Source organism: Aulonocara sp. 'chitande type north' Nkhata Bay, linkage group LG15 (genome assembly GCF_057382095.1).
Source record: "Aulonocara sp. 'chitande type north' Nkhata Bay isolate Kocher_YH1m ecotype deep benthic linkage group LG15, A_spYH_male_GT1.1, whole genome shotgun sequence".
Lineage (NCBI taxonomy): Eukaryota > Metazoa > Chordata > Actinopteri > Cichliformes > Cichlidae > Aulonocara > Aulonocara sp. 'chitande type north' Nkhata Bay.
Window position 1 is genome coordinate 40,611,431 of NC_141358.1, and position 140,804 is coordinate 40,752,234.

At 42.5% G+C, this 140,804-nt stretch overlaps 7 protein-coding genes across 15 annotated transcripts in view; 5 read left to right on the top strand and 2 right to left on the bottom strand.

The window, feature by feature from the left end:
* Positions 1-11,455: 11,455 nt before the first annotated feature.
* On the bottom strand, positions 11,456-93,742 carry ttll7 (tubulin tyrosine ligase-like family, member 7). 3 transcript variants are annotated; one of them, XM_086263422.1, is made up of 23 exons: positions 93,274-93,742; positions 80,112-80,532; positions 79,713-79,844; positions 77,868-77,989; positions 75,265-75,332; positions 74,853-75,011; positions 71,028-71,244; positions 69,190-69,354; positions 62,466-62,624; positions 52,288-52,382; positions 49,962-50,109; positions 48,743-48,816; positions 45,360-45,495; positions 36,693-36,779; positions 34,140-34,371; positions 30,771-31,066; positions 29,611-29,745; positions 27,019-27,099; positions 24,962-25,122; positions 19,008-19,181; positions 17,681-17,781; positions 14,105-14,209; positions 11,456-13,285 (listed from the first exon to the last, which is right to left on the bottom strand). In XM_086263422.1, exons 2-22 carry the CDS (start codon positions 80,134-80,136, stop codon positions 14,127-14,129), a joined length of 2,850 nt encoding a protein of 949 aa, XP_086119548.1. In that variant the 5' UTR covers positions 80,137-80,532; positions 93,274-93,742; the 3' UTR covers positions 11,456-13,285; positions 14,105-14,126. The 3 variants fall into 3 exon arrangements, with proteins under 3 accessions (XP_086119548.1, XP_086119550.1, XP_086119549.1); XM_086263424.1 differs by lacking the exon at positions 17,681-17,781 and having other exon boundaries at positions 11,457-13,285; positions 93,274-93,741; XM_086263423.1 differs by lacking the exons at positions 14,105-14,209; positions 17,681-17,781 and having other exon boundaries at positions 11,458-13,285; positions 93,274-93,740.
* Positions 93,743-95,033: 1,291 nt separating this feature from the next.
* prkacba (protein kinase, cAMP-dependent, catalytic, beta a) lies at positions 95,034-115,186 on the top strand. 2 transcript variants are annotated; one of them, XM_086263426.1, is made up of 10 exons: positions 95,034-95,362; positions 105,892-105,953; positions 106,262-106,390; positions 107,661-107,759; positions 108,028-108,110; positions 108,348-108,474; positions 109,131-109,226; positions 110,644-110,766; positions 111,484-111,648; positions 111,759-115,184. In XM_086263426.1, the coding sequence occupies exons 1-10, from the start codon at positions 95,317-95,319 to the stop codon at positions 111,882-111,884; spliced, it is 1,056 nt and encodes a 351-aa protein (XP_086119552.1). In that variant the 5' UTR covers positions 95,034-95,316; the 3' UTR covers positions 111,885-115,184. The 2 variants fall into 2 exon arrangements, with proteins under 2 accessions (XP_086119552.1, XP_086119551.1); XM_086263425.1 differs by lacking the exon at positions 95,034-95,362 and adding an exon at positions 104,062-104,356 and having other exon boundaries at positions 111,759-115,186.
* Positions 115,187-115,309: 123 nt separating this feature from the next.
* Positions 115,310-117,859, top strand: samd13 (sterile alpha motif domain containing 13). 5 transcript variants are annotated; one of them, XR_015124980.1, is made up of 6 exons: positions 115,314-115,503; positions 115,874-115,990; positions 116,514-116,562; positions 116,671-116,782; positions 116,869-117,070; positions 117,588-117,859. XR_015124980.1 is itself a non-coding variant. In XM_086263431.1 (5 exons), the coding sequence occupies exons 2-5, from the start codon at positions 115,963-115,965 to the stop codon at positions 117,010-117,012; spliced, it is 327 nt and encodes a 108-aa protein (XP_086119557.1). In that variant the 5' UTR covers positions 115,310-115,503; positions 115,874-115,962; the 3' UTR covers positions 117,013-117,859. The 5 variants fall into 5 exon arrangements, 4 of the variants coding, with proteins under 4 accessions (XP_086119557.1, XP_086119555.1, XP_086119556.1 ...); XM_086263431.1 differs by having other exon boundaries at positions 115,310-115,503; positions 116,520-116,562; positions 116,869-117,859; XM_086263429.1 differs by having other exon boundaries at positions 115,315-115,503; positions 116,869-117,859.
* Positions 117,860-117,894: 35 nt separating this feature from the next.
* Positions 117,895-121,504, bottom strand: uox (urate oxidase). The gene is made up of 8 exons (XM_086263428.1): positions 121,351-121,504; positions 120,684-120,896; positions 120,451-120,567; positions 120,223-120,301; positions 118,765-118,951; positions 118,528-118,651; positions 118,232-118,315; positions 117,895-118,150 (listed from the first exon to the last, which is right to left on the bottom strand). Exons 1-8 carry the CDS (start codon positions 121,369-121,371, stop codon positions 118,076-118,078), a joined length of 900 nt encoding a protein of 299 aa, XP_086119554.1. The 5' UTR covers positions 121,372-121,504; the 3' UTR covers positions 117,895-118,075.
* A 2,055-nt stretch (positions 121,505-123,559) lies between these two features.
* dnase2b (deoxyribonuclease II beta) lies at positions 123,560-128,662 on the top strand. The gene is made up of 6 exons (XM_086263427.1): positions 123,560-123,729; positions 123,842-124,016; positions 124,556-124,634; positions 125,293-125,454; positions 126,597-126,794; positions 127,366-128,662. The coding sequence occupies exons 1-6, from the start codon at positions 123,623-123,625 to the stop codon at positions 127,698-127,700; spliced, it is 1,056 nt and encodes a 351-aa protein (XP_086119553.1). The 5' UTR covers positions 123,560-123,622; the 3' UTR covers positions 127,701-128,662.
* A 2,011-nt stretch (positions 128,663-130,673) lies between these two features.
* Positions 130,674-134,030, top strand: LOC147313689 (deoxyribonuclease-2-alpha-like). 2 transcript variants are annotated; one of them, XM_086264683.1, is made up of 7 exons: positions 130,678-130,772; positions 131,866-131,963; positions 132,041-132,203; positions 132,298-132,379; positions 132,469-132,627; positions 132,710-132,901; positions 133,074-134,030. In XM_086264683.1, the coding sequence occupies exons 1-7, from the start codon at positions 130,755-130,757 to the stop codon at positions 133,445-133,447; spliced, it is 1,086 nt and encodes a 361-aa protein (XP_086120809.1). In that variant the 5' UTR covers positions 130,678-130,754; the 3' UTR covers positions 133,448-134,030. The 2 variants fall into 2 exon arrangements, with proteins under 2 accessions (XP_086120810.1, XP_086120809.1); XM_086264684.1 differs by lacking the exon at positions 131,866-131,963 and having other exon boundaries at positions 130,674-130,772.
* A 2,438-nt stretch (positions 134,031-136,468) lies between these two features.
* rpf1 (ribosome production factor 1 homolog) overlaps positions 136,469-140,804 on the top strand; it is a 4,810-nt gene continuing 474 nt past the window's right edge. The window contains exons 1-9 of the mRNA XM_086263439.1: positions 136,469-136,797; positions 137,615-137,671; positions 138,057-138,137; positions 138,223-138,318; positions 138,707-138,860; positions 139,021-139,103; positions 140,096-140,277; positions 140,372-140,498; positions 140,697-140,804. The exon at positions 140,697-140,804 is cut by the window's right edge and continues 474 nt beyond it. Coding sequence (XP_086119565.1) covers positions 136,570-136,797; positions 137,615-137,671; positions 138,057-138,137; positions 138,223-138,318; positions 138,707-138,860; positions 139,021-139,103; positions 140,096-140,277; positions 140,372-140,498; positions 140,697-140,738 — 1,050 coding nt within the window. The 5' untranslated portion in view covers positions 136,469-136,569 and the 3' untranslated portion in view covers positions 140,739-140,804. The remainder of the gene's footprint in view (positions 136,798-137,614; positions 137,672-138,056; positions 138,138-138,222; positions 138,319-138,706; positions 138,861-139,020; positions 139,104-140,095; positions 140,278-140,371; positions 140,499-140,696) is intronic.

A 140,804-nucleotide genomic window follows, 5' to 3' on the forward strand; every position in this document is an offset into this window, starting at 1 on the left:
GAAAACTGAGCTTGTTCAGTTGCTGAAAAGCTGCAGATACTCTAGAACAATTTGCTCCCATTGAGTACCTAGGCTAATTAACGTCAGTCTTACATTTGAAAGAACATTTTTTTAGTTATCCATTTACGTAACACACTTTGATGCACCACCTTAACTTCAAAAGTATTTTAAGCAGCTGCGACGCCGGTGAAAGGAAACAGAAGTTTGAGGGACCTTGAGTGGTGCATGTCTTCCTTTGGGTACATATATTTAAAATGTCATCTTCAAAAGACGGGGCTTTCTGAGACATAATGGGAGCAAAATAACAGCTATGATTACTAAAGTGATTTCATGCCGAATTACTATTCTGCCAGTGAAACACAAACACCCAGTTGCCTAAATACACAATAGAGACACACACAGAGAAACATGCCTACACATAAATGCATGCACACAAATTTCAGATTAAGTTTAGGAAGTCTAATATTACACATCCAAAAAGGGAGAACAAATAAGGTCCGTGATGTGACTCCACACCTACAATTTATGAAGCTAATTGTGGCAGTCTTGATCTATGGGAGAAAAGCTTTTTGTGAGTCACTCTGGGATATTTACCAGACTAGACTAGACGTTTGCTTTCACAGAACGGTCCTAGATACCCCCGGAAAAAGTCACAGGAGAGGTCGTTAACACCGGTGACCTGTGTCCGGCTTATTGGTGCGGGATAATGGCTGGAACAAAATGAAACACGGGGACCTGTAACAAAGACAGTCAGACAAGCGATGTGGAGTCAGAAAAGATAAAGGGATTGCAGACAGTGGAGGGGAAAAAAGAAGCTTCCAGCTATAAGAGGTTAGCACGGTCACCAAATAAATTCTTTTTTTTCTTTTTTGACACAGAATGAGGTCACGCTGATGGCTTTTTAAGTCATTTGAGAGGGATTCAGAACGGTTGCTGGCTCCAGAGACTAAGTTGTGGTTTCTGCAGTTTCCACTGCGCAGGAGCTGCAAGCAGACAGGCCAGAGAGGGCTCCCCGTGACTCATCAGGGGGGTAAAGTGAAGATTTAGAATGATTTGCTGCTACCTGTTAGTCAAAAGCCAAGAGGTGAATTTTAGAGTTGAATATTGGAAAGTGCCGTAGCAAGTCATGCATCCATTAACCTCAAATCATTGAGGGGTCTCAGCGATGTATCTGTGGTTATGCATTTAGATCAAGGTTATGCTTTTTCTTTCAATTTAAAATTAAAGTAGACGATTATTGAACAGACAAAGCGTAGTATTCACAGTAAGAGTGTAGAATGGGAGGAAAATTACAGGAAACCATAGAAATATCATTTCTTTGGCATTCATTCAGCACCCGGATGGTCTCAACCATTTGCAATTTTCACAAGTAAAATACAAGGTCAGCCTCCTCATTACACAAATGGAATATAAAGCAACTCTGAAACAAAGTGGAGATGGAGATTTAAAATACAGGGGCAGTGACACTGACACGAGACCGCACACAAAAAAGAAAAAGCATTTCCTTTGGAACAAGGCTCTTAAAAGGGGAGGACTAGTGTAATTACAGGAGTGGGCAGCACACTGTAAGTGTCGGTGTACCTCAGCACCATCAAAGACACGGGACCGAACAAGAAAAGAGTGGAATAAGATTATGAAGCAATCTTTGAGAGAAGGAGCTGAAAATAAGTCAATTTACAACGAAGGCTGAAGAAAAAAGTTCGCAAACAGAGTGAAAAGACGAGACTGAGGCAGCCTTTGAAATAAACTTTGAGCAGGTAAAGATGAGGCAAAGATGGAGGACTAGTTGGCAGAAGCTCCAGTCAAACCAGCTGTTCCCCCTTACACTGATGCTCAGCAGTAGACTAATAGGCAGTGGGAGTCAGTGGCTCCGTCTCCTGTCTCCCAGGCTGCCTGAAGGGGCTGTATTGATAATATCCTAGCCTGCAAGGCTCAATCCATCCCCTGGGGCGCTCAGCAGCAAGTGGATGAAGAGTCCCCGGACGGTCTTTTGGCTCCACCGCTAGACATTGCAACAGAGGAAGAGATCTGAACTCGCTCGAGTGCAGGTACACGCATGCACAGACACACACGTGCGCGCACAAACAGGCACGCTGCCCGCGCACCTTACCCACACATCATTTATTCTCATTTTGAGTCTCCCTTCTCACACTCGCAGCAGAGCGAGGGGCAGAGAGCAGTGATCACAGAGGAGGCGAGGAGATGTATGAGGGAAGGGATGGAGAGACGGGGAAAAGAAAGGAGAGGAAATGACAGCCTGCGCCAAGGAACGTCCTGCTCTCTTCTCTCCCATCAGAAGTGCTAATCCAACCAGCGGAGGTGCAGACCACCGCTCACATCTGCCTTCTCCTCTCCATCTTGTTAGGGACCAGATGGGAGAGAAAGTGACTTCCTGCTGTACTTCCACTACATGGCTTGTTCCCTCACATTAATACCTTCGCTGCTCAGCTCCATTTGTTACACACACTCCAGACACACACTCAGGGGGAGCCTCGGGCTGTGAATGATGGCCATATGCAGAACTGCGCTCATCTATAACCCCCCGTGGCTGCAACAAAGTACAGTAGGCACCTTGAGTGTTTCAACAAAGGTTAACATTTAGAAGTTCTGCGGGCCTGTCTGATTCGGCATCTCTGTGTAGTGTTCTCAGCTGAGCCGTAAAAAGTTATCAAACTGGGTTTGTAGGTAGAAGGTCACTGGTTTAAGTTCACGTGTGTGTGTGTGTGAGTAAAAATCCATCAGGAAAAGTGAACAAGTAACTCAGCATCCGCTTCAAGCAACCGCTGTGAGAAGTCACGTGACTGCTCTGCATCCAACAGCAGCCAGCAGTCGCCGCACAGCTTCCAGGTGTGAGAGCGTGTTAATATGTAATTTGGAAACAAAGCAGAGGGGGAAAGCGTGCATGCTCAGCACAACATTTCCCCTGATGGTTATAAAAAGAAAAATACAACACAGCTGATGAGACGAGCGAGCGAGCGCCCGTTAACGACCAGCTCACCATTAAAACGAATGAAACCAACAACGACCCGCAAACCAGGGGTGTGTAGATTAATACACAACGAGTGGCGTCGCGAACAACTGTGTGTGCAATCGGCTAGCTATTTGTTTATTTGCAGAATGCAACTTTCTTTATGAGGTTGGCTGTTTACTTTATGTTCACTTAAAAACGACAGTCATCACCGTGTGCACTTCTAAACGCAGCGCTTTTGTTTTCGCTCCCATTTTCATCAGCTGAACTCAAACATCTGAAATTTTTTCTACATACACAAAAGACTCATGACTCTCAAATGTTGTTCTTAAATCTTTATAAATCTGTGTTAGTGAGCACTTTTCCTTTACCAAGATAATCCTTCCCCCCTCCCAGGTGTGGCATATCAAGGGGCTGATTAGACAGCATGAATATTGCACAGGTGTGCGTTAGACTGCCCACAATAAAAGGCCACCCTGAAATGTGCACAGTTGTGCCACCATTTGCCTCACGCAGGGCAACACATCTCCGTCGCATAGAGTTGATCAGGTTGTTGATCGTGGCCTGTGGCCTGTCCACTCCTCTTCGATAGCTGTGCGAAGCTGCTAAATATTGGCAGGAACTGGAACACGCTGTCGTACACGCCAAACATGCTCAATGGGTGACATATCTGGTGAGTATGCTGGCCATGCAAGAACCTTGCAATATGGGGCCGTGCATCATCATCATGGGGCCGTGCATCATCATGCTGCAACATGAGGTGATGGTCATGGATGAATGGCACAACAATGGGCCTCAGGATCTCGTCACGGTACCTCTGTGCATTCAAAATGCCATCAATAAAATGCACCTGTTGTTCATAACATACGCCTGCCCATACCAGAACCCCACCGCCACCATGGGCCACTCGATCCACAACGTTGACATCAGCAAACCGCTCACCCACACGACGCCACACACGCTGTCTGCCATCTGCCCTAAACAGTGAACACCGGGACTCATCTGTGAACAGAACGCCTCACCAACGCGCCAAACGCCATCGAATGTGAGTGTTTGCCCACCCAAGTCGGTTACGACGACGAACTGCGGTCAGGTCCAGACCCCGATGAGGGCGACGAGCATGCAGTTGAGCTTCCCTGAGACGGTTTCTGACAGTTTGTGCAGAAATTCTTTGGTTATGCAAACCGATTGTTGCTGCAGCTGTGTGGGTGGCTGGTCTCAGGCGATGTGGAGGTCCTAGGCTGGTGTGGTTACACGTGGTCTGCGGTTGTGAGGCTGGTTGGATGCACTGCCAAATTCTCTAAAACACCTTTGGAGACGGCTTATGGTAGAGAAATGAACATTAATTTCACGGGCTCAACAGCTCTGAGCTTCCTCAACAGCTCTGGTAGACATTCCTGCAGTCAGCATGCAACTGCACGCTCCCTCAAAGGTTGTGACATCTGTGGCACTGTGCTGTTTGATCAAACTGCACATTTCAGGGTGGCCTTTTATTGTCTAAGGCACACCTGTGCAATATTCATGCTGTCAAATCTGCCCCTTGATATGCCACACCTGTGAGGTGGGATGGATTATCTCGGCAAAGGAGAAGTTCTCACTAACACACATGTAGACAGATTTGTGAACAATATTTGAGAGTCATGGGTCCTTTGTGTATGTAGAAAATGTTTCAGATGTTTGAGTTCAGCTCAGCGAAAACAAAAGTGTTGCGTTTATAATTTTGTTCAGTGTATATATGTGATCCTGTGTGGATTAGAAAAAGTCTAAAATAAATTCAAACTTGTGTGACCAATTCTTGTTTTTTAAAGACATTAAAGACATATGCTGTACAATCATTCCACTTCTGGAAAACAGCTGCACAACTTGTAGGAAGTTTAGCTCTAACCAGTAGTTGAAAATTGTACAGATATTAATAATAGGTTGTCTTGTACATGTTCAAACGTACACACACGTGGTTTTGGTTCATTCCTGCATACACAGTCGTATGCACACATATTAGAACAAGCAGCTACAAAAAACTGGGGAAAAGGTTAAAGAAGTGCAAACAGAAATGAGTTTTCAGCACAGAAACCACAGATTCAGGCGATCGAATAGGCCTGTTCCAAAGTTTAGTAGCTACTGCTGTATACACAGTGCCCTGGCCTTTTGGGGCTTTATGTGATATTGATAACATTTTTATGTTACTTTTGAATTTCACTGGAAGAAACTGAAGGGGAGCAAGAATAGGGCTGATGTCGAAGTGTTGTTAGCCGAGCTGCTGCCTTTGGACCAGCTGAGAAATCACCTCTCAGTCGTTTCTCGTGACTGTAGAAACAGTGAAATGGGAGTTTCCAAAATGGAAACAGGAAAAAATTAAAAGTGTGTAGTGTGACATTTATAAAGAATTGTTGAAGCAACTATGAAAAGGCTCTAACCATTCAATTAATGACCTAATCTATTAGGCCGTTATTTAAATTGTTGGTAATCACACACTTTGTGTTTGAGCACTGCTCCTACAGACACTCATCTGAGGAACAATAGGATTATCCTGTCACGTGTCCCATTTTTATAGCATTACTACAGCCTGCCACAGGTTATTATAGAAATAAAGAAGAAGTAAAGAGATCCCTCCACTAACTTCAGAGGAGCTGTTATATTAAAATCTGGAGAAAATTAGCAGATGCGCTAATGCTCACAGCAGAGCCTTTCTATTTAAAGAGTGAGCAAACTGTTCAGACCATAATCTAGTTAACTACATTAATGATGGGATGAGATGCATCAGGATCTGTCTGATTCAGCTCAGCAGGTCACACTCTTTGATTGATCGCATTACTTTGCGGTAATAAATCAGAGCAGCGGCTGAATGCGGGGAAAAGTCGAGGCAAAACGGCTAATCAGTTTCCCAGGGAAGTGAACGGAGACCTCTTATTTAAATAATTTTACACCCAGTTTAAAATTTTTGCTCATCTGTAAAATATATGAAAATAAAAACTTTACTCTGAAAATACCAATTTGTTGCGGAGAGGCAGAAGCGCACACGCAGTGAATAACTGGAGCCGGCAGGATGAGACCGTCCAGGCTCCGTGGCGTGCATGTGTTTGTTTATGTGTCAGTTACATGCAGGATCCCTGCTGAGAGCAAAGATGTTGCTATCAAGGCACCACACATAATGCACTGCAGCGTGTGTGTCCCAGTGAGAATACACATAAAAACACACACACACTCGGATGATGTCAGGACAGTGAGGCAGGTGTGAGGCCTGAAAAACTAATAAAATACAACTCATGTGAACATGCTACACACACATACAACAATGAGCCAAAATATAACTGATTTTCTTTTCACAGCAACACATGTGGGGACACAGAGTATTACAGAGCTGGTGTAGAATCAGTTATTGTAGTGAATTGGATGTGGTGGAAATGGACAGTAAAGGACTAAGCAACTTTAACAAGGGCAAAGTCATTATAGCCATATGTCAGGGTCAGAGACGAGCGACAGCCTTAGAAATGAAGCTGCTGTAGAAAAACAATGCAGTTCCTCTAATGTCCACTTGAGGCTTGCAATAAAAACGAGCTTTTTGTCTTTATAGCTCATTTCGACCTGCACGCTTTTTCCTCTAGCTCAGCCTAACCTTAGTAGCTGCTGTGAAACTAAGGCTGCTCACAGAGGTCTAGAAAGCAGTCAGTAAACCCCTCCCACCCTGCGGTAACCGTCAGTCAGTACGGGAAAACTGGTGGTTGCTGGAGGTTAGCGGCAGTCACCAGGAACCCAAAACATGCTAGCTGTGTTTTATCATGATTCATATAATACTGATGACGGAGTTTTAGGCTAATAGTCAGGCTAACACACGTACCAATCATCTTTTCTTTCCTCACAAAACCACTTCTTTTAAGTGTCTTAGCATATTTTGGTTCCTGCAACTGGTCCGTCGGGTTATTGTTTCCCCAGAAACACTTCCCTTGTGCTTTTGGAAATCTGTTTTTTCCTATTTCTGTTTTCTTTTTTCCTATTTCTGTTGTGTTTTGTGTGCTTTTGCAGCTGGTGTTTTCTTAAGTTGTGTGTTTGGCCTCTCAGGGCCACCGTAGACTTGGATCATTTCCTCATTTACTCTATTCTAGCTCTAAAATCTAAGCTGGACATTTCTGCGTTTGAGATGCTTAAATATGTTGGAGAGAACTCACACAGAGGCGATTCGGATGTTTGGGGGTGTCTCTGCCCACGATATCGCCATGGCAATGACAACAAATCAACACAAGGAAAGTTAGCTACACTTTGATTAGCAGATAGCATCATCCAAGCTAGCTTCCTGTTAGTAACTCTGTTTGTCCAGACCAGGTTGATTGTTCACTGCAGTGATCAACTTCTCCCACATTCTGACACCAAAGTGCACAGGTAACCATGATGCTATCTCATGATATTTGTATAGTATGGCTGATCCTTCAGAAGTTGAATTACTCTCAAGTCCCCCTAGTCAGCAACAGTGATTTCCTACCAACATGTCTCCAAGGAGGGACAAACCATTAACTTGCAATAGAGGATGTGTCAGAACAAGTCTTATCTGCGGCAGCTCCACCTCACACCTTTCAGGACTTAAAGGATTTGCTGCTAATTTCCTGTTGCCAGATACCACGGGGCACTTGCAGAAGACTTGCCTGTATGGGTCAGAGCTATTTTGGCAGCAAGCAGAGGACCAACAGCAAATAAGGCAAGGGTGGTCATAATGCTTTGGCTTAAGTGTACAGCGCATGCTGCCATTACACACCCCATTGGTAGGAGAGAGTCATAATCCACACACACAAACCCCATGTCATACACAGGCAGTAAACAGGCAATATTTGTCTGATAAGAAAGGTCACTTTTGTTATTCGAATGCACACAGACCACTACAAGCTCCACTTTTAAAGCTTCGATTGAAAGAAAAAGGAGGGCAGCTGGGTTTCTGGACACCTCGCTCAGGCAGTCATAATTACAGAATAAACCACGCTGCTCTTTTCCCTCCATGTCATTTGGAATAGTGGATTAAGAGCAGATTTGAAGCCTTGCCATCTGTGTTTTGCACCAGAGTGTGCTTCCTTATCTCATCTGAACCATCCACCTCTCAAACAGCTCCCAGTCACTTTTGTACTCTCCAAGCCGAAGAGGTCGGCTTAGGGCCCCGAAACTGGGTCATCTGGGTTTAGCTCAAAAAAGAAAGAAAGAAAAAAAACCAGGCTGGACTCTGGCTGCAAAGCTGCCTGGACCACACACAGGTAGGGGGAGAGAGGGATGGAGCAATCAGTGGGGATGGGGATGAGGGGAGTGACGGGTAGAAAGGTCAGGACTGAACAGTGCAGTCCCATTGCAAGGGGGGGTGGGGGTATTTTTGGATGGCGCGGCAGGGTCACAGAGCCAGACAGTCACTGCCCCTGCTCTCGTCTGGTTGTGGGGGCCGTGGCCAAGGCGAAGGCCTCAAGGTCACGCCCTGCAACTCTTCTGTTGACAGGAACGGGGAGGGCGAGGTAGAAAGGGCACAAGAATCTGTAAGGTTAGCTGCTGTTACAGGTCTAAATAAAACTGGCTCTGTCCTCTGTCTCCACACGCACAGACGTCAGTGCAGGGTATCTACAGGTCAAGACAGAACGAGAAATAGCTGATGCACACACGCTCTCATTTCTGAGGCAAGTGGCGGGTCAGGAGTGTCACCTGTCCAGCACGGCCTCTGCTGTGAAATGTAATATCAGTTGGAGGTTAACCCACATGGATATCGAATGGACAGGGAGTTTGAAAACCATTAGAGTACAGCAGCACTTAAATTAAGTGTTTGCACTTAGTTACACTTGAATTTGCCTGTTTGTTTTTTTTCTTTTCACTTTCCATTTCAACACCTACAGATTTTGACTTAATGGTTCTCGCTCAATTATAACATAACTGTCTCAGGTCAGCATAAGAGACAAAGTTATCCACACCTCGAGTTCCCAGACTCGTGGCAGGCCATTAAGTTACTTCACAGCATTTTTTTTTGTTTACACTCATCTGCAGTAATTAGCCTGAACTTGATGTCGTGGTTAGGTTGTGTTCAGGCTCTGAAAGCTAAAAGCATATTTAGTCACCCCACTCCCACTTAGTCATCACAAAAAAGTCTGACTTTGTGTTTATTGTTGAGTGTTTTGTACAATTTAAGGCAAGAAAAAAAAGGTCCTCCCGGAGTGTCTTTCCCTCCTGTCAGCTGACTGGAGGGGGTGCGTCAGGGTCTGCGTTTGATTGGCCTCCCACCAGCTGCTGCCAAAGTGTCAGCACTACAGCAGGGAGCGAGAGCCAAAGTAAAGAAAGCTGTTCTCCTGTGTCACGGGCAGACAGTGTGTTTGTGAAGAGTGACGACCACACCGGCATCTAACCAGACCCGAGTGACATTTGCATTTACATTTAGATGCTGTTAAAAGCGCTGCAGCTGAGCAGCTAATTATGTGTTTAGCCTGGAAACCAACCCCAGCAGTGAATGGCTGTTTGACACCCTAAACTACATGCTACAGTTCAAAAGTTAAATAAGGCAGATACTTCAGGAGAGAAAAAAAGTTTGCGTGAGTCGTTCAGAGTCGCCTTCGAAAACGTAAAAAGTAGTCCATCAACTCAAATACCACAACAGTATTTGACTCAGTTACTGCGAGAAATAGAGGGTCCTGTCCACCTGTACAGTACAGTTTGCATCCAAGGAGCCAGACTTGTCAGTTTTTATATGCTCCTTTATTCCCAAGAGGTTGACACAGCGGGTAGCTCTGCATACTTTGATTGGTGGGACTTTTTACACTTGGCTTTTTTCCTGATGCATCCCCCAAATGGATTGATGTCTTATCCCAGGATCAAACTGGGAATCATTTGTTTGTTTTCATTTGCAAATGTATAACTGCTACACTACGGGGCCACCTGTAATTTTTAAGTGGTCTGGAGTAATACTTCCATTTTTTCTTTTCTTGCTTTTTCCACTCATTTTCAGTCCAGTCCTTGTACCTGATCATTTTCACAGGAATGTTTTTATGTTAAGTCACCTAACACAAATTTTTTTGAACCATTCAGGCACAAAAAAAGGCACCAAACACAAAGAAATGAGCAGTGGTGCACATTGTCGTGTGTTTACATATAACAGAAAAAACTCAGTAAAGGACTAAACTGCATCTTAGCAGCCTCTCACAAAAAAACTAAACATCTTTTGTTTCAATTTCTTTAGCTGAATCTATGAAAAATGCCAAAGATAACTCAGTTTGACAGGCATAAAATAGTATTTTTTAACAGCAAGGTAATTCTCAAAGAGCTATTAGCCAAAAAAACTTGGCATAGCTCAGCATAGTGTGCAGTGTGTTCTTAAATCTTTTGAGAGAACTGGACAAGTGGAAGACAAAAGAAGAAGTGTCGAGCTTGAATTTAGAATTGATCTGCAGCAGGTGAACGGGTCTGAAAGTCATGCCTTTAAGAAGAAAATACAGCAAAGACTTGACACAAGACTCAAGAGATGCATCTGTCTCTACAGTTGATCCAACTACTGTTCACTGAAGCCTCATCAGAAATGCTCTCAGTGGAAGGATGGTTTTCACGAAGCCATTCTTAAGGAAAGGAACCAGGAGGAAAGGCTGAGGTACGCCAGGTTACACGAGAACTGGGCTGAAAATCAGTGGCAGCAGGTCTGATGAATACAAATTAGAAGTTTTGGGGTCAAATCGTTGTCAATATGTAGAAGACCTACAACAGTGAGTGTCTACAGTCATCTGTGAAACATGGCAGAGGCTCTGTCATGGCTTGGAACTGCATTTCAGCCTGTGGTGTTGGGGATCTGCTGAGTTTAAGAAAAAAGTGCCATCAGATTAAAGTTTTCATTTTTCAGCCACTGCAGTAAGTGCATAAATGGGTAGAAATGGAGCACTATCAGTCATGGATTAGCCCAGACCTCAACATTATCGAAGCAGCGATGAAAGGTCATCTCGACAGAGACTGGAACAAAAGGCAGCAACATCCAAAAAAGAGCTTTGAATGTCCTTCGAGAAGCCTGGAGGACTCTTTGTGGCCGATGGGCCTGGTTCTGCCGGAGGTTTCTTCCTGTCAAACGGGAGTTTTTCCTTCACACTGTTGCCGAGTGCTGGCTCGTAGCGAGTCATCTGATTTTGGGGTTTTCTCTTTATTATTGTAGAATTGTCACATTACAAAGCTGTTCTGATTTGGTGCTATAAAACAAACTGAATTGAATTGGTGGTCATAACAAATATTGACTTTGCACCTATTTCCCATTTTCATGTGGCTTTCAAGGGTTTGCGGACGGGGTCGTAAAAGCGAAACTCCTCTTCACATTTTCTTTTTTAAAATGTAAGTCATACTCGGCTTACTTTTCGTCTCCTTTTCACAATCTTCCATTTAATCTGCGTTCTCTGTAATTTTCCAATTCAGCACCAAGGCTACATTTGATTGAAAAGGAAAGCAGAGCACAATCTGTAACTACACTGCCACTTTTTAAAATAGTGTAAAAAAGTAATAATAATATTAATGAATGAGAAAAAAGGTGAAATCAGTTTGTTTAAATATTTTATTGCTATGTAAAATTAAAAATCTCATACCTCCAATGAAAAAGTCCGGCTCTTAAATAAGACAAATCAATCAGGCAAAATAAAAATGTTTGGCATTGTGAACGGATGCTGGGGACGAGGGGAGAGTTCAGTTTGAGCAGATTTAGCGCAGCATTGCTGCTACACTTGTTAGTCAAAACTGTTACAAAACGCACCGTAGCGTACAGACTACCATCTTTGAAATTCTAGTTATCAACTCATGGGCTAGTACACATAGTAAACTACGAAACATGGACACAATGTTTCTCCCTATTAACATTTAATCATTTAACCGAAGGCTTACAGTAGTTCATGACACATTAACCTTAAATAAAAGTCAACCAACACATGATGCAGACGTGCGTATTATTGGCACATCTGTGAAATCCCGAGCACTTAACTACAGTGCGGTGGTGGGTGTTGGGGGGGGCTGTAGCTGCTCATCCCAGCCAAATCTCTGCTGTTACAGTACAATACATTTGAACAGATCAGCCAAGTAATTCAGCGTGTCGAACAATCTCTAAATCGTGCAACAGATCCTCGTCATCCCTAACGCATCCAAACTTGAGACGACAAACATAAAAGTGAAGTGTCTTCTTTTCAGTGCAGCCAAACACAAAGAAGATGAGAATAATTAATGTCAACGCAGAACTTCAAGTATATTCCAAACGCAGCTCCTTTGTCTAACCACTACATCAGAGTCTAAAGGGACTAAAATCTAGTCATGCAAGCCACTTTTCTCTCTCTGTTACAAACTGCAAAGTGCATATTAGGAACTGGTGTGCGCTCTCTGAGAGGTTTGGCTCTTGATGCTGTGGCATTAAAGTCGTCTCATTCTCTAAAGAGGCAAATAGGCTCGGCTTTACTACACTGACATTCTAACCGTTGTGTTGCTCAATAGTGCTGCACTTAATAATATCACACAGGGAAAACATGAAGCGTTAGCGTTCAAAAGGCGACCCGTTTTCGGGTCCTCCGGGCACCACATCTGGACTGCAAAAAACCTCCAAAAGCGAGAACATAAAGTGACCGTTGTTAACATAAAGCCTCTCTTATAAGTTACGAAATAAATAACATTTCAACATTTCAGAAAATGGAAACAAAATAACTGATTATAGTCGGCAAAAATAAGTTTTGTACATCCACTTTTTTTTAATTTAAATGATGGATAGCTTTGTTAGTCCATGTGCATTATGCATCAGCATTCACTGCAGTCATGGAAAAACCTTAGAAAATAAATAAGTACATAAATAAATAATCCTTGCATTGTTTTAGTGTTTGTTATTCTTTTCTTTTACAGTACCATGACTTGTAACTGTACAGTGAGTATAATACAGCAGTTACAATGAGAAACGCGGGGCAAGCCCATCGCCTGGCATTCGAGGGGCTAGAGGGAGGGGACCGAGGGTAATGGTGGTCTGCTGAGCAGAGTGAGCAGCTCCCTTTAGCGATCCCAAATCATCCAGCCTTGCTTTGTTGATCTTCCACAAGGAGACTGGGCCAAAACCAGGCCCCAACCTGGGGTCCAGAGCAGCACCAAATTCAGATCTATACCAGGACACCTAAGATCTGGGTTTGGCTAAAAAAGTCAAGGGAGGCGAGGTTGGGGAGGAGAGGGGAGGTCAAAAGGCCAGGGTTGCCACGGTGACCTCAGAAGTGGCCCATCCTGGCGGCAAAAAGGTTACGGGAGCGTGGCACGGCTGAGGAGATGCTGCCAAAGCTGGACGAAGGCCACTTCATGATGAACTGGGAGGTCACTGGCAGCAGATACCTGGACAGACGGACAAGAGCGAGGGACGGAGGGATTAGGAGAGAGGATGAACATAATGAGAGGATTAGTCATGCAAAGGTCGCAATTTAGAGGTCGGGGCGCCTGAGTAGGCACTGAGACAGCATATAGCCAACTTTTCATTAATGGTTCTACCACTTATGACCATCTCTATTTGCACAATTCAACTTTAATATTTGCTTGGAAGTTTGAAGATTAAAAAAGGAAAGAAAAGGAAAGAAAAGTGAAAAGAGTAGAAAAAAAGAAAAACTGGAGACTTGTGAGATCCGTATGAACTGCAGCACTTGTTAAAACAGCTACGTTATTTTTTTAGAAAATTCCAGAAGAAAGTAAAAAGCGCCAGTTGTACATATCACCACGGACCAAGATGACATCTTCAGATGTTTGGTTTTGTTTGTTCAATGGTCCAAAAAGCCCCAAATAGTCTTTTTTAAATCACATTTAACCAAAACAAACAAATAAAAAAATCTTCACATTGAAAAAGATGAAAATAATAAACATTTGGCTTTCTTCTCTTTGCTTGGCGATTCTTGCGTTTATCAAAATAATGATTTATGTTCTAATCTTTTCATCTTTTCAGCTCCAGTTTTGTGTAATGTACCAAATCTAAAGTATCATACACACAGAGCTCTTAGCTGCGGTCCTGTTTAATTAGGTTATGTGCAGTAATTATGCATCTGCTCGTACAGTAATAAATCATGGACCTCATACCGACTGTCTTTTCTCTCAGTACAACTGTTTTTTGGGGGTTTTCAGCTTTGATCCTTACATTATTTGGTATCATGAACATAAAATCCTCACCTATCATTCCGAGGCACAGGCGTCAGTACCTTTCTAAGACTTTTCTATGACACCTTCCACCGAGACAGAGCAGTGAGGCAGCTCCTGCTAACAGCGTTCCAGTACCTGAGAATGAGACCAGTGTCAGGTTGAGTCAAGGCGAGGGCTGAACCCCGCTTCCATCTTCCTTAGTTAAGGGAAATGAGTCAGGTATGGTTGTCAGAGAAATGTCAGATGAGATGATCGGGATCCTGGACAAGGTTAACTGAAGGTTATGCAAATGTTAGGGTAGCGTTCAGAAGACATGAGACGGGATGCTTGGATTCTTCTAGACTGATCGCTTAGAACAAGATTTACATTTATGGGCTTTCCCAGCACACATTCATATTGTGATATGAGACATTATGCGACCTTATTGCTATATCCGTGGCAAAAATCCTAAGCTAATAATAAAAATACATCTAATATTCGTTTAGTTAAATGAGTACAATGGTCAAAGGGAACGGTCCCCATGGAAGCTCTTAAGATGTGACAATCTAATCAAAAGGGAGCCACTGGCGCTGAGGATTACAGAGTGAAGAAATAATATCTCCTTTTAAGCCAGAGCAGCGATAGCACACTTTTTCTCTGACAGCCCTCGTTTCTTGTGAAATAGCTCTTGGACAAATTAGCTGAGCAGCTTCTTCTGAAGTCGACCGGAAAAGGGGAGGAAAAAAAAAAGCATGTCGCTAAGGGCATCTGTTTCAACACAGCCCCAGACCCAGGAGAGTTAGGAGGGATTCAAATTAACTTGATTTACTCCAATGAGAGTGTCCTTGAAACGGCTTCAAGTGGGCCGCAGGTATCCCTCCAGCACATCATCTTCATCTGTGACTGGACTCGGCTGAACAATGGCTCAGTCCGACACTTCATCTCAAAGTTCTCCACTTAAACCCCAGAGAGGTTTGCAGGATACGCTCTGCTCTCGGCCTTTCACATACGTTCCCAGCAGGTAGCTCAAAGTGCGCTCTTAAAAGAGCCTTCTAACGATTTTATAGCACGGTGTTGGGTGCCACCCTTTGGATTAACTCCTGCTTTACTTATGTTTCTCCTCTCTGTGCTCGACACCTTAAAACATGTAAAGATTCACCCTACATCCACCGGGAATTCTGTAGCTTTGCAGTGTCACGCTTCAGTTCGTTTCCAAAGTTTTTGCTGTAAACTCCAAGAAAAGACACGAGGGAGGAAAAAAAGATAAGAAAATTGAATACTGAACATTCATTAGGGGCCAAGTGTGTGTTCTCTGAGATCCTCGGCTAGTCACTTTGAGAATATTCAGCTCATAAAAAGAATCACTGTGGTGATACTGGCAAGGGGTGAGATGGGGTGAGATGAGGGGGGGATCTTCTCATGTCCAAATGGCTGTCATCTCTGCAGGCTGCATTTAATTGGACCCTCGTTCAGCTTCTTCCAGGTTTGTCCTCTGTTTGATTGTTAAGAAGGTCTTGGCAACAATGTGCATGCTTGAAAGCCAGTGGGTTGCGGCTCATTCATGCACTTGTGCTTTACTTCAATTCATCAGTTGACAGGCACACACTCTATGCACCAATCCATACATGCAATGCTACAATCTAGTGCAGTTCCTCCTGACAGGCCGATCTTAAGTCCTCCATCAAAATTCGACTGCCGCAGTGAAATGACAGAGGCCCCGACAAAACAAAACACCATGACTGAGGAAGGAGAAGGAGACTGCTGCGATAGCTGATGCAATCAGAAATAAGAGGTACAAAAGAGGCTTGAAGGTTATCTGCAGCCCTCATTCAGCTCCACACCCCAATTAACCCTAATTACTGCCACAGTTTTCAGACAAATGAAAGTTAATAGGATCTGAAACTTTTGTCATCATGGGAAAATTGTCTTTGGGTATTGACAGCAATTCCAAGCTTAACAAGAAAGTCATTAGTGGGGCTATTTGGCTACTTCTTCTCATCTGCCCACACAGGACGAAGGACTTGCCTATAACCCCGCCAGGCTGTTGACACACCTGATCGGGGCACTTCTCACGGGGAGGATGCTTGAACTCGAGCAGGCAGGTGTGGTCAACAATGGAGACCCCGTGGACCCGATCAACGCTGATGTGTGACAAAGGCTGGTGTATGTGTGTGCACGCACATGAGACAGTGGGTTGAATTTACAGTACAAAACTCATTTAAATGTTGCATAGCAAACTGTTTGAGGCCATCATAGCTATCTATAAGATTTAAAAAGGAAAGCCCAATACAAATGGATCATTCTATGAAAAACATGTCCTTAAAAGCCTTTGAGGAATAAGAAATATGAGTGTCAATAATGAATATGGTCTTATTATACTGCAGTGTTGCAGTCTTTGACAACAGCAGGTGGATGAGTGTATTTCATTTTTCTAATTCAGGCCTGAAAAGTTCTGAAAGCTTCAGTTTATTATTGTAAAGTCATTAGTAACAATGTATTTATTTAAAAGTCTCAATTAAAGCAACCATTAACCACATTCTAATGTTTAGGTATAATGGTCATTACTTGTGTGATGCAAATATTCATTCTGTCTGTCATGCAAAGATGCAGTGTGTTTAGTCCAGCTGATGTCGCATCACCAAGAAAACAAAAGCAAGCACCTTCCAAAGTTTAGCGTGAATTCCACTTTTTGTGGAAGATGTTGCTTTAAAAACAGATAAACTCAATCAAACAGTGACATATCCTCCAAATTTCCTGTGCAGCTGGATGGGAACAGAGCAAAGGAAAAGTAGTTGGAGGTTAGTGGAGTGCGAGTTACTGAAGAGGGACTGATGATCGTTGTGTAACAGTCACATGACATGTGCATGCACACCCACGCGCTCTCATACACACACAATTTACCCTCTCATAAAAAGCTTATGCATCAATGACAAAATAATCCTAATTGCTTCTCAGCTATCTGAAGTGGTGGTGGGTTGCAACTGTCCCCTGCATGCCTGATGGAGAGATGCGAGCCACTTGTGCCGTGAAACTGCAAGCCACGCCATGTGAAGCCGAGCCAATTTCTGCCTTCTTGTGACAAGAAGAGAGGGGTGCTTAGGGTTGATCATGGCACTGATGCGGTGCAGGTGAGACGCTCGGCTCCCGCCGAGGCCACTCGTACTGAAAATGCACTCGGGGTGAGATGCTCTTGATAAAAAGCACTGAGTGAAAGGCGCAGTTGTAAAGCATGTGGTTAAAAAAGGATGATGCGCTGCAAGCTGGCCGAATGGTTGCGGGGTTGACCAGCAGAGCTCCAAACAGTCTGAATACGCCTCTTTCCCTCTGAACACACTTTGTCACCGTTTTGCTCTATTTGAGCATTTAAAACACATCCTGTTCTTTTGCCGTATCAATTAATCTCAGCGTGGCTTATTTATTAAATGCTAGTGAGGGACAGAAGAGGAGACCATGCTAGACTGTTGGTTGTGCAGCCAAAACAACCATCTCTGGGCAAGTGGGATCAAGCCTGTGTTACAGCTGTGAGGGTGGTGGAGGCAGCAGAAAGCAGTGAGTAGGGACAGTGCTGGAAGATGGTGGGGAAAGGGAGGGGGGCGGGGGTTTAGCAGAACTAAACCAAGCAGAGACCTGCATCGAGGGGCGAAGAGACGGAGGAGGAGGAGGAAGCGGCAGCGACAGCAGCAGGAGTGGAGCCATGGGTAGAGGTTGGTCCAGCAGCAAATGGGAAGCTTTTTTTACACAGACATATATAGACACAAGAAATAGGGAGAGACACACCAACGCGTGCTTAAAGGATACCTACAGCGAGTATATGGACACACTGGGCTTGATGGAGCTATGAATTCTAGTTGTTAGTTATTTCATCGCGTTATCACATCTGAACAAACTGAGTTAAGAAAAAACATGAGCAGGATAGTCAAAACCTAAACCGGCTCTTCAACCATACACAAACCCTTAATACTTTTTTAACAGCTGAGGTTTTTATACAGTAGGTGCAAAGTGATAGCCTGTTAAAATATGCGCAAGAGTTATGAATCATGTAAAGTGAGGCCCCAGGAAATAAGGAGCTCTCTCTCGTAAGGTCATTTGCTGCACAGGCTCATCTGGGGTCTAATTGAATTAAGCAGGCCTCGAGGGGCCCCGGGCTAACCTGAGCGCTAATCTGTGGGCCATTATTTCCTGTTAACAGCACACTCCCTCTCTCCCACTGCCGACCCAGCTCCCTCCCTGTCTGCCAGCCCAAAGCATATGTGATTTAAAAGTTCACTCATTACAAACCCAAGCTGCTGTCTCCTGCGGGGATCAACCTTAAAAAACAGAATGAGGCTGATTTTTTTTTGCTTGTTTGTTTTTATCAGGGTCTCCTAATGAAGATGATGTCTTTAAGGCTCTGCGGAGGCGAGAGAGCAAATGTTTTCTGACAGAGGTATAATGATGATAGGGCTGGAAATTTTAAATCAGAGTCTTTTTCTGTCTGTATCAGTGACTTTAATCAGTTTTGTTTCAGTGGGTTTTTGTCAGAGTTGTAAGTTTATTAATAGGTGCTTTAACAAGTTTCCAGCTACACCTAAATATTGGAGGAAGACACTGAAATAAGTGTCTTTGTTCAGAAGCCCAGTGGAGAGATGTGCAGAGCAAATAATGTCTAATTCCTTTAATTTGTTGCGATACCATTATGGCTAAACTGTTGCTGGTAATTAACTGTAATAATAATGAATTTGAGACCCATTTCTAAAGATGCCTCCTGGACCAAGCCATTACCATTTTTTTAAACAGTTCAATTCAATTTTCTTTGCAGGAGTTAATCTCAACATTGTGCACGAGGATACCGATGACATTTGAACACCCTCAGATCTTATACAGTATGGAGGATGGATAATTAGCTCTCTGTGGCAGCGGGAAGCTAGAAGAATCTTTCAAAAATACAGCTGAAATGCTCGGATGTGCATCTCACCTGGTGTCATCCCACTCCGGGCTGAGTCCGGTCAAAGAACCGCGAGACTCTGAGACAAACTTGTAGACGACCAACAGGCAGTCTCGGCACAGCTGGACCAGCCTGCGACAGCACTGCAGCTCCTGGGGTGACACCACCTCACTGCTCTTGCTGAAGATGGTCTCCCAAGATGAACTGCAGAGCAGAGAGAAGTAGTTTAACACACACACACACACACACACACACACACACATATATATATTTAAATTCTTCTTTTTCGCTTTAACTCATCATTATGAAGTCAATGTTGCTTGCACAATGTAATGACAGCGTTGTTGTTAAATTAGTTCCCTATAAGTCTTTGTCGAGCCGATTCGGTCTCCCTCCAGGCACAAAATTACCAGCTGGATGTCAATGGCATCTAAAAAGTATCATTTTAATGTACAGTGTCTAGTGTACGCATGATAACCACATACAAACACGCAGCCTTTCCCTCTCCATGCGTGCGTACACAGCGCAGACATACAGGAAGACAGACACACTGAGGGGGATAAAACAAATCCTGGTACAGTTAACCCCCTTTACAACCCCGGACATACCCCTGACTGTGAGAGAGCCTCAACAACTGAGGAACACAACCCCGGGGGGTACTTTTGATGTCTACCCCGTTTCACTTCTTGGGAGGTGGGGGTGGCTCCTCTGAAAGGGTTCAAAACAGTGTGCGTTTCCATTCTCTTCCTCAAAGTCGTTTTCAAAGCCTGTTGAATTCATCAGCAACAATAGCTGCGAGGCTGTTTGATTGTTGTTAAGTCCCTCAGATAAAATATCAAACAACAGACCGAGAGGAGGTTGCGGGGGGAGCGCTTCCCCTTGGATTTGGCGTGTGCTATCCGAGGTGCGCCGCTTCACTGTCTCCATGTGATATCAGGGCCCCCTGTTGGGTTCATCCGTGTTGGGGCCGTGGCCCGCTGTAGGGAGGGGCCAGACGATAGGCTAGCAAGCTAGCTGGATGATCCTGGGCAGGCTGTGATCAGACAAAAGCTGGACGGGGTGCAGCATGATGGGGGTGGCTGAGGCTAGGGTTGGCTAATCCTCATGAGCCACATGAGCCAATAGCCCTTCTGCCCAATCTCTCTGCTCTCTTTTTACCGTCTCTTTCTCACTCGGTCGCTCCTCCACTTTTTCTCCAGCCACACTTCCATAAAACGGGAGCTTTCACCAGGGAGCAGCACTTTTTGAAGGAATTCAACATGTTTCAACCACAGGGAACCAGGTCTAAATTAAGTTCTCGGGTAATTAGTTTAGCCCCCTAAAAGCCCTGGGAAGGTAGTATTTTCTGAAAGTTCAGGTCCTCTGGGGTTGGAGCTTGAAGCGATAAAAAATGTTTGATTGGTCGAGCACTCGGAGCGTTTTAGCCGGCCTGAGACTGACTGTGCGATCACACAGTAAAAATAAAAAAAATAAAATGTTTGCTTACTTTCAGAAATACAGCAGGAATTATCGGTTACTGTCTGTAAACGCCACGTTCAGACTGGGACAGACGGATGAGAAAAAGCGAGAGCAGAAGTGGTCAGTCGAGTGAATGAATAGAGGCTGTGTGTCCAGAATCATTACTACATATTATTTAGTACACCAGGAAGAGTTTCAGTGGATCCCCGTATACAGTAGTTTGTAAGGAAAGCTGCAATCAGTAGTGGAAGTCAAAATTCGATTTTAAACTGAAGGAGGGAGCAGAGTTATTGACTGTGGCAACATTTTAACGCACAAACAAACACACTCAGCCCTCCACACCTCTGCACCACGCTGCGGGGAAGATTTTGTGTGAATGGTCGGTGGACTGATTTGCATCATCTTCAGGGCTCTTCAAGACCCGAAACGTAGACAGCCATCGGTCAAATTCCTGCAAACAAAAGTTTGGAGTTGTCCAGCTGCTGTCTTTCTTCTCTCACTGCGTATCAACCCCTTAATCTCCATCACCTTCTCACTCTCCTCCCCAGTCTCCCTTAATTGAGAAGGGACAAATGGAGAACTTAGAGCAGCGACTTAGGTTACATCCTCTGAGCCCACTGCATCAAGAGAAAAGTCGCTGCTGAACAAGTGAACTGTAAGGAATATGGAAGGAAGGAGATGTGAGGAAGTCACACCTTTATCCCAGAAGAGACAAAGATACTGGCAGCCACCAGCGTTACCCCTCAGCCTCCTAGTAGATGCACCTATGGAATAAAAGTAGTAGGTGACTTCCTTCCTAAATAATAATAATAATAATAATGGATACTTTATTGATCCCCATGGGGAAATTACTTGTTTTTCTCTGCATTTGACCCATTCACTTAGTGAAGCAGTGGGCAGCCCACTAAGCAGGCGCCCGGGGAGCAGTGTGTAGGGACGGTACCTTGCTCAGGGGTACCTCAGGGTAGCCGTTAAGTGGATTCGAACCACCGACCTTCCGATCATGGGGTGACCACTTTACCTACTGAGCTATCCCTGCCCCCTAAATGATTGCACTTGGAAAATGTTCAGCAGGTCGAGATCACTGAGATTCAAACAGATGAAAATTCAGTAACACTTGATAATATAACCCACGGCTAAGGGCATAATTCCTCTGTTATTAATGGAATTTCAATGTATTTTATTTGAAATTACAGCATAATTATAGTTACGAATACTTAAATGTAGGCACACTAGAATAAGGGGGTAACAAGTCAGGCTTTTACAGGAAACAAAATAATTGCACTGCAAGTAAAGTGTCTGACATGTCTCGTGGAATAAAAATGTATTTTCCCACTGTAGGTATGCGTGTCTACTTTTTGCGTGTTTAAGCAAGTGGAAACTGGACGGTGCGTCTTCCTGACATGATCAAGTGAGCTGTGACCGCAGTGATTCATCTTGTGAGGATTCATCTTCTGTCGCTTCAAGAAGCGTATAAATAAATAAAGGCACAATAAAACTTCAGAGTATCAGATAACAACCTAAAGTGTAGGAACTCAGAGGCCTTCATTCACCTTCCCCTGCTTCTGTCCCTCCCCTCGCTTTCTTCTTGCTCTCACCAGTGAAAAAGCCTTGATTAACAGCCCAGATTTGTGACCTGAATCTGCACCCTGTCTACAAAGACTAACATGTTTCTTTCATGCCCAAAAGCTTTCAGGAAAGTGCAGTTAGGTCTGGTTGGTCTGTCACTCATTCTCTGTCATTCAGCTGCCATTTCTTCCGCAGTCATACTGAAAGAAAATGGCAAATTGTCCCTGCTGTCAGTGAAACTGATATATTGATGAAAAATGGGCTTAAGGACATGAAGGAAATTGTGTAGTGCAAGAACCTCTAGTTATGGAGATGGAAGAGTGACATTATGCAATGAATAAAGTAAGTGTAATTGGCCTGCAGCGTAATCACTTGTTTGTGTTGTTTCTGAAGAATTAGACTCCCCGAACATTTCCATTCATTCAGGCGACTTCTTTTTGATAACACGGGCAATTTTTCAAAGTCTCTTTTTTAAGTCCTGATTTAAGTAATTGCTTACCGTCTAAGTTGATGTTACATTATAGGTACGAGGCTGGTTTCATTCAGAGGTGCGTAGATTCGTTTTTACTGATCATTTTTTTCGCATGACCCCGGAGCACGCTCAGCTGAAAGAGCCATTTTAGCATCAGTGGAAATAATATCAGCAACAATTGTCTGTTTATCTCCGTTGCAGCACCGCTCTGTGTGCGTCTGCAATAAAACCTGCTTGTTGGATCCATGCACACAACCGACGTTTGACTTTGATATTTGGTGTGTATGCAGCCTTCAAGAGGTTGATCTTTTTAGTGCCCATTTAGAGAGAAATTACGCAGTGGATGGATGTCAGTAAATATAGATTTTCAACCTGAATTTTATTTCAATAAAAGATCCGATGTGTGATTTTAGTGATTCTGTGCAGAGATTTCTTCATCAATTAATTACTTCTTTTCTTTTTTGCTTCTGCAACTTATCTTCAAGTTGTTTCTGTCCATCCAGTCTCTTTCTAGGAGGTTTTCTACCTTGAAATATAAAATGGCACCAGGGTGGATGAGCTAGCTCGCTTCCAATAAGTTTGGGTGAAATGTAAAAATTTTCCAATTGACAATCGTCAGTCCAATAACCGACGACAGGCGATACATTTGCACATGCACAGACTTTTTGATGGACGGAGCAATGCAATCATGCACGGACTGATTTGCACGTTTAGAACACAGAAGAAGTCCAAACATGGACGAACGAATTGCCCAATTACAGACTGGAGGCGAAGGCGCAGATAGAAACGGACTGTTAGCTCAGCGAGGAGGTCGTAGGCGGAGAAGACGATCCACTGGTCTGGACAATGCATCTCCCAGTGAAGTCACGGAAATATCCTTGTATACCAGCCACAAGCACACCTCCAGGACGCATGTTCAACACCGCCGGTAATATTGTTAACCACCTCCGCAAACATTGCAGTAAACAGGAAACATGCTTGTTTTCCTGTCAAAGAATTTAAGTTTTGTTTGGAGGGAATGAAGCTACTCTTTGGATTATTCCTTTATTTATTTATTTGAGACTTAACGTTACATCGCAGCTGGAAGAGACGATTTTTAACTTGTTGTTTGGTCGAGTGTGTCAGACAGATAAACACTGGATCGGCCTGTAAACAGGGTACAGCAGAAAAAAGAAGCCAGTTTGTCTTTGTTTCCCTCCCCACCATTGTGTGTTTTGTTATTTAAATAAAACGCTTTTTTCTGAACATTGGCTACTGCTGTTCTTTCTTTCTGTCATGAGTTTGAGTAAATGAATCGCTGCTACGTTTGGGCGCACTCTGAGGAGGGTGCCGTTAAAACAGCGGTATTATTTATTTCTGTTGACTGCTTCAACCAACATTATCAACAAACTTACTTAAATAAATAAATGTTCCTTGTAAAACCCGTCGACGACAGTCGATATATTCGCCCAAACACCCAAACTTACCTACCAATAACTCCTTTGTCATTCTAAGGCCTCAGTCACAGCAGAGTAAAAATAGGACAGCAGCCTCCGACAAACACTACAGACTGATCGCATTGAATTTCTTTGCTGGCTGGGATCCACTGTAAGCAGTTGCGTTGACAAACTGGTTGCCCAGAGGTTCAGTGTGCAGAAACCTCAAACTCAGTCTTTAGACGCACAGGTCACCTGGTGTGAGGCAGCCACAAGCTTTGCAATTCATTTCCATTTAATTTATAAACACAGAAGATTATTGTGACCAGCTGGAGTCAAAGAGCGAAACTCCACTCCATGAAATAATGAAACATTTATGGCAGAACTTTTACTGTAATTTGCACAAAGTTTAACACCGTAAAGCATTTCTTATTTTGCACTCAAGATGCGAGTGATAGTTGCCGCGTTGAGTGTTTATTCCTTTGGAAGGAGAGGGAAGGAGTCCGTAATTCACACAGCTGGATGTCTCAAAGCTGTGAGCAAAAAATCCCCAAACTTTGGCTCTGTCGTTTCGCTTTTTTACTCAGGCTTTCGAGCCAGGAGCATTTCCAGAATATTTTAAATGGAGCGGCGAGAATGCAGCAGGGGAGCCACAGGAAATCAGAATATTCAGTCAGAAATATTTAATAAGTGTGAAAAACTGGTGTAGCTCTAAATCCTGTTGCAGATTTACTATGTGAAAAGTGAAGCTGCATAAGAATGTTAACATGTTGTTGTTTGCAAAGTGAAAAAAACAGTGATTTAGGTAAGAAGCCGTGTCTGTCTGTTTTGCAATAAGTGTATCACAGTTAATTGTGGCATTATCGCAAACACATTACACAGAAATGCCAACTTGACTCTGTTTAATCAAACAGCTCAAAGCATCAAAGTCGGTTTGATGACAGCGACTGACTGCGACTGGTCCCAGAACTGCTCCCATCTTTGAAGCAATTTCAGAGACCAGTTGACTGCACACAGTTGCAACAACTGTGGCCGAACCCAGTCCATCACCTGGCTCCGACTGGACCTACCCGGTGTTGGAGAAGCAGTTCCACATGCCCTGGCCGTGGCTCCACAGCAGCCTGTTGAAGACGCGATTAAAAAGCCGGTAGAGGTGAAGGCTCTCCACGTCCGGCTCCTTCCAGATCCGCTGCAGCACTGAGCGCACATTGGTACGTACAATGTCCAGCACCTGAGTGATGGAGAGAGTGAGCGGGAGTTGGGGATGAAAAGGACAGAGAGGCTCAGGCTTGAATGGGAACATGAGGGAAAAGTAATGCTACACCTGTCATTTCTTTTCTCCTTCGTTTTTTAATCTCACCTTAAAATCAGCAATGACGGAGGCCAACACAGAGAGCAAACTTGCAATCGCATATATACACATAATGTGCATAAAGAAAGATAAAAATGATTTGAGCGGGTTTATCTCCGGATTCAGGCCTGTGGACTCGTGCAAGACTGCATGCAGAGACATGCAGCCTATTTCTCATTTGTGTGCTTTTAAGGCTCTTCTACAGGCAGGACACAAAGTGCCGGGGCAGACAGTGGAGAGCACGGCAGAGGACTAATTGCTGCACCAACGTCAGTCTTGGAGATAAGGTGTCAGAAGTTCCCGGGCGGTCTAAGGACACCTGCGCCAGCCTTCCGTCATCCCTTCTTCGTTTTCCCATCCCTCCCCACCTCGCTGACTTCTCTTCCTTCCTTTTCTTTCTCTTTTCACCCCGCTCAGAGTGCAGCACTGTGGCTCTTTTGACTTTGATTCCTCGCTCCTCATTACTGAAGTGCCCATCGGACGGTGTGTGTGTGCATGTGTGTTTGGGATGCGAAGAGGCAGATTTCCCAACAGCAATATGAGGCGAGTGAGACATGCATACACACTCAGCCAAACTGATAGATGAGTAAACACACACAGATATGTTTTGGTATGGTAATCAGATAGCAGAGCGGTGGGCGCTATGTTCCTGACCTCTGCCTGCTGCTCATTAGGCTGCTCCACTCCAAATAAAACATCAGCTCGCACCACCGCAGCCCACAACACGGCCAAGCGCAGTTGTGCAGAAAGCACTGGCTGAGAGATCACATCATTACTGACACGCCTACTGGATACCATTACATGTCTTGTCCCCTCTTGTGTTTTGTTTGCATCCTATTTGGTGTGTCTGCCTCTCACTGTCTGACATGGTAATGATCTTCATGCTCGTCTTATTTTTTTCTCTCGCTCTCTGAAGTTTGATTTCGAGGTTATTTTTCGTGCTTTAAAAGTTGTACAAAAGCTTTCAGAGAAACAGGTAGGAGAGGTGACATCTTTGTCACATTCGCCGGTTTTAACAACGTCCATTCTGTACAAGGTGACAGCGCAGACCCGGCGCCGGCAAGGGCAGGCAATTTATGCAGGTGGCAAAAGAAAAACGGGGATCTTTTTGTTTTACAGTTCCAGGATTAACATATCCAAGAATGACGCCTCTGACAACAGTGTGTGAGGCACTGATTAGTATTTTGACGAGTATTTTTAAAAAGTTCTAATAACTAGACAAAGATCAGGTTTTGGGACGTTGCTCTCTGGAATTCAAAAGTCCACATTTCCGTCTGTCTTTGCAGATGGAAAAAAAAGCTACAACTTTATTTTTTATAACCTCTTTTTTGCAACCGTCTCTTGTTGTTTGCTGGGATTGCCTTCTTGTCTGCTCCCAAAAGCAGTGATACTCAGTTGGCCCTAAATCCACCAGAAAGTGACAATTTGAAACAAAACAACGGGAGCTGATACAGACCTGGAGCCAAACTGTTCTATGAATGACGAGTCAGGTGACCTCGCTCAGATCTCCTGAAATGTGGACGTCTGCACAGATTAAGAGGTTTGGTGTAAAAAAGCCCATTTGCGACTTTTTCGTATATGTATTTCTGGGAGTTCCTTTCTCAAGGTGCAAAATACGTAAGCGCACAAACTGATTTAGTAACCTTTACTTTTACTGGTAGTTGCACCTATTTTTATCTTTTTTTACTGACACGAACAAACTGGGCCTGGGTTTAGGAAACAGCGCAACCTTTGCTTGCTCTCACATGCCATTTCACATCTGGCTCTAACACTCACCTTCCGCTGTTTGGTTGAGTCCAGCTTCACCAGCCAGTAGGAGGCGACCTTTGGTTTATGATATTTCCAGTTATCCAGAATCTGTGGAAGAAAAGTAGGAGTTAACAACTGAAAGGTAACCTTAAAACCTGCTACAGATTACCTGCAGAGAAGTTCAATTATTAATAACAGCCTCTGCATCGTTCCAACAAAAAACAAACCAAAACAGACTACATTGCTACTGCTGTCTCCCAGTAGCAGTCCATCATTACCTCGGGGTTATTACCGTGTGTTAAAGGGCAGTTACTGTGCTGTGCAGTTCAGTCACAATAAGAAAGCATACGAGGCCAGGAATACACCTCCAGGGGGAAACAGATGCACCTTTTTGACTCCAGGGCAGGCGGGTCTTGGTCAAACTTATTCTGTAGAGATTCCCTGTCCTCATTAAGATACTATACAACAACTTATCACTGCCAAGTTAAAGAGTGCAGTGCCAGAGAACAGTTAAACCTGCACTTTTACAGTACTTTAAAACTGAGAGAGTATCTCAGAAAAGCTGTAAATAAGAAAAATGCACATAAAATATATCATTTACATGTAACACAAAAGAGTTATAATGATAATAGATTTTTTACAGGTTATGACCCTGTGAGTCAAAAACCCTGGATGTGTTGTTATGCTCAAAAGCTGTCCTGGATATTGCAATGCACAAGCTCCCACTGCCAGCATTACTGTGTGACTAAAGGCACTGTTATTGTTGTCATGTTGACACAGTCTACATCTCCCCACTGGTGCACATACCTCACACGTATCGTGCTAGATCCCCTGCAAACACTGCTCCCATCGGGAAGCTGCAGCGCAAACTTTATGTGTACACACACACTCACACACACTCACGCTCAGAGTTGGGTTTCCATCATTTCAGAGGACATTACGTTGACTTTCCTTTACATTTACCCCGTCTAACATTAAACCAAGTCTGCAGTTAAACTTGGACAATTTGCATTTTTATCCCCAAAAGAGAGACGAGTCCCCACAGTGTGACAGTATAAACATCTATTGCCCCCCACCCCCTACACAAGTAACACATGTACACACCGTACACAGACAAACCAATGCAGCAAATAATTTGTTCACATTCTAGAAAGTTGCTTGTTTACTTGTTTAGCTTTCTCTCTCAGTAAGAACCCAACAAACAAGGTGAGAAATTGGTTACCGCAGCACATCTAACGCTTCTTACGTTTTGGGTCTTTTTTTGTCTGGTAAGCTGCGTGCTCATTTGTCACAATGTGTTTTGTACAGGCACAAATTACCCTCAATTTCATCTTTTTATTGGTTCCAACGCCGGCAAAAGAGACGGTTCTGAATGAAAGATAAAGGAGCCAATTACACGGATACAAACACATCATTAGCCCAATTAGACCCAAGTTTAAATCACGGAAAGCAAAAAACGCCAAAGATTGTTTTCATGCCAAGTGAACACTCGTTTTCTCCTGAGGCAAAGAGTCAACAGTACAGGTGCAGCTGTTCGTCTGCGTTTCCACGGCGCTCTCATTAGGGTTCGTTAACAGTACAGGTGTGGCGGTAATTGTCTCCCACAACCCTGACACACCCAGATGTTACCCACACAGACACACACGCACACATTTTGCTTTAAGGTGTTTGTGTGAGGCCACTAATAAGGTGCTGGTGGCTCGCCCTAACAACAACAAAAAAATGCTGTTAATTTTTCAAGAATTGTCACTTGTTTGTCCATTTTTACATGACTTACCTCAACATAATGAGCATTTAACTTTTGACATTTAATAAAGTGCCTGTCTGACCTCTCACATGATGGCCCAATTTTTTTTTTTTTAACGTAGGCCTTGCTTGGATCCAGACCAACACTACATTTGCTTCTGTCGTTGTTACTTTATTGCATTTTAAGAATGTGGTTACTTTGCTTGATATATTTGTAAGTTTTATCCTCGAGCTTTGCATGGTTTGCATTTTATTACCTGGCTTGTGTAACTCTGTTTGAGAAACTATTATTATTGTTACTATCATTTGGAAAATGTGTGTATTAATCTCAATCTTTAGCTACCTGCACACAGATGCTGATTGTTTTAACAGATATTTAAAGAAAACAAAAGTATCCTTCATTGACCACTATTTTAAGTTCCTAACTCCTAGGTTTAGCTTTATGAGCCAATTTCTTTACATAAATTTGAGTAATAATTTGTAGCACAATCACACCTGTGAAAACACGAACACACCGGGATGTCCAGGCCTGACCAGAAGCAGAGGAGGAACTGATTGATACAAAGGGGCAGTGGGGAATAGCGCGGGGCGGTAAACTGTTCGACAGGTTGCTGCTGGGGTCGTTTGAAAGACAATGGGAACCGAGCCAGAGCAGACAGGCTATTGTGAGGGAAGTGAGGAGGTCACTTTTAGTTAGGCTGCACAGTGACCGCACCTGGTCACAGAGGGGCTCTGGGAATACCGCGAGTCTGGACTCCCGCTCGACACTACTCCGTGTTGTCTTCCACTTTATTTTTCTTACACGCAAAAATAACCTTTTGATTATTTTGTGAATTATTTTCACATTTTGCACAATGGCGATCCTTGACTCACCTCGTCCAGCACACCCTCGGCCTCCTCTTCAGTTTTGCCCGGAAACCTAATCCTCATGGCGGTGAGCACTGCCAGGGTCTGACGCACCAGCTCTGCCTCCTGCTCTTTACTCCTCAGATTTATCAACGGATCGCCCTGCACACACGTAAAGGCAAAGCATTAAAACTCGACAAAAAAAACAGCTTTTAATTAATGTGTTTATTAGGCCTAAAAAAATCGGGGGCATTACCAGATTATTTCTGTTATAATTACTCATTACTTAATGGTATTATGTTCTTGAACGTGACGAGAAAATTCTATTTTTGTTTTATTATCACATTTTGAGTTCTTCGGAGTTGCACTTGAATATATTAAGTTTTTAGCATTTATACATAATGACTAATGTATTTATACTGCTCACATTTTATATATGTGTTATAAATATATTATCAGTTATTATTTATTTCTATTTATCACAGTAAATTTAGCTTGAGATTTATGTGCTGCCAGTTTCACCAATAAATTTTGCTCCCGCCTGAGTTTCCGTAACGTTCAAAATAAGCTCAGTGAAATACAGCTCATTATGCTACAGCAGCGTATTCACTGCTAAACCTATATTTAGTTTCCTGTGCAGTTGAAGCTCGAGTGTGCAAGATGGCGAAAAACTGGGTGAAATTAGTGGATCTCATGTCATTTCGTATTCACGTGGAAGGACATTACGTGTTGTGGTGCTTGCTATGGCCTCTTTCAGGATGAAGGCTTTCCACTTTGTTCTGCTCTCAATGCCAAAACTCATTCGGCTCTATTTTATTTGATTCCACTGCATCCAAAGGTTACCAGGGCACTTTAAAAAAGGAAGGGGAATGGAGGAGACAGGTGGAAAGCAACAGATGGCAACATAATAGAAGGTTATTGTTGTGGGCTCCAGCGGGCCTATACAGTATTGACCGGACTGTTTAAACGATACTAAGCAGGTCTGGGTACAATATGTCAGAAAGGGTGAAAAGGGTAACGATATGATGGAATACGCACCTCCATCTTTAGTGATAAAGCTGTAGAGTAATTCTCGATTGTTTATTTTAATCCTAGCTGGAGCATTTTAGAACATTTCTTGTGACTGACAACTCGCGACATATTCTGAAGTCTAACCCTACTTTGCGTGCGTGCGTTGAGTATCTTACTATATTGGAGTGGATGGTCCCCAGGCTGTTGCTGTGAGGCACCCGGTGAGCGGAGCCGCTGCGGCTCAGCGAATGCGAGCGGAGCGTGGCGGAGCTCGGCCTGACGAGGGGTGTGGCCACGGGAACCGTAGGGGAAGGCCTGGTGGACAACGCCCGCACTTCATTTGGCGACGACAGGGAGGCGATGGAACGAGGGCACGAGATGGAGCGCCGGATTGGCCCAGAAAGCGACGGTGACGCGGACGGGGCAGTGCTCGTTTTGAGCGACTTGATTGGAGGTTTCCAGTGCATGCGGCCTGTAGAGAAACAGAAGAGACGGAATGAGTAGTGGGGGAGGAGCTCACTGACTCGCTGTCACACTTCGGTTTCTTCTCTTCAGCCTGTCTCAGTGCCGCCGTCACTGTCAGGCTCTCTCCTCTGGTTTCTATCTGTCTCCGGGTGGCTTTGGAGATGAAGTGTGGCATTAAAACTCCCACAGCTGCACTCTGGCACACTGGCCCAGTGATCCACTGTGTGTGTTATTAACAACCGCAGCATGTGTAGCCAAAACCAGAAACTAAACATTAGTCCTGTCTGGTTTGGGGATGGATTAAAGAGCATGCCTCTGTCTGTCTCACACACACACACACACACACACACACACACACACACACACACACACACACACACACACATTAGATGAACACATGTACACAGATGGAAAATGAAGTAGAAAACCCACAGTGACACTTTCTATCACCCTTGAAACTCTTCCAGTTTGTCCACTAGCCAGTGTATTAGTGTGTGCTTTCTGCTGGTGCACTGTGTGTGTGTCTGACACCAAGTGTGCACACAAGTATGGGTGTGTTTGCGTGTGTCCATGTCGCCGCTAACCCTTCTGAGGATCGGCCATTGCCAAATGAGAGCATTATGTGGCTTAGCCGTAGCAGTCCTTTGGTGGCTTGGTATGGAGTAGGGCTTGGCAAGGTTGCCGTCTCTCTCTGCACACACATGCACACACACACATCCGTAGACGCTTTGTCCAAAAGTTGGGCTTTTTCATGGCTTTGTCCTTTACTTTGTAACAACTAGAATGAGCTCATGCAAGGGTCCTCTTTTTTTCTGGACTGGCAACCCATAATGCAACCAGGGATTTTTTTTTCTTTCCTTCCAAGGTCGCCACATAGGCTGCAGTGAAAGCTGCTCCCTTTCTCACTTCTGAGGGCTGAAAGTGAGTTGATGTATGCGACTTATGTGAAATTGAAGGAATGCTTGAGACTTATCACTCTAACTATAAAATAGACTATTTCAGCATTAAACTCAAGGTGTTTTCAAGGTGCACAACAAAGTCCTTTTTCTCTTTCTATAAAAATTCCTCCTTCTCTTCATCTCTGCCTCTGCTTTCACCTTCTATTCACTGGAACTGCACTGGTCAGGACACTTTTCTTCCCTCAAGTGCTTTTCAGCGCTGCAGCATTTGTGTATGTGTAGGTCCACGATTGTGAGCAGTGTGAGCAGCTCGGCAACAAAGATCCACGTTCGTCAAGTCACAGGCCACGGTCACTCTGCTTAGGCTTTAATTAGGCGACGAGAAGGCTGATGAACACCTGTTCGCAGCAGTTGCCAACTCAAACCACCAAACCTGACCTGCTTTGTTATTGAAGAGCGTGCACCACAGATGCTAATCAAATCAGCAGTTCTCGGCATTTGTGTGTGTCCGTGTAACTGGAAATGGGAATTTGCAAGTCTAAACGTGCTTTTTCACATGTTGATAAATTTGAAAGATACACCAGTGGGTGCACTGCGAAGCAAGTTCAACCTAACCAGGCTTTCCTTGGGTCAGCTGGCTTCACAAAACCTAAAATCCCAGTCACCGCCTTAAAAAACGTTCTTTGTTAAATTTGTGCGCTCACATAAAAGGGCGAGATTAACGCGTCACTCGACTCTTCTCTTGCAAAGTCCTCACCCCAATCCGAGAAATTATGAGAGGAATGGATGTTAGAGCAGAACATAAAAATACAACACTGTTGCTGCAAATAAGATTAGAGAGTAACGCTGCAGAAATTCACTTCTTTTGAAATCGCGATCATCACAGGAGCACCAAGAGCAGTAAAATAAATATACCAACTTGAGTTAATATATTTATTTTAGAGCTCTCGATGCATTCCTAATGCGACAGCTGCACATTAGAGCCCTGCAACTTTAAAGTGCATCCATTTAAACATTAAAGCTTACTCGCTTTGTTTAGCTCTGACACTCTCCTGTGGCCTAATAAAGAAGACGCTAAAATCACTTTAGTGAAATCCATTTCACTGATTGTACAGATAAAAAACCTACCAATGTATCTGATCAAAGATACATTAGCAGGCTTTGTAGGTTCTTTCCTAATCAGTGCTCTATTAGTTGTTATTGGGACACTATGAAAGAGCCAAGCATAAAAACATTCATGCATTATGCAAACATTTCTGTGACTGAATGAATGTACAGGACAGTATAACCAATGTAAAGCACAGTTTTCTCACTGCACAGTTTCAACTGGTGGTGCTACGGCTCAACAGGTTGCATATATAATAAAAAACATATTCATATAGTTTAAAAGAAACAGCCAGTGAAAAGGTGATTTTGAACTGAAACTCTGAACATAATCTTCTCTGGACCAGGTGATGCTTTCAGTATCAGTTACTATGGTGATCTACGAGGTAAAAAGAGAGCCACCTCTCTGAAATCTGTCTTAAAGCTCAATATAGCTCGCTAATCAATTAATCTCTCTTTGCAGTACATCCTTCAGGCTGCGTATCGTATGTCTTGAAATTCTAAGTGCAAAGGTCAGGACATACATGTCAGCTTTGTTATACATTATACATTAGTCCCACTGTATGATTCCAGTCTGACTATGACAGAGACTGAGATGTAAAGTAAATCCTGACAGAGCTGAAATTCAAACACAAAATATTAAAAATGTGCAAATATGTAGGCGTGCGACTGTTCACATTCACAAATCTCAAAAACAAGGTTGTTTTAGCAAGTAGGGTAATGCTCGTAATCAGACGGCTTCAGCTGAAAGAGGAAGAAATAAACAAACGGCAGAAAGAAAAGAGACGACTGAGAAAAGGGGAAGCGAGCGCAGAAGAAAGTAAACAAGGACAGATAACAGCTCCCTTTCTGTGGCGTTTGCATGTTCTCTCCAGGTACTCGGCTTCCTCCAAACACATGCAGTTAGTGGGGTTTAGGTCAAGTGATGATTCTAAATTGCCCATAGAGGTGAATGTGAGTGCAAATGGTTGTCTGTCTCTGTGTGTTAGCCCTGGTGACCTATGACCACGATAAGGACGAGCGGATGGATGGCTGCTTTCTGCATTAAACACGCTCTTAGACACCCTGCTCCTCTACCTGAGCGCTCAGCCAAGTTCTTCTCCTTGCTCTCGCCAAGGTCGTAGGAAACTTTCTTTTCCCCTCGCTTCTCTCCACTTCTTCTTCCTCCCGCCTTCCTCCTCTCCTCCTCCTCTTCCTCGTCTGAAGAGGAGCAGGAGTTATCGGCGCTGCTGCCGCTGGTGAAGTCGGCCAGGTAGTCTGGTCGCTGACGTCTTGGAGTCTGACTGCATTCTGGCATGCCGGTCAGGGGCTGGCAAGAGTACACAGATACAGGACGTATTTACACTCATACTATAGAGTAGAGTAGTATACATACATTCATAATTATACAGGAAAAAGACAGTTCACACATGGATACACACTCTTGCACACATAAACATCTTTTTTGCTTTTATCCTCCTGGGACGCTGCACTGAATTTATTTGCTTTTTAAAACCAAACCATCCAAAATGACCTCATTTTGGGAAAGCGTCCTCCTTCCAAAGGTCTGCGCCTCCACCAGAAGCTCACAAGGACAAAAGTGCAACGAGATAAACACACACACACATAAATATGAAGATGTTGAGACGTTGTCAGCCTCGCCTCACCCAAAGCTCATTACCATCTGTCACTGGGAGACCTGCCGGTGACACGGCCGGCCCGCATGCCCACACCTGTGCACGTAATTGCAGCCTCATTATGCACAAATACACAATCGCACACCTTCGCTGCTTTTTAAGCTGTCCCTATAAAAAGGAACATGGCTGGCTTCACGCGCAGAACAAATGTGGCCTGATTAGACACGTAAAGGTCGAGTTTAAAGTGAAGCAGCTTTTTGTAAATGCTGTAATTTTTTTCTTTAACTAGTTTAATAAATTTGTTTGTGCAAATGAAAAAGCGAGAGCTCTGGAAACTTTTAAGAGCGCCTTTGACACCAACTTGCTGCTGTAATATCTGCTTCTGTAAGTATTTTCACCTAAACGTTCAGCTGTGATGCTTCACAGACGCAAGCTTTCTTTTGTTGCTTTGGTTTGTTTTACTTTTTGAGTTTATTAAATTTAGTGTGTGGAAAAGGACACGCTGAAAGCATTAATAAAGCATTTACACATCTGTTATTCAACAGTCAGCTCGGGCAATGCTGTCAGCCCACCCAAATTAATGGGCAGGAAGTGATCAGGGCTTACACAGCCACTGCTGGGTAGTTGTGTGGGTGAGTGATGGAGGATAGAGACAGAGAGAGATTAAATACATGAGAGGAGAATAAAAGGGAAGATGGGAACATCAGATTGATGGGCTGAGAAATAAAGAGGAGGACAAGGTGAATCTGAGTATGGCAGATACAGAGAGGAGGCACTGAATAGATGGAGAGAAACGGAAATGAACATGGAGAGAAAGGGGCTCTTACAAGAGGACAGAGAGAAAAGGATGCGAGGACAGACGGTGAATAAACAGTGGAGGGTAAAGACAAAGGGAGAGCCCTGAAAGGATGAGATGAGAGAGAAAATGTGTAAAGAGAGACGTGGGAGTGACTGGGTAAAATCAAGTGATGAGCTGAGGAGAGATGGTGACACGATAAGAGCCAACTGTGATGAGCTATATGTCAAAATTAGCAGAGTTGGGAGTAAGAAAGAGCAAAGAAAGTCAATAAGAGGAAAAAGGGGACGAAAACCCGAGGACACTTGCTCGCTTTCTTTGTGCCTTCCCGCTTCTCTTCTTCTCCACCTTTTGTTCTCTCTCCGCCTGAACATTTTTCCCCAGCAATAACAAACCTAGCTTTGTTTCCTTCCCTCAGAAATCCTGTTCCTAATCCCTCTGCCTCGCTCCTCTTTTCTGGCTTTCGCACACTCGTCGGTTCAGTTTCACCAGATGGCTCGAGAGCGCTACACCCCAAGGAGCGAATCTATCCGTCACAGCGTTTTCTTTCCCTTCCTCTCGATGTCTCTCTCCACGCGCTCGCTAACATCGAAATTGACGGGGCCCAAATTAATTTGGACAACAGCGATTGTGTCTGAACAAGTCCTCATTCCAGCTAAGGCCTCTCTAATGTGGCGCTGAACTGCCCTGTCGAGTCCCTAACACGCTCTAAGTGTTCCAGCCAATTTAGCTCTCGAATGAGGGATGGATGTAGATGTGCAGGAAGAGAAAGGGATGGAGAGGTGAAGGGAGGAGAGTGAAGCAAGGTGATGGAGGGAGTAATGTGCTGTCGTGGGAAATCGAGGGGGCGTATAGGTGCATGTGACAGAGAGAAAGAGGAAAAGGGGGAGATAGACAGAAAGAAAGATAGCAGGGAGAGAGTGAGAGAGACAGCCTGACAGCTCTCCCCTAAGGGAGTTGGGTCTTTTCTTTGGGCCTCTATCTGATTCTTTTCTTTTCTTCCTAACCCAAGACCCCCTCCTCTTTATTTTTCTGAATCACGTCCTATGTGCTTTCCGTGGGCGTTAGCTCTAGGCATTTGACTACCTGCCACCCTCTTCCCTCCCTCTTTCTGCCTCTGTCACTCTTCTTTGCACATTTTTTTAAGGGCCTCTGATGCATGTGGCCCCTATTCTCCCTATTCTCTCCTAGCTTATGTGTCTTCTCTCTCTCACCCACCTTAGGGCCTCTTTGCCTGGAGGATTTGCCCATCAGCTTCTCGTCGTCCAACTCGCACTGTTCCAGCAGATCCAGGATGTCCTCTTCCTACACAAAGAAAACACGAGATGAGAATATGGCAAAGGTGCTGATTTCGGTAAACAGAGCTTAACAGGGTAGTTAAAACCTCGAGGAGGCACTGATAAAGTTTAATAGGAATGCTTTGATATTTCACACTTTATTGCTTTGAAGTCAAAAGTGTTTTTAAGCAAACTTAAATCATCAAAAAAGAAGAAGAGATGAAAAAGTTTAACTTCAGAGCCATGCGAGCCTTATCTGGGAGCGAGGGTTAGAAGCGAGGCCCCGGCTGAGCACGCACTGCTCGCTGGCAGCGCTCGTGAAGGCAGCGTCATGGCGGTCGCCAGTACACTGAAGCCTTGGCCATTTGGCTATTGCTGAAATGCAGGCAAAGGTGATTAATGTTGCTTCATGGCTGCGACATAACAAGCTCCCACTTGCTGCTCAAATGCAGATGAAAAGTGATTGTTTTCTCTCAGATAAGCCATCAAGCTGCTTTCGGGGTTTGCGAAAAGGTCAGTGTGCCCCTGGCTCACAGTGTTGGTGAGTGTGTGAACATTTACAGTGGCTTACTTCACTGTCTGGAAGACTTTGGACTTTATGGTAAAGGTATGCATCACTGGGTTCATACAGTTTGTAAGTTTTCGCTTTTTTCTGATTGCCATGCGGCTTTTCGGTTCGGTTGTTTTGGCGAATTGTCACTGTGCAGTTATAGAAGCTGCTCAGACAGCTGAGACAGAGCCACGTGCAGATTTACAATTCTTCATCAAAGCCTCGTAATTTAAGAAGCCCGGTAAAAGAAAAAGGAGAGCTAACAGGTAACTGCTGAGTTATTTAGGGCTTGTGTCCATATATTTTCTCTGGCAGAAAACAGGCAGGACGCTGAGCAGCTCCATCAAACAAAGCACCCCGTCACTGTGTGTGGGTTTTGTTTCCATGACAACAATATCCTGACAATATATCGCCGCTCCATGCATTGTCATGTGACAGAAAAGCATCACTCCTTTGCGTTTTATTATTGAAGCATAAAATGGACACAGCAGGGACAAACTTCTCCTTCGTTGTCTTGGTTATCGGGGTGACTAGTACTGTATGACACGCTTCCTGAAAGGCAGCAGAAGTGAGAACGCCAGTGCCTTTCTGAAAAGTTCTGAAAAGGTCCCGAAGCGTCTGCAAAAAACGTCAGAGTGCTCTGAAAATGACGCCGAGTGCAGGGCTTTCTCCCCAGCCTGCTGCATTTGCTCTTTCATCATTAGAGTGACTGAAAAAAGACAGACTGAGATGAATATGCTGTATGAACACAGTCAACTCCATCATTTTAAGCTGTATTTAAGTTTTTCATGATAACAACATTCAGTGTTGCGGGACGTCTATTGCAGTGAATGTTGAAACGCTGTTTATATTGTGGCTTTACTTTGCATTGCTCTGATAAATTCATTTACAACTTGCAGCCATTTCTATGCAGTAAAGAGCATGCCAACTCAATGCTCGCCTCCTTTCACGAGGTGAGCGCTTCCCCACCCACAGTAGTTTTAAAATCACTGAAGGACCATTACCTTGTAAATTTCACCAAAGCAGATTACATGGATGCTTTCAAATGCTTTACAGTACGTGGGAAAACCAAATCTGACGCATATACAGAATTTAAGAGAAGCTGAGAGCTATTTAGCTTTTCTTAAGTACTTTTGTTAAGAGTTTATAAAACTGTGAAATTTAGGCTGCGACCTGCTACACTGTCACTACTCAGCTTTTTGTTCCTACTTTACTCCCAAAATAAACATTTTCAGCCGTGTGCCTGTGTGCATGTTACGTAAGCTGCATGTTATAGTACTGCACTACCAATGGTCTCTGTCCGTGTCGGATCCATGTAGGATAATAAACTGTATTTTACAAACACGGTACTTTTTATGTCACTGGACAACAAATTGTGTAACGCAGAGGTCTTTAGGACTAACCTTTTTCCCCTTTTTAACACTGCAATTTGCTTTTAAATATTAGATACAGCGAGACTTACATGTTCTTACCATTCTTGTATTCATTTCATATATTTGCACCCCTTACCGCTTTCATGGGCTCTGCAATTGCTCTGAAGTGCTTGGAGACATCTTGTGCAGTTTGTATACTTGTGCTGTTCTGTTTCATTGGCAGAGCTCCTCAGGCAAACTGAGCGTGCATCTGCTTTACATCCTTTTTTTCCAGTCAGTATCCAAGTGAAACAGTTGCAGGATTAGGAAGACGTCACCTGAGCGCACAGGGAAACACTGGTAGCTAAGATAGACGAGAGGACTAACAGCCCGACTCATACCTGTTCCACCTAACTGTAATCAGAAAAGGAATAAAGGTGAGCCGAACCCAGTGGAAACCAGTGCAACCTGTGGCTGGGCTGTCTGTAGCACAGTGGTCCAAGTCAGGAGGGTGCTCTACAGTCAATCAGCATGTTTACAATGCAGGTTTTACTTTCCTTTGATCGTGTGACAATCCATGACATTTTTCAATTCGTGGCCCCAAGAAGCCCTCAAAGGCAGCAAACGTGAGTCTTGCAGGTACAGCGTCTGTCAAACATGATAAATGGCATGCTGGCAAATAACCTCTGGCTTATTTTAAATAAAAAAAATGCCTGAGGTAGCAGGCAGTGCTTGCCAGATGATGAATTCATAAACATGCAAAACACGAGATATTATTTATGTTACCAATAATAATGGTTTTGTTTCAAGTAAAGCTTAAGATGAGTAGATTTAAATTAGATTTAAATTTGGTCTATAATTTGTTGGCCAACGACACAATCTTTTTGTGGTTTTACCACTCTACATCATCACAGTGGATTTTAAATAAAATAATCATCGTGTCACTGGAGTGCAGGCTTTCTGGATTCATTTCAGTGAGTTTGACACACATGTTAATACACAGTCTCGTTATTAACTAAATTTACTGGCAAAACTGACAGAAATTAATTACAAGGATTGTTTTTAATACTTGTACTAATGCTAATCCTCTGCAGTCATCATTCTGGCTCATGTTGGTTTTATCTCACAGGCCGTGTACAGCCTCTTTTCTTGTGTGTAACTAGTGGTTTGCACTTATAAACCTCTGTTGTCACTGATGAATGCGTCTCTTGGTCATAGACTCTGGCAGTGAAACGTGTAGGTCCTTAAGAACATTCTTGACTTTGTTATATGTTGTTTTTTTCCTAATCATTGAAATAATTCTGTCATCATGCACTTTAGCTGTTCTCTGTGATCTGTGGGTGTTGCTGAGCTGATCAATGCATTCATTGCATTTAAGAACGCGTCAGGGAGCAGGCCTTACCTGGATATGAACCTGATTGTCAGTCCATTTTCCAATTAAATTTGAGTCTTTGAGACTACAGTATTGCATATAAAAATGTCTGTAATAATTGTAGATTAATGGACGTTTGTAAAATCTGCTGAATTAAAGCTAAAAGTCTTCACTTCAATGAAATGTTGATTGCTTGATTTAAATTCCACTCTTGGTGGTGTACGCCACGCTGTGGAGGCAAAAATACAAAAATTGTGCCTTTGTCCAAACAATTATGGACATGGCTCTGTACTCAAAATTGTAAACTTTCAGTTAAAGAAGTTTTAGCGTGGTTAATCTGGGCCAGAGGTGCTTAACTCATAGATACACTAAGAGTGAATATGGTTAAAAAAGGCACAGAAATGTGTACTGTCAGCTATGAAAACGAGTAGAGCAGGTGTGTCAAGCTCAGTTTACATCGCGGGCCACATACAGCCCACTTTGACCCTAAGTGGGCGAGGCCAGTGAAACTCTGACTTTCTGTCAGTTACAAGTTACATGTTTAATGTTTTTCTACATGATAAAGAAAAAGCTGCTGTGACAAAGAAAGAAATCTCTCAGCTCGACTCTTTGGACTGAAATTGTAAGAAACAAATGAGTAAAATGACAGAATAGGTTCTGGTAGCTCAATGCCCAGACTGTCCAGGGTTTTAGTTTTAACTGTAGAAACTTCTACAGCAGAAACGGAAAAACAATCTTTTTCAAAAAAAACCTGAAACTTTTCTGTTTTTCACAAAGTTGCAAAGGTTTTATTAAAGGCATAGCTAAGCGTATTGCAATTTGCCCTAATTTGTAAAAGTTAAAGTTTCTTCTGTACTGAACAGCAGAAATTAGGATCTCAGAAACGCACAGAGATCGAGCTGTGCAGGAAGTGCAGCCAAAGCAAGAGGGAATCCATGACGATGTGCGAAGCGTAGTTTTGGGCTATTTAGCTGCTGGTTCAGTGAATTTTGGTCAGAAAGTGACAAAAACCTGCAGTTTCAGAATCTGTGAGATGACGCTTTCAGCATCTGGCGGCATGTCTGTGTTCATGCTGTCAGGTGAACAGACGGATCTGCGTTTTGTGTTTTTCCAGGTCAGGGACAAGTTCCTGCCCCAAGTGGAGGAGTTTAAGTATCTCGGGGTCTTGTTCACAAGTGACGGCAGAAGGAAGCGGGAGACAGACAGATTGGTGCTGCAGCTGCAGTGATGCAGACGCTGTACTGGTCCGTCGAGTTGATTTACCGGTCGATCTACGTCCCTACCCTCACCTACAGTCACGAGCTGTGGGTAGTGACCGAAAGAACAAGATCACGGATGCAAGCGGCAGAAATGAGCTTCCTCCGAAGGGTGGCTGGCCTCTCCCTTAGAGATAGGGTGAGAGGTTCAGCCATCCGGGAGGGGCTCAGAGTAGAGCCGCTGCTCCTCCACATCGAAAGGAGCCAGCTGAGGTGGTTCGGGCATCTGACAAGGATGCCTCCTGGGCGCCTCCTGGGCGAGGTGCTCCAGGCACGTCCCACCGGGAGGAGGCCCCGGGGCAGACCCAGGACGTGCTGGAGAGATTATATCTCTCGGCTGGCCTGGGAACGCCTTGGTGTTCCCCCGGACAAGCTGGAGAAGGTGGCTGGGGAGAGGGAGGTCTGGGCCTCTTTGCTTAGGCTGCTGCACCCGCGACCCGGCCCCGGATAAGCAGAAGAAGATGGATGGATGGTATTTACATGCTCTTTTTGCTGTTTTAGCTTTTTGGTGGTTGTTGAAATGGTTTTGTGGGCTTTTGGATGAGATTCTGACGTTTCTGTGAAAACCACACGCTTCTATATTTAAATAACAGATCTGGCGGTAATTCCAGATGTTCTCCCTCTCGCCTCCAGTACTGGGGGCATTGGGGTTCAACAAGTTAATTGTTTATTGCTTAATTACTTTGTGTTGTATAAATGGCCATATGGGAGGTTTTTATCAGTAGGAAAAGCTGTGAAACTTGTGAAAAAGCAGTTAAAAGTGCAAAATTTGTGCTTGTGCTTGTTGTGGTGAGCGGCAGATTCAACAAGTTAAGAATCATAAATGGCTTTAAACGCACATTCAGATTCATTTAAACAATCAGAAACCCAGAGTCACTGAAATGCAGCCAGACGCTGCTCATTTTACATCTTCACGTGTTTCTTCCATTTTTCCCGACCGGCTCCCGTCTCTTTGTACCACAACACTTCCTGTCTTGGAAACGCCCCCTTCCTTCTTTCACATGATTATCCCGTATGATCCCAATCTGCCTTTGCATTTGATTGGCTGCATGGTGTGCCCATCTAAGCAGAGCTAAGGAATGATGTCTCAAAGAAAAAAAGCAACATCACGAGTAATGAAACTCCCTGATAAATTAAGTTTTTAATGCTAATCTAACTTAAACCAGTCTGGAGGTATTTTCATTTTTACACACTTTCTATTTGGTTCTCTTTAAATTCTGTTTGATTTAATTTAGACTGTCAAACAGTCTCAGCCGCTGACAATGACAGAACAGCTCTGGCTTCTCTCAGTCTCTCTTTCTCATTTTGTTATGCTTGGTTTAACACTTGTTGGGAAGCTTTTGTTTACAGTAACATAACAAGTTGTCATCTCTTCGAATGACATTATCTTCCTTTCACTTGTCTCTCAGCTGCTCTGCTAGGTGTGTTTTGCAAAGGGCACACAATAAAACAAAGAACAGAAATGGAAGGGAGGGAAACTAGTAGAGCCATGCACGACAGCAGACGCATGCACACGGAGCTAAAAAGAAAGCTCACTAATTTAGCATTTGAATCGTAATGATACGACCAATAACTATGAAATATACACCCACCATCTACTTTGTTAAGCACACCTGTAAAAATGCTTGATAAGGTTAATATCCAGCAATTAAGTGCATTTAAGCAGAAAAAGGCAAAGTCAGAGGAGAATGGCTGGTTTGCTTCGATCTGATAGGAAGGCAACAGTAACTCAGATAACTACGGGTTACAACCAAGTTCAGAAATGCAAAAGAGCATCTCTGAACATCACATCACATCAAAACCTGAAGCAGGTGGGCTACAGCAGCAGAAGACCGCACCGGGTGCCATCCTGTCATATAAGAACAGCACGGGATCACAAACATCATCGAAGAAAATTGTACAAATAATAAACGTTCTGATGCTTGACGATTTCTGTAGCACAGTGTTGTTTAAACACTCTAGCCATTGTTTCTGACCACGTCCATCTCTTCATGACCACAGTGGATCCATCGTCTGATGGCCAACAGGATAACGTGCTGTGGCACAAAACTCTAAAACATCTTATTCTGGTTTCACTGAGTTCACTGTATCCAAATGTCCTGCACGATTACCAGATCCCAGTCCAACAGAGCACCTTTGGGATTTGGTGAAACATACGACGTAAATCACGGATGCTGATGAGAAAAAAACTGTGACGCAACCATGTCAAGGTAGACCAAAACCTTTGGGGATTTTTTTAGCACCTTGATGAACTAAAGCAGTTCTGAAGGCCAAAGGGGTCCAACCTGGTGCTAACAAGGTGTACCTATTAAAGTGGCTGGTTAGTGTGTAACAATTTATAAGGGACAAGCAGCAAACTTCGTGTTGCCGAGTCACGCCTTACAGTGAGTCTGCTCCATCTGTGAGCTGACTATTGAAAATTGGCGTGCTTTATGTTTTCTGTGGGGGAATAATGTGGGGGGGAAAGCCAGTTGGCAATTGTCAAGAAATGTGTACATGCTAATGCAGTTTTCTGAATAGGTCCAAAGTTGACACTGTGCATAGAAGAATAACATTTCAGACCGTCTGTGGGTAACTTTCATTCTCTCCATTCTGTGTTAATTCTTCTCTACTAGTGCGACGTACCTATTAAAGTGGCAGAGTAGTGACTAAACATAGAGCTTGGCTCCACGAGCCGCCTCCCCCACTGCTTTTAGAAAGGTACCTGAAAACACCCGCAGACTCTCTCAAAGCTAGAGGAAATGTTTAAACATAAGGCAAGAAAACGTTTGCATAAGATGTGTTTTTTGTGCTCTGATGAATATCATACTGCAGTTCAGGAACATCTTTTTCCCCATAAATGGTTCAGATTAGTATCTCACACTCTGTCTCTGAATAAGGACAGTCGAGTTGTCACTCATGATCGTGTTATTAGATAGGAAACACAAAAGCAACACTCGCTGCCTTTATATTTTGTTTCGGCTCTGACCAGTCTTTGATTGACATCTCTAAAAATGCTCTGCAGAGATTTCCATTCTTTAAAGGACACACAATAAGTTTTTGAAAGAAAAAAAAAAACACTGCGACAGGGTGCAAACTGCTGAGGCAGTTTCCACAAAAGCTCCGATGGCTCCATATGACAGTACTTTGATATGTACTTGTAATGTCAATACTACTGTCAAAAATATCCACATTCTGCACAGTATTCACTTCTGCTATTCAGTTGCCAAACGCAGTTAAGGCTTTTTTGTTCTATCTGCATCATTCCTCCTCATCATTGCTTCTTCGCTCCGTGTTTTTAAATATCCCACGGTTCCCTCCCCTGTGTCTTTTCATTCCATTGATTTGTTCCTCTTGAATACATAACCAGACATGAAAACCAAAAATTGCCCCTTTCTCTCCATTTTTTTGTACTCTAGTCAAGTCAAAACAATAGTAACAAAACAACTCTCTATCAGTGTCTCACCATCTTTTTTACTTTATGACTATATTATCCTCCGCTCATCGTTCCTTCATCTCCCATTCTCATCTTTCTGATGTAGATCAGCTGTTGTCCTCTCTTCATACCTTTACCTTCAAAGCTTAACTGAAGATGCATTCCTCCTGATACTGCAGAGTGCTGGTATATGTGTGTAAGTGCGATAAATATGTAATCAAACTGCATAAAAATGCATTGAAATGTGTGGCCAGCAACTTGGTTAACCTTTGCAGAAAGGAAGAAACATAGGAAAACACAGAAGAAGAAAGAGGAAGTAAATAAAGTAATAAAAGTGACATTGTTGTTTGCTTTTAAAAGCTCATGTGCACAACATAATGAATATTTGTGAAAAGGCTGAATGACAGTGGAAAGGTAGGGAGGAGACGAAGGACGTATTTTCAGGTGTTCTAACAAATACCAAGGGCTGCGGCACACTTTCGCACTATTTGTGCATCCTTTTTGTCTCTATGGGCAGAATCTTAATAGAAATGTGTGTGTGCTTCTTTTCTTTTACGTTTGCTTGTCCACAAGTGTCTGAATATGTTTGGGTGTGGGTTTCTGCAGTTTTCTTTGCTTGTGTGCGTGTGTGAGTCCGTGACAGTCTGCCACTGACGTACGTGCCTTCATTCGTTTCAGAGGATTATTCATTTCCTTTTGAAGTGAGGCAGCTCGCCCGGCGAGGAAGGTCTGAAAGGCGGCCGAGAGCAGGCTTTCATACTTTTCCAACAGCAGCTTGTCGTCTGGGGGGTAAATACGTCTGTGGACCGCAGAGAAGGAGGGAGAAAGGAGAAGAGAGTGAAGACGAGGTGAGGAACAATGGACAAAGGAAAGGGGAAAATGAAGGGAAATGATGGGTTACAAATGGGGTCATAAAAGTAGAAGGTGAGAGAGACGGAGTGGAAGAATGAGAAAAAGGGTGGTTCAGGTTAAGGAAAAGAGGGATATGGGGTGGAAAGAGAAGCCGTGAAATATTTAGGAAGTCAGTGGGGGTAAAAAAAAAAGTGGAAAAGGGGTAAAGAGATTTAGAGAGACAAAGAAAATAAAAAAAGAACAGGGATAGAAAGAAAGATAAAGATGAGGCACAATAATTGGTGGGAGAGACAGAAAGGTCAAGGTGCAGCAAGTGCAGAGAAAGACAAACAAAAGGTGAGAGTGAAGGAGGAGGAAGGAGGCAGCAAAGAGCAAATACAGACAGAAGAATATTAATGAGACCTTAAGTGAAGAAACTGCATGAACATCAGTCAATCTTTTCACTCGGTGCATTAATACAACAGCTTTCTACACGCTGTACACCGACGTGTGCACGAGCTTCACTGTGTTTGCAGTCTTTGCTAATGCGCCCATTCACACATTCACATTTGTGCCCTTAAGACTAAAATAACAGTGCTCGGTGTTTATCCAAGGCCTGAGGGGATTAGAACAATGCCTGGTTACCCTCATAATACATCTGCAAACTCCCAATGCCATCGCTTTAGCCATTAAGTCAAAACAAGGTTATTGTTTTAATCAAGATAAGAACTGGCCTTAGTTATTGCAAAAGCATGAATGTAGCCTGGCGTCTGCACAGACGATATTAAGTGCTAAACTCCCCTCAAGTTGGTTAGAAAAACACTCACAAGCACAGACCTGTGATTAAAAGAGAAAACTATAGAGATGAATGAAGTCACAGCAAGGACACAGCAGTGGAAAATGTTCTACCATGGCACAATGACAGGCCGGCTCTTTTTAAATATTGATTAATAGGCTTTGAGCTACTCACAGATACACGTGTATGTGTAGCAGATTTCTGTGTAATGCCACATAAAGCTGAACTATTTAATTGGACCAAAGCCGTTACCCAGTATTATGCAAACAGGTACATTGATTGTGAGACCTGAGATAAAGCTGCCATTTGAATCCCATCCCTTGAATTCACTATATGTGAGACTTCTCAGTTTCTAGGGTGCATGTAATGGTTCTTTTCATTCCCAAGACACATTTTTATAACGGTCACATAAACGAAAATGGATTCATAACATATGAAAAGAGCCAGAACGTTTCAATCCTAAAGAGCGTCATGAATCACTCGACTGAGAAGCTTAAGGTGAGGCACTTTAATAGTGGATGTTAACTGCTCAGTCTTTTTGGCAGCGTCTATCTCTGAGCAAATGGACGTTTTACGTGGGGGTGACCTCTCACTATTGTTTAACTAAAACGTTTGCTGGGCCTTACTTTCAGTCCTCAACTGGAGTTAAAGAAAAACTAACATCTGAAACTCTACTGAATAAAAACATTTGATTTGGTCAACAGGTCTTTAAAGTTTGCTGTCGCCAGACATTTAAAGGGGCCCGTTCACTCTGGGAGTGTGAACCACATCCCAGAGTGCGCAAAAGATACAAACAGCAGGCAGACAGGGCTTTATCCACTCGCATTAAGTCGACAGTGCAAAAAAAACCTGTCTAAAAACGAGCATTTAGAGTAGTCTGATGTCTGAGGGTCTGCTCACGGGGATTACTGTAGAGCCATGTGAAAAAAGCAAGTGAAAACCTAAATGCACGCCATGATTCGATAGCTCACAGAACCACTTTAGCAGCAATAAGTTGAAGTAATTGTTTTCTGTATGACTTTATCAGTCTCTCACATCACTGTGGAGGAATTTTGGCCCACTCTTCTTTATGATGTTGCTTCAGCTGATTGAGGGTCTGCTCAGCATTTCAATCGGGTTGTCTGCTGTGGATTTGGTGGGATCGCTGTTGCATTGCCCAGTTTAGGCCGGGGGACGGGCCAGCTATCACCACTTTGGTTTTGTCTGTGTAAAGGAAGTTGGTCTACAAGTCTTTTATCTCCGAAACTTTCTTTTTCACATTAATTTACATATGCTGACCTTTTATTTCTATTCTTTATTTTAATATGAGCATTCTCAACTGTAAGCGTACCTCTTTGTGCTATGCACACATATATATATATTACATGTATATATAAAACACAAGCTGTACCCTTTAAAGAATCCTAACTGAAGAGCAAATACCTGCTGGGTTTCCCTCGGATCACGGTCATTGTCTGTACCTGATACAGTTTCATCTAATAGCACAATGTAAGTCAGTTCATTACCCAAACTCATCTAATGAGAAGCACTGTGTTAATCAGACTTCAGCGTTGTGCAGGGACACTATTTGAATGCTAAGAGGTCTTTACCAGGGTGCTCCAGACAGACGCCAGCCTGCCTGATTGACTGTCTGACTGCCTGTCGAAAAATAGGAAGGAGGTGACAGCACTTCATGCAGGCCTGGATCAGCATTCAAAATTCACCAGCCATTCACTCAAGTGATGAGTCAAGAAGTCACTTAGAGTTGGGAAGACAGCAAGAAGGGTGTGTGTTGTGTGTGTGAGCCAGTTGTGACTGTTTGTCTTTGCTTTTGTGTGTAAGTGGGTGAATGAGGAACATACTGGGAGAGAAAAGCGAGGCGGGGGGGGGGGGGGGGGGGGGGGGGGGGTGGTATGTGTTGGATTAAGGCAGGAAGAGACACAGAGGGAGGAAAGAGCATTAACAATTTATAAGGGACAAGCAGCAAATCTGAACTTTGTGTTGCTGAGTCATGCTGTAAGGGGAATCTGCTCCATCTGTGAGCTGACTATTAAAAATTGACATGCTTAATGTCTTCCAGTGTCCCTGCTGGATTTCGGGGGGAGATAAAAGTGTGGGGAAAAGCCGGCTGCCATTTGTCAAGAAAGGTGTACACTAAAGTAACTTTGTTGTGCACACTGTGCATAGAAGAATAACAATTTGATCCTTGTTCCTACACATCACTGGACAGCTTTCATTCTCGTCATTCGTTCAGTCAGTTCTTCTCTCCAAACAATAGATTCGCTTTTGGTTGTTCTTTCTGCAACAGCTTTATTTGTTTTCCTGAGAGCCTGGCACTCTCGAGATGACCCCCATAAATGTAAGAGCACTGGCACAAGTACAGTGGGTGGTGTTCCTGGAGGGAGAGGCTCTTCGCCCCAGTTGTCTGCCTCTTTCCTACCTGTAGTTCCCCAGATGTTGCTTTTCATGCTCCTCCCTTGAAATCTGCTTGCGAACCTGCGCCAGCCGCTCTTTCTAAACATAAGAGAAGAGCAAAGAGACAAATGACAACTTCTTCCAGATGAAAGTCAGTGCCAACAAAACAATATATTCTATTAGAGGCAAAGACAGAATGAATTCCTGCAAGAAAGAAAAGAGGACAAAGAGTCTCACTCATCAATGACTCATAATTTAGTCCATTTACTCTTTTATTAGTATGTTACAAAGGTGTAATTGTGGAGCTCAGTTGGCCAATTTGGCATAAAGATGAAAGGAGGGGACCACTTTCCTACCAGCACTGCAATCTCATTTAGCTCTAAGCAGCGTGTGCCTTTCATAGATCCAAACCTGGTCTCACACTTCAGCCATAACAGCACTCGAAAACGAAGCGATGCCCTTTTTCTAAAAGGTGCCTTTCCGCCATCTTTCCTCATTCCCACTGATTAGTGCCATGGCTAATCAAAAGGCTAATCAAAGAGGGTGGGAGGCGTTAAAGTACTAGTAGCTGCCACTTTCCCCCATATACATGAGCAAAGCTCCCCCGACTTCATTTCAAAGAGAAAATAATTAAACGGTATGCTTGTGTCAGAAACTTTTGAGTCTTCTGACACAAAGTAAGAAGTAACTGAAACTGAGTTTCTGCTTTTCGACTTGTGTTTCAAGTGCATAATACAGCAGGGTGCTGAGACATATAATTTATATGTCAAATATATTGATGTGCCAGCTGATCGGTGTGTTAAGTAAATGTCTGTAATGACACGTCACAGATCTCTGATGTGAGCCTGTCTGAAGCCAAACCACCTTTTTGTGCACATTTTCGTGTGGCCTGCAAAGCTTAAAAGTATCTCATGACTTACGACCGCCGCTCGAGACTGTGCAGTCATTGTTCTAATCCCCAGGCCGGTTTTGAATGTCCAGGTGGGGAAATGAATGAGTAGCGCTCTCAACTCCCTCGACCACAGTTAAGGAGCACCGCCTTGTACAGGTGCTTAGCATCGCAGATGCTGCCCTGCAGTTTGATACCAGCCAGCGCTTTAGACAACTGTGGTTGTACCTGCGGTGGGACAGTGTGTGTGAAGGAGTGGATATAAAGCCCAGTATTTGTGAATTTAAAAAAAAAGTTTTAAATGAATGGATTTCTGTTCCCCTCCTGCTTTCTCTTTCTTTCTGCTCGTCCTCACCAGCTCTTCTCTTCGTCGCTCCAGCGTGTGACGTTGTTTCTCCCAGTCTGAGGAAGCGGCCGAGAGTTTCTTCATGGATCCGTGTCCGTACAGCCGTCTCTGAGCCTCTGCCTTCTGCTGGGCTAGGTTGCGTTTCTTATCACTCGCCCTGGATCAACGAAAAGCAAGACAACTAACATCGCACATACACGGAAAGGGTTCGGATTTAAGAGCTAACTAAGAGCAAAAACATTCTGATCGCACCTTTTAATGTTTGCTGTCACCAAAGCTCTCTTTGTTTAGTTTTGCTTTGCATGTAATGGTTATTTGTAACACTAGACAGTACTGGGAAAAACACACACGCACATAATCAACGGAAAAGGGTTTTTAAAAGTGTCATAATAAAGCCTGACAGCTTGTGGGCCTCCTCCCTAGCTGACCTGAATATCTGCCTTATCACATCATTGTGCTGGTTTAAAAAAAAGACAGACAAAAAGTCCCCACAAAACACTCAACAATACAAAAACAGAGATGAAGCTGAGACACAAACAACTCTGGGATGAACAGGACCAGACAGCTAATTCTGAACAAGTGGGCCACTGCGGTCTAGAGAAAGGGCAATTCATTTTAGTCAATCGCTGGTCCTTTAAATTGGATATTGAGTGCTTTTGGGGGACTGAGGTTTATCAATGTCCATGCCCGACCGGGTCTGAATTGATCCCATTTGATACAGTTGATGTGGTGAGCAGAATCAAGAGCCAAGCCTACCTCTACACAGCACCAGCTCCTCCCTTTGGGGGAAGCAAAGTCATTACTATACAAGGAAAAAGTGAGTGAAGCCCCCCCACACTCACTGTAGCGTGAACATAAGCGCTATGTCCAGTGGAAAGAGCTTCCCCGTGCCTTTCAAGCCCTCCTACGACTTATTTGTCATAAAATAACCAAATCTCCCTTTTTAATCTGTGGCAGCACATTAAACATCAGCCATGTAACAAATCACTTTGAGAAGAGATTTGTTTGGCCCACATGAATCCATTCAGGAGGATGGAGCCGGTCTTTATGTGGGCCCGGTGCACCTCACTTGGCCAAATTAGATGTATACGATGTTGCATGTAATTGATCCAGTGTGTGTGTGTGTGTGTGTGTGTGTGCACTTTGTTTGTATATATGTGCGTGACTAGCAGAGCTGAGACTATATTTAGAGCAGTAAGAGGAGGACAAGCACACAGAGAAAAGAGGGAATAAAGAGCAGAGGTCTGGTGTACAACGATCAATCAGGACAGACTCTCCGTAGCCAGGGGACAGAAAAGCATGCCAGCAAACACAAACACGTGCACACAAACACGCACCCTACCTATACGACAAATACATTCCAAAATAAAAACCGTGCGCATTTAAAAGAAAGGAAATACACCCACAAACCAAAACAAAGAGCAGCAGAGGAAGCGTATGTAGATATACGGACCACAGATCAGCGCACAGGTTAAAAAAAAGACACATTCAGAAACTCACAAACGCCCAGCATCTCTGATTGAAGTGTTCACAAAGCACACAGTGGATGGTATTGCATGGCTTTGTACCTTGGCCATTATCCGTCTTTTTATCCACCACAGAAACACCAACACACAAATTTAGAAAGACAGCAATTTATTTGTCCAAAGCTTCAACTTCCTGCTGCGTCCACGCTAATGTCACTACTGTGTCATCAGTCTGAAACCAAAACAAGATAATGGCCGGATTGTACTGTGCGTCAAAATAATTTTTAAAAGATAAATAAATAAATAAAAGAAACCTAAGCACCGATTGGAATTCTGAGCATTTAAAGCCCTTTAAAGGAAGGCTTGATACAAACTTCGAGTGCGTCTGCACACAAAACTTCACCAACTAAACAGAGCAATTGTGAAGTTTGTTGATAAAACATGTAGTGGTCTTATAGGCTTCAGATCGAGCGTGCCAGCAGCAAGGACTCAAATCTTTCCATGTTAAATTCTTTGTTTTCCTGTTATTTCTTTTTGAATGCATAGCTAAGGCTACACATTTATGTGTTTACGTGCATCCATGCCAGACACCTCTACTGATTTCCAGCAAAACTAAGAGGATAAGGCAGCAGGTGACCGGCTGGCTGAGAGGAACACATTTTTTTAATTCAATGTAAAGGCTCCACATTTTTAGAGCAGCAGCATAGTTACTTTCCATATTTATATTCAGCTACTTATTTTTGTGAAAGCCACAGGGAGCCACTAGAGACGGGCAAAAGAGCCGCGGGCAGGATTTGCAAACCGTAGATGCAGTTTGTTGCATCTATTTGCATGGGTGTGTATGTGTAAGACAGGGTGGAAAACAATACCTGATGTTGAGGAGTTTGAGGGCATTGAGCAGCACACCTTTCTTCACATCGTAATCAATCTTCTGATCTGTCCCAAAGCTCGGAGCTCGATTGATCTGTCAGGTAAGAGAGAACAGACACATTCAAAGGATGCTCAGTATTTTTTTCTCTTCTTGTTCTGCTTCATATCACTTTTTTCTCCTTTCTTATCAGTCCAACAGACAGGCTACGCAATTACAGGAGTGAGTTTAGAGCATCTTTGGAGAAAAGAAAAAAAAAATCTATTCCGACAAGGAGAGAAGTAGTGAGAAAGAGATGAAAGTTGAGGGTTTTTTCTCTCTTTGACAGACACTTTGCAACTCTTAGCCTTTGCCTGGGCATAAATCCACTCTGGCACTGACGAGTGTATGCCCGTGCATTTAGAAGAGCATATTTGCGTCAGAGTGAATGCATACAAACAGATTGTGTGGGTTAATCGCTCACCCCATAACTGACCCTGGTTCCTGACTCTGTATCCTAAGATTGCTCGCAACAGCCCGACGCCTCGACGCGCACGTCTTTGCGAGCATCAGAGAACTGCCGTCGCTCAGCTCAGTGCCATCACGGACAATCAAGAGCGCTCAGAGAGATTCCGCTCAGCAAGAAACAGAAAGAGCCACCTCGGATTCGAGGTACAAAAGCAGGTATCATCTGGGGAGAAATTCAAGAGCAATGTACCATTCTTAACGGAACAATTTCCAGCACCAGTGCAAGGTATTCAAATATCAGTTATTATACCTGACACAACAAATCAATTCTTTTTACTCTTTGTTATGTTCCCACAGTGAGAAAGAGATTATGTGAGACAACAAAGGCTGCAAAAAATGGAAGAGAAGTGCAGAGGGAGGGTGAATGAACTGGCAACCGTGAGAGGAATGGTGTCTTTCTATGAGCTGACTTCAAATGACAATGCAACAGATGCCCAACGAAAGGCTGGCCGAGTTTGATACGGCTTGATTTTGGAGATAAGTCGGCTCTTTTATTAACAATGTCCAAAAGCCTTAGACCGCCCATTTTCTTTTTAACGTCTGGGTGATGTGGTCGTATGGGATAAGGGTTTATTTGTTGAGTAGCGAAGGGAATTTTGTCACTTTGTTGCTATAAATCAGTTCAACAAAATCAGAGGTTATGAACAGCAACAGTTAACATCACCTTAATAGACAATGTCCTCCTATTAATATATTTTCCGGGGTTTTTTCTCAATTCATTGACAATGTTTATGTACCCTGAAGTCAAAATTATCTGCTTTTATGAATGAAAATCACAGCCAACTGTCTGGGCGTCTAGCTGGAAATTCAACCTCTCCCAGTAGCCTTACTCTGCAGTCAACGTGAGTACTTGTGTCACAAACACTATTCCTCTAGTTCCCGTCTTCCTTTGGAAAAAAGCCGTTGGATACAGTTGAACACATCAAAGCAGGACAACAGCCAATCACAAGTCGGGATTTCAGTAACAGAGCAAAACTGAGCTAATCACAGGTTTTAGTGTCTATTACAGATCCCGTTCTATCCACCAATCAGGAATGTGGGGTAAAGGACGGTAAAAGAGATGGATGGAAAAAAAGGCTGGCGTGCAGCATCAAGCTATTTGGAACCACGAGGTTTTCCCGAGCACCAAAATTTGAAAGCCCCTTTGGAGACGGCATGCAAAGCCTCTCAAGGGTTGTGGGGGTAGCTCTCTGTAACTCCATCCCTCCTTCTCTCTCCTACATCTGAACTACCCATTACTAATCCTGACATAAAGGTGCTCAGTGCTGTGTGGCAGATTCGGGAACAGTGATGTAAGATAATATTTACACCACTGCTAGACTCCCAGGAACTGCGAGAGCCAGAGCGTGTGTGCGTAACCCCCCCCCCCCCAAAAAGGCCGTAACTGCTGAAAGACTGCGCATTAGGATCACGAGGCAGCTATAGAAAATAAAATAAAGGAGAAAAAATGTAAATCTGCACCTTCCAGCGATCAGCAGCTACACCCAAACTGACCTAAGAAACGTGACTGTTGTGATACCAGGAAGCTTTTTATTCTTGCTATTTCCTCAGAAACTCGATACTGAGCTGTGGCTGTCTGTAAATATGCATATAACCTTCCCTGGGCTGTCACTGCCTGAGTCCCTTTAACTAGTTTAGGCAATAACTCCATAAATATCACAGGTGAGCTACAAAAGCCTCACAAATATGAAGTGTGTTTGTACGGACGTGCCCTTGTAAGCGTGCGTGTGCGTGTGTTTTTTATTATTTTGTATACAGCAGCCATTTATCAGTACGGGGGTGATGAATGTGTTCTAGCGCCATGAGGAAAACAGGAACAGAGAGACCCTATGCAACTCTTTCGCTCAAAAGAATGAAGTGTACAATCCTCTCTGTGCCGAGGAGGACGGCGCTCCACTTCATCCTGCAGTTATCTTATCAAAGAAAGCGAAACATTACTAAAGAAAAAATAAATAAAAGAAGGTCTGTGTTCATTTAGAGCGCTCGCCAATGTGACAGCCACGGTGAAAACAGTATGGCTTTAGAGCGCCGTAGCCCATAGGTAAGAGCCAGACTGGCAGTGATCCTGGTGACGCTCGTCTCGTTACTTGTCTTCGTTTCTTAGTTTGATTCGTGGTGTCAAGCTGTCACAGGAGAGACTGGCATCGCAGCGCTCGCTGGCTTTCTTTGCTCTCCCTCAGCTGTTTTGTCTCTCACCTTCTTCTTGCAGCCAGCTGCACTCCTCTCCTCCCTAGTTTCTATTTCCACTCTGTCTCTCACCGTGTTTTTCTGACTGGTCACCACTGACCCTGCGCTCCCCTCCCGTCCCCGCTCCCTCCCCGTGCTAGCCCTCATTCTCCGGTCGTTACCTCTCTTCATTTTTCTCTCGCTCTCTGTGTTTCTGTGTTCTCTGTTTCCTCCCTGGCAAAAGGAAGTTGAACCAGTCTGGTCCTAATGAACCCCTGCAGGCTCCCAAAACCCCCCACTCTGATTTCCTTAAGTAACTCTGGCAGGGTCTTAAAGGAGCCCTCGGTTGCTCCAAGATGCATTCAATAAAAACGTCAGATGAAAAGATTAGAAACTCCTTTTTACTCATTCTTTGATTCGGTTCAGCTTCAGCGACGCATCGCTGTAGCCAAAATATCACTTGGTCAAAAAGCATATCGGTCTTTAATTCTTTCACAGGACCCTTTATCCCCATCTGATTACTGAATTAAACGTACAGAGATGAAAGGGTTATAACAAAAACAAAGACGGGAAATGTAAAGCTTTTATTTTCAGCACCTTGAGTCGTGGGATTGAGATGGCTCATAAAAAAAAAAAGAGAAAACCGTAACCTGCCATCGTTCATGAAGACCACTGTGAAATACAGGCTGTTGCCGGGGAGCCTCGTGAGACTTTTTTTTTAAACCATCCATTTGGTTTGAATTTTCGGTGAACAGCAAGTCCCTCTACTGATCTTTATTTTGAGCACTAAAGTACAAACAAAACAGGGAGAAATGCAACCGGTAAATTTTACATGGCTTATTTAATTTGATAATGCCTGGTGATTTCCAAGTGGAAAATTCCATTCAGCCACTGGTTTGAACATGGATCTGTTGATGTTTGATCTGTTGAAGCATCTCATTCAAGTAAATTTAATTCACTTTTATTGATATAGCATCAAATCATAACAGAAGTCATCTCAGGGCACTTGATACATAATGAAGTTACGGCATTATAACATTATAATTGAGATCTAAGTGTGTTGCCCAAGGATAGCCAGTAAGCAAATATGAGCCAAACAGCACAATAAATGCCTAACAATGAGATCACTATAAACCGGGTCATAGGTCGTTCTGCACAACTACAGAGAATAAAGTCTCCACTCGTATTATGATGAGACGCTAACTGATGCTCTGTCTGTTGTTATCACTTCAATTATGAATAAAACCATTAACCTGGCGATGACGATGCGTCTCGCTCGCTACTAAAAATGCAGCGGACGTTAAACAGTTTGTACCTGTGGCTTCTGCAGCTTCGCCGCACAGACCCTAATAATATAGCAACGGCACCGGATCAACAATAATCAGCTGCTTTATTTCCACAACAAATTGCCACCCCACATCGACATTTATTCTGCGTCTGGAATGCTCTCTAAAACAAGTACAAGGGCTGCTCGTGATTAATCGGTTCAGAAAAACGACCCCCTCTTATTATTCCTGGCAGAGTGTAAACAACCACTGCTTTGACAAGCCTCCCATTTTGCCCCGCACGCTCAAGGGTATCGGCACAGTTCAACCGCTGTCAGAATGGAGTGTTTGTTGCTGCACAATGGTGGAATGAGAGAGGGAGGCAGAAAGGGAGAGGGGGAAACCGAGCATGAGTAGTAGAGTGACAGCAAGACAGACAGCCAGCCACCCTGTTAAGTCGCTCTCTTGTTTCAGCCGTCTTATCAATCACCGTTTTGTTCTTTTTGTGGCATTTCACGTGGTCCACTCGGATGCAGGGACACTCTAGCGGAGTCTGGTAAAGGTCCTGGAAGTGAGTGGGACACTATTTAGCTTTGCTGACCTCCCTTGCTTTTTGAAGACATGGAAAAGATGCAAGGGATACAATCCAAGGTAGTTAAATGCGGTTTAAGTGGATCTAGTAAGTCACCTATACAAGAGTCTTCAAACAAAAACAAATCATCAGTCACAATCTGAAGTCCAGAGCTGACTGTCACAAACATGAAGGGAAAACATGTCTTCCCTTCAAAGATGCCACAGAGCCAGCTGTAGCTGCTGCAGTTCCCTATGTCACTCATAAACGTGCATCTTCCTTCTCAGTCACACGTGCGCACACAAACACACTGACACTGCCGTACACGCCTGATGATAAATGACTAAGAGTTGGTGTATGTTTTCAACTGCCCCACATACAAAGCCTGTGTGCGCCTAATTTGATACTTATTCCATGAAATAGTCATGTTGGGGGAAAATGGATGTGGATAGAGACAGACAGTCCCATACATCATTCTAATTATTCTTTAATAAACCTCTTTTAAGCCGGGGAGTGGCTCGCAGGTCACTACTGCCACCTAGGGTTTACAAGTGGAAGGACAACCCCTCAGAGCGTAAGGACGATATCCATGTACATTTAAACAAGAATGAATCCCACTAAGTGCCAAAGATTAATCAAAGACAAAAGGAGAATGAAAGGTGGAAGAGGGCAAAAGAGACTCGGAAAGATAATTGAGAATATCAGACTGTATGTATTCTCCTCTATCATTTACCCTAGAAAATTCAATCATGAAGGGATGAAAATTATTTGGAGAGCACAGGTAGCAAGTAAATTCCTCTTTAATCACTCTGAATACACAATAATGTTCGAGTCGGCTGTAGCAGGTGTTAGGAAACACTTCTGAAATTTCCTCAGGAAATATGTGAAAGGCAGGCTAACCTCTAAATCCATCCTCTAAGAGTAGCCGGAAAACATCTCTACTCTTTACACTTTTATGAAAGGCTATAAGAACATTACATTTTTACCTCATTCTCCACAGATTAAATAGAATTTCTACTGGAAATCTGAACAAGTGTGAGCCACTATTTATTCCACCCAAGGCATTAGCAGTATTTCCTCAGATCCAACTCATTTGGTGTCTGTATGTGGTTGGAAAATAGGAAAGTGTGAAAACTATTGATGTGTTTGTCTCTGTGCATCTGTTTACAGTTGCCAATGCAGATTACTTCCCACAAACACGCCAAAGAAAAAGGAAGTCTGGATTACGTTGGCTCTGATGGGCTGGAAGGACAAACCAAAACTCATCTTGAAACAATCCGAGACACAAAGCACACAAAGAGGGGAAAGTTGCAGGAAGGGGTGAGGGGAAGGGTGAAAAATCGCCACCCATGGGGAAGCAGCCCAGCTGCAGACTGTTGGTCTGTTTTTGTAATGGCCAGTCACACATACAAACACACAAACAGCCCGTGACGAGCAAGCCCGTGCCACAGTTTGCCTAACCACGCCCGCCTCATTAGCTGCCAATCATTTTGCACGGTGGTCCTAAAAAGGGGGACAGGACACGAAGAAAGAGCACATGAGATGGATGAGGGGATGGTAGTGAAATTGTTGCCGTCAACAATCAAGCTGCCTTTGTGCAACGCTATCTTAACATGACACATAAAACGCAGTGAAAGTCGCCCAGCTTCTTCCTTCTCTCTTCCTGAATAGGCCCGTGTGTGTTTCAGAAGAGTAAAACCTGCCAACCTCACTGAATAAAAGCAAGACTATGGGCTGGAGTCGGTAAGCAGATGAGGGTAGCGTACCACACACTACAGAGGGCTATTCCCAGAGGGGCAAAGACCATTCATCCAGACACACACGCACAGACACACACGCGGACAGGGAGTAGAAGATTTACACAAAATCGCAGACACATCCTCGGCTGTATCTCTCATGATGTGTTTAACGTCCAGCCGAACACAGTACAGTACCAAACACTGCAAACATTCACACAGTGCAAATCAAATTTAGACACGCTAACTTACATTCACTTCTGCACACACACACACAGACACAAGCACACCGTCACATGCTGACTGTAGCCCTAACAAGCAGGCCGACCAGCCTCTAAGCTGCCTGGAGCCCGGCACTAGAGAGACAGCTTCGCGGGGACCGGGGAGGTTTCTAATTATTCATGCTCACTACAAGCACTTGTTTCTTCTTATTTAGAGTTGACCAGCTGGAGCTTTTTTATGCTGCATGTGGGGAAACAGCTTAAAAAATGAAGTGAGCCAGAGCCTGTAATGAGGCTGGGCCTCAGTTCACTGGTCCTTGTGCTGGGGGTCCGTGGGTACCCATCAGGACCTCGTGAGAACGCTAAATTGCGCTCTTTGTCAGATTCTGTTTCAGGGGTGGAAAATTTAAGGCAATAGTTTTGTGTGTGTGTGTATACGTCTTGTCCTCTCCCATTTTTATATTTTTCTCTGTAAATTTGAAACTATTTGTCATGCCAGCTTACAGGCCACGGGCCCTAAAGAGGCTGCAGGGTCGAGGGGTGCGGGGCCGTGATATTGTCCCGCTGCTGCATTTCCCCAACAAGTAAATGCACTCCTTACACCTGACGCTGGATTTTTTGAAGCTTGCTGGTTCCTTTGGCCTGTATTGTGCCATCTGATAACACCACTACATGCTAATAGAATTCATGAGCTTGTGCCACGAGGCAACTACTGAGCTAAACAGAACACGTGCAGCGATTTTTACTTTTCTCCTGGTTTGCTTCGTTTTTTTGTTTGTTTTTTTTCTGGGTTTTTTGCTTTTAAAAGAGAAAGAAAACACTCAATGAACCGCTAAGAGCAAAAGGCTTGACGATAGAAACTACAGTCTAGGCAGAGAGGCGTGTTTGAATGCGTGCTTGGATATGCAAGTGAGTGTGTGTGCGCGCACTTGAGTGTGCGCCTGCATGAAGCAAAGATCACGGCTCAATGAAACGCCTTTCCTATACGAAACACAGATGCTGTCTGGCCTGGTTTAATGAAAGTGAATATCTCAGGTTACGCCATTTGAGCAAGTGCGTGTATGTGTGTGTGTCTTTGTGCGTGTGTGTGTGCCTATGTAGTGCTGATGTTTTGAATGTCAATAGGAGGTAAAACCTGTGTTGAAAACTCTGCTGAATTAAGACAAGGATCGCACAAAAGCCTGTCTCTCTCCCTCGCTCTCGTTTTTAGCTTCCCGTCTCCCCTTTCTCGTTTTGCTTTGAGCACAATGCGCCTTCTTTGATGGCTGGCCGTGGTTTGAGACTCATCACCCCCTTGCCTTTTCTCTACTCACCGGTGTGACAAGCTACTTAGCAGGTGTCTGCAGGTCTGTGGAGTGTCCCTCTTTATTCCTCTGTGTTTGTTATCAGTATATTTCCAATGATATCTCTGTGCTTGTGTCCACTTACAAAGAGATAGTGTACTGTATCACAGAGGGTTTTTCCTTTTTTTGCAGTTGCAACAAAGAGGCAAATGCATCCTCTAACACAGGAGTTTGGAGCCTTATTTTGAATATCACGCTGCCCCACTGAAAAAAACCCTCGTGTCTCCTTTCTGAAGGTATAATTGGAGGATGTGAAACACAGCCTTTTTCTTCTTCCCTCTCCATCCTCCTACACGCTCTCAAAAACAGCTGACAAAAACACAAACGCAAAGAACAGGGATAATATGATCTGACAGTTTCTTGTATATGATACCATCTAGCTTTCACGTATCCAACTGGCTTTTGAGTCTACGCAGGTTGAACATTCATTTCCTGGTTGTGAGTTTGCATGTCCGACAACCAACTCTGACATTTAAAAGAGCAAGAGAGGACAGTGTCGGAACAGCAGTCTGGGTGAAGCCCCAACGAAGCATGGCACGTGTAATTCACAGTGACACCAACAAGGAAACCTGAGTGGTGGGCGTCCACAAATCCAGAACAAACCCGTAAGACCTAGATTGTGGTTCAATTTAATTTCTACTGTTTCGTATCGACTCGAGGGCAGGAAGAAAACAGAAAGTTAAAACAAATGGTGAAATGGGCTGAAATAGATTCAGTTTACTACAAAATGTTGCAAAGCGATCTGCTGAAAAATTAAATTTAGACCTGAGGGCTTGCCACAGGGTACCGTTTGTGGAAACCAGCCTATGGGCCCGCCTGCTTGTTGCGTCCCTGCTGAATAGCAACGAACGTCGACGGGCTGAAAAGTGGTAATAAAGTTATTTTCAATCTTGACAGTGTACGCAGTGAGGATTTGAGAGGGGGTCTCTTTGCTAGCAACTATCCCCTGACTAATCAGTTGAATTTGGGAAATAAATTATTGTTGCTGTAAATGTTGCGTGAAAGAGAAGCAGGGTTGTGTGTGTGCGTGTGTGCGTGTGTGCGTGGGATGTTAATTGATGAGACTTATAGAGAGCTGCTAGTAGCACAGGGGGGATCATTACTGCTGGAGTGGAACAACTGCATTCACGGCTGTTTGCTATGTCTCATACACACACACACACACACACACACACACACACACACACACACACACACACACGAAATGCTCACAAATGCTGTCACGGTGCACCAGCAGTCAAAAGGAACACCATCCTCTTGCGCTCTCTTGTACATCCTTTTGTCTTATACTGCAACTGCTCAGCTACACAAGAAATGTCACGTAGGGTAATAATAGCACCCTAATTCCAAGATGATAGAAAATGCCAGCACCTGAAAATACCAACCAACTATCAAATGTCACTTTGTTTCTCCAAAATCTCAGAAAAAAACCTAAAAATGTTATTTTGGGTTGGCATGATGGGGGGAAGAAACCCCAAACAATTATCCCCAAGGCATTTCCCCATCCTCGAGTCAATTTGTGGGATGGGGGTGGAGGTGCAGCCACTTTGGGTTAAAGGATTTAGGTCACACTTTAACTCACTTGCTGACATCAGAGCAGTGAGATAGAAATCCTGGAGTGGAATCTGAATTTGACTCAATCTCCTGCATGCCTGACACTCGAGAGACTGACACTTGAAGAATTACTAGTCAACCTGCTATTCTGGCCTATATTTTAAAGCCTGCAGGGGGGTATGGGATGGGGTGTCTTTATCGTGTCTTATAGGCTGCTGTATATTCATGCATTTCTGTATGCATCTATGGGTGTGCATGAATGCCCGCATGCGTGTAATCAAGCGTGCATGGCTGCGATTGTGTGAGTTCCTTTCATTTTACAAGAGTCTCTCCGTGTGTTCGGAGGCGCGTAAACACGTACTGCAGACCGTGCGGGTGTTTGTGTGTGGGGACCAGAGCGTTGTGGGCACAAATCAGTGTGTGTTTATGCTTTCTGTCAGTGTGCGGTAACGTCTCCCTGTCTCCTGCTTATACCACTTTACATCAGTCTGGAGCCGCTGTCACTTCAGTAGCAGCGCAGACAGGTGAGACTTTACAGAAACGTTAGAAATCACAGAAGACAGAATACAAGTGTACCTTCACTCTTTGTTGAAAGTGTTTTTAAAATAGCACACACAAATAGTAGCTTAGCATGACATACTAACAGTATACAGAAAAATAGTAATAGTAGTCTAGAAATTAAATATCTCAAATTATCTAGTGAAATTACACCTCCAAAATATATTCTAGCTTTTGAGAGAAACACACTTCTCCAATTTAACCAGCTTTACACACACATGCATGCTGTACATATACTGTAGATAAACAGAATTATACCTCCAATAGCCAGGGTTTGAGTTTGCGGTCCAGAATAATGTCAAAGCCCAGGACCTCGAAGCAGACGCTGTCACTCCCCGGTGGCTGGCCAGGGCGACACATGCGGTAGGCGTGCAGCACGTGGGGCTCAGCTACTATTAATGTCTTCACCACCAGCTCCTGGCAAGACAGACACACAAAGCCAGAGAGAATCAGCCAGCTGCATTTACAAAGAGAACTCAATTGTACTTTTTTCTTTAGTAGGTTTCGTTTATCCTAAGAAGCCATAGGCTGTGGGCTTCATAGCTGTTGATTAAAAGGTCTCCTTAATCAGGAAATGGTGAAATTAAAACTCTTTGCTTTAATTTCATTTTAAAACTGCAGATAAGGGATTGTACCTTTGTATTTAGGACAAAACTGACAACGAAGCAATGGTGACGGACACACTAGAAATGCAACCCACAGACATGCTCCACAGAGGCGCGAATGAAATGTTTATTTAATCCTGAACTCGAATGCGTTATAAAGACAGTCTGTCGGTTTAAAAGCTAAAGCCTTTTGAATTGCTCTCACACAGAGACTTTCACAAAAGTTGGTGGTGGTCCATCTCCGTTGCTTGTGGTGCCCAACCTGTGCGCATGTTTGTGCTTGCACCTATCTGTGCTGGCTGCTACCAGCCTGCCTACTCCCAGCGTGCAACTGGGGTAAACATGCTCAGTCTGACACACACACACACAAACACGTTGCACATAGCTTACCCTCACCAGTCAAGCCCCACACAGTGCTGCTGGCCTGCAGTTTGCCCAGTCCAGACTGACTGCTGGGTGCAGGAGAGGTGTATGGTGGTCTGGCCCTGGCCTGATAAGGCTGCACCCCCCTCTCCCTTTTCTATCTGTCTGTCGCTCACACACCTCCAACCATATGACAATCCATCCACCCGTCTGACCCCACAGGCTGCCCAGCACAAACACCTGGTCCCACTACCACTGTTTATGCCCAGAGTCCCCAGCAGTGGCTGGTGTATGCACACGCGTGTGTGTCCTTTGTCCCTGCCCACATCACCTCCCTCCTTATCCTGAGCCCCCAGCACTGGCCACTGCCTCGCACCTTATGTGTGTGGATGCGTGCCTGTATCTTGCTAGCTTTGAGCTAGAATGGTTTAGCCTGCTTCTTTTTAAATCATTTTATTCATTTTTGTTTTTGTAATCTTTATATTTATCCAAATACCAAATTAATACACAAGTTATTTTTTTTCATGTTTCGATCTGTGGCTTCCTTTGTTAAATTTACGTAACAGTATCACTGGATTAAACGAGGCACATTAAAAATAAAAAACCAAAAGGAAATATTCTAAAATGCAATAAAGGAAAATACTGAGTATATGGAGAATAAATACTGCATTACTCTGTCAGTGATGTATTATTCTGTCAAGGAAACCAATGCATAAAAACATGAGAATTTTTACATATGAACAAACGTATCTTTAGATGTTGGAAAAAGTCTAAAATGCAGTTTCAGATTTTTTCGTTTTTATTTATTTATTTTCGCCTCAGTGTGTGTGTGTAAATATAAAAATATAAAATCCATAACTAGCTCATTTGTAGTCAGACGCTGTTTTCAAAATGACCCCTGTGGTGGACCACCAGGTGGCTCCACTCACACCCGGTGTGAGGGGAAGTGAGAGGGTTGGGCTTTTGGCGCCTTGAGTGTTGAGTTGTGTGAAGCCGAGATTAAAGTTGAAGTAAAATATTGAGATCTCTCGTGTTATCCTTTCATACCTCCACATTGGTGACCCCTGGGGCGAACATGCTAAGGTCCGAAGAGGAAGTCAGCTCCTGCCTGGAAGCATCGGCGGCTGCCGGACTGCCACCTCGGCCTACAGCTGCTTTTGCTGCTAGCTTGCGACTATAGAGCACCTGGGCATTGTGCAGCGTTCGTTATCCCATTTCCCACATCCAGGATTTTTCCGCCCCAAAACTTGATTCTGTTCATCTGGAACGTAGCGTTTTCATCCAGGTGACTTCTGAAGAAGTACGTGAAAAGGAAAAGATCACCTCTGAATCGAGGAGGGGGGCTGAGGGTACATCGTTCACCGTGTTACAATGCTGTGAGTGCAGCCATTCTCCAACTCTCTGTGAATGGTACTCATGGCCATTGATCAGTGGGCTTTGATCAGTGGGCTTTGATCAGTGGGCTTTGATTAGTGGTTGTTGATCAGTGGTCACGATTTGCATATTAATGATCAAGAAACTGACCTCACAGCCCATTAATCATGCGACGTTTCCATCAGCCGCCCACGCTCGGTGGTTCCCGTTTCATGGTGTTGTTGCGTTTTTGAATCGGCGCATGCTCTATCACACCCGGGGGTCCGGGCCTCAGCTCCAAGTTTGTTTGGGCAGGCCTTCGCAAATCTGTGTAGGAATGGGCAGTGGCGTGCGTTTCATGCCAGCGTGCAAAGGTCCATAGACACACTAAGGCACCCCTTGCGCCATTCCTCATCCCTGGCAAACGTTTTGATCATGTGCATTTTGATCTGATGGGTCCCCTACCACAAGGTTACAAGCTACTGTACCACCTGGTGGCCAGAGGCGGTCCCCCTGTCATCCAGGACCGCGGCGGTGGTGGCCAGGGCATTTTTGTCAACTTGGGTTTCGCGTTTCCCCAGCTGACATTACCTCTGACAGAGGCCCCAGTTTGTTTCGGAGCTTTGGGCTGCCATGGCTGATGGCCTGGAGGTCGGGATCCACTGCACCACTGCGTACAACCCGCAAGCTAACAGGATGTGTGAGCGGTTCCACAGGTTGCTTAAGGCTGCGCTCCATGCTTCTCTAACAGGTGGCAACTGGGTTGACTCCCTACCATGGGTTTTGTGGGGGCTGCGGTTAAGGAGGATCTTGGTGCTTCCAAGGCTGAACTGGTTCTTGGTCAGCCCCTCTGGGAATTCTTGCCCGAGAAACCCCCCAGCCGATCCCCCACTCCTTCAAGTGGACTTGGCTCACATTCCTAGTCCAGTGCACCATTGCCTGCCTGACACCTTTGACCCAAAGACTTTAGAAACTTCTAAGTTTGTTTTTGTCAGGCACGATGCCCAAAGGACACCACTGCATCTGCTGTATGACGGCCAGTTCAGGGTCCTCGAATCGAGTCAGAAGCATTTTGTTTGAGACTTCGGGGGTTGTAGGGAGACTGTATGTGTTGATAGACTTAAACCTGCACCTAGCGGGGCCTGGCGCCTGTTGCTCGGTCAGGCCTCCTCCAGGGTGCGGGGGGCACTCAGGCCTCCGGCCTCTGGGCCTGCGGCTCGGTTCACTCTGGCACAGCTGGCTGCCGGCAGAGCCGGCGGGCACGCCGGTGCAGCCCCCTCTAGCTTCTGCTCGGTGGCTACTGGGTGACGCCTCGTCTGGGGATCCTCAGCCCTACCCAGGAGGGTGGCACGGATGCCCCTCCGGTTGTCCTCCTTGGGCTCTCGCACTGTGGGGCCTCTGGATGTCTGGGGCCTGGATCTCCTCCATGCCTGCTTCATGCCCTGGGGGATGGGGCTATGGCTCTCTACATCCTCTTGCAGACCATTACATGTGGAAACCATTTGAATACAAGCGCGCTGATCCACACAGGTGTGCACACGGGTGTTCACTGTTCGTAGACTTAAATTACACCTTTCTTGGCTGCTACTTCAAAGCACATTGTGCGCTGTCGGTCCTGCGTGCTGCACAACAACATTGAATATTTAGTATTTACTGCTGTTTACACTTAGCTAGATTAATGCGATGGTGTTGTGTTTAGTATGTTGCTTTGGTTTTTTTTGCTTGTTTTCTATTCTTTTTCTCTCAACAGGTGATCCAGGAGATTTTTTTCTCCCCCCCTTTCTCACTGTCCCTCTCCCCTTCTGTTTTTCTTTTCCTTCCTCTTTCTCTCTCCCTTTCCTATCCCTCACTCATGTCTGTCCTGTCTGTATCATCTGAAAATAAAATATAATAAATAATAAAAACAAAGGTCGATCAAATGGACCAGTACGGCAATGCCACGATGATCCATTTGGCAAAATAAATCCATTGGGTATCCTTGTTGGTCCTCAGACAACAATTCTGACGGCTAAAGAACCAAATGAGACAGGCAAAAAAAAAAAAAAAAAAAAACCCTGCACATGTTCTTGCAAACAAAATTCACATTTAAAAAAACAAAGCTACAGCTCTTCAGAAACCTAGGTCCCATACAGCACATCAATAATGCCTTCATACGAAAGAGATGTCAGTGTTTCACATAAAATAGAATATATATATATATTAGGGGTGCAACGATACTCGTATCGATATTGAACCGTTCGATACAGTGCTTTCGGTTCTGTACGCATATGTATCGAACAATACAAAATTTTAAATTTATTTTTATCAACTTTCCTTCTGACGATGCTGTCTGTGTTGAGCGCTCAGTGGATCTGCGCTCGACAGTGCAGCCTAGGCGGAGTAGTCGAACACAGATTCACTGAGCGCAGGGCAAGCTAGCCAGACAGAAGTTAAGCTCTCCTTGCAACATGGACCTCCCGCACCCTCATTCAGATCTGACCTTTGGAACTATTTTGGTCTTCATGTGACGTATGACCCTGAAGGTAAGCGAGTCATGGACTAAAGTAAAACAGTATGTTGGATGTGCCACGCAATGTTCAATTACATGGGTGGGAGCTAGTGCGTTAGCGCATTTAGCTCGTTAACGTGTTGGCCGTCCAGCCCCACGCACAGGGCGATCCGCGGTAGCTCGTTAACGGAGATTGGCCGTGTTGTGGCGTTAAGGTCATTTCAGATTAAGGCTGACAGCACTAGTGGGAACACAACGAATATGACTGCACATTTACTCCGACATCATCCTAGTGCAAAGACAAGTGGAAGCAGACAAAAACAACAAGCACGCATGCTACAAACTTTACACGACTCATTTAGACAGCCGTTAGCACAGGATTCTCCTTATGGGGACCTGATATGTTTAATGTGCTGCTGAGAATATAGCCCAGAAGAAGCGTATAGTATAGCTTTTATTTTGGAAAGAGACATTTCTCTGTAATAAACTCTCTTTTCCAAAGATGATCAGATAGATTTATTATTTTATTACTTTGTTGTTTCAGCAACATTAAATTTAAAAACTGTACTTTTGAGTTAAAATATATATTTATAATTTTAATAAATGACAAATTAAAAAGGCATGAACATTTTTTGTATCGAAAAAATATCGAACTGTGACACCAAAGTATCGAACCGAACCGAACCGTGAATTTTGTGTATCGTTGCACCCCTAGTATATATGTGTATATATATATATATGTGTATGTGTATATACATATATATATGTGTATATACACATACATATATACATATATATGTATATATGTATGTATATATGTACAATATTCTTAACCTGTACAGACAAATCTTTTGGCAAACACTCTCTGACTGCCTGACCATGAACACTGGCAGGAAGAGTCGGGGCAGCCTGCTAAGGTCTGCATGGTAACAAAATGTAAGAGGAGAGATGAAAAGAGAAGAAGAGGGGAGAGGGCGCAGAGAGCATAAATACAGAGTTGAAACAAAGCACAGTGTGTGAGTGCAAATGTACAGCACTAACACCAAAGTGGTGCAACTTCTGAAGAAAGCTCAGAGAAAAAGAGAAAGAAAAGAGAAAACAACACAGAGAGCAAGACGAGAGGTGGACGTTCTGGCTGAGTCAGGAGGTGACACGCGGTGTTACTAAAGGACAGAAAACAACCAAGAAAAACAAGAAAACTAAGTAAAATACAGGAAAGGAAATGTTAGTTCCTTCACCAAATGGAGCACATGGACACATCACACAATGTGGATATGAGACGGGAATAAAGAGGGGAGAAAAGAAAATGTTATCTAAACAACACATTTTCCCAGCAAGTAATGCGCATGCCACATGAACATGAAGAAACATTAAAATTAAAAAAAGAGGCAGTAAGGAGAAGAGAGAAAAGCTTTCCTTGAGTACAGAATAATAACCAAAGGGATTTCATTTTGGTTTTGAGTGGTGGTAGCATGAGAGCAGGCCGTAAAGCAGGGAACAAGTACTGAGGGACCACACAACTCAAATGATTATGGACAGCAGGACAAAGACTCAAGGTCAGGGATAAAAGAGAAAATAATACTGAATACTGAGCGCATGAAGAGAACCTAAAAAAAATGGGTCAAACAGAAAGGAGCAACTAAAAGAGTAGAAACAGAAAGATAAAAAGGCGCATGACCGGCATGGATGGATGTACAAATTTAAAAAAGAAGGAAAAAAAGAAAAATCAATGAGAAGGTGAAGGAATTTTACAAACAGACAATGATGAAAGAAAATGAACAAGGTTAAAGTGTTTGGATGAGCAGGGAGCAATGCCAAATCGGGAGAGCTCACCCTCCAGGAATGATGTTTCCACTGAGCTCTTCCTGGAGTTAAACAAGCTCACAGAATCACTGTCATAACAAATCATATCAAGCCGTAGCTCGTCCACTTGTGCATTGCGTGCAATGGGTGTTGTTAGCAGGAGCAGCATGTGTGTGTATACACACACATATATATGTGACAGCCTGCGTACAGATTACTTCTGAGGATGAAGTCATTCACTGTTTGCATTTGTGGAGTGTTTTGTTATCATACTCTACATCCTTGCTTTTGGAAGTGGACGTCAGGCGCAGCGCGTCTGAGTGTAACTGTATCTGTGTTTGCACGTGTTTTGGGTGGACTGCCCACGTACAGAGACGTCGCCCCAGAATTTGGCCACATCATAGTCATTGGTGCGGAGGAACTCGGTGAACCAGCTGATGGACCTCTTGCTGCCTTTGTCCACCGTCTCATCTCGCTCAAAGTTCTCGTTGTGTTTGTTGACCGAGTAGTTGGTCAGATGCATGTAGAGCTGGCTCTGTGGAGAGAAAAGGGAACAATAAGAGGCTTTTTGCATTACACGTGTCTCTTTTACATAAGTAGCCTGATATAAATAAATATGCTCAAAACAAGCTTTGCCCTTTTCATTTATATGGAAGAATGCAGTATATCTGATGATAATTCGACTAAATGTGACTGCGGGATCCAGCGTTTGGAGTGAATAACAATAAAACTTCTTTTTACAAGCTCTAACAACCTGTTCAGGAGTGTTCGTGAATTTATACTACAGAGCACCAGCTCACAATATGGTGCAAAACATTTTCTCTAAAAGTAAAGTAGGTAAATAAGACTGAAGTAAAATATTGCATGCTAGTCCCTTGGCAACTTGAGATGGTGGAATGAGTGTTATAGTAAAAGAAATAAAGAATATATCACTGTGTGAACTGGGAGATTATCAGTGATGTATTTCAGAAACGCTCCTTGGGTGATTTCCACTTATTCTCATGAGAATAAGTGGAAATCAAGCCAATAGCTCAATCTTACAATCACAGACCTGCAAAATCTTAAGAATATAAATCTGAGTTATAGTGCCCAATAGTGTATGGTTAAAATGTTTTATTGGATGGTTGTCTTTAACTTTTTGTATCCCTCTCTTTAAACACCATCCCTTACACCTGAAGACAATACATCCTTGTCCTTAGCCTACAAGGTAATAACCGCTGTGACCGCAGGCCACTCCAGCACCTGATGGCTGTCTGGAAGCCACTCTCTGTGGGATTAAACATCCATCTCCATGGCATGACTCACTCCATCATATGTCACAGACTAACACAACGCACGCTTCATGTCATGGGAGAGGTCCTGCATGTCTATGCGTGCACGTGCGTGCGTGCTCATATTTTAGATAAGTACCGTGCTTGATAGGAAGCGGTGATACAGGCATTACTCATGTAAATCTATTTACACACATTATGAGGCCGTGCCTTTCTTATGAGGACAAAAAGCAAGCACCCGTAACGTAAATCATTAAATTTAAGGTGAAGACAAGTTTTAAAGACAGGGTAAGGTTAGGTTAAGGCCAGGGCAGCGGTTAGGGCTCGGCAAATAGCAGTAATGGTTAAGACTAGAGCAAACCTACAGGAATGAGTGTAAGCCACCATAATGTCCTCTGAACTCACTGAGTGCGTGTCTGCGTGCGTGCACGTGTGTGTATGTGCGTATGTATCCCATCATCAGCAACAGACTGTGCTTCAGCAGGTGCAGAACCTCAAGGCAAACACGAGCGGCTTGATATTACAGGAGACATCTGGCATGTGGGCATTTGTGTGCATACAGTATGTCTGCATATTTTGCGTCCGTGTGTGTGCGTGTGTGTATGTGAACAATATCAGTTATTGCCAATTGTGGACTATTTATATGTGTGCATGCATGTTCTTATGTAAAGACAACACTGCTTCCAACCTTTGTTTCATCTGTTTTTAATCTGATTGTGCTGAGTTGCACGAGGCTATGGCTGCAGGTCATGGAAGTGCATAATAAATAAAATGTTAGCAGTGCATTACTGAATTTATAACACGCTGAGCACTATATATGTATTGTTTTCAGTAATATAAATGCACCACAGTGCCATGCACTTTTATCAAACTCAAGAAAAAGGCGCAGGTGTGTGTGAATACCTGCATAATAGTAGCTTCATTATTTGTCACTCACCAGGTTGGCTTCGCTGGGTGCATGGTACTTCTCTGTGCCCATACGAACGAGGCCGTCGTTGTAAAGGAAAATGCGGAGAGGGTCGCAGGAAGTGACGAGGATGTAGATCCGCAGGTCAAACTTGTAGCCCTCCATCAGAAAGGGCTTGTCTAGGTACTCCTGAACGATAAAGTGCTCCTGCGCTGGCAGCTTCTCACAGTTACGGATAAGTGAGATCCTGGATCGAGAGAAACTTTATTAATCCTCGGGGGGGAAATTATGGTGTCGTCAGCAGCATAATAAAATATGGCATAGTAAAGACAAAAAAGATAATTAAAAAAATGATAGATGGGAGCACAGCAGAGACCATGAACATGACTGATGACATTGGCACTGTCTTATATACATGTTGAAGGGAAAAAAAAGGAGGGGGGCAAACAAGATACAGATTTTATGTGTCTCAACACAATATTTCATTTCAAAGTCATCTGGAAAAGTTGGAGATATATGTCTGGCTTGCTGCAGATGCCAATACTAGTGGTACTTTCAATCTTCGCATGCCAAGAATAGCTTTAGCCTACTAATCAATAGATGTAGTTGGAAGGAGAAGATAACAGTATGTCCTTACTGAGCACAAAATGATTAGAAATACTTTTATAATAAAGGCATTTAGCATTAATAGCTGAGAGGGTCAGAGTCATGCCCTGATGGTATTCAGTGAGCCTCCACAGCCTTCAGTGAAAATATGTAAAAATGAGTCCAGTCTAGTTTGAACAGGACGAGCTGTCTGGCGCTACGACGCATTCGACCATCCAAAAATGCTGTTACTCTATTCATTAACTTGCCATCTAAACAGAACGGTTTGAGAAATGATTGCGCATGAAGCAGACAGGTACAGCGCAAATAATGGTTTGTCTGGGCCATAGCTGGCCAGCATCTGGAGATTATTGTGATTTTCTGTAGCCAAACTCCATTCAGTCTAAATGGCACAGTGCATCACATGTTCTAATAGGGTCATTTAGCCATGCGCAGGTTAATAGCAGCAGACAGTGCGCTCCGTTTTAACCTCCACTCTAATTCATTTGCTTTGGTCTCATGTCACTGGCACTCAGTTCTTATGAAGAGCAGACTGTTGCCGGCTGGACTTAAGATGTGTTTTATTAGTTTGTGTACGTCCACGTGGTTGTATGTGTGAGGGGACGACATTCGCAACAGTGTGCGTCTGTCTGAATGTGTGTGGTGTACATACGTGTGCAGTGCGGGTGAGGGGTCATTTTTAAACGATCTTCCACTATGCGCGCACAAAGCGACTGACCTATATCACCATCACTCATAGTTAAAGCAGACTCAGGCTAACCTGATTACGTGCACAGCCAGGAAGGCTCCATTATACGCAAGCGAGCAGGAACACTGCACACATAAACGCAACACAGGGCTAAAATGTGGAGAACTGATTGCTCCAAAACAAACACACACAAAAGTAATTTAACTATTCAAGAGTTAGGTCAGAAATTAGAGGTCAAAAATTATTAGGCCCCAGGTAATCAGAATATATTCTTATTTAGTTTAGGTGCTCAGTCAACTTCATCAACTCCTAGCTTACCAGAACACTGCACTGTTGTTGATAAGCCTCAAAGGGGGGGGGGGGGGGGGGGGTTACTAAGGTTTAGTTTTTCAGGTTATGATCAAATAAGGTCTTAGCTAAGCTTGATTAAAAAAAATTCATTACTTGTAGATCTACTCGAGTATAATGTCGCTGTTACTTTGGGTTTATCAATTAGCAGCGACTTCTCTACTACAGACGAGCGTTTTACCTGCCTGCTTATTGCAGCACTCAAAGTTTTTTCAGTTTTTATGTGGAGGGGGGATTTCATGGACGATGTGAGGGGCTTTCCAAACAGGCAGACAGAAAGCTGAATGATGAAGACAGGGTTAACAGTGTTAGTTAGTCGAGTGGAAGTAGCAGAGGAGACGACATGATTGATGAGCCAGGGTGTCAGATAATCACGGCCCACTCTCCCCTGCCTATTTAATTTGGCACTGGAGGGGATCTCGCCTTTTTAAGCTCTGCACGCGCTTTTATTTTGTTTCCCTTATAACAAGCTGGGCTTCAGACACAAACAATAACTTCATTTAGTTGGTTGACGGAAAAATAAATTACAGGGGGTAGATATAACTTAATTTCCTGCCGCGTCACACCATGCAAAAAAAAAGGAGAAAAAAAAGAGAAAAATCTAATCTTGTGAGCCGCCTGCCGTTGAGTGGTCGAGCTAAACTCATCATCTTTCATATTCTTAATGTATTGCAATAATTCAGCCTTTGCTGCATTTTATTCTTTAATAAATAAGGGCTTAGTGCAGCATGGAGTTATAAGTAATGCGCACATTATACCAGAAAGGACAAATTCAAAGAGAATTAGAGGGAGAGGTGAAGCACGCTGAGTTATTTGTACTTCAATATCCCCACCTATTGGCACCAGTGATGATGGCACTCCAAAGGATTTCTTCATACACACACTTCAGGGATCATATTTTCAAAGAATAATAAGTCAGAAAGAATATTAAATAAATATCTGGGATTTTCAGAAATTTCAACATATTCTACAGAGCTTGAGATAGAAATGGTGCAACATTCAAACCAGATTATTTTCCCATATTTTAGCCTCTAAAAATATTCCATCTATTCATTTATTTATTTTTCTATCCTATAAAACTGTATTAGCTACAAAAACCAGCCTGGCCTGAATATTTAAAACCGAAACCACTTCACTTCCTTTCCGCTTGGCTATGTGACTGTGAGCACCACACAGCTTAAATCGACCCTGACTGCCTGCTTCATGTCAGAATATGAAATACAATTTAGGATATTTACCTTTTTCTCTTTGATATTAAATAGCAAAAAAAGAATGAGGTGCATCATCAGAGCGCTGTGCCCCTCCACCCCCTGGACCTCCTCAGGATCTATCGAACGCACACTGTTTTGCATAATTTTTGTCTGCCTCCTCCTTTAGGCACACCTCTCAATATAATGCCAAAAACATCACTGGTTACATCTTTGAAAGTTACTCAAGTTGCTCATCAACAAAAGCTAAACAGTTCAAACTAGGTCAGTTGTGTTGCTTGCCGGGGTTTTGTCTCTTTGCTTGCTTACAGTGCACACGTGTACCTCATACATTTTAAAAAAATCCAAGTCTCTGTGCTTGCATTTGGTCTCTTCATGTTTCAACCCTCCTGTAGTCAAAACATACAACGGGCGCATGACATCACAAGCATGAGATAGGCACTCAGCCCATGGGACCGCAAAGTATGAAATATGCATTCAGGTGCCACAGCCGGCTCATCTTCTGATAAAGCGATGCTATTGAGAGACGGAGTCCCCTGCAGCAGCCATCGTTGTCCATTTTCTAATCTGACTGGTCTCTGCTGATGGTGCCTCATAAAGGACTCCAATAATCACATGCAGAGACCTTCAGGGGGGGAACTACAGTAACTGCCAGCAACCATGTGTGCATGTGTGTGTGTCCTCCAATGGCGGCGATAACCTCTGATTTATGGAGAGTGTGACCATCGAGGACAATGAAGCCCACAATGAGATTCACCACACCCTCTCAGCTCAAATACTCAATCTGGTCCCAGCTATAATGCTATTTCCACAGACACCCATGTCAGGGTCACAAACCTCTTATTGCCTTGTTTTGTTGTGCTTGTCCTCCATTTGCTCTAGCGCTAATTTCCTCCTTCACCCACTTACTTATCATCTCCTTCAGCTACTCTCTCCTTCTGCTCGCTCCGCTTTCCTCTGGATGCGTACAGATTGCACCAGCGCGCTCGCTAGCCTCTGACCTACCCGTGGCCCATGGCTCCGTTGGCAGGTTTGACTATAAAGGTCTTCTGCTTGCGTTTCCTGCGTAGCTCTTTGACGTAGTTCTGGAACTGAGTGTACTCAGCAGGGAAGATCCAGGTTTTGGGTATGAAGCTGTACTCTTGAGGCTGGCACTTGATCATTCTGGAGAGATAAAAAAGAGAGTAACATAAATGTGTTTTATTCTCTCCTTTTATAACTATCTAGAGTCAGCCACTTGTAGTTTTTAAAGGTGCGGTTGTGCTTTCACTGCAGTGTCTACTTGTTTGTCTCCTAAGTGTGCAGTGCTGCAGACACCCTGTTGTACCTTGTAGCGCATGCAGGCTTTCACGCACATCTGCAACTCAACACGTCTTCTAATTTAGCCGGTGTTGTAAGAGAGGAACAAAAAACTTACTTGGCCATGTTTCTTGCTAGGCAGTCTTTTCGGCAGATTTCGCCCATCCCAGGGAAATGGTTAATTCTCTGCGACGGGACATGCAGACATAATAATGTTGTTAGGGCCATTACGCCACTCAATTTCACCCCCACCCCTTCATAAAAATGAGCACATTAAAGGCAGCAACCTGAAGTGAGCTTACAATGTTCTGACATTTATGCCCAATTACGGACTCAAAACAAAAAGGTGACGCTGAGACCTTTCTTAACCTTTATTTAGTTTACCATGGGTTTTTTTTTTATACTTTAAAGGTTGGGGAGGGAAGAGGCGAGGAAAAAAAAAGATCAATCTCAACTCAGAGGGGCCAAGGTAATTGGTTCTGCATCGCAAGCTCCTGCAGTGACAGTTGAATGAATTGCTTTGAATGTGCCGAAAGGGAGGTGGGGGTATAGGAGAAACTCTGGGTTTTCTGTATTCTTTGACCAAATGAGCCTGAACAGGGGCGTTAATTAGGCTCATATGAAGTGAAACTTGACAGCAAACTCTCACAGTACATCACTAAAAGGAAAAAAGGAAAAATTAAAAGAGGGAGAAAGAGTAGGAGAAGGGAGGGGGAAAAGGGAAAAAAAAACAAGGATGCAGAGGGTAAAGGGAATGCGTGATTATTATCCAAACGAGACAGACGTAATTAGGGATTCGGAAGAGATTGCACAATTATGCCAATGCTGCGAGACGACGTGACTCGTGAGGGGAAATCAAAACCAATTGTTGAGGGACTTCTACTTTTCTTCTGAAAAATTATCTCATGAAGCACCACGGCAGCGTGAGGGAGCACTTAAAAAAAAGAAAAAACCTGACATCACCAGTTCTACGTGAAACATTAGCCACGTTACAACATGTTAAGCTGTTACACTATTTGTAATATTCAATCTACTTAGCTGAACTCTTGCTGCCCCTTTCCTAACAAGCCATACTATTCCTCACTAGCCTGTGATTTAATCGATCATTAGTGCCCAGTCTAATCAAATAAGCGCTCGAGAAGATGGATAGCTAATGCTCAGAGCTGACCGGGATCAGCCAAGTTCACTCAGCAGGGCGGGGGGGGGTCAAACAGAGGTAAGATCACTCTCAGACCAGCATGGAGAACTCAGAACAACTCTTGTTGTTCAGGGCCTTCTTATCAACTTCACAGGTGACGTCTGAAACCCGCCCAAACATCCCCTGCTGCTCACAACTTGTCAGTTTACCCGTCAATCTTCCCGTCTCTGTGGAAGATGTTTGCTCTCATTGGGCTCACCCCGCCTTACTATTTGCTCTCACTCCTCTGATGGTTTAAGGAGGCCAAGAAGCCAGACTCTGTCTTCTGCCAGCTTATCACTTTTCCTTTTGTTCAGTTATATTTTATTAAATTGTTCCTATTATGACTTATTTAATTGTTATTTAATTTTTATTATTGTAAGTGAATGCTCTCATTCAGTTGTCTTCCAGCAAAATTCTCCAAATACCGCCTCCTTCCCATCTGTTCTCACCTCCTTTCTTTTTTAAATATACTCACAGTTTAATAGTTGTCATTTGGTGGTAGACAGAAATAAGGCAGACTGGTACTGCAAAGAGACCCTGGGTGGGATTGACCACATTGTACAGAAACACTTGGGTTCATCAGGTTCAGCAATCCCAGTCACGATCTTCATGGAAACAGCTGTTTCCTAAAGTTTACATATGATGCTTCCTGTGTTCATTTATTTGATCAAAAGCTAAACGTCAGCAGGTTTACACGCTATAAATTTGACATGTTGTGGTTTACACAACCGAAGGATAATAAAGCAGCGAACCCTCCTTTTCTTCACACACACACGAATGACCTTTTTTTGAAATTCTATCTTTAATTCTTGGCAAACCTCTGGTAGCTAAGATTTATTCACATTTCATTTAATAGTTTGTTCTGACTATGTAAGAAACCGTCTATGGCATCTTAAAAAGTAGAGTTTTAATAGAAAAATCAGTTATAAGCAGCATGGTTATTACAGCAGCTAAATCTTGTTTTTACTGACAGTGCATTTCAATCAGAGGCATCTTTCACATTCTTCTAATTAAACTCTTGAGGAAGGTAAAATCTCACCTTTCCTACTCAAATAATAATCTTTTTCAGACGTCTCGGTCCATATTCTTGAGCTCCAAAGATTAAGAGCCATATTTTCCTGGTCAGCAGAGGAATTGAACCCTTATCCAGAGAGCTCTCCTCTATAACCTCTAGATCAGCGGTCCCCAACCTTTTTTGCGCCACCTTTTATGCCCGACAATATTTTCACGGACCGGCCTTTAAGGTGTCGCGGATAAATACAACAAAATAAAACTAGTACCGGTACCGAAAAAAAAGATTTATTCATAACACACGTGAAAAGACCCAGGAAAACCGAGTTAACGATAAAAACGATAACAAAATAACGCTGAAAACCAATAAAAACCCTGAAAACCAGACATTTCACACCTGAGTCTCACTCTCGCGGCCCGGTACCAAACGACTCACGGACCGGTCCGAGGCCCGGGGGTTGGGGACCGCCGCTCTAGGCTATTGAACCACTAACAAAGGTGTACTGACTTAACATGGTAACCATGTATACCTGATAATTCCTGAGCTCAGCGATTTTCTCATGCTGCACAGCTGAGTCGTTCCAGATGAGGTTGGCAGTCTCATCATCATCACGGGTCTTGATGAAGTCCATTTCATTGATGACTATACGAACTGTGAGGGAAACACTCTCATTAGATTGTATTCCATTAATAGAGTGAGACATGCAGTCACTTAAATAAGCTTTACATACACTTTGATTTTAGGAAAACACCCCCAGAGGATTGACTATACATATCCACGACGGCAAAACAACTCAATGATATTGATGCAGAATAAGAATAAGAAATGACCTGGACCCACAAATCAATTATTTCTGCTTTGCAGATCAATATTTCACTCAAACATTTTGCAAGGCTTAAATTTTGTTTTTGCATACATTAGGGGAGGAATGAGACCCGGAGATTATAGATCAAAAAGCTCACAGCAATATTTACCATTCATGGCATGGTTGCAGAGCAGCCAATCGTAATGCCTCTCTTCAAAAAGATAAATTAATTGTCTGTAATGCATTCAAATCCCACTGGAAACCCCATAGTATGAGAGATAGGTGGCAAGCCCATTTGGACATTAATCCAACAACTATTCATTATTCAGCGAGTAATGAAAAATTCATATGCCCTAACGAAACAAGGTATTAATTAATTTCTTGAAAGCCTCCACAAACCTGGAGAAGGCTTGCCTAATGTTGCGTGTTTCCGATGTGACTTCATCCATCTGTTAACGTAGGTAGAGGCTCACAGTGTTTTGCTAACTGGAACAGGAAGGGTTTACATCACAGCAGGCCTATGCTTGCAGTTACTAGCAGGGCTTTGAGTCCAAAAAAAAGATTTAATCGGCCTTTCTTACACATCTTACTAAATCGACATCCTCAGGGTAGAGTCGGCATTCCCTTCTCAGTGTGTGTAAAGCAGATTTCCAACCACATACTCCCTAACCTTTAACCTTTTCTCGTAATGCTATCAATTCTGAAACAGAAAAAGACAGCTGCAAAAAAAGGTAACAGCAAAAATGAGCCATCTATCTGGCCCTTAGTGTTAATTTCCCTCCAAAATAGCTCTACTCTACTCTCAGAATGGCCACTGTGAGGGTCTCGTCACAGCTAGCTGACTGACTCACAGCTGGACTTCCATCTACCTGCAAGATCCCTGCAGCATCCAACTTCTACTTTCTGCTGCTGACTCTTTAGTTTCATAGGTTGTAGTTCACCCCTGAGAGCCCTGCTGCCACATAGTATATTGAACATGGGAGGAATGCTTACAATGCTATTTCAGCCAATCTAAAAAAGCTCACCTCTAAGTTATATTACCTCAACAAAGATTTATGCATGTATATGAAGCCAAGCTGTCTCTTTGAGAAGTGTTTTGCTGGACTGCAACTCTTTTAGTTTTAACTGAAGCTATTAAATAAAGGTGGTATCTTTAAAAACAATCCAACGCAGCAAATTAGATTTTATTGTTGTGAAAACACTGTGATTGGATTTTGTGGGGTTTTGACAGACAGAGTAAGCCGTACTGAGGGCTGTTTCCGAGATTAATAGAAATTCACCTTGTCAGAGAACATTAATTCTACCACACGAGTTGCTGGTCTCACTCACAAATGAAATTTTCACAAGGAATGAATCAAAATAAAGATTCAGACGCTTGAATTTCGGAGACTCTGCGTTAAACGCGCTGTAGTGGAATCTTTTACGAGCTCCTCAGTCATGGTGAGAGAAGATTTCATCTTTCCCGACACCAGACAGTGGCTTGTATGTTTATTTTACTCATTTTTTTTCTATTGTCAAAAAATTTCAAATGCTTCTCAATAATAAATACAAGAAAGCAAATTACAATACCAATTTCATATTTTGTGCCAGCGACGTTGGCGGTAATGGTGCCTTTTTTCTTTTTGGTGTGCACCTTCCTCTTCCCGCTGCTCTGGTAGGAGCCCACAGATGGCCTGTTCACGGGGGACGCTCCTTGATCCTCTGGAGGAGGAGAAAACATACAACAAGGCTAGATACAGTCACAGCTTGTGCTCCAGACTGAGTCTTCTAATATATTTTGCTCATTTCTGCAGGGGATTTACTCTGGTGTGTTTATGAGGCTAGAATGTAAATGGTTTCGGCATCTATTTCGGCGTAGCTCCGTGCGTCATGATCCCTAAATTATTTGTGTGTGTATTTCTGCTAATGTGTACTTTTATAGGTGGTGTATGCACACACACACAAAAAAGTTGAATCTCTCTTACTCACCTCCATCATTGGGAGGGGAGGGCATCTCAGGGGTTGGAGGAGTAAAGGGACAAGCCAAGCTTTCTGCCAGGCTTGGCAGGTGGGCGGGCCTCACAGGGTGCTCGCAGCACCCCCAAGGACTCTCTCACACTCACACTAGTTAGTCTTCCCTGTCTAGGGCTGTGTGGACGAAGTGGTTCACAACGACCCAATGGATCATCTGAGCATCTCCCTGGCACCTTTCAGCTGCATGAACAGCAGTGGCGGCGGCGGCAGCAGCAGAGTGTGAGTGGGCAGGGAAGTCAGAGGGGGTAGCAGTGGTTGGGAAGAGCGGGAGTGGGAGGACTTCTCAAGGGTCTGCACAACCCCAGCTTATTTACATCCCCAGCAGGAGAAAGGTGGGGAGGGGGTGGATGGGGGGGAGGGGAGTGGGTAGGAATGCCTGTGGAGGAGAAGAAAAACCATATTTTACAGCTGCAGAACAGTAGTAGTAGGTTGACTGCTCAAAGGGTGACTGCAGTGCACAGCGTGGATCAGTGTGTGCTTTCGACTGGAGCGTACTGGACGTGCTCTTTGATGTAAAGCAGCTCCAGCAGCAGCACACAGGCCTAACCCAGGCTACATCAGCCAATCTGACACTGGACAGAGTTCAGTCAGGACTCCATACAGCCGCGAAACTGCAATACTACTAATGAGATAAAGCTGTGTGATGGCTACAGTAATAATTGCCATTATTTGGAATCACTGTGAAATATTAATGTGGATGTCAAGTAAAGAGTTCTCTGCTACTCGTTGTGTCTTGTGCCAGCTGGGTTTAATTGTATGCCTGGGAGGTCACTTCATTCAAACAGATGGCATCTTTACAGTGGTTTGTTAAAAACATGCCCCGGGCTATAAACTGTGTGGGAAATTAACACCAGTCACCAGCCAGATTCTGTTATTATTTGGCTGTGGTCAGGGAGTGTGTCTTTAAACCTCTTTTGAATATAATCAACCATTATGAAGATTAAAACGGTCGCTGCTCGGGTAGCACAGTGTCTCGATGATTGGTAATGTTGCCTCACAGTGACACGTGTTGGACTAGGCTTCATTTCCTGCATTGTTTGTGTGTGTTTCTATGTTTCCTATGACTTCAGCAGTCCCTGTGCTCTAGCTGTAAAAAAAGAAGGCAGCATCAGTTGGAAAATCTAAACTGCACACGCATGAATCTGTGTGACTTAATCCAGTGATGGATTAACAAGTAATACACTGAGTGTGCTCACACAGAGCTGATTTTTAGGGTTTGGTGGTTGTGTGTTGCACTGAGCATGAGCTTATCGTGGTTTTGAGAAACCTGTATATACTACATGGATGCTGGATACTGTATGTATGTTTTTAAATTGCATTGTTTTTTCTGTATTGCTTTTATTTATTTATCTTTTTTCAGCACTTTGTTTGAAAGCACTTTATAAATAAAGTTATTATTATTATTATGTAATCACCTATTATACATTTCGGAACATTTTCTGCTTGTAAAGAAAGACGGTGGTTGAAATGGTGAGAAACTGAATGCACCATACAGAGATTAAAAGAAACCTGGCAGGGTTTCCTCGTAAAAGTTGGTGCTTTGATGTATCAGTTGAAGATACATGTTTCCATTCAGATTGTCCGAGCTGAATATTCATTTATCAACCTGCACTGTTGTTACTAACGAATCCTTTAGTATCTGTACTTCTACATGTGTCTTAGTTTCAGTGTCCCAGCTATCTAAATGTTGTGCACCATGTCTGTGCACTAAAGGACAGAAACTTCCTTGGGTCATGCAGCCTTACAACTTGGTCATTGAAAACCAGTTCTAGATGAGAACTGGACTTGTGACGTGTCATCAGCTGCAGACCAAGCACTGTTCCAATTCATAGTACGCATCAAGCCAAGTATGCTAAAAATTCCAGAATGTGTTCTCGCTCCTCCCGTTTTATCGAGCACGCATCGGTGGTGACTTGTGTCAACTTGGTGCAGCCAAATATCCCAGAATGCATTTCATCCAAAACTCAGCTGCGGAAAGCGGCTAAAAAGTTTGAAATGTTCCTCTTTCTGTGTCACAAAATAAACTTTTAAGATATTTCAGGCGAGAATGTAGCTGTGGAAGCTTCAAATTTCTGCTCGATTTATCGAGACATCACATGTTTGCAAAAGCGCTCAGACGTTTTCGGAGACGTCTGTTACCCACCAGCTCGATAGCTGACCGGGAGGTCAATGTTCACCAGGGCCGGCGAGAACAGCGGACTCCCAGCACGTCGTTTTTAACACCCCCGGTCTTTCGCTACTCAGGTTAAACATGATATATAAGTCACTTAGGTAACTTCTAAATGTTAATGTTTGGTTTTTTCAGTGTTTTATTAGTTCCTGAGAAAATCTGTCTGGCTAAGATTCAATTTAAGCTTCATAACTGGACCATTTTATTTAATATTGAAGTCTTGGAGAGCTGTCAGTTTTGAACTTCACCTGTTCTGATTTAAACAGCTGACTCTGAATTAAATCAGAACATTAAAAATATTTAAATTCGGGAGTTGACATTTTCAGCGGGAGCAAATCCAGCATGTTAATACACGGAGATCCCGAAGGCTGCTCCAAGAATTCTGATTAGATTTTAAATATTTGTTCATTTCTCTTCCAAACCCCAGCAGCTGTCTGTTGTAAGTTTTGAGTGTTTACTAAAATAAAAATAAAAGCATTCTAACATCTCACCTGTTTGTTTTTATTCAGCCATACATGTATACTATTTTTATTAAGAGAGAGATGAAGCTTGTGATTCTGTCACGTAGTGATTGTGCTTAACATTATGAAACAGATGATGCTTAAAAGCGAATTTCGCCAAAGTGCTTAAGATACTTTTTTAAAATATCTTTTTTTCTTTAAAAAAATCTGCTACATCTTTCCATTGCAAATATTAATCACAGCTCAATTAAGAGGGAATGGCAGTAAAAACTCCGGAGCAGAGATGTCATCGAGCACACCGCCGTGCCCTTTGTAGAACGATCGTGCTGTGTTCGTGTACTTGAGAATTGAGAAACGGCCAATATGTAAATAGATTCTAACATTTGCTGTACGTAGCTGTTCTTAACTATGACAATATGACATTCAAAATAATGTTTTTTTACTGTCACAAGAAGTCGTGTCTTACTCATATGTTCTGCCTGACTCTGCTTGGAGCAGCTGCTTGTTGTGTTTGTGGAAATCCAAACACACACTCCCATTAGCGAAGCTACAGAGTGCCCTCTGGTGGACAAATAATGTAACATCAGCACTCGTGACATTGTTGAAGGGTGTTTCTTTTGTCTCTTCTTTACTTCTTACATTTTCATTCATCATAGGCTGTAATAGTTTTATATGTCAGACAAAAAAGGATCAAGTACTCTCATCATCTCATACAATGGCTAAATCCAATTTGACTGTCAAATTTTAGATTTGATAGCAGCCATGACGCCTGGGTGCTTTAATGTCCACACATGAATAACCAAGTTTATCAGGGCTACAGTCTGAATGTCAACAAAAGGATTAAAAACCTGGATGCTAGACAAACTATTTCAGCCACTCATGATTCTCACAATTAAAAAGGAGAGTTTGTAGAAGCTGATCTTTGAGCAGTGATGATTACTAATGGCCTGACAGTTTTGAATCTCCACAAGAGGTTCTGTGATACATGTGAAGGGTTCTGAGGCAATTAACAAGACGCTGTGATTGTTTTTCTGTGACCAACTTATTTTTTTTACTTTTTACTTTTTAATTTAATTTTAATTTTTCATTCTTACTATTTTTGAATGACATTACATCATGCCTTTTAGACATTACATTAAGTCTAAAAGGCAAAGTGTCACTGAAATATGTTTTCTATGACAAATGCTATGTGTTGCATTTTGGACAACGCCGACTTACATATAATAATGCATACATTTGAAATAAATTGATATGATTTTCAGCATAGCAAAGTTAGCAAGATAGCAAGATTAATAAGTCTGTGAAATATAGTGATACAGTGGGGCAAAAAAGTATTTAGTCAGCCACCGATTGTGCAAGTTCCCCCACCTAAAATGATGACAGAGGTCAGTAATTTGCACCAGAGGTACACTTCAACTGTGAGAGACAGAATGTGAAAAAAAAATCCATGAATCCACATGGTAGGATTTGTAAAGAATTTATTCGTAAATCAGGGTGGAAAATAAGTATTTGGTCAATAACAAAAATACAACTCAATACTTTGTAACATAACCTTTGTTGGCAATAACAGAGGTCAAACGTTTACTATAGGTCTTTACCAGGTTTGCACACACAGTAGCTGGTATTTTGGCCCATTCCTCCATGCAGATCTTCTCGAGAGCAGTGATGTTTTGGGGCTGTCGCCGAGCAACACGGACTTTCAACTCCCGCCACAGATTTTCTATGGGGTTGAGGTCTGGAGACTGGCTAGGCCACTCCAGGACTTTCAAATGCTTCTTACGGAGCCACTCCTTTGTTGCCCGGGCGGTGTGTTTTGGATCATTGTCATGTTGGAAGACCCAGCCTCGTTTCATCTTCAAAGTTCTCACTGATGGAAGGAGGTTTTGGCTCAAAATCTCACGATACATGGCCCCATTCATTCTGTCGTCCTGTCCCCTTGGCAGAAAAACAGCCCCATAGCATGATGTTTCCACCCCCATGCTTCACAGTAGGTATGGTGTTCTTGGGATGCAACTCAGTATTCTTCTTCCTCCAAACACGACGAGTTGAGTTTATACCAAAAAGTTCTACTTTGGTTTCATCTGACCACATGACATTCTCCCAATCCTCTGCTGTATCATCCATGTGCTCTCTGGCAAACTTCAGACGGGCCTGGACATGCACTGGCTTCAGCAGCCGAACACGTCTGGCACTGCGGGATTTGATTCCCTGCCGTTGTAGTGTGTTACTGATGGTGACCTTTGTTACTTTGGTCCCAGCTCTCTGCAGGTCATTCACCAGGTCCCCCCGTGTGGTTCTGGGATCTTTGCTCACCGTTCTCATGATCATTTTGACCCCACGGGATGAGATCTTGCGTGGAGCCCCAGATCGAGGGAGATTATCAGTGGTCTTGTATGTCTTCCATTTTCTGATGATTGCTCCCACAGTTGATTTTTTCACACCAAGCTGCTTGCCTATTGTAGATTCACTCTTCCCAGTCTGGTGCAGGTCTACAATACTTTTCCTGGTGTCCTTCCAAAGCTCTTTGGTCTTGGCCATGGCGGAGTTTGGAGTCTGACTGTTTGAGGCTGTGGACAGGTGTCTTTTATACAGATGATGAGTTCAAACAGGTGCCATTCATACAGGTAACGAGTGGGGGACAGAAAAGCTTCTTACAGAAGACGTTACAGGTCTGTGAGAGCCAGAGATTTTCCTTGTTTGAGGTGACCAAATACTTATTTTCCACCCTGATTTAAGAATAAATTCTTTACAAATCCTACCATGTGGATTCATGGATTTTCTTTTCACATTCTGTCTCTCACAGTTGAAGTGTACCTCTGGTGCAAATTACTGACCTCTGTCATCATTTTAAGTGGGGGAACTTGCACAATCGGTGGCTGACTAAATACTTTTTTGCCCCACTGTATATATTATAGTTTGCCATAAAAACACGTTTGCCCACTTCCTGATTTCTCTTTTTGTTTTGCATATTTATCACACTTACATGTTCAGATCATCAAGCAAATTAAATATTAGATAAGATAAGCCGAGTAAATGCAAAATGCAGTTTGTTAATGATGATTTATTAAGATGAAAAAAAGCTAAAAAAGTAAATGCACCCTGATAATTGGCCAGTCTTGACAAAAAGAACTGCAATCAAGCATTTGCGATATTTTTTTATATCATTTGCAAAAATGATTTTAATCCAGCCAAACTGGAGGCTTTTCAAGCATGAAAGGCTCGTTTACAGTCACACCAAAGAATTCATTTGGATTTAAATAAGGACAAAACTGACTTTCTTTCTATGAACTGATGTTAGTTTCACACCAGATGTAACGAGAAGCAAACCTTCCAAACAGTTCAACTGTCCTCAGCCTGCAGAACATTTTCCCAAACGTCTTGTGGATTTATGATGTTCTTTTTGTTCAGCAGTGGGTTTTGCCTTGGAAATCTCCTATGGATGCCATTTTTGCCCAGTTTTTCTTAATGTTAATTCATCAACACTGACCTTAAATTAGGCAACTGAGTCCTGCAGTTCTTTAGATACTGTTTAGTGCCACCCTGGATGAGTTTTTGATGTGCTCATAGAGTGATTTTGGTAGTCTAACCACTGCTGGGAAGGCAGGTCGGTTTATTTTTGAGATCTTTTAGCTCAATTAATTTCTCATATAAATTTTATTTGACTCTTGAGTCAATAGGTCACACAGGGCAGGTAGATTTGGATAGCATTTTGCCCTTAAATGAAATGATCATTTAAAAACTGTGTTTTATATTTTCTTGCATTATCTTTGTCTAATGTTAACATTTGTTTGATGATCTGAAACATGCAAGTGTGACAAATATGCAAAAAACTAAGAAATCAGGCAAGGGGGGCAAATACTTATTCGTGGCACCGTATAAAGAGCACATATATCATAAGAAACATAAACTAGTGATACATCTACAGTGCACCGTCTTGTGGCGTCTCCACTGCATTTCATAAAGAGATCAACAGCAGCCTCTAGTGGCGAGAACACACAGAAAAGTCCATTTCCTATCGACCAGTGTTTACCGTCCACACACTCTCCTGTAGGAGCACAAGCACATGGGCTAGCTTGCAAAGCGACCTTATTGATCCCATCAGCAGCCTCTGGACAAATTAGAATGAGGAAACAATCTGATCGCCTTGCTTGATCACTCAGTAGTCGTCACTGTCAGCCTCTTGGTCTGCCTGCGGAAACCACGCGGCATTGATCCTGGGACGAACGGAGACTAAAGTGAGCTCAGCAGAGAGGGAGGGAGAGCAACAACAAAGAGTCAGGGTGATAAAGTGAAGCAAGCTGTGCTGTTGACAATCTTCCCCCACCTCCCAGTGGTGTACTGGCTCTCTGTACAGTAGGCAGGGAATACCGTCTCCATAGGAGCAGCAGACCTTGGTGTCACGTGAACCCTCAGGAACAACGGTGGAGCTGACGAGCACATATGATGCAACTAAACTAACACACAAGCAGAAAGTGCACACAATCTCTAATGCAAGTATTTTAAAAAATGAAAATGATACACAGTCCCCAGGCAAACGCCGTGTTGTTGCTCTTAATTATCCTGCACAGTATTGCAGGGTTATTTATTCCTAATTTGAAGAAGAATTTTTTTGAAGAGGTTTTTTTGTTTTTAATCAAGATTTATAATAATTATTTTTCAGATATGACAGACATTATAAATTACACTTAAAAAAAAAAGAAAATAGCTACTGTAATAAAACATGCTTCAACCTCAAACAACAAAAAAACCAAGATACACATGCGCATAAATATATTTATAAGTATGTCAGTAAATATGTCACTGATTCGATGATTTAATTTCCGCTCCTTGTATCTTATGGAAAAAAATGTCGACACGGATTTTTCTATCTAGGCTTGTTTTTGCGACCATATAAGGTCACAGGTGAGACATTTCAGCGGCACACTGATGGATGATCCAGCAAAAAGAGGCCTGCTGTTGCTTTGCTCGTTTGTTTCGCTGGTAGCGGTGGCTATAAACCACGAGATGGCCTGATTTTACCTGAACTCACTTGAAGCTGAGGATTTAGTGTTATTTAACAGTAACTTAAAAAAAACATTATTTTGTGACAATCATCCTGTCAGTCTCTTCTGTAAATGCACCTTCAAAAAATGGCAGCAGCTGCATTTCTTTAACAGCCACAGGCCCCCTGTAAGTTTGTTAATCTGGTCCTCAGATTTCTATTTAAAGGACTCTGTAATGAATAGAAACACCAACACAATCTGGTTTGGAGGTTTTAATAACTATTTGTCACATTTGTCATATTCATAAATACTGACAGCATTATAAGTACAAATTACTATTCGTCCCTACATATAATCGTAATAAAGTGGAGTTTCCACTTAATCCTCTGCTGCAGTAGCACATTTTCACCAACAGGGTGAGCCAAAGGGCCATCTGAGAATTTGCAGTGCTATGACTGCAGACCTGGTAGAGATGCTTAGCTCATGCACGTTCCCTCCCTGCCACACGACACAGAAAGGCTTCATTGTAGCGAGTCAGCTCTTCATGCTGCTCAACAAATGCATATCTGTCTTTCAGGGCATTGTTATGCACAATCTCACCCTTATTATCCAGCACAGGTGGTAAATGTGTAGTCAGACTACTACACACCGTGGTCTCCCCACACAGGCAAAGTGGAAAAGTAAAGGAAAACAATTGAGTCCTTGACCCATACAGTGGCTCTGTTTGGCTGTGGGGGCATTTTGCTGGTATGGTTTGCAGTTCTTCTTCATCCTTAGAGGAACGTGCAATACAGGATGATACTATCTCAGTATTTTAAGATGACAGCAAATCACTCTTTATAACAACCTCTTTTATACCAAAAACAAATCCACAAAGACCACGTAAATAGTCTGAAAGCAGTGAGTCAAAGGAAAAGCAGAGCTTAAGCAGAAGACTGTGTTTGTACATGACAAGGTTGTGTCACACCTATTACACAAGTCCTGTCAACAACCAGTGGTACAGCCCAGAGGGACTTGTTTTATATTCCTCCAGCCTAACATGAAACTACTTCTTGAAAGCAGAAATCAAATACAGAATCAATAGAAAGTCCTGGGGAAATACCATTTAGCCTTGTGCTAAACTGAAAGAGCAGGATTTCCAGACAGAAGTTCTTCTATGTACATAATAGTATGCCCGCCATTATGGCAGCATTGGGACCCCCGGGGATGTACGAGCATTCAGAAGAAGGCACTGGCTAAGAATGGACTCATGTTGTACTATTACAGCATGGCTCCATCACAGATAAAACGCAAATGTAAACAAAGAATTTAAGCAGAAAACTGTGAGTGGCATTTGACATTTCATGCGTCACAGTTTTTCTTGCTCTTTCTGCAAAATCGTAAACAGTTTCCATCTATTTAGAAACAATTTGCTGACTTCATTTGAACTTTTTTGCTAACCTGGTCTCACCCAGTAAAACATATTTTTGCAAAGAGATGCTCTTCTACTTTATAATGCTACAGCAGAGCTGTGTTTAACATTTCACATCTTACCCAGTATCACATTTACTTAACTTCTTACTTGATTCACACTTCTTGTAATCATGCTGGATAAGTAAGAAGTGAAACTGGACACTTTCAAAAGGAAATAACAGTATTACACAAAGTCATGTGAAAAAGAAACATTTCACAGGACTCTATGCAGTCCTCTGCAAACTAATTACACCCTTGCTGCTTCCATAGGAATTAAGAGGGTAAGCAGCAGCCAGAAGCTGCTAATTAAATGAATTTGATTAATTGATTATCCAGCAACTGTGACCACAGCTATAAATATAGATCTTTAAATCTGATGTTTTGGTAGTTGGATAGTCTGAAGCATTCAGGCATGCTAACACAAAGCCAAAGTGTTCCCACGAGTGGACCTAAAAGACCCGAAGGTTAGAGCACACAACGTTCAGAAAAAGTGCAGAAAACACAAGGGCTACATCTCAGATTCTACTGGCCTCATTTATCATGTTAAATGTTAAAATTCATGACAGTACAAATACAAACAAGTATGGCGTCTTTGAAACCGTTACCAGGAGAAAGTCTTTTCTCTCTATAAAAACATGGCAGCACAGCTTAATCAGAATCAGAATCAGAATACTTTATTAATCCCGAAGGAAATTAGGGTTACAGCAGGCAGCACGCTAATGGCGCATGCCAAGTTTGCAAAGTTGGATCTGAACAAACAATAAAGCTTCTGCAACAACGTCTTTTAGGTAGACCATCCAAAAATGGAGATGTGCCATGATGCACAGCACCATGTTTGGAGAAAATCAAACACAGTGTATCAGGCGCAAACACTTCAAGTATGGTGGTGGAGGGATCATGATTTGGTTTGTTTGCAGCCAAAACCACCAACAACCATGAGCTCCTCTATATGCCAGAGTATTCCAGAGTCAAATGTGAGGCCATCTATTAAACAGCTGCAGCTTACATACAATTCTTTCACGCAACAGGACAATAATCCCAAACATACAGGCGAATCTGCAACCGAATGACTGAAAATTGTAAAAAAGAAAAAGAAAAAAAGAATCAAGGTGTCGCAATGGCCCAGTCAAAGAGATTTGCCGACTGACATGGTGCAATAAGACCTCAAGAGAACTGAATAAGGTCTCTTCAAGAAATGAATGTCCAAACTTCAATGATTTTGAAGCAACTTTTGAAAGAGGAGCAGGCCTCCACAACAATGTGAGAGACTGATATTGTCACAGTCTGGCAGTTCTCCGCTGTTGTGTATGTGTGTGATGTTTTGTGTGTTTCTCCCTTCCTCCCCTCCCTGTGTTTATGTTTTGTTACAGGACGATCGGGACCCGGAAGCTTGGGCACCGAGGGCAGTTCATCCTGGAAGCGTTCCCGCGCTGGAGCTTGCCACACCTGCAGCTCATCAGCTGCTGCCAGGTGTAGCTGATTACAGTCTGCACCAGCGTCCCTTCTTAAACAAGTAGCTGAGCTTCAGTCGACGCTGGATCGTTGAGTTCGACTCATTAGCACAGCCACGGCTTTCTATTTTTGAAAACCTCTTTACCGAAAGGTACCTAGTCATCGTTTGTGTTTTGGAATTTTTTTCACTAGGAGTCGAGAGCGGGGTGTTCCACGGGAGCAGAGCCACAGCGGGGGATCGGAGTTCGTTGTCGTCACGATTCACGCCATGCACGTTTGCACTGTGAGGAATTCGGGAGGAATCATCTTGGGAGCCACACTGCTGGAGCTTGCACATTTATTGTTCGCTGTAAATAAATGAACTGCCTTTTTAGAGTTAAGCGTTTGGGTCCTCTCCTTACCTCAGACGTGACAGAAAACAATTACTTCAATTCAATGACTTAAGTAGCTGCAGCTAAAATGGCTCTGCAAGCTATTAAATAATGGGGTGTACTTAGGTTTCTATTTCGTTTTTCACATGACTGTAAAAATAATCCCCTGATAATATCAAGTTAGTGCTGCTAAAGGTTGTTCTGCAGGCTACTGAATCGTGGGATGTGAAAGCTTTCTTTTTTACATGACTGTATATAAATCCTGTGAGATACAAAACACATATAAAACATACACACTTACAACATGTGTTGTTCTATTTCTTTTTCTTATGTGAATGCAAGATGAGCTGAACAATCCATTCCCAGCTGATTCTCGTTTACTGTAATCTTGACTCTTTACTGTGTTTCTGTATATCACTTAAGTCCCCCAATACAACTGTCCTCCGTTAAGTGCCGGTATTGGGGGGGTCCAATTTGTAATTTTTACTCCATATATTTTCAAACTTTATAGAATTTCAAGAGTTTTGATGTGTTTAATAGTTTTACCACGTTTTGAGAACACGTTGGAAGGATTCAATAAACGCTGCTCATGTGAAAAACTGTAAGAGTGACGCTGCATATTTTAACTGTGAAAACCAGGAAGTTTAATAAAATAAACATAGCATAATTACATTTATTTAGTTAACTATCTGACCACTGACACCTCAATAATGAGGGCTAAATTTGTGGCCAATTCTCACAGGAAAGCAGAGAGCTTTGAATCGCAGTGGATCTAAAATTAGCTCCAACCAGTGACCCAACACTGACTTCACGCCTTCCTCAACATATGAAGAGGAACAAGTGTGGGAGCTGTCAGCCCACAGGGAACTGAAATACAGCAACAGTTAAATGTTAAGGATAACTTCATCAGAAATAATTTATGCTAACTTGTCAAATGTTACATTAAAGCCACCACCTTGGAAAGGAAATTAACTGAATACATTAACTGCAATCTACAAGCTTCATCTACATAAAATGGGACAGGGTGAAAAAACATGGACAGTGTGGACAGTGATCAGTCCACAGTTGCACAAAGCTCTGAATGAAAAGTGATTTACAAACAGAAAAAGGGCAGAAAGCCTTTGGCTTAATGAAATCATTTGCTTACTATGCAAAGCATTTTGCACAGAGCACAGGGGACATAGTAAAAAAAACAACATCAGCAAACGCCTGTAGTTTGTAAAAATGTGAACCTCTCTTCAGTGCTACTAGCATTTGTGGAATGGTTGAAGTAAGGTTAAATTTCTCACACGAAACCTTTACTCAAATGTAATAAAGTATATTACTACTACACATCACAAGATGTATGAAAATAAGAGATTAAACATATCATATTTATATTTATGTCAAAAACCGTGTGTCTGGCATATGGCCTACAGGCAGGATGACATTCAGAATATGTTAAGCTTGTTATTAACATGTAATCCATCTGCGCGGATGGGAATGGTCACTAGCAGGGTGCCCTGTCGGCATGTGGTCTGCAAGTGGCACACTCGACTGCAAAAAGCACAGAATCAATCCAGTCTTCAAGCTCCGTATTCATCATATAATTAAAGCTTCTCATTGCTCACCCATATGTTGGCGCAAATAAAATAGGGGTTCTTGCAAAGCTGGTCTGAACTAAAACGCTTTGCTGCACAAGAGTAAAAGGGGGAATCTATGCATGTCACAGCAAAGTAGTCAATATGGTATCTTCCAGATCAGTGGTGGGATTATAGGCCATCCCCCCCTCTTTTTTAAAATATCTTCCTCGTATTTAAAGATTAGCACCAAATACGATTACTTACAATCTCGCGTGTAATATATCGGCTTTTCAAGAAAACTGCTTGTGCTCGCAAATGAAATGTCACATAGCCTGAGCAGGTGTTTTCCTGCCATGAATGAGTTGCTAGCAAGCAGTAGCTAACGCTAGGCTGCTATTGCATAGGTCAGGTGGAAGAATCAAAGCACAAGGAAACAATCTGGCAGTGTGACCATCCAGCTAACTTTCAGCGTCACTGCAGCGTTTACAGTGTAGTCGAATGAGAGCATTTTTATTCAATTTTGTAACATAAAAACAAATAATATATTCCCCAATGACACAATTACTCAAAGACAACATAATGACCCCCAGGCTATTCTACAGCTAGCTTAGCTGTAATGCCTAGCGAAGAATGCACAGGCGAAAGCAAAGTAGCCCCTCAACGTTACCTTATTTATTCCGAGCGCTGGCAGTGTAGCTTCTGCTGCTCTCATCCGGACGACACAGCCACCGTTTGGAGAAGTCTTTGCAGAAGCCCTCCAGTCACTGGAATGTTTACAAGACTTTAGCAGTGCCTGCTTCGTGTTACCGCCACTAAACAACAAACAGACGTTGGCTGACAGACAACAAAAATCTGTATATTGTAGTGCTCTTGTGTGCTAGGAGTGCTGGAGCGAGTCCATGGGCAAAACCATTCGGTGTGTAAGAGTGGGGGGGAAGCCTGAAGGAAGTGCTGAAGTTTGCATTCGCAATTTGGCAACTACGTGACATTTAGCACCCTGAGCGGCTTATATGTTAAGTCAGCACATATTATATTTATCTACTAAGTAGCTGTGAAGGAAGGGAAAAGTGATACCACTACTGCGAATGAGATTTCGTACATCTTCAGGTCGTTGTTTAGTGTAGGTACAGCTCTTCCTCCTCAACTCACTGATACAAACACAGGACAGCTACCTAGCAACTGTGTCGCTGACCATGGTGCTAAAAACAACCCTGCATTTAATGGGCGCGTCCCGCTCCGAGTTCATTAACGTGTCCAAAACTACAGCCAGATGTGCCACATTTTAAGACTCGTGGGGAAGAACCTGTATTTTCGGAATACTAGTTTATGATAAAGTTTTATGACAGATGTGAACTAAAACATTTTATTTATTTATTTTCTTTGTTATTTTTATTTTTATTTTTTTTTTTTTGGGGGGGGGGGGGAGAGAAGCTTAAAGTGTTTGTTTGTTTGTTTGTTTGTTTGTTTGTTTGTTTGTTTGTTTGTTTGTTTATTCTAGAATAACAGTATGGCTTTTCCTTTAACAAAAGGGTCGCCACAGCAGGTAGCTCAGCATGTTTGATTTCATTCACCTGACATGCTTCCTCCCTAAAGAGAGATTTGTGTCTCCAGCTGGAACTGAACTAGCAACCCCTGCTTGCCGAGCAAATTTCCAAACTACTGGTTATAATCTTTTATCATCCGTTGTTATATTCTTATAACCGTCTTATCTGCATTTCAGTTAACAGTGACGCCTCACAGCATGAAGCCCATGGGTTTAATCCAGCATAGGGCCTTATTTGTATTGGTCTTATATATTCTCTGTGTGTACACCTAACCTCTCACCCTGTGACAGCTAGGATAGGCTCCAGCCCTCCTTCAACCTTAAATTGGATAAGCAAAAGAGAAGGGTTGGATGGATGCATGGATGGGTTCTCTCTGGGTGCTCAAGAATCCTCCCACAGTTTAAACACATGCATGGGGTTATGCATGAGTGGTCGCCTGCCTGTCTGTGTTAGCCCCATCTCGCCCTATGACAGCTGGAATGGACATCTTATTTTGTGAGCAGCTGTATTTTTGTGATATCAGCTTAGATTTATATGTGTGTGTTTATCCTTTAAAACGTGCTTTAATAAATTCATTTATTGCAAGTAGAATGACAAACTTCTGTTAAATGCCAAAAAATGACACAGTGGCCATCAGGTCAAAGGCCATATTAAATCTTTTTATGAAAACAAACATTAACTTGAAAGACGTTTCTATTGAAGAGGTGAAACACGAAAAGAAAATATAGTCAAATATACCAATAAAAACAAGAGCCAAAAACAGCAACACATTAGGTTACAGCAGTTTTACATAATCAGTATAATGTAGACATAAGTCCACTATTTCTGACTGGTACCTGAAGGCAACATTGCACCGAGCAAGCCTTGCCGGGGTATTCCCATATGACCTGAACGCAGCACAAAACGACAGCAGTCAGAGGTGAAAAGTCTGGATCATGTTGTCATTCCAGCGGAGGCATACTTGAATGACAAAAGGACCTTGATCAACAAGGCGGTGAGCAGAGCACATCGAAGTTCTGTGCACAAAGGGAAGACATTGATGTCGTTTTCAACCAGCCAGCTAGCAAAAGCTGATATTTGTTAGCTAGCTAACGGAGTACCCCCCCGTTAGCTAACCGCCACCATCATCGCTCCTAGCCAGCTGTGGATCGCCCTGTCTTCCTACCATGGGAAACGCAGCAACTGCCAAGAAAGGCAATGAACAAGAAAGCGGTGAGCACCTGGAAAGCATCCAGCTGGCCTCGCAGCCATTTAACATTAGTTATTGTGCAGTGTGAGCTTGCTTATAAAAGTGAGTGGAGAGCAGCCTTTAGCAGTTGTCCAGTGTTAGCGGGAGACTACAGTAATATGGTTTGCAGAGAAGAACCATCTTTGGTAGGGCAGTTTATGAGGTGTGTTTGCGGTCTCGTAATGATTCGTGTTTGTTTACCTCAGCGGAAAACGGTGCTACAATTTTTACAGTCAACTAATTATTGAGAAGGATAATCAAGGATGTGGTAGTGTGATCCTCAGCATCATATTCTTTGGTTATCTAAATCAGTCTGTGTTAAAGACAGCATCTCAGAATAAACTGTATTAAGGCTATGCACTATAACACTATAACGATTAAACGACAAAGCATCGTTTGCAGTTTCCAAAGGGCGAATATCGCGTGTGTAGACCCAGATAACATCAGCAAACATTTGTTTCCACTGAAGCCGCAGAACAAGGCCTGGTCAGTGCTAACAACAGGTATCTGATAACCACTGACTCACAAGCTGACCAGAATGCTGCTTGATGTGGTTAAACCAGATTAATGGTCGTGTAATAAAACATGTAATTGCTTTGTTTTCCACACAGTGGCTGCATAAAAAGAAATGACACTGTCTTTCCCACCTGGTTAACACTGATGTGCCAAGTCAGCTGTCAACAAGTCTGCTGTAAATTAAAGCGTTAATGCCTCTGATCACTGCTTTCTTATAGTGATATTAAAGTGTTGTCCTGATACTGTAACATCCAAAAACAGCAAAATCTTAGTCAAACTGCGACTACTGGAGAGGAATTTTGCATCCTAAAGCACTCTATTAATCACTTGGAGACGTAGCCAGAAGGCACTCTGTTGTGTTTGTGAGTAGTGACCAGCCTAATCCATTAAACTGTGCCATTCCAAGTGTTCTGTCTGGAGAGCACTGTTCTTGACCTGCTTTCTGTTTGGCACTTGTTCACACAGTCTTAGCGACTCATGAGACCTGTAGTTTCTGCAGGGAGGGGCTTGGAGTTGAGTAGAATAACACTGTGATGAATGAAGAAACTTAACACACTGTTATTCTGTGTTATCTAGATTTCTGTTCAAATATTACACATTAAATTAAACTTATCAATACTGGGTTTATAGGTACAGAAAAAAATGTTTTGCCATCAGGATGTTGGTCAGTATGGTTCCTACATATACATATGCAGATGTGGTCAGGTGTTTACATCCACTCATCATGGAAGTGAATATCATAGCAATTTTGGGCTTTTGATGATTTCTTTGAAGTGTTCTTTTTCCAAGGTGGACTGATTGTATGGCATACGTCCTTAATGACTTTAAAAGCAAGAATTGGACCAAAAGTTTGAATATTTTCTTTAATCCACACAGGGTCAAAAGTATGCATACCAAATATATATATGACTTTTAAAAAGTGTAAATGTAACTGTTTTTTATATAGCGCTTTCCTACTCTATCTGAGCACTCAAAGCACTTTACGCAACTTGCCTCATTCATTCATTCACACAAGCGTTTTGTGCTATGCTTTTTCTATATAATTGTAATTAGACTCTGCAACCATGTTCTACCGTTTTGTGCTAGTTCTGGTCGTTTTTCTTAGTTTATTTCTACTTTTTTCACGCGTGTCTGGGGACTCAGAGCAGGGATCCTTTGTTTACAGTAAGGATCAGCTGTTAGCGCTGCGTCCCGCAGCGGTACTGCCGGCGGACAGACCCGACATTCCCAGCGAGCTGAGGAGGAAAAGACGGGGGTGTCATGCTGGGAAGGAGCGCCGTCGCCCGAGAAGGAGACGTTATCGACCATCTCTTCCTTCTGTAATCATTGGAAACGTAAGATCTTTGCCCAATAAGATGGATGAGCTCACGTCGCTAACCTGGTCACAGAGGGAGTACCGGCAATGTAGCATCATGATGCTAACGGAGTCGTGGCTAACACCGCTAACTCCGGACACAAGCGTGACACTACCGGGATTTCAGATGCTGCGAGCGGACAGGACGAGAGAGAGCGGTAAGAGGAAAGGAGGGGGACTGGCAGTTTTTGTGAACGACAGATGGTGTAACCCTGGGCACATCACTGTGAAAGAACAACTCTGCAGCAGAGACATTGAGCTGTTAGCCGTTAGCATGCGTCCGTACTATCTGCCCCGGGAATTCTCGCATGTTATCGCAATAACAGCGTATGTCCCCCCCTCGGCCAACGCGGATGCAGCCTGTGACTCTCTCCACTCAGTGGTCAGCAGACTGCAAACACAATCTCCGAGAGCCCTTCTCATAATATCAGGGGACTTCAATCATGCCTCTTTGGACTCCACACTGCCCACCTTCACCCAGTATGTGACCTGCTCAACCAGAGTCAATAAAACACTGGACTTACTGTATGCCAATGCTGAAGAGGCATACAGTTCATCACCTCTCCCTCCACTGGGCAAATCTGACCACAACCTGGTGCACCTTGTCCCTGTGTATGAGCCCTTAGTGCGCAGGGTGCCACCAGCCACCCGCACAGTGCAGAGATGGTCAGAGGAGAGCGAGGAGGCTCTTAAGGACTGTTTTGAGTCGACTGTGTGGGAGGTGATCTGTGACGACCATGGAGAGGACATCGACAGCCTTACTACATGAATTACTGACTATATTAATTTCTGTGTGGATAACACCGTACCTACCAGGACTGTACGGTGTTTCTCCAACAACAAACCTTGGATTACCCCAGAAATTAAAGCTGTCCTCAAGCAGAAGAGGAGGGCCTTCAAATCCAAAGACAAAGAGGAGTTGAAAAGGGTGCAGAGAGAGTTGAGGGGACTGATAAGGAATGGGAAGGACAGCTACAGGCAGAAGATGGAGAACCAGCTTCAGCAAAACAACGTTGGTGAAGTCTGGAGAGGCCTCAGAACCATCTCGGGCCACAAACAGCAGAACTCTCTGCCTGGGAGGGATGTGAGGTGGGCAAATGAACTGAATCATTTCTTCAACAGATTTGACTCAGCCATGAGGCAGTCTGCAACATCGGCTGCAGACTCACCCACCCCCACTGCTGCTGTTCCACCTCAGACACTTCACACCTCCTCTATTCACCCTGCTCACTCCTCCCCACCCCCAACAACAGCATCCAATACACACTCAACACAAGGCTCCAGCCTGTCTCTCTCAACCACCCAGGTTAGGAGGGAACTGAGGAGGATTAATGGCAAGAAGGCAGCGGGTCCAGATGGCATCAGCTCGAGGGTCGTTAGGTCCTGCGCGGACCAACTGTGTGGGGTGATGGAGCACCTCTTCAACCTGAGCCTGAGGTTGGGAAGAGTCCCACAGCTCTGGAAAACCTCCTGTGTTGTACCAGTGCCAAAGACTTCACGCCCCAAGGACCTCAACAGCTACAGGCCGGTGGCTCTGACATCCCACCTGATGAAGACCCTGGAGCGGTTGGTCCTGGCTCAGCTTCGGCGCCTAACAAGCTCATCACTGGACCCACTTCAGTTTGCCTACCAGCCTGGCATTGGAGCGGATGATGCCGTCATTCACCTCCTACATCGTTCCCTCGCTCACCTGGAGACCGCTGGAAGCACTGTGAGAATCATGTTCTTTGATTTCTCCAGTGCCTTCAACACTATTCTTCCCTCGGTTCTAAAGGACAAGCTGGTGAACTCTGGAGTGGACCATCACCTCACTACCTGGATCCTGGACTACCTCACCGACCGACCACAGTATGTGAGGACTCAGGGCTGTGTGTCGGACAGGGTCGTCTGCAGTACGGGGGCCCCACAGGGAACGGTTCTGGCTCCGTTCCTCTTCACCATCTACACTGCAGACTTCTCCCACAATTCCACCCAGTGCTTCCTGCAGAAGTTCTCTGATGACTCTGCAATAGTCGGCCTCATCACTGATGGGGACGACAAGGAGTACAGAGGTCTGACCCAAGACTTTGTAGACTGGTGCCAGCAGAACTACCTCCAGATCAATGCCAGTAAAACCAAGGAGCTGGTGGTAGACTTCCGCAGGCACAAGCATTCTCCACTGCAACCACTGAACATCCAGGGTATGGACATTGAGGCTGTGGACAGCTACAGGTACCTTGGTGTTCATCTGAACAACAGACTGGACTGGACTCATAACTCAGACGCCCTCTACAGGAAAGGCAGAGCAGGCTGTACCTGCTGCGGAGACTCAGGTCGTTTGGAGTGGAGGGCCCACTCCTGAAGACCTTCTATGACTCTGTGGTGGCTTCTGCTATCTTTTATGGTGTGGTCTGCTGGGGCGGCAGCATCTCTGCTGGGGACAGGAAGAGACTGAACAGGGTGATCCGAAGGGCCAGCTCTGTTCTAGGATGCCCTCTGGACCCAGTGGAGGTGGTGAGTGACAGGAGAACGGCGGCTAAGCTGTCATCCCTGTTGGACAACGTCTCCCACCCCATGCAGCAGACTGTGACAGCACTGAGCAGCTCCTTCAGTGGGAGACTGCGGCACCCACGGTGTGGGACGGAGAGATTTCGCAGGTCTTTCCTCCCCACTGCTGTCAGACTCCACAACAAAGACTTTAACTGAACAAACACACACATCCACACATGTGCAATAACACTAAGTGCAATAATCTTTTCTGGCATCGTTGTATTTTTACTCAGTTGTATATAGCATTCGTATTCTATTTTTATCTTATTGTATATTTTTATTCTACTGTATATAGTATATTATTTTATTCTATTCTGTACAGCTGTGTACTGTATTTATTCTTATTGTATTCTAATTTTTGCGTCATAACTTTTGCACTGTCCACTTCCTGCTGTGACAAAACAAATTTCCCACGTGTGGGACTAATAAAGGTTATCTTATCTTATCTTATCTTATCTTATCTTATCTTATCTTATCTTATCTTATCTTATCTTATATAAATGCTTTCTATCTAACATTCACACACATTCATACTCCAATGGATGCATCAGAGAGCAACTCGGGGTTAGTGTTTTGCCCAAGGATTGGCATGCAGGCTGTGGCAGCCAGGGATCGCACCAACAACCTTTCAGTTAGCAGATCACTACCTGTCTTTGCCAGCATTTAAAATAATTTGTTTGTCAGTACTTATTGGGATGGACCAATACTCAGAGTAACGAGAAAGTCCAAGGAACTCAGTGCAAGATTGAAAGTTGTAGATGTACAAAAGCTGAGGTATCTAAACCACATACAGATTTTAAGACAATCAGTTCAAACAACTGTATGAAATTACAAGTTAATTGGATGTGTCACCACTCTGCCAAAGTCAGAAAGAATACCCAAATTCTCACCCGCAGATGAGAGTATGTTCAGGAACAACCAAGGCTCAACCCTGTCATGAACTGGAAACTGCTGGAACACTTGTGTCACTGTCTGCAATGAAGCAAGTCTTATAGTGCCATGAACAGAGGCTGAACTGCTACTAGTGGTACTGGTACATTTCACAAAGAAGGAGGACTACCTCCAGATTTGTCAACTTCACCTCAAACTAGGGCTGTTTGATATAACGATATATATCTGATGACGATATAGAAACATCTATCGTTTCATTTTACACTATCGTTTGTTTCGTGGTGTCGCAAAATAAACTGTTTACGGCAATATTTTTCATGGTTCTGATGGTCACTGTAGTGGCTATATTCATTTCTTAAAGTTCTCTCTTTCTCTTATATTTAATATAACCACACTACAGACGAACAAGCGCCTGTTTTTATGCGTTGTGGTTAGCAACAACGACGGTAACAGCATCGCGTGTCCGCTTGTTTATGTTCCACACAAACCTTTCACAATAAAGCTCAAGATCCTGTTGAGACTTTTCAAAATAAACTGAATCACATGAAAGAGCAGATTATTTACTGATGAGAAGTAAAAAAGAGCCGCCAGGTGCTAAAAAATAAACCTTAGACTCAAACGTTAGAACAGGCTTTTCCCCGCAGCACGCCGTGTAATAAATACTCACAAAGCAAACGGCGGCCGTTACAACTTATGTCTAAAAATGTATCGTTTCATGCATCGGTTAAAAAACTCGACTCCAGCTACACGAGCTGGAAACACTTCACACAAGTCGAGCTGCCCGAGATTCACAAAATTTACAGAAAACGTTACATTTTTGTAATGCGGTTTTCGTCCTGGTCGCGGAACACTGGACCAGCTCTTTATCCTCTCCAGGATACTTGAGGGTGCATGGGAGTTTGCCCAACCAGTCTACATGTGTTTTGTGGACTTGGAGAAGGCATTCGACCGTGTCCCTCGGGGTGTCCTGTGGGAGGTGTTGCGGGAATATGGGGTGTCTGGCCCATTGCTACGGGCCATTCGATCCCTATACAACCGTTGCAAGAGCTTGGTTCGCATTGCCGGCAATAAGTCGGACTCGTTCCCGGTGGGTGATGGGCTTCGCCAGGGCTGCCCTTTGTCTCCGGTTCTGTTCATAATTTTTATGGACAGGATTTCTAGGCGCAGCCAAGTGGCGGAGGGCTTTCGCTTTGGTGGCCTCAGAATCTCATCTCTGATTTTTGCACATGATGTGGTTCTGTTGGCTTCATCGGGTGAGGGCCTCCAGCTCGCACTGGAACGGTTCGCAGCCGAGTGTGAAGCAGCGGGAATGAGGATCAGCACCTCCAAATCTGAGGCCATGGTTCTCAGCTGGAAAAGGGTGGAGTGCCCACTCCGGGTCGGGGATGAGTTACTGCCCCAAGTGGAGGAGTTCAAGTATCTCGGGGTCTTGTTCGCAAGTGATGGGAGAAGGGAGCCGGAGATCGACAGACGGATTGGGGCTGCAGCTGCAGTAATGCGGACGCTGTACCGGTCCGTCGTGGTGAAGAGGGAGCTGAGTGTAAAAGCGAAGCTCTCAATTTACCGGTCGATCTACGTCCCTACCCTCACCTATGGCCACGAGCTGTGGGTAGTGACCGAAAGAACGAGATCGCGGATACAAGCGGCAGAAATGAGCTTCCTCCGAAGGGTGGCTGGCCTCTCCCTTAGAGATAGGGTGAGAAGTTCGGCCATCCGGGAGGGGCTCAGAGTAGAGCAGCTGCTGCTCCACATCGAAAGGAGCCAGCTGAGGTGGTTCGGGCATCTGACAAGGATGCCCCCTGGGCGCCTCCTGGGTGAGGTGTTCCAGGCATGTCCCACCGGGAGGAGGCCCCGGGGCAGACCCAGGACACGCTGGAGAGATTATATCTCTCGGCTGGCCTGGGAACGCCTTGGTATTCCCCCGGATAAGCTGGAGGAGGTGGCTGGGGAGAGGGAGGTCTGGGCCTCTTTGCTTAGGCTGCTACCCCGCGACCCGGCCCCGGACAAAGCGGATGAAGATGGTGGTGGTGGTGGTGGTTACATTTTTGTGATTTATATCGTTATCGGACGATAGATGTCTTATATCGGGATATGAGATTTTGGTCGTATCACACAGCCCTACCTCAAACTGCTAAATGTTTGAATCCTTGACACAGTTGCATATTCCAACAGTTCCAGCAGGTCAATGATCCAAAACACATCAGAACTGGTTTTGGAATGAATAGAGAGGGCTAACATTTAACTTCTGGAATAGCCTTTCCAAAAGACCTGACCTCAACCCTACTGGGTCTGTGCCAAAACACCAACCAGTTTTAACAAACTCTATTAACTCTCCCAAGAAGAGTGTGGTCAAATACAAGAATTTCGCCACAGTCTTTCTGATTGCTACCAAAGCCAGTTGGCCATAATGCAACGTGGAACATTTAACCAAATAATTGTGACTTGCGATCAGAGAAAATCCAAAATGGATTTTAAAGGCACTGAAGATGACAATAATTTCTCCCTAGAAAAAGGACAGCTCAACGAAATCATCAAACGTCCAGAATTACCATGGCATTTATGCCCATGATGAGTGTATGTAAAAGTCTGACCACTACTGTATACTTTGCAAGTGATTATAAAAAAGACAAAAGGATAAGATCATTGTTTTATTACTTCCCAACAGCAGTATATTTGAGAAAATACTTTGCAACTCACCATAAAGATAGCACTTGATTGCACACTAACATCTGCTCTGCTGTGATCGTACTCTGCTGCATGTGCTGCAGATAGTGCTGAAAGTATTGTAAACAACAGTCAGAGCTGTTCTGCAGGACAAGCTACGAGTTCACTACATTCTACACTGTTTTCTTAAGTTCCCTATTACCAAATATCAAACAACATCAAGATTTTTCCCCGACTAAGAATGGACGTTTGGTCGCCAACTATGCCAACACCAGTATATATGTGCCATTTTCTTTATCTGCTTAAACGACAGGATTCCACTTTTATTGCTGTTACCCAAATTGGTGTTAAGCCCCCCCAAAAGTCACCTTTTTACTGCCCCAGTATTTGCAGAAGTGTGCTTTAAAGGGTCAGCTCAAAAGAGTGACTTGGAGCAAATAGGAAAGCTCTTTAAAAAACTGCATTGTAAAGCATAACCACCAGAGAGCACAATAAGCCAGAGATAACTTCTCTTTCATGTTTTTAGTGGGTGTAACAGGCTTACCGATGTCTTATCAGTCGTCTGAATTAACCCGCTGCACTGTGGTTTTGACAGGACTTTGCATGCATGCTGTTTTAATTTTGTATATCTTTATCAAACCAGTGTTATCTTTTGTGAGTGAGATAAAAGAAAATGCCTTTAAATGATTCTGCACAGAATTACTGGACATGCAGTTGGCCATAGAAACTGAAGCAGAGCACTTGAACAGGAAGCTTAACTTTATGTGGTTAGCCAAGCATCGCAGAGCCTTTGAGCACATACAGGAAGTCCCATCGATGCTCTGTCTCAAAACGTACTCACTTTGCCTGTGAGCCGTTGTTCTCACACACCAAAATATTTGCCTCAAAATGTCCCAGGGAAAGGATCAGTCCTTCGCCAGCCGTTTTTTTAACAAATACAAAAGTAAAGGTAGCCAAGAGAACAGAGTACAGGAGAGCGACGTGCCGCATATCTCTGAGTTCACCATCATGTGGGATAAGTGCAGTAAGTGCAGTTCATTGCTTTACTCTTAGATTTGCCCGCCACTTCTTGGGTTTCAGGTTTGCATTTTCTACCTTTATAGTTCCGTAGAAACACTTATTAAATCAACTGATTCTGTATAAATTGCATTATTTCGAATTATTTTTTGGCACGCCTCTATTTTTGTCATTTGCAAGAAGCTGCCTAGTTTGATTACTGCTTTTAACTATTTAGAGGTACCTTAACCATCAATTTAACAACCTGTATTTGTCCATTTTTTTAGATCTACCAGAGAAGGCATAACACTTTGTAGTGCAGCCCATTTGTGGTGCTTCAGCTGCTTACATTGTCTTAATATCTGTGTCTTGTCATTGTGTAACGTTTTGCAAGAAAGAAATGCATTTTATGTAAACCTTTAAAATGTCTCTTCAATCAGTGTTGTCCTTTGTTCTTCACAGACCAAAGAAGCCTCTAAAAGTGGCACAAAAGATAGAAAGAGTTCGATTTAATTGCTGAATACAGTCTAGTGTTAAAAAAAGACTGTGGGCTAAAATAACTGCTTGTTGCTCAATTGTTTAAAAAAAAGAAGAAAAAAAAGAAACTATTTTCTTGATGTTGCACAATAAGACGTAAACTTCCTTAAATATTTTAGCTGACGTTTTCAGAGACGATAAAGGAAGTCACCAAACCAAAATAATCACATTACTTCAGTGTAGAAGAGTTTTATAAGTTTTAAATTTAGTCTGGCGGTAGGCTTTGCCTTACGTTGTCTCCTCTGTTATCATTTTGTTGTGTGAATCTAAAATGTGTTTTACATTATTTTCTTTCAAGACTTCATAAATGCTTCTTCCTCTCTTTCTCTTCTCCATCATTTCCATCCATGTGGATGAATGTTCCTGCAAACCCTTGGTGAACTGTAGAGACTTTTGGTATGCTCATTTTTCCATGAGGCGTCCCGAGTCAAAGAGTGAAAGTTTGTTGTCTCACTTTTAGTCAAACGCAGCCTTGACTGTATAGATTTAAATTGGTAGCAACATACCAAAGTGTAGCGGCACTGTAGGCACCATCTGATGGCTCTTTGACTTTGGAAAGCTCATGTCTGCAGTGACTTTCACAGTACGCTGTCTTTCTGTGGCTTGCTCTGTAGTCTCAGATCTGTTCTGCATTTTGTCTGTCTCACTACCTGCCTCACTGCCTTTACCCCCACCTCCTCCTGAAAGAGATGCAGAATAGCTTGCCTTTAAATTGGCCAACTTGTAAAGTCCTCAGAGCTCTTTGCATCACTTTATGAATTAACATGTCCTGCTAAGGTGTGTGGTTTGAGGGTTTGGGTTGTTTTTTTTTCAATAGAAATATTTTTTCCTCTTTTGTCAAGTATGACATTTCCTCCCTGGTACTTGACCTTTGCTTGACCTTGCCTTGATTGTGTGAACTGCCCTTGTTTGTTTTTCTTGAACATGTTAAACTATCCCAGTTTGTTTTCCTGAGCATGTGCACTGACCTTGTCCGGTTATCTAAACTCTAATTCTAATTATCAAAACCGATCTTTTCTTTTATAGTGAAAGAGTTCTTAGCTAAAGCCAAAGAAGACTTCTTAAGAAAATGGGAGTGTCCACCACAGGTGGGTTGTTGTTTAAGGGTAATGTATAAACGTTTTCTCTGATTAGTACACTTTGTACACTTTTTTATTCTTATTTGAGTAAAAATGAGAGATTCAGTTGTGCCTCGTCATTTCCTTCTTGTTGACTTGAATGCTGGCCGATTGCATAATTGTGTCAGAGGCATGTGCTTCAAAAACATTTCCATTAAGCTTGTGTTTTTGAGCTACAGTGCATGAAGATAAACAGCTAGTGGCTTCCATAAGTACACATAGTTTAACATTTGCTAGTGTTGGTTGTTTTCCTGCCACTGATAATGTGTTTCCTTTAGTGCACAACAAGCCTGGATGACTTTGAAAGGTTCAAGACCCTGGGGACTGGATCATTTGGACGAGTAATGCTCGTGAAACATAAAGCAACAAACCAGTTCTATGCCATGAAGATCCTGGACAAACAAAAGGTAAGCGAATGGCTTGCATTTGCATCCATAAGAGCTGGTGTTGTAAACTGCAAAGATGTTGTGTTTCTCATAAAAGGAAATGGAGCGTTTCCTCTCAGCACTAACATTATGTTTTTGAAAACCTCAAAGGCGCCTCACGCCGCAGTTTCGATCTTTAAATACTGATGTGAAAGTTTAGAGGCAGATTGGCCTGCCGGTAGTGCCTTGCTCATGTAGCAACCTCGTGTTCCCCTGAATTTCACCATCAGCTCAAGAGGTGAACCTGTTTAGCTTTTGGTTTCGCTCAACAGTTACAACCACAGCTTTCACACTTTTTTTCCACTGTATGGATGTTATTGTTTGTTTCTGCAGCCATTACTTTCCACTAGCGTCCTCCGGTACAGCATGAGACTATACCGTCGAAAACATAAACTGTATATCCTCTAAATGTCCTGCTGAGCGATGTCTCACAGTTTGTTCGGGTTGGTGATGTCTTGATGTCTCAGAATTAACAGTAAGCTTATAACCAAAAGCATTTTCTACTTTCAGCTTTTGGCTGCATAGCTCGTGGTGTGCACAGCGTCACTGGGCAGCGGTTTCTGCAAGGTTTTGTGCATCAGCTCGTGTTAAATAGATTTTTTATCTTTCGACTGCGTGACCACGCAGCAATAACAGGACTTAAACACCACAGGAAGTCCTTAGTGATGGATTATCTATCTTAAATTGAATAGTTTGATTTTAATCCCTCAACAAAATTTACTCTAAACTGTGTGGAGAGTCACAGAAACACAGTTAAAAAATGTAATACGTTTGAAGCTGCGGTAAAACATGGAAAAAAACAAGAGGGCACCTCAAAGAGTTATTAACATCACCTGGAAAATCATCGGCCACCCCTTTCCCTGCCTGAAGGACCTCTACAGCACCCGCTGTCTCAGACGGGTACACAGCATGGTGCCGGTCTGAGGAACACCCGGGACACTGGGCGTTTTATCTGCTGCCCTCTGAGAGATTTGGTCACAGACAAATAAACCCAGGGACAGTTTTTACAACAAGCCAACGACTGTAATCATTGCTAATACCTGACCTGATCTGATTAGCTATTTTCTTATGTTTATGTCTCTGCACACACATTTCATTTTTACACTTATTGTATATATTTTATTCTGTACGGATGTTATTTATTGAGATTACCGCTTGCCTTTATTTTAGCGTGAGTGTGGGACAGCACTGCAACTTCGTTGATATGATTTTTTTGTTTATGTCTCTGCCTTTTTTCTTTTTTCCCCTTTAGGTGGTGAAATTGAAGCAGATAGAACACACGCTAAACGAAAAAAAAATATTGCAGGCCGTCTCCTTCCCCTTCCTCGTCAGACTGGTGTACGCTTTCAAGGTAAGGACAAAACAAAGGTGTAAAGATTGTATTTGTTCCAGACAGTTAATCCTGTCGGTTAATTGGCCAACATGTCGTCATCACATTTAGATTAAATACCAAGTCCCCTGGTTGCTTTTGTCCTGTGACAGAGTTATTTCACACAAGATGACCGAGTCCAAAGAACAGAAACTTAACTTTAAACTGCACATGTGGTTAGTCTCTTGTCCTAATGTCATTAATTTCTCATATTTATATACATATATATATGTATTCTTTAAATTAACAGGACAACTCAAACCTCTACATGGTAATGGAATATGTTCCTGGTGGAGAGATGTTCTCACACCTCAGACGCACTGGGAGGTTCAGGTATTATGCACATAATTATTGTTAGCGTTCGGTTGTTTTTTGTTTGCGATTGCTGTTGTAGCCACAAATAGCTGAACAAAAGCAATTTCAGGTGTTCTGTTTGGTCTGTCAGAGCTATAAATGAATTAGAAACCTACACCTATATAGTGTTTGACTGAGTTGTCTTTCATTCAGAAGAGACTTGAGTTCCTTCATATTTTCCGTCAGTATCTGACTGTCTGTGTTTCCTTCTCTCAGTGAACACCATGCTCGATTTTATGCAGCTCAGATCGTGCTCACCTTTGAGTACCTTCACTCCTTAGACCTCATCTACAGAGACCTGAAGCCTGAAAACCTGCTCATAGACCAACATGGGTATATCCAGGTATATAGTCAATGTAAAGAAATAAAAGTAGTGGAAAGGCATCAGCAAATCAGAAACAGTGTGTTAATAGGACAGCCTGGGGGCTGAAGCCTTCAGATGTTAGTTTATAGCTGGACAAAACTGAAGCAAGATACATCTTAAAGACTTTAGTTGACATTGTTCTGTGTTTGCAGTCAGTCTAAAACCAGACCTGAGAGGTTGTGACATGTACGTGCTCGATGTTGTCTCTAAAATAACGTTCTATACGTAACGTTCTATAAGTCGTATTAGCCTAAATTATTGTAAATAAACATATAAAGAAGACAGGATTTTTAATAATCTCTACCGGCAGAGATTAGAGCCACTGAAACTGTCACTAGATTAAAAGCCATGATAAAAAGTCTCTTACACCGAAACAGATCTGCCAGTCTGAAATGTTAATTCGAGTGGTAAACTCTGCTTTGTAACCTGGTTAAACAGTTTCAGAAAACCACAGTTCTCACAGGTCCTGTGTGTAGTTCAGTGGGTTTTGATTTAGTGCGTTTCTGCCTGTGACAGTAACATTTGTGTCTGTCAAACCTGTGATAGTTCAGTCAACCTGCACTGTTATAGTCCTGCATGGTTACCTTTATGTATTTATTCTTCTTATAACAATTGTGTTGTTTTTTTAATCTCAGGTCACAGACTTTGGCTTTGCCAAAAGAGTAAAGGGCAGGACCTGGACGTTGTGTGGAACTCCTGAGTATCTGGCTCCAGAGATCATCCTCAGCAAGGTGAGGCTTCATACACAGTTAGCCCATCTTACATGTTTGAATGTCCGGCTGGAGGCTGCTGGGTGATGGTTCAGTTTGTGTGCTGACCTTTGTGCACAAATCCACATTTATATTGAATCAATTGTCATTTAGAAATTCAAACAAACAGCTAATTGATCTCACTCCAGTTAAGCACATTTTTCACTGGCAGCCTTTGACACCGAGTGTCAGCTGATGTCTTTCCTTACAGATTTGAGTCAGTGCTGAGGTTAAATTATTCTCTGTCCCATATAACTACGGGATATTAATACATCAGGATATAATCCTTGTATTAGTCATACAGTGTAGATCTAGAGGCCCACAAAATAAGCCGTGGAGAGAGCTCTACCAGTACTGCCTTTGTTTTGTTTAAAGCTCGTTCTGCTGTAGCACAGAGGCTTTACAACAACGAGCCACTGTCCTGGTCTTTATCTGTCTCGATCGTGGCTCAAGAGTTGCGAGTTCGCCTTGTAATCGGAAGGTTGCTGGTTCGAGCCCTGGCTTGGACAGTCTCGGTCGTTGTGTCCTTGGGCAAGACGCTTCACCCGTTGCCTACTGGTGGTGGTCAGAGGGCCCGGTGGCGCCAGTGTCCGGCAGCCTCACCTCTGTCAGTGCGCCCCAGGCTGGCTGTGGCTACAGTGTAGCTGCCATCACCAGTGTGTGTGTGTGTGTGTGTGTGTGTGTGTGTGTGTGTGGGCCATTTACATTCTTCAGTATCGCTTCATATGTTTAGAAACGGGGACACTGAACCTTCTCTCCTCGGGGACTGTTTTTGCAAAAAGAGCTTAAACATAAATATTAGTACATCAGATAAAATAAATAAATAGTAAATTACACATTACTGATCTTTCTTTGAAGTCATTTATTTAAAAAAAAACAGTGATGGAATTAATTAACATTGGCATTACATGTTATAATTAATAAAATGAGAGCCTGAGAGTCCATTTTACCAAAAATGTTCTTGAATTAAATATTAAGTATCTGGTCCGGGCCTATAGAGGCCCCCTATGACGTCTTCCAGGTAGTTCTTTTGCTACTGGCTCAAAGAAAGTCAGCTCGTTCCCATTAATGTTCAGCGGACATGTGAACTCTGGCTTTAAAACGAAAAGTCTGACACGGAGAGTAGATTATATCATCAGAGGCATCAGTAGAAACATCAGACTAGATAGAAATGACTTTACTATTACTCTGTACTTGGACAAGCGAGTACAGAGGGTGGTCAGTTAAGAGATGCCCCTTATCCTGGAGGTCAAAATTGCAACTGTGCCCTGTGTTGGGCTTCTTTAGCTCTCTGAGTCAGACTATCTCCAAATTTGAGATAATTTGTTACTTTTGCTTTCTAATTAAAAATAGACCAAGAAAAGTCTTTAAAATTTGATGAAACATTTTTTTCTTTCAGGGCTACAACAAAGCTGTGGACTGGTGGGCTCTTGGAGTTCTTGTCTACGAGATGGCTGCTGGTTACCCTCCTTTTTTCGCTGATCAGCCTATCCAGATTTATGAAAAAATTGTTTCTGGCAAGGTATGCAAAGATAAGCAGGAGCAATGTTTGAGCTTTACTTTTTCCAATGTTTAAATGCTCTGATATTAGTTGGTGAAGCTAGATGAGTTTAAATATCTGGGGTCAACCATCCAAAATGCACAAGAGAGGTGAAGAAGAGAGTGCAGGTGGGGTGAAGTGGGTGGAGACGAGTGTCAGGGATGATTTGTGACAGAAGGATAGCAGCAAGAGTGAAAGGGAAGGTTTACAAGATGGTAGTGATGTTGTGATGTGCGGCTTGGAGGCAGTGGCACAAGAGCTGGAACTCTGGGTGGCAGAGTTTAAGATGCTCAGATTTTCAGTGGGAGTGACCAAGAGGGACAGCACAGGATGAGCGGTTTGGAGACAACGTTAGAGAGGCAAAAAGGAGATGGTTGAACATGGAGCTGCTGGGCCAGAGTAAGACCTCAGAGAAGATTCATGGATGTAGTGAAGGAGGACATGCAGAGGATTGGTTTGGCAGACGAAGATGCTGAGGATAGGGTGGAGGCAGATGATCTGCTGTGGCAACCAGCCAGAAGAAGGAGGACACTGCTGACTACCATCGGGACCAGCTTGCTTTTGGCTTTCCAGTTGTTCTTTAGTGCTTTTAGCTGTTTTATTTCAGCGTAATAAGCGAAACAGTGAAAGTATTTTTCTGCAATTTGTGTTTCATAACCCACATCTTTGATTTATTTATGTATTTTTGCAATTCTGCAGGTTCGATTTCCCTCTCACTTTAGCTCCGACCTCAAGGATCTGCTGAGGAACCTGCTTCAGGTTGACCTGACAAAGAGATTTGGGAACCTGAAGAATGGTGTCAATGACATAAAGAATCACAAGTGGTTCTCCACAACAGACTGGATTGCCATCTATGAGCGAAAGGTTGGTGTTGTTTTTTTTCCCAGGGAAAATAATCAGTGTGTTGCTCGCGCTTCCTTTTTTGGATGTGGTTCATATTAAAATGGAAAATTCATATCCTCCTAAATTCTCAGGTTGAAGCTCCCTTCTTGCCAAAGTGCAGAGGACCAGGAGACACAAGCAACTTTGATGACTATGAAGAGGAGGAGATCCGTGTATCGCAAACAGAAAAGTGTGCGAAAGAGTTTGCTGACTTCTAGTGAACGAGCAAGAGTCCCAATCAGGGCTCTTGTGTTTTGGGATATTTGCACTCCGCTGAGGGTTAAGATGGAACTGAGGCCATCACGTGCTCAAACAAATGCCTAGTTCCTTCAGTCCACACAGCCGAATGAGCTCCTTTTTTTGCCATGATCCTGCGTGCTGTTAGCACTAATCTATACACAGGCACATTATGCAGACACCCCTCGTGCTGCAACACAGAGTACCAGACCACGTTCCTGTTGTCTTTCTTTTTTTTACCTTGTTTTCTATGTTTGCCACTGTCTGTGTCCTGTCGTCCCTTATTTAAGTTCTTATTTGAGAAGCAACTTGAAGACGAATATTAATCTTACTTTGAAGCAGCTAGCTGGTGTTGCACATGATGTGGTTTTTAGGCTTTTGGATAACTAAGGGACACTTTTGGGCAGAGCGTTTAAATATCTGATATCTCATTGGCTGTTACACGTTTTCTGTTACATGACTTAGTTTCCCGTAGGATTCAGTTTAGTATTCCTTAATCAGAAACACTGAAAGTAAATCTAAAGCTAAAGCCAGGATTTGAAAATAGACGGCGCCTCTCGCTGCTGCTCTCCATCTCCGTCCGAAGCCCCTCCCATCAGCCGAGCACAGGCTGCAAATGCAAACTTTTGGCTTCACGCAACATCCAAACCCATCTCTACAAGGTGAAAGTTAGAATTCTAACCCACGGCACCAGTTTGTCTTTATTTCTGTGCTGATGTTCTCCTTCCTTTTTATACCACTTTACCTGGTGTCGTTTGAAAGACCCGTGATAGGCCAGAGTCTCCCGTCACATGTCGCGTTTCGAGTGGGCTTTAGTGGAGATGCAGCAATAAAGCTCCCTCTAAGATCATTTGAAGCTAAATATGATGAGAGGTTAATATAAATGTTTTCTTTTTTTTTTGTCCAAAAAAATGCCGAAAACATGTTGCCTAGCCCAGCTTTAAATATCATTATTTATCCCTCTGTTGCCCTCGAGACCTGAAATTGTGTATTTGTGCATATAGATGTATGATTTGATTTCTTTAAAGAACGTGTTTCCTTAGGGCATGACCACAATTCAATGAAGGGGAAGAAGCGGTGATGGCTTCTTGAAGTTTTGGCACGCTCAAAGAAGCGGATCAATATTGACAAGTGTTATTATGAAGCAGAAACTTGTCAGTGTTGTGCTGATCAATCTGTAGCATCGTTTATCCATATCTGGTCGCAGGACTTTTCCTTTTTACCTCAGTCTTGGTGTGATATTAGCATAATGGAATGAAGTAATATATTTTTTCTGGTACGGCTATGTTAGAGAGAAAGGGAACTAAGAGAATTTGAGTATATCACTGTGCACAACACAACATTTACATGGTTTGTTTTATACATTAGTGCGTTTTTCAGTAATTGAAAGGTCAGGTGGTGATATTTTCGTGAGGTTTTATCATGAAGGGGAAGCAGTGTTGGTCTCATTTAGGTTGCTGTTTGTTTTGTTTTTTTGTCTTTTAACTGCTGTGTTTTGAGCAGAACAATCGCAAGATGTTGTGTACCTGCCATATTTGTTTGTCATTTTTTCATGTTTGTATAGATGTGTCACAACAACCTGATAACAGCCTAAAAATGTTCCACTTTTTCGTTTGTTACCTTTTAAATTGTTCCAAAGCCTCAGGCATTCATGCAGTAAACAAGTAAATTGGATATGGGTTAAGAAAGAAACACAACATTCACAAACAGTGAAGAGAAAACTGAAATATCATCACCTTAAAGTATTAATTCAACTCGGCCACGCTTGATGCTTTTTTCGCTCTTTTTTTTTTTTTTTACATCAGTAACACAGCTGACAAAAATAATAGTTTTCAAAGGAAATAAGCTCATAAGACTCCAAAATATCAGTTACTCCTTTTAATTTATTGTTAAATCATATTCTATAAGGTTTTATGAGCAACTTTCATGACCCATTAATTCTCACTCTTTCCCTGCCGCTAAGTAAAGAACAAACAACTCTCCGGTTACAGGTTAACATATCTAAAGGACTTTTCTTTCATCCAGACATCAGAAACGTTCTTTTCTTTGTGAACAGAGGTTTGTCTCTGCTGTCCACACGAATGTCAGAGTTTGATCCTCACAGCTGTGTGAAAATCGAGTTTTACATTTCACACTGTCAGGAATAGCAGTGCACTATTGACAGTGTTTCACTTTATGTCCCTTAAGTCTTGAGAAGCTTCGTCATAATTTGACAAGATGCTCAAGTATTTGTATGCGAGGAAAATGCAATTGAATCAAGTTCAACAATCATAGAAACCAAATGTGAAAAGATTTGCAGACTGAATGCTATTTTGTAGCATTTTATATATAAATATTGGCAACATGTGAACTTTTATTTTACTGTTTGAGCCCAGCATGTGACATTTTTTTATTTACCCTTGTTTTCATTTCCGAGACAGAACTGTTTCGTATGCTGTTTTATTTATATTTAGAGATAATGAATAAACACTGAAATGTTTAATCGTCTATAGTTCTCATATAAAAGACTCCAAATGTTTTATTTGCAAGTGTTAAAAACAGTGAATATACTGAAAAGTTTTATCTGTGTAACTTTTTATTTGCCCTGTTAAGACTTACGTTTATGTACACTGACACCTCAAATGCCTATTTAAAATGATAGCCTTTTGATTTTAACTTATTTTTTTTCATTTCCTTTGTCTAAAGAAAGATTTTTTTAAAAAATCCTTTAAAAACAGATTTACCAAAAAAGATCCAACAATTTTCTTCTTCTCACTTTGAAGTCTGGACAGGATTTAATGGTAAAATCCAGAACAAATATTCAAACAGGACTTTGAAAAGCACAGTCCCAAACAGCTTGTGTGTGTGTGTGTGTGTGTGTGTGTGTGTGTGTGTGTGTGTGTGTGTGTGTGTGTGTGTGTGTGTGTGTAAATCTTCCCAGAAACTGTGTAGGAAATCCATATCTCTCCACATCTGTATCTCCGTATCCTTTATTTCCCAATCTGTGTAATCTTTGTCAGATTTCATGTAAATGATGGCACTTTTTCCCTGAACCACCTCACACTCCTGACTGCAGGAAATCCGTTTATGAGTTCTCTGTAGCTAGTCACATGTGCCAGTATGGGATCAATAATCTGAAATGTGTCTCTATTTAGTTTGTGGAATTTTTGCACATCATTTAGACGGCTGACACGTTTTTTGTTTTTTGTTTTCCCACTCATATATATTTGTGTTTGCAAGGGGAGTATACTTTGCTGTAGCAGATTTTATGTAACAAAGAATATGTCACAATAATAAATTCTTTTTATTAAAAAGTTTGGTTGTGAGTTTGCTCCTGGGTGATCATCAGCAAGTGTCTAATCTCACTGAACTGCAAACCAAGGCGTTGGGGACGCAAAACTACATTACCCATGATTCTTTGGTGCCCTGTGGGTGATGGAAGCGAAAGCGATGAAGAGGGGGCTAGTTGGCTTTACTTGATTAAATCTTGATTTTATCAAACGACCGCTGTCGTTTAATAATTTGTAAAATATCGTAGTTATTGGAAAACTTTTTAAGATTTAAACTACGTGTAAACGTCGGGCGGGCCATTTCTGTCAAAGCGCGAATCTCTAAAACAAGGTAACTGTTAAATTTTGTATTAGCAAGCCTAGCTAACTACCCCTGGTAGCTTAACGTTAGCGTTAACGCAGAATACGAAGTGGCAGTGATTAAATATCTGTCGTCATTTAACATAAAATTGTTTTCTTAACTCTCCTCTCTGATAAGGTAATTTTTTTTTTACTTTATTTATTTATTTTTTATGTTTCTAATGTAATTCTATGTTTTTAATACAGCTAACAACGTGAGTTTTTGGTCGTCATTTTCACACACTACAGCTCTCCCCGTTGTCAGTCAGAAACGATTGGATTTGTTTTGTTCTTTAGCTGTGTTTCGGGTTTTTTAAATTAAATGAATTTTGTTATTTACTGTACAACTGTTTTTCCTGCAGAAACATCCAGTAAATGGCAGACTGCGAAAGATAAACAATGAGGGTTTTTCAACTGCCAGCACACTAAGTTCCCCGAGAGAAGACGTCTGATGAAAAATTACTGTAACGTTAAAGATCGTAAGTGTTTCCTTACACCTAAGTCAGTGATTAAACTAGCAACGCTTGTGTTTAATCAGGTAGTCGTGTAAGGTTCCTCTGTGAGGTGTTTGGGCTTTTCTGTTGCTTGTGTAACCCGTTGGTAGCGGTATAATTGCAAAATACCTGCCATCACAATGGTTGACGGAGTAGAGGAGTAAAAAAAATAGCTCAGACATTTAGTTGGTTAAGTTAACCAGCTGACAGAGAACAGTTTGATCGCACACGATTAAAATGTGTCATTTTTGCAAGGAAAAAAACACCAAATTCATATTCTTACACGTTTTTAAACAAAATATTTGCAGGTTTCTGCATATTTTTTTTTAATAGCAAACTGAATGTCTTTACACTCTGTATCAAGTCATTTGAAGTTATTTGCCTGTTTATTCTAATTTGAAAGAGAATTAGAAAATGAAAAGCATTTTAGAAAATACTTGTAATTTTCAAATTGACTGAATAGTTTCTTTTTGCTTTTGTAATTTTCTTGTTATTTTTTTTTTTTAAGCTACAGCCGACATGGAAGACAAGGCAAATGGATCAGTTGACACCAAAAGGTGTGTAGGATCTTGTTGATTGACAAACTATTTTAGATATTTTAAGCTGCTCTTAAAATTAAGCATACATTTTATATTAAGATGAATACATTTAATTTCACCTTACAGCCCAGTGGAGAACGGTCAGCTGCCGGACCCTTCCAACTGGGCAGTTGCTGATGTTGTCAATTATTTCAAAGCAACAGGGTTTGAGGAGCAAGCCATGGCTTTCCAGGATCAGGTTTGACTGTTATTTCCTGCTCAAAATTGCTGCCACATGATGCTGACAAACTAGGGAAAACTAGAATTTCTGTCTTTATCTGACAGGAAATTGATGGTAAGTCCCTGCTCTTGATGACGCGTAACGACGTCCTGACGGGGCTGTCGATAAAGCTCGGCCCCGCACTGAAAATCTACGAGTATCACGTGAAGCCGCTGCAGACTCAGCACCTGAAAAGCAACGCCTCGTAGCGCCGCAGGCCGTCCCAGCACCCACGTCTGTGACAATCATTGTGTCAGGAGAGCCCAGGTTAGCCGTCGTTTCGCAGAGACTTTTCAGCCCACAGTGGCTTCTTAACAGGATTTTTGAATGCTGTATTTTTTCTTTTTGTTTGTGTTCTTTTTATATAAGCGTGGACCCCAAAAATGGGTTGCACACAGTGTCCACTCAGCCGTTTACCCTTTCAGCCATTCTTATATCTGCTGCTTGAGATTTTTTTTTTGTATTTTTGTATTTTTTTGTGTTTTATTTAAAAGAAGAAAATTTGGGGAAAATACTCTGCAGGTATGGTTTTTGTGTGCGTGTATGTGTGTGAGTGCAAAGTGAATTAACCCATGAAGGTTTAAAAAAATAAGTATTTGTATATAAGATTATATTATAGTTGAAAACTGTGTATGTTCTGTCGCATCTAAAGACTTTGATACATGCAGATAATGATTCTGGTGCGTTGCCCTTTTTCCCCCTGAAACTTTCTATGTTTTAAAATGTGCATCTGAGTCAATGAGTCGTCTTCAGCATGTGACCGTGAACCACTTTGTTTTCCCAGACACAACGACCCGAGCAAAAGCCACCTTGTTCCTGAACATCTACATTATTCAGGCTTGAGACTCTTGATATGGAAATATTTATGTGTATATATTATTATTGTTATTATTATTATTATTATTATTATTATCTATCAACCTGTGGTGCTTTCAACATTGTCACACAGACAACTGTTCAAAAGTGTGTATGACCAATGTACATGTGCAGCATAACACTGGAGTTTTAATATCCGAATCAGAGATTTGCAATAAATGGTGCTCTTTTCTCACCAAAGATCAATGTTAGTTTATGAATTTATCAACAGCCGCTGTTTTTAGTTTCATTTTATTTGGGTTCACATCACATCATCACGAGCTTTAGTCAGGCTACAAATATTAACTTGCTGTTGTTGGAATATTTGTTTGAAAGGTTAATTCAGATGGATCTTTCTGTTAAACGGCCCACTCAGATTGTTTAAATCCCAGCAGGGCCTTCTTTCTGTGGGCGCCGTTAGAGCCGTGCTCGCTGCTTCCTGCGTACTGTCCCCGTTATGTTCCCTGAGGGATTATCCAGAGGAAGGAGTACCTGTGATGGGAAAAAGATACTAATGTCCACAACCCGATCATTTAAAGAATATGAAGGGTCATTTGTGAGAACAGAACTTACTTCATCATTGTTGACAATACCCATTCTTGTCATGTCTATGGTGAAGTAATGCTCATTGGGCATGATGATCTCTATTTCATCCACCTAAAAGAAAATGTGTACTTTAGCATGCCTGTTATATACAGTATGTAGCTTTTTATTCAATTTCCAACAACTGTGGAGATGTAATTTGCATGTTTGTCCTTTTTGAGGACTCAGAGTTGGTTAGATTTCAACTGTGAAGTTGTCTAAACAGTTTATGTATCTCAAAAAGTGATAAGATTGAGTTTGATGATTTCACGATCTAAAGGAAGTACCTCAGGAAGTCGATCCAGGACTAGAACCTGAGTTTCATACAGGGTCTTCTGCACTGAGGGCGAGTACTCCCCGCGATCATAGGGGCCAGCAAACTTCTCAATAATCGTCTCCTTCACAGTCTTCCTATAAGAATGAAGAATATAAAGCTTCAGATGTGAACTATATTTATGAACTTTGAACTATATTGGTATACGTCAGCTGAGGTCTTTCTTGACGCTCGTAAGTCAGGCAGTTACCAAGCAGCGTCAAAGTCAGTGTCCTGGATCTTGTTGTAGCGCCACCTCGAGTACACAGAGGTGCAGAAAAACCTGTCCTTGGCGTCTTTCAGAGTAGTGAAGCGGTCTCTGTAGAAACCTTCAAAACCAGACTGGGTGGTTTTCAGCACCTTCATATTCTTCACCCCACTGTGGACCACAGGGATGCCTGCGTGGAGCACAGATCAGCCCGTGAGGGTGGAGTGATGTGAAACATGGCAAACAACTTATGAAAATGGTGCTAATCATGAACCTGTGATCAACAGTGTGCAAGGGCTTTAGCTCATAGCTTTAGCTGCCTTTGTTAACAGTATTTGCACCACAAGTCAAATAGTACGTTTTGATTTATTAAACACGCTTCAAGAGTTAAAACTTGACTCAAAGTAATTTGTGACAGCCATTAACCTCTGTGTTTTTTACATGTATTTGCCGGCTACTGTGCAAAGGGAGAACGCCCTCTTCAGCAGAACAGAGCTCAGCGATCAGATCTTGGCCTACCTACATGCTGTAGTTTAGGCGTGGGCAACTCCAGGCCTCGAGGGCCGGTGTCCTGCAGGTTTTAGAATCTCACCCTGGGTCAACACACCTGAATCACATGATTAGTTCGTTACCAGGCCTCTGGAGAACTTCAGGACATGTTGAGGAGCTAATTTAGCCGTTTAAATCAGCTGTGTTGGTTCAAAAAACCTAAAACCTGCAAGGACACAATGGCCCTCGAGGCCTGGAGTTGCCCACGCCTGCTGTAGTTTGAACTATCATGATAGTGCAGTGATTAGCACCGTCACCTCACATCAAGAAGGTTCCAGGTTTGAACCTCTTACTTGGTTGGGGTGTTTTTGTCTGACAAAAGTATGACAACACACACGTAAGTTTAGCTGTAAACTATTGTAACCCTGGTGATGGACTGGTCATCTGTCCAGCTTAGGGTAACACTAAACTTAAAAACTAAAGTAACTGAAATCTAAATAAAAATCTATACCTTTGGAAGAAAATTAAAAACTTAAATAATTGTATGTTAAGAAAACTAATTTAAAAATATAGCAGAAATGTGCTTGTCTGTGTTTACACATTCAGCCTAACCACACTTTGGTCCAGCTATTTATTGAGACTTGGGATCACGACATGGGATTAAACGGTGCTGTATTTGTGTAAGATCTTCTGAAAAGCTTTAATTTTGTCTCCTGACAAATTGCCTCCATATAATCATAATTAAAACTAACAATGAAAACGTTGCTAAAAGGAGCAAAAGTAATTTGGAAACTAAACTGGAAACAAAAATTCTAAATTAAAAAAATACAAAACTTGAATTAATATAATAATAATTATTATTAATACTGTTAATAAACCAGAGTGTATTCAGTCCGTCACTGTCCAATGACAGCTTGGATAGCATGTAAGCAAATACACTGTTTGCGTGTTTTTGTGAGAGTGTGTGATTACCACCGATAGTCTGTTCAACATCACAGAAGCGGTAAGCTTCTGGGCTGAATATAAACGCATGAGCATGCTCTACCCCACTCTGAGAGAAAAAAAAGACAAGGGTCATGTTTTACGATGGATTATCACCTGCAACATTTGATCGGGTTAATGTGCGCTTGATTTATGTTGCTGCTCAAATAGCTGTTAAAAAGGTCAACTCTTGTGAAGCTGCACCGTCCTGTGTTTTACCTTCTCCAGCCTTCTCCACGGAGCTTCCTCCATGTAAACTTTGGCCTTCAGCACATGGTTAAAAGAGGTTAGGAAATGATTGCAGATATCCAGGGAAAACTGTTCGATGTTCTTTATCTTGACAGAGAAACAAGCAGGTTGACAGGCTGTAAAAGACCTCAATAACAAATATTTTAGCAGTTGAAATAGCAATAACAGGTCTTCCCTGTTCCTCAAAACGGTGTTAGACTCACCCCTCTGAGCTTGGCCAAACCGTGGACAGTGTTTTTAATGGTGTCAGTAGGGATGATGTCTGAGTTGTCTCCAGTTAGATAATCTTTGCGTGACTTGAGCGTGAGCTCCACATCAGCCTTCACCTCAATGATAGAATGCTGTCTTCCCTGCCTCCGGACGACCAGCACCTTCACCGTTTTCTTGCCGTAACCTGTTCGCACAAACTCCACTTTCTGCATGTGTGAGAAATAGTTGTAATAAGATGGCACGCTTAAACAGTTTCCAGTGGTAGAGGTGTTTCGTGCCACAGTGTCATCTTAGAGCTACAAATATAATATTTCTTATCCCTTTAAAATGTTGTCTTTGGATAGTTTGCAGTGAAGTTTCTCGTGTGCATTTGCAGGAGCTTGTTAAATATATCTCCGTATTCCAACATTAATTAAAAAAATCTGAAATCAGATATTGTCTGAAAGTACACGAGTACTACAACATCAAATAAAAAAAAGACTTTTACTTTGTGAGGAATTAGAAATGTTTTAAAAACTAACCTTTAAAGATCACGGTTTGACCCTGTGGCCACTGAACCCTGAGATAATTTCCAGTGCTATCAATCTACCGTCAGAAACATTAGTCATGTTCTATCGTTTAAGTTTTACTGTTTCCTTCTACAACTTTCTGAAATGTTACCTGATCTGAAGCGTTTGCCATGGTGCCTTCCTCTTCTTTACCTGCTGCCCTTCAAACAGTCTCCAGTAAATGGGGCTCCTGCTACAGGAGGAGGACTTTCTACAGAGGGTGGCATTAACTTTGCACTCAGGCTATTGGAAGCTGAAGTTTAACCTCTTTTATTTGTACTGTGTGATGCACTGTATTCCACTCAGAGAAATGCAGAGGCACGCACAAACACTGTTTACATGTACAGCCACAAAGAGAAAGATGTGAGTGCATTTCACATGAATTCATTGTTGCAGTCAGGTTCAATCTTGACCGACACCTAATTTCTTTATATTTTGCCAGAAAAATAAGAAACAGGTTTATTGAAACACATGCAAACATAAACGGAGATGCAGTAGATGAAGCAAAAACATCTGAAATTAGGAGTCTGTACAGCACTGTAGTTTGCACTCCCTATGCTCATATAAAGACTATAAACTTTTTTCTTCTAAATATAAAGAACAGTTTTGAGTTTCCACCTTTATGAATTACATTTACATTATGCTTTTTTTGTTTTTACGCAAATGCGCTGTATATTGTGTGGACAGCATATTGTTTTTTTTGTTTTTCTTCCTTTTGCATATGTCACACATAAATTTTAATATTAGAAAAAGATCATCAGAGTAAATAAAAAATAAGGTTTTTAAATGATGATTTCCTTTAAGTGAAATTAAGTGAAATAAGCTCTTCAAACCTGCCCGTGTAGGGTTGGAGAGTGAAAAAGTAATTTAGAAGTAAACCTAATACCAGCCTTGGTATCAAGATCTGTGCCTCCTTGAAGGGGTCTTTTCATTTCCTCAGTAATAAGAAAGTTTGGATGGTTCAGCTCAACATGTACAATAGTGATAAGTTTAAAAGTTTAAATTCAGTTACTTTAATGCAGGATGTTTTCTGTCTGAACGTGCTTTGCTTTAAATTTAAAAGAATATCTTTATAGAAGGATGCTCTATGCACCGTGTGCGCAGCGCAAAGGACTGATCAGTCAGCTGCTTCCACTGAGGAACTAAAGATCCCGTTAACATAGTTTTGTTCTTAAGGAGGAAAATAGTTCTTCTGTTTATTCCTACATGCTTTAGTTGCTTCACCGTTTGAATATATTTAAAGATCCATCCATCCATCGTCTTCCACTTATCCGGGGCCAGGTTGTGGGAGCAGCAGCCTAAGCAGAGAAGCCCAGACCGCCCTCCCCCCAGCCACCTCCTCCAGCTTGTCCGGGGGAACACCAAGGCGTTCCCAGGCCAGCTGAGAGATATGATCTCTCCAGCGTGTCCTGGGTCTGCCCCGGGGCCTCCTCCCGGTGCTGCAGACCCCCCTGTGAATTGCTACCTTATCGTAGTGGAGGGGTTTGTGTGTCCCAGGAATCCCAGGGGCTATGTTGTCCACGGGCTTCTGCTCCCTGGTAGGGTCTCCCATGGCAAATTGGTCCTGGGTGAGGGACCAGACAAAGAGTGATTCAGAAGACCCCTATGAGAAGAACACTTCACCCCGCCTAGGGTTACCAGGACCCTGCCCTGGAGCCAGGCCCAGGGAAGGTGCCCGAGAGCGAGCGTCTGGTGGCCAGGACTTAGTCCCTAAAAAGGGACATGGGTCCATCTTCCTGCAGGCCCACCACCCGCAGGAGGCATCGTAGGGGTCAGGTACATTGTGTGCCGGGCGGCGTCCAGGAGCGGAGCACCTGGCAGACCGATCCCCGGCTACCAAGACTATGTTTAAAGAGTTTCCTCAACAATAAACTGGATGAGCTTATGAAATCCAGTTTGGCTTATAAACATTACAAAAAGGAGCTCAGAGATGTGACTTTGTCAGACTTCAACTATGAGTTGTTTTACCAAAGAGATGTTTCCCCTTTTACGTCAACATGTGGTTTCATTGTAAAATTAAGACCTGACCAGTACAGTAATCAGGTGTGAACAGTACTTGATGCTGTAACGAAGGCAGTTTGCATAATTAAAAATCAGCAACACAAAAAACATTAACATACAGTACATATATAAATAATACGAGGACAAGTAAAGTAGCTGATCTGTCAAGGTTGGCAAAAAATAAAAATCTATAAACATTCTGAAACATTTAATTGCTGACAGAGTCATTTCAGTATTTTCCCGTCATGTGACAACATCTTATGACTTCCCATTTTTGCATCTAAAAGCAGATGTGCTGGTTTCACAATCAGAAAGCAGCAGATTTCAGATTTCCCTTTCGTCAGTCGCTGCCGTGTTGACTTCAGCTGCAGGAGTCACTCAGGATGATCTCACGCTTTAGTTTATCCTCACAGATTTTTGTGCTTTTGTGTTGCACAGTTTGTGGTGCTGACATTTCATGTAGAAATGAAGAAGGCGAGGCAGTCGATTGGTGAGTTAATATGATATTTTTAAATATTAATGCCTCCATATTCATACTGATGATTAATTCCTTCAATTTTCCCAAGAAAAGACACGTGGTTTTCTGTCTCTTTCCTTCTAAGGTTTATCGTCTACAAACTGCCTAAATACAGAATCGATGACATCGGCAGTGGGGTGGAGTACATGTACTTGGATTCATCAAAAGAAGGCTGGGAAATGAGTAAATACACGATTAACTCCAGCCAAGGAGCCATAACAAACACACTGAACCAGCTTTACATGGGAAAAGAGTACAAGGTGAGATTATTCCGTCTTTTTGTGGGTTTTTATACGATGAGTGAGACTTTAGTTTGTTAATGGGAATTATCAGAGATAATGCTCGTGCCAGTTTGCTGAGTAGGAACTCTTTTATTTAATATGAGGAACTGAGTTGACACTGAACAGTCAGAAACAACACAAACTACCAGTTTGGAGTGTATGTAAGTCTGGAGTTTATGTAAGATCTTAAAGTAATCAGGACAAATAAACTAGGTGTCAGGGAAATATTTAGTTCAGTTTCCCCAGGCAGACAGAAAACAAACATTTCTCTGAAATATCTTTGCTATAAGAATGAAGCCATTAGCTGGTTATTGTGGCATTCTTCTTCTTCTTCTTTGTTCTTTCAGTTGGTCCCTTATTCCATTTGCCATTAACGTAAGCCAAAGTGTAATAAGGTGTAATAAGCATTTTGGTTTTGCAGGGCGTCCCTAATGTCACCTCTCAATTATTCTTCTTGTATAAATAACTTTCACTTGTATAAAATAACAAATGTTGTTGTTTTGGGGGTCTTTTGGCAGTCAAACACCTCAGTGTATGCACTCTATAACGACGCCCCACCAGACCTGAAATACATTCAAAAATATGGACACACTAAAGGTACGGTACAGTCGGCAGGAAGAAATCTGCTTCTTTCCTCTTCTTTTCATCTCAAGACTTTTATTCATTATTGTGACCACGCAACAAGATTGATCAGGTTTTATTCCCAGAGTTTTCACTGTCAGCAGAAAATATAGCAGCGCTATGACTGCCACATGACACATGTGCAAAGTAAAGGTGGAATGTCCAGGAAAGTCTGTTTTACATTTTCCACCTTTAATACCACGTGGAGAGGCTGTAAAAATGGACATTTGTGGTAGTTTGACAAATTTAAGAACCTGTTATATTAAATTAAGGTAGTTATTGTGTATATATGTAGCCACACTATGTTACATGTACAAGTGCACAACTATTCCCCATGCAACAGTGCAAGTTACAGCATGTTTTGTGTCTGTGACAGTTACCGGCAGATGCATTTCCAGACTGCTAGTCAAGCTTTGGAAAAAGAAAAAATCAATAGGGTTTAGGTTTCCTCTGCCTGCAATAGGGTGTTGTAGGGGGAGGACACGGGCAAAGACCATCTGTCCGATAGCTCCAACTGCACATTTGACTCTTATCAGCAACACAACTGATGGAAATCTTTCTGCATCTGCGTGCTGGTTCGCATGTATCTGTGTGTAATCATTCCAACTTTCGTATGTTTGTGTGTGTCCTGCAGGGGCACTGCTCTTTGACCGCGCTCAAGGTTTCTGGTTGTCGCACAGCATTCCCCATTTCCCTTCCTTCCCCGAGAAAGGGTACCTATACCCGTCGTCTGGCAAAGTCAATGGCCAGACTGCACTGTGTGTGACCTACCAGTACCAACAGTTTCTTCATATAGGTGAGCTCTCATGAAGCACAGAGCGAAAATCTCCTTTTTTTCTGTGAACCCACTGAAAAAAACCTACAAATATGTAAAAAAAACCCTTTTAATAGTTGATCTATTACTTAATTACTTTGGTGTCGTATGAATGAGGGAGATTCTTTACCAACAGGAAATACTGTAAAATCCTGGTAAATGTTCAAAATTATGCACTCCTTCACATTTTCCACAGCCTAATGGTGGGCCGGACTCGGCTGGGCCGATTCTGGACCCCGAGCCTTATATTCAGCACCCCTGGTTTAATGCAAAGCAATCATCAGCTTTTTTCTTTTACATGCATACACACAGTTAGGCCCATAAACATCTGGACAATAAGAGAATTTTTGTAATTTTGCCTCCGTTCACGATCACGATGTAATTTGAATCAAGATGTGAAATCCAGACTTTCAGCTTTAATTCAAGGTGATGAACTGTTTGTTCAATTGTTGAATTACAGGCAGTTTTATACACGTCTCCCCATTTAACGGTACATAAAGATTCAAAAATCATTTTAAATGTGCGCAGAGTTTTAAATTATTTGGAGTTTTTATGCTGCTCTGCTTTTTTCTGGATTTCTCACTGAGCAAATGTGTAAAATGAAATTTTAAGGTTATTAATAAGGTGATTTGTTTCTTTTGTTTGGAAACCCCACATTGCACACAAGTATTATAATGAACCTGTGAAATTGTTTTTGCTACGAAGCGTGTCTGAGGGACACTTTAGGGGATTTCCTCACACGTGTTCAGCTACTCGGAATTATTCTGTGTTTCTGTGGTGATCATAACAGTTTCACTATAATAGTATTTTATTTGAATTACTATGTTTTTTATTAATAATCAATTTTTTCACATTTTACCAAGTTAATGTGTCAACAAAGTGCTTACAAAGAAAGACTGGAGGACATTTAATTTAGCTAAATGTAATATCTGCTATATAAAAAGCCTTGAATGCGAAAATTCGATATTTGCCAAGAATTTAATTAATAAACTTGATGAGACTAACAGTAAAGAATCAACATCAGTGTCATTATCGTAAATGCTCATTGCGGCTGTAAGGAATACTCTCGCTATACGACCATCTAATATACATCATCTCTTATTTCTCTCCTCTTCAATCTCCAGCAAAGCAGTTGGTCTACCTTTACCCACGTTTCTATAACTGCTCTGTTCCTGCTGCATTCTCGGCTGACCTGCCACAGCTGGCCCAGTTATGTGCGGACTCCAAACCACAGCTGTCCTCCAATAAGAGAATGGAGCAGCTTTTTTCAGCTGGAGGGGAAAAGTTTGTCAGTTTTGCTAAATCTGAAAACTTTGTGGATGGTAAGATACCCCGCATGCCCTTTTTTAAACTTTTAGGCATTTACTTGCTCATCGTGTACATTTTAGAAGAGCAGACTTCTTTCCTGTAGCCTGCTGCCATGTTTGCACATTTCACTCGTCGACCACAGTCACTGATTATCAGGCGCAGACACGCTATCGTCGCTGCACAGTGACGTGCATTATCACGTCCCAGCCGGGGCTTTCAAAGTATACTCACAGCTGCTTTGACTTTTGGATCTTAGTTACATGCAGTATTTTGTTTCTCAGTTTGTGTATATGTATATTTTTATTATTTAGAGAGAATAATTATCCACACAAAGGTTTATTTATGCATGAAAACAACACAGAGCTCACAATGTATTTATTTTACCATAATCATACATAATGCAAAAGGAAGTGTGAGCTTATCACGTTTGCATTTCCTTTATTCTCATATCATTTGGCAAATTGCCAAAACAACTTGAAAAATGCTATTTAATGGTATAAAAACATTATACGTTTCATTTAGCACAATGATTCGAGTACAGACTACTCTAGTACCTGACATGTTTTTCTGTTGGCTTTCATTCAGATATCTACACAGGCTGGGTGGCTCAGGAACTGGGCGCCGACCTTTTAGTGGAGTCCTGGCAGAGACAAGGTCACGACCTGCCCTCCAACTGCTCACTGGCCAAACACACCATGAACATTAAGAAAATCCAGCTTCCCAGATCAATCCTGTTTTATTCGCACTACGACCACTCAAAGTGGTGCGTGTCACGACTTTATGAGGACCAGGTGACCTGCCTGGGAGACCTGAACAGAGAGATGGGCCAGCTGTGGCGAGGTGGCGGTCTGATCTGTTCCTCCAACCCTTTGATTTATAAGGCCTTCAGGCAGGTGGTGGATTGGTACATTCAGTGCTAATTGAGAAGGAAAAGCAAAGTGATTAAGAATCAGTGTGACACTGGCTGACAGTGGCAGAGCGAGACACTATGATTCTGTCTCCAGGGTTGACTGCTATGTAGAAGTAACATAGAGACTCACATATAATAATGTATGTGTATAATTGAATTCAGTTTTACATATACAGCTCCAAATCACAACAACAGTCACCCGAAGGTGCTTTATATTGTAAGGTCGACCCTACAACAATACATACAACAATCATATGACACCTTATGATCAAGCACTTTGGCGACAGTGGGAAGGAAAAACTCCCTTTTAACAGGAAGAAACCTCCAGCAGAACCAGGCTCAGGGAGGGGCGGGGCCATCTGCTGCCACCAATAATAATGTATTTACAATTTAAACTGGTGAATAAGCTTTTGAAAAATAGCAGTGACTGCATGTTAATTATGTGGTGGATACACTTAGTTATCCACCTTTGTTTGAGTTAAAGCAGCTGTATGGAACCAGCAGCCCACAAGTATAAATAGATTTAAAAAAATAATACTTTCAATTCAATAAAACAAAACAGAAATAAGGTTAGTAAGACTGTAGATCACAGCCGCACATTGTTTCAGGAGATGTCAGCGGCTGTGTGTTTAAACAACCATGTCTGCACAATGTCTGCACAATGTCTTGTTCCTTTTACAAAAGGAGCAAGAGACAAAATCATTGATCTATGTCGCTTCCTTTCATCCAGCAGAGATGAAACTATAACACTATTAGTGCTACAGATAAAAGGTTTTGTAATTTTCTTTTGAATCTTTGGGTGTTTGTATTCATATTATTTTAGCACAGTGTGTGCACTTGTGTTATGATGCTACATATTTGAAGTTGTTTTTACGTTTTATAAGTTCTGCAATAAATATATGGAACCATATGTTGTAGTATGATGTGCAACATAATAAAGACTGACAACATTAAAATCTGGTCTACTGCTCAGTGAGACTGAGGTACATGTAGTCTAATGGAATCTATTTTATTTTATTTTGTTTTATTTGGTGCCTCTGGAGTAGTCATCATCATGTTTGTTCAGTTTCTATTTCCACTGAAGAGGCACTTGGCCTGTAACTGTGTGTGCGTTTAGTGTTTGGGGTAAATAGTGTCACCTACTGGCCAGACCAGGTGACTCATACAATTCATTCAAATGATTTTCCGACTATCTACAATTCGATACTACTCATGGAAACTAGAGCAGGCAGTAGAGAAGAAAGAGTACAACTAAAATCCAGTAAAGTGCAATAAGTAATATGTATTATAGACAGTCGTGTGAAAAGGAGAGTACAGCCTCTTTCAACAACAAGCTTTTGTTTATCAGGGGCATATTTAAAAAACACATCTGGTCCTCAGCAGGTCTTAAAATTAAGTTAATACAGTGTCAAATGAACAAAGGTGAAGAAAACTAAGTCAAAATGCAGAAACAGCAAATGAAGAACTCAGTATGCTCTCAATGCTTTCATAGGAGTTAAGAAGGTAAGATCAGGTAACATAATGGCAAGAAAGAAAACATCAGCAATGATAGAGAAGCAAATGTTTCTGCTCATCAATCTGGGAAGAGATATGAGAAATTATACAGTGAGAAAATGGAAAATGTTTAAGACAGCTGACAATCTTCCCAACAGTGGATATCGAAGCAAATTCACCCCAAGGTCAGACTGTTCAGTGCGCAGAGAAACTGCAAAACACTCGTGAGCTACATCTCCTGCTCTACAGGCCTCGGTTACCATGGCAGATTTTTAAAGTTCATGGCAGCACAGTTAGAAAACAAGCCGTGCTTGCTCAGCAAGCCATGAATACAAGTTATACATTCAGTCGTTTTGTTGCTTAGAAAAAGAAAAAGCCTTTTCTCTCTGAACTGAACAGCTTAGCTTTACAATGTTGCCTCTGAATAAACCACAAGACTTCTAGAACAGTGTCCTTTGGACAGACAAGGCCAAAGTGGACATGTTTGTCCATAATGCACAGCGCCATTTTTGGCAAAAACCAAACATAGCATATCAGCACAAACAGATCATGTCACCTATCAAGCATGGAGGTAGACAGGTGATGACAGGATCTGGGCTTCTTCCAGTCACCGAGTGGTCGATGAAGGTCTGAGGTCGTCTGCCTGACAGCTTGGACTAGGTTGAGATCGGGTGATGCAACAGGACAACAACCATATTCAAAGCAGCAAATCAAGAACAGAATGAGTGTAAAAATAAATAAATAAATCACGGTGGCCAAATCTCAATCCAGGCAGTCAACCTGACTGAAATACTGTGGCGTGACTTTGAGAAAGCTGTGCAACAAATGCCCACAAACCTCAGTGAACTGAGGAAATGTTGTAAAGGAAAGTGGGTTAAAATGACTCCACAGTGACGTGAAAGACTGATAAAGTCATACAGAAAATGATTATGTCAACTTATTGCTGGTAAAGGTGGAGAATTATTTTTTTTGCACGCTGTTTCCGAATTCTGGTTTTGTTTTAGTTCAATAAAAAATGTTCTTGTTCATCTCAAATTGTATTTATGTAATGATAAGACAAGCTAAGGGTCTAAGTCCGTTTTTTACTTGAACTGAACTTTCTTTTTCACCTGACTCTGACATATTTCTACATGTACACTATGTGCATGAGAAAACTGGTTCTAAGAGCGCAGCAAACAATTTTGTTAACTGATTGAGGATCTGGATGCTTAAAATGTTGCCATGTGGTTGCAGTAATTGAGATTGTGCTAAACCATGCATCAGTTTCACATTGACTACACTTTCTCAGAAACATAAGAAAAACAAAGTCACATACATATTCTTTCAAAAAGCAAGTCAAACTGGAACATGCAGGGCTCAGACGGCACAAAGCCTCGTGACAGCGTCACCTGGTCAAAACAGGCATGGCAACATTGTAAAAAACAAAAAAGGAAGATCTATGGTGACGGCTTTGAGCAACAAGGAAGTTGTTGCTGACACATCGAATGCAGATATGGGTGACGGTTTCAGTTAGCAGTAGATGTGACAAAGCAGCTTTGTGAAACACATCTAAAGCTCACTGAGAAGGAAAATGGAAACAAGTAGATCTGTAAGTAAATGTTTACATATTTCAAAATATATTCTACAAATAATAACAACTGACCCGGGTGTGTTGCATAATACTGAGATGATCTATTTACATAAACAGGCTGAACACAAAGTAAATGCATAGTTATCCTGTGTATAAAAACACAGTACATGAGTACCGTGTGTCATAGCTTATCAAACACAATGTGAACAGAATATTACCACATGAAACTAGTATTGATGCATTTATCATGACCCTAGATTACACCCACCAATAAGCATGCTATTATAAAATGCAACAAACTATTTTATACTGCTGCATGATTTGGCATTATTGGCATTATAATACAATGTCCATGGTGTGTTTGACTTGCAAATATATTTTTCAGTAGTGGACGACTGACCTCTTGTAAGCTGAGGAAGTGGCTTGACAGAAATGCAGAAGTCTTACACACTTACAGATTGTTTACATCAAGGATCTTTACTTATAGCGTCCAACATATAGCTACAATAAGAAAGTGAGGATGTGTGGGATCACAACAGAAAACCTGATAATGCAGCGTTCATAAAACAAACACAGATTAGGTCACGTGATGACAAGTTTTCCAGATAAGACTGTAAACCCTGTTCATATTTAGAGATGTTTAGAGTCTATATTGTGTTACTCGAAACTGAATGATTGAGGTAGATCTTGAGTTGTATTGCCGCTGTGATGAACTGATACATCTTTCACCATTTTATAAACTAAAGCGTATTGGGGGGGCAGAAATGTCAGAAGGAGAAACGGAAAATTTGTAACTTCATAGGCTGCCACGCTGGGAGGCTGTGTTTGGTAAATGATGTGAGCAGAGACGTGTTACATGTGTGGTAAGTGGTGCAACTTAAGTCGTCTGTCTAAAGTAGCTCGCAGGGTTTGCAGAAGTAAAGACGTAACTGACATAAGTTTATGTCAGTCAGATAAAGTTCATCAGTGTTTAAACAGAAGCTGCAGGTTCACTGGTGGCTTTAATTGTGCTACACTGTATTAAAGACCTTCTGCTTTGTGACGGTGTTGTTGAATGCAGACAGCCTCCTGTTTTTGTGGTTCTAGCAACGGTTATGTTTGACTGTTTCAGACCAGTGTGATGGGATTCCTCTTGAGTGTTGGGATCCTTTTTCAGGGGTGTGACTCAGCGGTAAAATGCAGGAATGACAGAGGAGACGAAGTTGACTGGTTTGTAGACATTTTGAATTTCTGCCAATGGGTTTAATGTAAATGCATAAGAAAACATCTTCATCTACATTCTTTAGGTATATTTTGTACAAGCGTCCCAATGAGGATAAACTTGGATTGTCGTACTTTTACATGGATGAGAGCACCAACGGATGGATACTCAGCCAAGAGAACATCAACAGTGATTCTGGCACTCTCGCAAACACCCTGAGACCTCTTTTTGACTTCTATGACAGAAAGGTGAGGTATTATAGGATATATGTCTCACTAGCATGGCACAGTGAATAATCTGAATACCATTTCAGAGTTGTTGTGGTGTTGCTCGTCTATCCAGATCGAAGGCTTTGGATACATACTCTACAGCGACCAGCCTCCAAAGCCGTATGTTGCTCCTCCATCGTTTGGTCACAGTAAAGGTGGGCACAACATTGTCTCAGCTGACGCGTCCTCTGTCTGAAAGACCCAAATGTAGCAAAGCTCAGTTTGTGTTTCTGACTTTCTACAGGAGTTGTGTTGTTGGACAAAACGTCTGGAGTTTGGCTTTCACACAGTACACCCAAATTTCCAGTATATCGCAGTAAAGCCTTCTGGCCTGATAATGGAAATGCAAACGCTCAAGCATTTATGTGCGTGACTTACCCGTATAAGCAGTTCAAAGAAATAGGTATGTCAACAGGTAAACAGCTCAAATCAGTTTCGTAGAACTAGTGAAAGTGCACTTTAACAACTTGTATCTGAATTCTTAGGAGTGCAGCTCAAGTACATCCATGCTTATTCGTATGACTCTGAAATCCCAACAACCTTTCACAATGAGCTGCGGTGTGTGGCACAGCGAGACTGCTACCCGAAAAAGGAACCCTGGTTTAGTCAGGCGACGCTGACTTCTTCACGCGGTCGTAACTTCATCAGCTTTGCAAAATACACACGCTTTGGTGATGGTAAGTGTTTTCAGAAAGAAGACATATTTCAGGAGGGATGAATTCATGTTGTATTGATCACAAACATAAGACCCTGTAGATTGACAGTAAAACACACTGTACTCTCCACAGTACGGGCAGAGCGCACTCTTAATAGTGTTGTTTTCCTGTTTTGTTTTCCATACTATTGCAGATCTTTACTCTGGTCTTGTTACAAAAAACATTAGGGGGAATCTGTATGTTAAGAGCTGGGGAAAGATGCACCACAATCGCGGTCTGCCTTCTAACTGCAGTTCAAGCATCCCTAACCATGTGTACAACGTGAAAGAAGTAAAGCTTCCAAACAGGAAGGCCTTCAGTGATACTGTGGATCACTCAAAGTGGTGCGTGACTGCAGACGGTGACTGGATCTGCATCGCTGATATGAACCGAGAGGAGAGTCAGATGAAAAGAGGTGGAGGAGCAATATGCACTAATGACAGAGTAGTTGGGATGGCTTTCTATGGACTGATACGCAGTTTTGAACCATGTAAAGATCCACGCTCTGTTGGTAGACGAGAGCTGTGAAGGAACAACCCGAGTGTTGGACCAATATTATAAAAACCTCCGTTTAAATAAGCACATCAGCTCAGCTGTTCAGTCTTGACTCGTGCAGCTTTAGGTTCAGTTTGTTTCTAAAAGAAATCCAGAGATGGTTACAGAGTGCCTGCTTTTGTCCCTTCATTGTTCGCACGACTGGACCAAAATGGAGCAATCAGAGTTTTTAAATGTCTTGATCATGTTGTTTCATTTTTTTAATCTCTTATTAAGTTTTGTTTTTATTTCCTATCATGTCCTGTGAAGCGCTTTGTAACTTTGTTTTGATAGGTGCTATATAAATAAAGGCATTATCATTATTAAGAAAAATCGATGGACTATTAAAAACTTGATTTTATTACACAAACTTCTGTATCTGGTAGAAAAACAGTTTCGACCTCAGGGTCCTCTGCAGTGTCCTCCGTGCACCGTTACTTCAAACTAAATGAATTAAATGTGAATGATTTAATGCTCACTTGGAACTTATTGCCAGCTGTGCAAACCAAGCTCTTGCTGCAGCTCCACACATTGAAAAGCCTTTTGTACACCCTGAACCCTGCATGTTGACGTTCCAGTGGAAGGACAGGAGGAATGCCAGATAGTACGGTGTTTGTGGCTTTGCTTGTCTGTGCATGTCTATTTTCTACTTTTTCATTTATATTTTTTGGTTTTTGACACTGAGCAACTTCCACTCGCCTCCTATGTAAAAATGCAGTTCTTGTCCTCTTTGGCAGCGACTGCTTGCAACAGGTTTTCAGCTTTCAGCTGTTTCTGTGGCACCAAAATGTTGCACCTGTAGATTAATTTCCAGAATCTTTCCAGCTTGTTCATTTTTGTGATGCGGTGTGTTAAATGCAAAACACCTTGTCATTGGAGCTGAGGTAAACAAAAGAAAAACATTTCTTTTTTTAACAGTGCAAAAACTGACAAAAATAATGGAAGGTCTTATTTCTGAAGTTTACCATAAAGTGTCTTAATTGCATTTTTTAATGTTAACGCTCCAGGAAGTGGCTTTTTAAAATAACATGATCAGTCCTTGCCCACACCACAGCTTCCTGTTCACACCACATGTCACACTATCATGCTTAATTTTAAAGACCTACATTACTATAATTATTATAAACTGTGCTATTATATCCATATAGTATAATCTCAATTTTTAGGCAGGTGATTAAAGATGTAGGACAAATATTGTAATATTGTATTTGTTGAATCACAAATATAATATTATTCCTCATAAATGCAACTTTGTGTTCACTCGTTTTCACTGAGAAACACTAAAGAAAATACTCAAATTAAATGTGCTGATGTGTTAATGATCACTTCTGTGGTTCCTGGTGCAGATAAACTCGTGTTGTCTCTTTCTGGCTTTGTTTAATTGTATTTAAGCTGTCAAATGATCACAGCCTCCTCTTCCTCCTTTAGTCCTGAAGGTGATGGTTAGACCTTCATCACTGATATGAACAGGCACAGTTTCACTGTCATTTCACCGGTTTTGAGCTTTCAGTTTAGATGCCCTCATTTACTGGCGTGCCATCGAGCCATATCTGGCATTTGCAGCAGTTCTTATTTGTGCCCCCACCTAATGTAAGGTTTATGCCACAGCTTCCCTAAATTAAGAGTTTTTGTAATTACAAAAACATTTGTATGTTTCTGTAATGATTAACTATGAGCTAGATCTTTAACTGAAATTATATTTCTGATGCTAAAATATAATTATTGTTATCTATGAATTTTCAAATGTATGGGTTTATTTAAAGAAGCAGAAAAACATAGTAGAGTATGTTATTATTTATTTTTAAGCCTCTACCTGCTCTAACAAAAAAAAATCAATTCAGTCTTTTTTAGCCACTTAAATTGTCTTTACAGGATTGTGAGTTTATATATGTTGTGACTTCTCCTGCCTTGTTGGCCAGTTCACTCCTGAAAAAATACATTTTTAATCTCAATGAGACTTTTTACCTGGATAAAAAAGATTACAGATTACACTGATTACAGCTTCCAACTCCTTTAAGGAAGGTTTTTTTCTGGCTCTAAATGACTTGATATCATTCATAAGAGATATGGTTGACAGATTATAGGTCAACAAATCATTTATAACAGCTTTCCAAGAAACAACAGTGATGTGTGGAGACGTAGCAACTACAAAGGTATAAAGATCATGAGCCATATCAGAAGATACGAGAAAGAGTTCTTGAAGGAACAGCAGCATGGCTTCATGTTGAGAAAGAGAGCTACAGATTAAATGTTTGGTTTGAGAGTGCTGAGGATGAAGTGTGTAGAAAGAGCCATGTGATGTTTTTGTGAATCTGTAGAAAATATGATCTGGTGTGATACTGTATGAGGAACACCGAGGAACAGTGGAGCACCGAGGAACGGTGGAGCACCACCGAGGAGCACCGAGAAACGGTGCACATTGCTGCGCTGTGCACCGCAGCAATTTCCTAATGTTGCAAACCTGCTCAACATTTGGCAATAAAACCCTTTCTGATTCTGATTCTGATTCTGAAGCAAGGGTTTGGATTACGTCAGGGATCGTCTCCGAGCATCTTCTTGTTTGCAGTGGGGATGGATGGGTGGCCAGGTGAGGTCAGGCAGGAGTCTCTGTAGACTGTGATGCTCACAGATGACATTGTGTTCTGCAGTGAGAGTATGAAGTAGATGGATGAAAGCCTGGAGAGGTGGGGGTATGTTCTGGAGAGCAGAGGAGTGATAGCCAGTAGAAGCCAGACAGAGACGGGTGTTAACAGTGAAGATGATAGGACTAGAGGTTTGAATAACTGGGATCAAAAAAAGCCATGGACAGTGCACAGGAGAGGTGAAATTGAGAGCGTGTAGGCTGGGTGGAGTCGGAGGACGAGTATCAGGAGGGTTTATGACAGAACATTACATAAAGCTGGGGTATTGCAAAAAACGGCTGTGTTTAGGTTCTGCTCTATTTCCCTACTTTACAGTGGGACTCTGTCTCCTCCTCACCACTAGAGGTCACACTTGTTCTTCACCGAGTCTTCATTCGGCCACTTCCTGTCCCACCGGAAGTGAATACGCGAACGGGGCTGCTGCTTCCAGTACACACACGTGAGAAACAAGCCAAAACAGACAGCAGATACAAGATGGACATTACAGAGGTCTCAACAAGTCAGGACGGCAAAGGGAAGAAGGGCAAGAAAGCGAAGAAGAAGAGCGCGGAGGTTGATGGGGAAGGCAGCGCGGGGGAGGAGAAGAAGATGGTGAAGAGCGAGCTAGCTGTTGCCTTTCCTCCCGCCTTCAGTGTGTCAGAAATCAAGAATAAACAGCGAAGACACTTCATGTTCATGAAACTCAAGCAGGAGAAGAGAAAGGTACCGATACTGGGTCATGGCTGGTAATGGGGGGAGCTTCCGGTACTTGGGACACTCACGTGCCAGTTTATTAGGTACAGCGGGGCGTTAAAACGGCACCGTTTTACGTGAGCAAAACTCCAGTGTGTTTCAGTAGAACTGTTAATGTAAGAGAATACAATAGAATACAGTGATCAACATAAAAATATCAATGCCTCGTTTTAGCACGTGTTTTTTCATTAAACGTCAACATGTTACGTCTGTCGTTAGGCTGCTTGTTTTGCTTGGGTCCAGTTTATTTAGACTCTGACTCCTTATGTGCTGCTTAACTCACCACTCACCATATTTCATTAAAGTGAAGTATAGTCAGGGTGGGTCTTCTTGTTCTTCTATTTATGAGGGAAAACAGCCAAACAAAAATCATTAGGATCAGCATTTGCTGATATTAAAGTCGGACCATAATCATTGCATCCATAAATATTAAGCACACCTGTTAATGTTAATAACTTAAGAGTAGGCTGGTAAATATCTAGTTACCTATTTATTTTGTGTCAGTATTGTGAGGCCTTTAGAGTTTTTAGTTTTTTTAAATACTGTTATTTATGTTATAATCCGGTGCATCTTCTGATGATACTTGTATGGAATCACAATAAATTTTATGTGAGGTAACAAATGGCCAGGTTTACTAGTTGTGACACACAGAAAAAGGTAGATCTATAATTTTATTTAAAACATCACTGCTTATCCAGATCAGTTCTAGCAGGAGTAATCGATAAATCACTTTATTAACTTTGAAAACCTCCTTGAAGATCTATTAACTTCTAAATTTGTATTTCAGCAAAAGATGCAGCTGAGGAAAAAGAGAAGAAAAGAACGTGAAGCTTTAGGTGATAAGGTGAGTCTTCTCTTTGTTTGTTCTTCACTTATGACTGTGTTTTATGATGGATGTGTTAATTCTACCAATAAATTGCTGTCGTGGGGATTTGATGGTAAAGAGGGGCTCAGATTAGAGCCACTAGTCCTCCAAATTAAAAGGAAGCAGTTGGTGAAGCATGTCCTACTGGGAGGGGCTGGGGGGCAGACCCAGGATATGCTGGATAGATTATGTTTTGGCTTGGGAATGCCTCTGTGTCCCCCGGAAGAATTTGAGGAGATGGCAGGAAAGAGGGAGATCTGGGCTTCTATGCTTAGACAGCAGTGACAGAGAGTGAAAGGATAAAATAAGGCAACAGCTGTAATATTTATTATTTGTACTTTATTTTATTCTGTCTCCAATGTAGGCACCACCAAAGGAGGTCCCCAAAACAATAGAAAACCAGAGGGTGTATGACGAGACAACAGTCGACCCAGAGGATGAGGAGGTATGAACTGGGCTTCATCAGATTATTGTTATCTTTATTTCTGAATTTGGATTAAGTTGCATATGTTTGTGTACGTTATATACAGATTGCTTTTGACGAGGGGACTGATGAATTCTCCGCCTACTTCAACGGGCTGACAAATCCTAAAGTGCTCATCACAACATCAGACAGGCCCAGAGGGGTGAGGGCTCCTGCTGTCATTACAGTCATTTTTATTATTCTTTTATCATTAAATATGCAGAATCTGAAAAATTATAATTTGCTGGTAAATTTTGGATCATTTGAATATTATGCAGAACAAAGAATTTTCTAAAAATCTCTTTACATATTTGAATATTCTTGACTTTGTTACAAAATCGAGCAGAACAGAAGCTACAAGCTTACTTTTAGCTTTTGTGTAAGCGTTTGAAGCTGGTTTTGTTGTTACAGTTTAATTTCTGCACTAAAATAGGATTTACTGTCATAGTAGTTAATAATAGTTGGCAGCCTTCTTGGTGCTAACCACTCTTCCACCTCAAGTGTTGAACGCACAGTGATTTGTGCCACATCATCTGATTTGTGTCTTGCAGAGGACGGTGAGGTTTTGCGAGCAGCTGGCCACAGTCATCCCAAATGCCCACGTGTACTACAGAAGAGGTTTGGCCCTGAAGAGGATCATACCGCAGTGCGTCGCCAGGAACTTCACCTATCTCATGGTCATCAATGAGGATCGACAAGTGCCCAGTATCCTTAAAGGCAGCTGTGCAAGCTCTAGTTCTTTCTTTGGTCAAAAGTCTCATTTTGACCAAATACTGCTGATAATTATGAAAGTTGCACAAACCATGGAAATCTTTGATGCACTCAGCTGTTTTCTAATGCCGAGATCCTTAACCATTAATTAAAGATGGCATGGTTCTCTGTCACTTACCTGACGGGCCGACTGCACACTTCAAAGTCAGCAGTGTTCGACTACGCAAGGAGATGAAGGCAAGATGATAAGTCCAAACTCTTTTTCAAAATGATCCTACTTTCTCACCTATACTATAAACACGTGAAAAGGAAAGTACACCCTCTTTCAATTCTGAGGTTTTACATCAGGACATAGTAAAAATTTAATCTGGTCTTCAGCAGGAGATAAAATCTCAGATGAAGAACAGCACGTAATATTACTCCGTGTACTGTTTGTACAGGGGTTAAGTTACCTGCAGGCAGGTGCAGCTGATAAAATGCACTTGATTAACTGATCAATAGTCAGCGTGGGCACTCCTATAAAAGGAGAAGCATTTAGATGTGTGTTAACACAATGCCAAAACACATCAACAGTGACCTTAAAGAAGAAATTGTTGCTGCCCGAGACTTTTGGAAGGACTATACAAGTCCGTCATTCTGCTGTGAGAAAGATTATTCACAAATAGAAACGTTCAGCACGGTTCAAAGTCTTCCCAGGAAAGTGACATCGCAGCAAATTCACTGCAAGGTCAGACTGTGCGATGCTCAGACTCACTGCAAAAAAGCCAAAAGCTACATTTCAGACTGCAGGCCTCGGTTAGTAAAACATTTGAAGTCCAAAACAGTCCAGTTAGAAAAAGACTGAACAAGTATGAACTCCACAATGATGTGAGACTCATAAAGTCATGTAGAAATACATACCTCATGTTGCTGCTGCTAAAAGACACTGAATCATGTGGTGCACGCGGTGTTTCACACACTGCTTCTGCATTTTGGTTTCTTTAAAAAGAAAAAAACCAACACATTGTATTATGACGTGTGTTGTTCATTTGAGGTTATATTAAAATAACTTTACAACCTGGTACAGTCCAAGTTATTTTTATCATGTTTTATACTTAATAGGTTGAAGAGATGAAACTGAACGAGGGGGTATTTCCTCTTTGCTTCTGTATGTTACTCCAAACACTGGGACACGCTTTCTTGAAGTTTAGTCATTTGAGATCATCTGGCTCTTTTTCTTTGTCCCACAGAGACGAGGCAAAAATCCAACTGAACACTACCCAGAGGTGATCCTCAACAATTTCACCACTCGTTTGGGGCACACCATCGGCCGTCTGTTCGCAGCTCTTTTCCCACAAGAGCCACACTTCGTTGGCAGACAGGTCGCCACCTTCCACAACCAGCGAGACTTCATCTTTTTCAGATTTCACAGGTAAATATTTTTCAACCTTCTACACTAACACATGCGTCTGTTTTAAATCTTACATTTAGAAGGCTAAATAAATCTCTAAAAATATCTGTGAAAGGTACATCTTCAAGAATGAGAAGAAAGTTGGTATTCAGGAGCTGGGACCACGCTTCACCCTCAAACTCCGATCTCTACAAAAAGGCACGTTCGACTCAAAGTACGGAGAGTACGAGTGGGTGATGAAGGTGAGTCATCCTCACAGATGGTTGTTTTTGCAGTAAAACTGTCATCAAGCCACGTGCACATTTGCCTTTAAGCAACCTATTTGCTGTTAGTTTCTACTTTGCCAGTCGTGTTATTACAGTCTAGTTCAACATTTAATTGTGGAAGATTAAAAGAAATGTTTTTGTCACACAAGCTTAAATATCTTTTTTTGATTTCAGCGTCATGAGATGGAAGCCTGCAGGCGAAAGTTCCAGCTTTGAGAAAATAAAACTCTTTTCCTGGTCAGATGGGAATGATCGTCTGTTATCCAAGATACTTCAGCTGTT

Bases quoted from the DNA above. Each gene is read 5' to 3' on its own strand.
- ttll7 (XM_086263422.1), bottom strand. From the start codon at position 80,136: ATGCCCTCCCCTCCCAATGATGGAG. The intron at 62,625-69,189 runs GTACGTGGGCAG...CTGTCTTGCCAG, and splicing joins AATTCTGGGGCGACGTCTCT to GAGCTGGTGGTGAAGACATT. The intron at 25,123-27,018 runs GTGAGTGTTAGA...TCCATCACTCAG, and splicing joins ACTCAACCAAACAGCGGAAG to GTGCTGGACATTGTACGTAC.
- prkacba (XM_086263425.1), top strand. From the start codon at position 104,221: ATGTCCCAGGGAAAGGATCAGTCCTTCGCCAGCCGTTTTTTTAACAAA. The intron at 107,760-108,027 runs GTAAGGACAAAA...TTAAATTAACAG, and splicing joins GACTGGTGTACGCTTTCAAG to GACAACTCAAACCTCTACAT. The intron at 108,475-109,130 runs GTATATAGTCAA...TTTTAATCTCAG, and splicing joins ACCAACATGGGTATATCCAG to GTCACAGACTTTGGCTTTGC.
- samd13 (XM_086263429.1), top strand. From the start codon at position 115,963: ATGAAAAATTACTGTAACGTTAAAGATC. The intron at 115,991-116,513 runs GTAAGTGTTTCC...TTTTTTTTTAAG, and splicing joins TTACTGTAACGTTAAAGATC to CTACAGCCGACATGGAAGAC. The intron at 116,563-116,670 runs GTGTGTAGGATC...TTCACCTTACAG, and splicing joins GGATCAGTTGACACCAAAAG to CCCAGTGGAGAACGGTCAGC.
- uox (XM_086263428.1), bottom strand. From the start codon at position 121,371: ATGGCAAACGCTTCAGATCAG. The intron at 120,897-121,350 runs GTAACATTTCAG...TCACACATGCAG, and splicing joins TGGCAAACGCTTCAGATCAG to AAAGTGGAGTTTGTGCGAAC. The intron at 118,316-118,527 runs GTACTTCCTTTA...ATTTTCTTTTAG, and splicing joins TCCTGGATCGACTTCCTGAG to GTGGATGAAATAGAGATCAT.
- dnase2b (XM_086263427.1), top strand. From the start codon at position 123,623: ATGATCTCACGCTTTAGTTTATCCTCACAGATTTTTGTGCTTTTGTGT. The intron at 125,455-126,596 runs GTGAGCTCTCAT...TTCAATCTCCAG, and splicing joins CCAACAGTTTCTTCATATAG to CAAAGCAGTTGGTCTACCTT. The intron at 126,795-127,365 runs GTAAGATACCCC...GCTTTCATTCAG, and splicing joins ATCTGAAAACTTTGTGGATG to ATATCTACACAGGCTGGGTG.
- LOC147313689 (XM_086264683.1), top strand. The intron at 132,380-132,468 runs GTGGGCACAACA...GACTTTCTACAG, and splicing joins ATCGTTTGGTCACAGTAAAG to GAGTTGTGTTGTTGGACAAA. The intron at 132,902-133,073 runs GTAAGTGTTTTC...ATACTATTGCAG, and splicing joins ATACACACGCTTTGGTGATG to ATCTTTACTCTGGTCTTGTT.